This window comes from Solanum stenotomum, chromosome 9, assembly GCF_019186545.1.
Source record: "Solanum stenotomum isolate F172 chromosome 9, ASM1918654v1, whole genome shotgun sequence".
In the NCBI taxonomy this organism is placed as follows: domain Eukaryota; kingdom Viridiplantae; phylum Streptophyta; class Magnoliopsida; order Solanales; family Solanaceae; genus Solanum; species Solanum stenotomum.
Window position 1 is genome coordinate 8,768,561 of NC_064290.1, and position 144,179 is coordinate 8,912,739.

The window sequence follows — 144,179 nt, forward strand, 5'->3', positions numbered from 1 at the left end:
TGTATGACAGAGTTAAAATTTGAGTAAGAATAGTGAAAAGTGACTTGGGATATTTTCTGGTCATGATAGAGTTGCATTATAGATTGATTCTTAATCTGTTTCTATTTGTTTTAGTGAAGAACGAATTGATGTGATGTATTTAGCAAGGGGTTTCATAGTGTATATTATTTGCAGATGACGTCATATTGACTATATAATTATCGATGAGACGCATGGTGGAGTAATAATAGACTGAAAGTTTGGAGGTAAATCATCTAAACTAAAGGTTTCAGGTAAATAAGACTAAAACAGAGTATTTGGAGTGCAAGTTCAATGATGTTATGTGTGAAGCAGAAGTGGAAATGAAGATCGATATACAAGTCAGATTAAAGAGAGTAAGTTTCAAGATCTTTTTTTTAAGCAAAAAGGGGCAGAAAATGGAGGGTATTGGATCTATAATAGGGGCGTCAATGGTACAATTCGATCAATTATTTTTTAAAAAATTATATCATCCCAATTTTTTGGGTATTTTATAATATATAGCCAAATACGATTTTTTAAAATCATCCCAATCATATTGATTTCTCTTCGGTATTGGTACGATTCAGTTAATTGTCGTTTTTTTTTACTTTTAAAATATAACCTCAAAATATACTACTAGTAAAATATTTTTTTCGCAAATATGTTCTTGAAGAAGCATATTAATTCTTCACCAAGAATGTAAAACCTTGTTGCCGTATTGTTTGATCTTAAACATTTAATAGGAGTGTTTGCATAGGTTTTGTTGTATTGTTTGATAAAGTATCTATTACAATACATTGACGGAGCTATAGTGTCTTCAGGGTGTCCAAATTGGACACCCTTTGTCGAAAAATTATACGGTCTATATAGCTCAAATGGTGTTTTAATTAAATATATTCTTTGATTTGACACCCTTGATAGATCTGAGGGGCACGGTCTAGCGGTAAAGTTTGCTCGCTTGGAGTTCCAAGTCGAGGGATTGAATCCCAATTTGTACTTTTCATCCGTGCAATACCTTTTTAAACTAAAAAAAGAAAGTTGAGTCTACCTTTATTTATGCAATAAGGGAATATTTTTAACTATTTTTTCAAAATCTAAGAATTTCTTAAGAAATAATTTTCAGAAATTAGGTAAAAAAATAATCAATTTTTACAAAAAAATCTATTAAAAATATTACTAAAGAAATCTTGAAGTTTAAAATCCATTTTTAAAAAAAAATTAACAAAAAGTTCTTTATATATTAAAAATTCTCACAATTATCTTTCATTTGATTCTAGGTTTCTATCTTTCTACTCTTCGACCATTGCTAGTTTGTCTCCATCCATCCCCTAGTGCTTACTGCCATGTGCCATCATAAGTTTACAAAATCGAAGTGATGATGATTTTTAAATGTGTCTTATTTATAGAAAGAAAAGTTTTTTATATTATTATTAATGAGTCTATAATTTTAAAAAATAGTGAAAAATAATTTTGTCGAAAACAATTGTGATGATATATTGGATAAGATGTTTATAGTATATTTTTTTCGTTAATTTCTTATGTTAGCTTTAATTATAAAACTGTAGCCCTAATATAATTTTTTGGGAAAAAAGACAAATATACCCTCGAACTATTACAAATGGTATCTAAATACACTTCGTTATACTTTTAGGGTGCTGATATCCTTACCGTCCAAATTTCGGGGCGTATATACCCTTTCTACTAACGGCGGAACATGTGTCACAATCTAAAATATTTACCCGATTTTTATTAATTTTTTACCCATCATTAAAAGACCCACCCATATTAATTAAAACCCCACCCAAATAACATAATATCCATACCCAAATTATAGCCCAAAACCCTTAAAACACTTATTAGTATCTGCACAAAGGAGGGACAAGATGAAGGGCTAGTTCCAGATCAACGGAACTCAAGGCGGCAAGAACAAGTGGAGAAGACGGAATTTTCCTTTAATAATATCTAGTTTTAGCTACTCAATTAGGAAACCTTTGATATTCTCTTTGTGGACTGGGTTTTTGAGCCTGGGTCTGATTGTATCATTTTTTGGTGAAGATTCTTAATAAAATAAGTCCAGCTATGGACATAAAATTTGATTAAAAAAAAAGTATCTGCACTTTGTCCTCTGTTTTTTCCTCTTCCTTTACGACCTGGTCATTCGAAATTTTTGTGTATCCTTGTTCATCAATGATCAACCCATTTTGATCCTCAATTCAAGTATGAACTAACCTAGTGAATTTTTGTTAGCAATTGCAAATCCCGTGATAGATCCAGTGATTTCGATCCAGTAGAAGGAGTGACATTTATTTGATTCGGTTGGGATTTGCAGGAACATTTTCGGTAAACAATGGCTTGAAAATCAAAGAACTTGGCCAGAAATCAGCCAAACTCGACTAAAATTTGGAGGTCAAGAAACGGAGAAGATGGAGAAGTGTTTTGAGGGTTTTGGGTTATAATTTGGGTATGGGTATTATGTTATTTGGGTGGGGTTTTAATTAATATGGGTTGATCTTCTAATAATGGGTAAAAATTTAATAAAAATTATGCAAATATTTTAGATTGTGACACGTGTCCCGCCGTTAGTAGAAAGGGTATATATGCCCCAAAATTTGGACGGTAAGGACATCAACATCCTAAAAGTATAACGAAGGGTATTTAGATATCATTTACAATAGTTTGAGGTATATCTATCCTTTTTCCCTAATTTTTTTTATTGATTTCACTAAATATTATGTAGGTGGACTTAAATTTTTTGTGAACTCATTCATTGATTCCTTTTATTGACTTTCTAAAATTTGGACTCCCTCGATAAATTTTTTGGCTAAACCATTGTTACAATATCTTTTAATTTTAAACCTAATTAAGTAAAGGTTAATTAAAGAGAAAAGACTCAAAGTCGTCTACTCACTAGAGGCTTAGGACCTAGGTTATATTTATATTTGAAAAATGTTAATACAATATATTTATATATTAAATTTAACATATTGTTAATATATAAAATATATTTACATATATGGTTATACTGTTTGGTTCGAGAATTTTTCAATTTTTTTTCATATATTAAAAAAATCATTCCAGTTGTTCGTGACGGTTATGCACTTAAACAAAAGTCCATAATTTTATTGAAAAAATAACATAAATCGGTTAGGTTCAGTCGGTTTTTCATATTCTTTTAACATCCCTAATTTATAATACTAGAAAATATGGAGATTGACAATTATGTCACACATCATATTGGAGCAAGGTGGGTAAAATGAAGGCTAATGTACAGAGTACCGTGTGATAATTCAGAATGTGTCAGCAAAAGTTCTACAAAATGGTAGTTAGAACACAACCACCGTGTACTGGTAAGATCACACGGCTATCCCACTAAGTGCAACATACATAAGCCATTACAACATAATAACAACATGCATACATCGAACATATACAATATCAATATCATTACGAATAACGTCCAAGTTCACAATTCTCAAATTACACAATTATGTCAAGTCAATGGTCCTTTCATGGAACCCACACCCAAACTGTTAGTGTACCGGTACGTGGTACCCGTTCCAAGTTAGTGTGTCGGATAGTGACACCCGTTCCAATATTTATGCCGGTACGTGACAACCGATCCCAGTTAGTGTGTCTAAATGCAACTCCTGATCCATTCAACAAGCCGATGTTTGTGTAATCAAGACACAACTTCCAATTCAAGTGTCTACGATCGTACAATAGTAAAGTAACCCAACCAAGGGTTGGGGTCGAGTCCCAAAGGAGTGGTTTTGAGAATTAACAGAAAAATAAAATTAAGTTCTAATTAGTCATAGCTATAAACATTATCGAATATAAACATACTAGATCTAAAGGGGTGACGGAAGAGTCAATTATCAATGGGGTTTTTGTATTAATTAACAAATAAAAATAGCAAAAATATACGAAAACAAGATAGAGAGATGGGATTCTTGGGATGTGATAGGAATACGGGATAGACTAAATTATCGGGTACATGCTTTTGATAGTAAATTATTGAGTATTTGTGACTAGGCTAGACTATAGTGGGGGTAAATTCTATCTCGAGCAACTTACCCCGAATCAACTCGGTTTTTCTCGAACAACAAGTTGTCGCATTAAGCATAGCCTCCGCCTTAGCCCATTTACTCTCTCGAGCTGAATGTGTGGGAGAAGGACTAGGATTCACTCTCTCGAGCTGAACCTATGTCGACCCAATACCACCGGCTATTAATTTAGTAGTCTTAGTTTTACGACCTCTCTCTCTCGAGCAAGCCAAAAACACTAAGATGAAAACGTATTTGCAACTACAATTCCATTAAGTTCATACGCAACTACTAAACGTAATCATATCTAAACACCAAATAAACCATCAACAAGCAAGACCCAACAGAAAATCTAACTCATATTCACAAAATCACACCCCAAGAAGAATTGGGGTTTTAGCTAGACATGTAAAAGAGATAAAAAGTTATACCAATATCAGTTTCCATCAAATGGGTAGGAAGGATTAAATCTTAAAACACGTAAAGAGTGAAGAATCTTCAAGACCCACGTCCAATTTCTTAGAGTTGAAACCCTTTGAATCTTTAAGGTCTTAGAACAAAGTCTCCAAAACCCTCTAAAACTTAAACTCTCTAAAAACTATAAAAAGTTCGAATAATGATAGTGATATGATACTAAGATAGAAATTTAAACAAGTATTTTTAGTGTTTGAAAATTTGTGTTGCAGAGGACCCTTCGGCGAAGTTAGTCGGGATCGTCGATACATTCGGCGATCCGCCTTTTGGTCAATTTCATTGCCTTCCTACTTTAGCCTTTAGTCTCTTCGCGTTTTGAGTCGTTGAGCGATATGGTACTAACTCGCGAAACTGCTCGGCGATGCGTCGATTTTTCCATTTCATCTCCAACTCGATCTTTTCCTTTGGGGCTCAGCACACTGGAACAAAAAGCGATCTCCAGGCTGATCAGCGACTCGCCAACTGGGCTTGGCGATCTTCAGGCCTTCATTTCTTTGTTCTTTTCAACTGCCTTGTTCCTTCTTGCCAAGTAGTGTCCATGCTTTGCTTCAAACTCCAAATACCTGAAACTTAAGGATTTTCATTAGATATTGAGACAAAACATTTGAGGACATTAATTCTATCAAAATATTGCCCTAAATGAGTCCAAATTGTGGACTCATCAATACCCCCAACTTAAACTTTTGCTTGTCCTCAAGCAAACTCGAGTTCAGCTGTTCAAAAAGGATGTCTCGAACAGTGCTACACAAGATTCAATCGTGGATGCACACAACAAGACTCACTTTACTCATGCAAAGATCAATTGTGCACTCAAAGATTCAAGTTGTGACTCACCATTATCAAAGAATATCAGGCTCACAATACTTGCTTCAAATGCAAGTTTAAGCTCAACTAAAGTGTTCAAATGCCCTCACACGAAGAATGATTCCATATTCACACAATGGAATCAAATGCAACGCTCACTCTCACAAAGAAAACCACAATGCATGCTTTCACCCATAGGTTTGCCCGTATTTTCCAATCAACAATTGTTTTAGCTTGCTAAAGATAAAAATGGTCTTTTCAAGGCTTGTAATGGGGCTGAGTGCAAATGTATGGTCATTTAGGCTCAGTGACTTTCATACTCATGAAATGTGGTACTCACGACACTTCCTTTTCTCTTCCTTCATCATTTTCTTTAGTGCTCATAAGTCATCCCATTATTCATTCTCCATGGATTATTTGGAACCCCATTTCTTTTTGCATTCTCATAACTCTATTCCATAACTTTTTTTTCTTTTTCAATTTTTTCTTCACTTTTTCTTTTCTTCTCTCCTTTTTTTTTTGTATAAAGGGATTCCATTCTTCTCAACACCATGGGTAAGAGAAATTTTCTAGCACTTGTTGACTTGCTCTTATCTTTTCACCATACCCCCAACTTAGGCTTTTGACCTAAGTTGGCTATTCAATCAACGAAAAATCAAGAGGATTATAGGTAGTGGATTAAGAGAGGTCTTGTTTTCATCAAGTTTCATCCAAAGAAAGGTAAGGCTCCAGTGGTGTTCAAAAGAGGTTCACACACTCACAAGGTAGGCCACAAAAGAGATATATGTCAAATTGGCTCACACTCTTCGAAGTTGCCTTAGATCATATTAAGAGATAACCTTACTTAGTCAACCGGACCAACGGGGTAAATTCTAGGTGTTATCATGCATGGTTCACACTAAGCTCATCACACAAGACATCGATACTAAAGTCAAACAAGACTTCACACTTTATCTAGTGTGCAACAATCATCACAAGAAACTTAATTTAATAATAGGCTAGTCACAACGAGATGCAAAGAGTTCACATATTGTGTATGTAACTTCACTTGTTCTCATCGTAGCCGCACATTCATGTTTATTTGATTATGAGCACTATTTGAGTCATCGATATTGATCAAAATCGATACTCAAATTTACAAGAGAACATCCACATTCAACACAAACAAGAGGTGGTGAAATTTTTTCAAAAGGGTCACAATCATTTTGCAATTTAAAATACGAAGCCACAAGCTCAAATCTTCCACGAAAAATAGTATAAAACACAACATTATGATTCACAACCCAACAAGAGTATAGCGCACACAAAGGTGGGCCACACCCACCACAATTAAAATCATTTGTCCTTAAATGCAAATAAAAATTATCCAACAATGAAATAAAGAAAAACATAAAGGGAGGTAAAAAGGGGGTCCTGTCTACGCAGTCGCTTCGTCTGTCTGGGCATCAGTGCCTGATGCCTCACCCTGGGCCTGGGCATCAGTGCCCGAGGTCACCTCAGGGGGAACAACAGTGCCAGATTCACCAAGGTCTATTGACTGTGAGTTTGCCAGAAAGACATGAATTGTTCTGCAAAATCCCCTAGCCTATGAAAGAACATTAGGGTCCAGGGTATTGGTTTTCCTAGCAGAAGTTGGTCTCTTGCCCTTGCCTTTCCCAATAGTTGACGGTAGTTTCGAAGCTTTTCCTTTCGACGTAACTGCATCCTCCTTTATCGCAATCCCTTTGGACTTTTCTTGAGATGGTGTTATTCTTTCAGCAGCTTTAGATTTAGTCATATCTGCAAAATCTTGAAGAGAAGTTAGAGAAACATTTCACAAAAGCACCGGAGAACAGTTGGAGGTAAGCTTTGCCGACTCTTTCGGCGAGTCGCCAATATCATTCTATGATCTAGGGTTAGTCCGCTGAAAGCTACAGTGCACAAAGATCCAGGGGATTTGACAAGGATAAAAAGAGACTTTCGGCGAGTCGCCGAAGGTCTTTGGCAACTTCAACTCTCATCGAAAGTTACAGAACCTATCAACATATAGAGCATAAATTTTAAGGGCGAGATGGGGACATTAGGAGAAACGCTGAGTGGTTCGGCGAGCTCGACCCAGCTCGCCAAATGGCTCAACGTGCCTATTTTCAACCCAACTTCTTGAATTCAACCCCGTAACCCCCGAAAACAAAATCAAAGTATGCACTGGTACAATTAAGGTAGGACCTATAACAACCAAACACAACCCTTTGAATTTTAATCCAGTTTAAGGCATACAATTACAGGAATTCAACAGTTACAACTACTCGAGAAAGATTATCAGATTAAATCATGTAAACAATCTAAGCTTATCAGAGAGGCCCAGCACACAACAACTCAATAAGATCAATTACAAATAAGCATAATTTTCGCTAAGATGAACTTAGGGCATTGAAAACCAACCTTTCGTGTTGACTACGAGAAAATTGAAATGTTAGGCGACAATGTAATCCAACTTCGAGCACAAATCAACACTTACAGTATTCTAACAACACAAGAAATATAGAAACTAGAGTGTAGGTGTGAGTTTGGGCAGATAAAAAATGAGGGAAAGTGAATGAGTTTTCAACTTTTAAACTTTTGGACTGCAAAACTATCCAGTTCTCGCCCACTCGGCGACATTAGTCGTGTTCGCTAAGCCACTCGGTGATACACCAGGTGGTCAATTACCTCGCCGAATTTTAAAGGGCCTCTAATTGTTGTGGGAGTCCAAGCGGCGGTCTTCGTCGGGATGTCGGCGATTCGCCAATAATTTCCCTAAGCTCACTGAGTTTTACTGACTCCAATTTGAAGATGTCTTGAGTCAAACGCGGATTAGGTCGAGTTCACCGACTACTTCAGCGACTCGGCGACTGGACCTGTTTCTCGCCACCCTGCACTTTTTTGAACACTTTCCACACTTCAACCTGTACAAACAACACACCATTATTTTACCAAAACACAAATAAAAAGTGATAAGGGGTTTTGGGTTTCCTCCCAAACAGCGCCTTAGTAACGTCGCGACACGACATATGTCCACCTTCAAACCTCATTTTAGAGTTAGCCATAGTGTCACTAGGCAAACCCACATGCTGTCTCAGATTGAGATGATACGATATATGACCCATTTAGGTCTCCAACTGCTTTATCGACACTGAATAAAAGGTGACGGTCTGGCTAAGGGTGGACACATATTCTTCGGTCTGGCTAAGGGTAGACACATATTCTTTTATTTCTTTCAAAATTTTATCTGACCCTTTAACTTTGTTGAGGATACGAGAAAGCATATCCTCAGACCTACCACCTTTGGAAACCTTTGGCTTTTGGCGCTCATAGTGAGGCATATACATGTCCTTCTCCCCATCCTTCCAGTTAGGATTTCGGTCCCTCCATTCTCTGTCGCGATCCTTCCAACCATCCTCTCTAGCCCAACCGTGGTTACCAACCCGCCTCAGGTAGTTTGAACGAGAACTGCCGCATTGGCTTGCTAGAAAGTTTTCCTCCTCATTATACAACGCTTCAAACTTTGTCTCCTTAGGATTTGCACACCCGACCCCAACGACATTGACACCACGGGCACCAGCCCCCATGAAATTTTTGGATAAAATGTCAAGTTGTGTCATTATGTTGGCCATCTTTCTCCATCTGCTCCTTAGAGAGCTTGAATTTGAGAGGGTAAACTTGATCTTCACGGTGTACCATGCTCTGTTTATAGTTGTCATGCCATCTAAAAGTTGGGCTGCTACTGCATACGGTAGTTGCATTAGGCCTCCAGGTGAAAATTGATCAGCGACACCTTTGTTTACCGAGTCCAAGCTTCAGTAAAAGTACTGCAACAGAACATTGTCGGGCAGACCATGAGTCGGGCATTAAAGCACCAACTTTATGAATCGCAGCCAAGTATCATGAATTAGCTCACCCTCCAAACGCTTAAAGCTTTGGATACTGTCCTGAAGAGTCATCATCTTCGAGGGAGGGAAAAATTGCACATTAAATGTGGTGACCAACTCCTCCCAAGAAGTGATGGATTCGCGTAACAACTCCGCCAGCCACTTGCACGCTTCTCCCATCAATGATAAATGGAATAACCTTAACCGGACCGACTCCTGAGAGATGTTTTTGAAAGAGAATGGTCCGCACACATCCACGAAGTTACGAAGATGCTCTTAAGGATCCTCATGAGCCAATCCACTGAAAAGTCCCTTTAGTTGCAACAGTTGCAACATAGTGCTCGTTATATGGAACACTGTATTTCCTTCGGCTGGAGGTAAGCGGATGGCCCCAATACCTCTCATGAGATAGAGGTCATTAATGTTGGGCTTTTGGACATTATTGAGATTTTTGATGTCACCTTGGTGGCCCACCTGGCTGCCATTGCTGCCGTTCGCACTCATACTTCCTGAAATATTTACACAAACAAACAAAACTAAACTAAAGATTAAATAAGTAGACTATGACTTAGAAGAATAAAATTTTACTATACTAAAAGTTCTCAAATAACACCATTCCCCGGCAGTGACACCATTTTAATGTTTGCGTAATCAAGACACAACTTCCAATTCAAGTGTACGATCGTACAATAGTAAAGTAACCCAACCAAGGGTTGGGGTCGAGTTCTAAGTGAGTGTTTTTGAGAATTAATAGAAAAATGAAATGAAGTTCTAATTAGTCATAGCTATAAACATTATCGAATATAAACATACTAAATCTAAAGGGGTGACGCAAGAGTCAATTATCAATGGGGGGTTTTGTATTAATAAACAACTAAAAACAACAAAAATATACGAAAATGAGATAGAGAGACATGATTCTTGGGATGTAATAGAAATACGGGATAGACTAAATTATCGGGTACATGTTTTTTATAGTAAATTGTTGAGTATTTGTGAATAGGCCAGACTATAGTTGGGGTAAATTCACTCTCGAGCAACTTACCCCGAATCAACTCAGTTTCTCTCAAACACCAAGTTGTCGCATTAAGCACAGCCTCTGCCTTAGCCCATTTACTCTCTCGAGCTGAATGTGTGGGAGAAGGACTAGGATTCACTCTCTCGAGCTGAACCTATGTCGACCTAATACCACCGGCTATTAATTTAGTAGTCTTAGTTTTAGGACCTCTCTTTCTCGAGCAAGCCAAAAACACTAAGATGAAAACGTATTTGCAACTACAATTCCATTAAGTTCATACGCAACTACTAAACGTAATCACATCTAAACACCAAATAAACCATCAACAAGCAAGACCCAACAGAAAATCTAACCCATATTCACAAAATCACACTCCAAGAAGAATTGGGGTTTTAGCTAGACATGTAAAAGAGATAAAAAGTTATACCAATATCAGTTTCCATCAACTGGGTAGGAAGGATTAAATCTTAAAACACGTCAAGAAAGAAGAATCTTCAAGACCCATGTCCAATTTCTTAGAGTTGAAACCCTTTGAATCTTTAAGGTCTTAGAACAAAGTCTCCAAAACCCTCTGAAGCTTAAACTCTCTAAAAACTGTAAAAAATTTGAATAATGATACTGATATGATACTAAGCTAGAAATTTAAACAAGTATTTATATTGTTTGAAAATTTGTGTTGCAGAGGACCCTTCGGTGAAGTTAGTCGGGATCGTCGATACACTCGGTTATCCGCCTTTTGGTCAATTTCATTGCCTTCCTACTTTAGCCTTTAGCCTCTTCGCATTTTGAGTCGTTAGGTGATATGGTACTGCTTCGCAGAGTTGCTCGACAACGCGCCGACTGTTCCATTTCATCGCCAACTTGACCTTTTCCTTTAGGGCTTAGCACACTAGAACAAAAGGCGATCTCCAGGCCAATCAACGACTCGCCAACTGGGCTCAGCGATCTTCAGGCCTTCATTTCTTCGTTCTTTTCAGCCGCCTTATTCTTTCTTACCAAGTAGTATCCATGCTTTGCCTCAAACTCTAAATATCTGAAACTTAAGGATTTACACCACATATTGAGACAAAATATGCATTTGAGAACACAAATTCTATCAAAATATAACCCTAAATGAGTCCAAATTGAGGACTCATCACAAGCCACAATCACAAGCATATTCTCATAATCATTTAATCAAGTCATGATTTATAGCATTCAATCATTCAACTATCCTCATTTACGATTTATGTGATCAATAATGCAACATTCACATACATACATGCATCATAATGAAGCAAGAACAAACATATATCACACAACATGAAATCACAATCATGACTTACCTCGAACAAAGTTTGAATCCCCTAAGAAACTTGATTCTTCCCTTTCCAGATTCTTTTCGTTTGTTCTTGGTCTACAAATAATCAATATAACACAGGAATCAATAAACGATGTCTAATTATCAGGATTAAAGTCAACATTATCAACCCTAGATCCAAATTAGGGCTTTTCCCACCATAATTTTCAGATCAAAACCCTCCCTAATCGATAATTACCCACTAGTTTACATTCTATGGATCAAAAATAGATTCGGGGAGTTAAAACCTTACCTTTAGCTTTAAGAATGGTGAAAAATGATCATGAACTCTCCTGGGGTTGTCTCCTAGCTCTCAAAGTCGAAAACTGCAGAATAAAACGACTTTGGAGTTTATTTCCGACTTAAGTCGTGTCTGTCTCGCCATAGCGGGCCCTGCCTTGGCAACACAAAATCCCATTGTAGTGGCTTGCACGGAACAAAGAGCATAAAGAATTTCCAAACCCCCATTTCACAACACACCTTCATCCCATGACACTCATAAACTACCCTCTTACGCAAAGATCAATTTCGAGAGTTCTACTCGCCCGCATTCAATTCTGTAAAGTCGTACGGGTTCCTTAACGTCTTAGCTATATACTTATGTAATAAAATTCATAATTAGATCTCCCATTTGTTACCAGATTTCCCTAGACCTCACTGACTCCAATTTCGTCCAAAACTAGACTAGGTTAGGAAATTTCAAGTTACTACCCAAAAGTTTTCTGGCCCAAAAATTTTCCCCGTTGGCTTTACTATAACGACGGAAACCGGTCATTACAATAGATACCAATACACCCATCAATCGTCTCCGAGTGACAAACTAGGAAAAACAGGCTAAAGCAAGAGTAGAGTAGTACCTGAATTGACAAACAACTAGGGATACTTTGTCTCGCATGTCCTTCCCGGTTTTCCAAGTAGCTTCCTCAACTGGACGATGCTTCCATTGAACTTTCACGGACTTAATCTCTTTGGTCCTCAGCTTCCGGGCATCACGATTAAGAATTGCAATCGGTTCCTCCTCATACTGAAGGTCTTTGTCTAACACAACTGAGTCCCATTTTATGATATAATCCCCGTCACCATGATATCTCTTCAACATGGACACATGAAATACCGGATGAACTCCCGATAGGTTAGGGGGTAGAGCCAATCTATAAGCCACTGGCCCTACACATTCGAGAACCTCGAAGGGACCAATGTATCGAGGACTAATGAATGACTCAAAAGGTTCTTATAAATGTGCTTCGGAAGTTACCGGAAACTTGTTTAGCTATATCAAAAAAATCCATTTCGTTTTTCAAAAATCCGACTTCATATTCTTGTTTAGGGGGTCAAATTGAGTGGGAAATGGGTCTAACCCAAATTTTAGAGCAACCGTATCAAAATCCAAAATTTCCAAGTGAAGCCTTTTTCAAGGGTCTACTTTGGAGGGTTATATCTCCTAGCACACAAATAATTGGTTGGCCCATAACATATACATGGAAAGCCCTTTGAGTTAGCTACCTAACGCACTTTGTTTCACCTCATTCGGAGTTCGGACGAAGAAGTTATGCCTATTTTCGTAAACTCTGTCCGGCAGAAAATGCAATTTCCAGTGAGCGTTTTTACTGTTCACCAGCCTCATTTTTTTTTCTAAGTGTTGGACCATTTTGCCAAAGGGCATATGTTATTTCCTATATACCATTAGTTCAATTCCCATCTCTAAAACATTTCCCAAAACACCTCTCCCATACTTAGACACATTTTCTCTCAAGTTCTCTCAAGAACCCTAATTCAAAACCTTCTTTAAGATTGAAGAGACTCTTGCTCCAAGTTCCAAGCTTCCATTGAAGACACTCTCAAGACCTTCATAAGAACTCAAGGTATGTGGTGTTGAACTCATGGGTCCTTCCACCCATAGTGCCTAAACTCTATTCTACTCACTAATTCATGGTTTAAGTTAAGATTCATAAATTAGTCTTGTTCTTTGTAATAATTTCCTGCACATTGAATTTTAAACATGAAAAGTGATTGTTTTGAGCATGTTGTGACTCTAGAACTTGAATCTAAATTTGGAATGGATGTGGAGATTTTCATGTGGTATTGTGGGTGTTAAAAGGTGTTGTTGTAGGTTGTTCACTGGTTTGGCTGCATAATTACTACCCTATTTTCCATGCTCTTTGATTCCATTACATGCCTTCAAGGTGTTTGACAAAATGTCCAACTATGGAGAATTGATGAATCGATGCTTTAAAGCTTGAGTTATGAGATGTATGGCAATCCAGAGATGTGTTGATGACAAACTAAGCTTGTGTATATGTTCATTCCATACGTGAGATTGCATTAGAGCCTAATGGGAATTTCCTATATAAAGTGTTGCATGACCATGCCCGGTCCGGGGGAAAAGAACCGGACAACCATGTGAGAGGTTTATATCTCACCACCTAGGATGCTTGGGGTGTGACCAACATCAACCATGTGAGAGGTTTATATCTCACCACCTAGGATGCTTGGGGTGTGACCAACATCAACCATGTGAGGGGTTTATACCTTGCCACCAGGGTGTCCGGGTGTGAACGGCATCCCCCATCCTAAGTTGGGGTTATAGATTGGTTGGATCATGCATACACATATGATATCTACTATTAGTATAGATTTACTTAAACATGTTTTGACTTCACTTTGATCATGCATCCTCATATTGTTATTCATAATGCCTATGAAACTATTTCTTGTATTTCGATTGTGTCCTTGTCTATTGTTGTGTTGCACCCCGCATACTTAGTACATTCCAAGTACTAACGCATATTTTGCCTACATGATGTCACCATGTAGGGACCGGAGCTACTCTTGATCCTTCTCTCCATTCACGTGGCTAGTACGGTGCTTATCCGAGTTTGTTGGTGAGTCCTCAATGATTCGAGGGCTATGTTATGTTTCCTACTCCTATGTTTTGAGACTTTAGCTTGCAATTGTATTTTGACTATGAGGGGAGCCGGTAGTATGTCATGGCCCCCGTCCTATCTATGTATGTAGAGGTGTGCGTTGGACAAGTATTTTGTAAATGAGCTTGACTCTTGTTCTATGATGTCATTTTGAAATGGTTTGCCCTTAGTCCCTATTTCCCGTTAATTAATGTTGATTGTACTTCCGCGACCGATGAAGTGTGATGACAAGTTTGAGAGGCTTGTTTGGGGTTCCTTCGGGTTCCTCATTCGCCATGTCACGTCTAGGCCCTAGGCTTGGGTCGTGACAACTAAGCCTGCCTTTCTTGCCAAATCACATTACCCCTTTCATGGGTGATACATTAAGAAGAACTTTCTCACCAGTCTGAAATGTCATATATCTTACCTTATGGTCTGCATACTTTTTCTATCTACTCTAGGCCGCTAAAAGTGTAACATCTCGCTATTTGAAAGAACTAGAAAGAGTTAGAATTGGATAGAGTCATTTTAGGAAGAATGAAAAATCTGGAAAATTGGTTAAGTTAAGTTTGAGTTTTTGGTTAACTTCAAACGAATATAACCTCTAGCTCAGGATGAGTTAGGTGTGCTTTTAGATACAGTAGGAAATATCTTTGAATTATCTTTCCAATGCCGCAAAGTTTGCGTAATTCCGAGTTCGTATGAGTGAGATACGCCCATTTGAAGATGGGATGATCAAATAAGGAAAGGTTAATCCGGATTTTAGAAGGGCATTATGGTCTTTTCCTTACCCTATTATTTTTTTTCGTTTTTAGGAGTTTATTTGGCGTCTAAACTGAACTTGGTCAGTTTACGCTTTACAGTATTGAGTTAGGGTTTTTAGAGAAGAGAAAGAAAGAGGAGGAAAGAAAAGAAGAAGCAAGAATCGTCAAATTCTCGAAGCTATGATTGTGGATTTCGTCAAAGGGTGATCCCTACGAGGTATGTGAGACTTTCAGCGCGTTGGGTTCGTTCACCTACGCACCAATCATGTTTAGTTCAGTGAAATTCGTCCTAAAAAGGGCTGAAAGTTTGATATTCTTGATATGTATTCTTGAATTTATTTTCGTCGTTGAATTGGACTGAATTGAGGAGTTCTTGAGACTATCGCATTGAGTTTTGGAGTTGTTTTGAGTTAGGTTCTTAGGTACATTTATTGAGTATCTGAATCTAAAGAGAATTTGGCAAAAATAGTAGAGTTTAGGCAACTTGGGGCTGGAAAAATGAAGAAGGAAAAGTCGGGGAAATCTGGGCACCAAGTCCGCGACGTGGACCTGTTTCTCAAATTTGGGGAAATTTCCTTCACGTCGCAAAGCGGTCACGGACCGTTCTACCTTAAAATTTATTTCGCGATCAAATATTTAAATGCATTTTTGCGCCGCGGACTTGCTTTCAGACAATGATTTCTTGATCTTTTGTCATGTTTAACTATCTAAAAACACTTGTAAACATCATGAGATCTTTCCTATCACAATTCACAATCCTTGAATCCATAATTCACTTCAAGGATCAGTTAAGAGTCAAGTCAAGAGAAGTTAAGATCCAAGTCAAGAGAAGTTCATAGAGTCTTCCAAAAGTCTTTCACAAATGTTTCAACTTTGTTTTAAGACTTAAGCTTTCAGTTGAGTAAAGAGTAAGAGTAAAGTTCAATTCTTCAAACATTATATGGGAAGTAAGTATTCCCAAGAGTTAAAAATGTTTTCACATTTGAACAAGAAGGGAAACACCGATTTCCAAGAAGAGCTTTTGAGCTATGTTTTTGAGAAATTATCTCAAACCAAAGAAAGAGTTTTGTTTTTAAAACATATGAGCTGACTATATTTTGGGAGTAGTATTGAGCACCGATATGGGGACGCGAGTTCATAATAACTCAAGTCTCCATAAATCATGTAGCCATCATGGGTAGAAAAGGATCATACTTTTTAGATGAATCCTTAGTATTTTTTAGCTTAGACTAGTGGATCCACTTAGTTAAAGCGTTATATTTTAGATTAAAACCTAAAAGGGGAGGCTGAATCGTGATAGTTGTATTGGTTAGAGGATATGGTATGTAAGGCTATTTGATTCAATATTCTTTGGCATGAAATCTGATAGTTGCGATTAATATCAATAAGTGTATATCCTAAGTTATATTCCTAGTAAAGGAAACATAGTGGCAATGTACGATCTCCAAATAGCTAACAATATTTCCCCCTCTCCTTAGTGTATATAATTATTTCATTATAAGTTCAGTACTCTATACTTGTGTAATTATCCTCCTATGTGTTGATGTAGAAATGGTATTTGCAAAAGCAAGTTTGGTGAATCATCATCTTAGTCAGTTGAAGACAATTGTGTCATTTAAGCTCACAAGTAATGTATTGATCTTACAAATCCCCTTATGTCATTGTTACTACCTTGAAGTATTATTTGCATGTCTTCTACTACTAGTCCGTATTTCCAAATCTCAAAAATGATTATGACCACCAAAACAACAATCTCAAAGATTAAAAAATCTAAGTGAAGCAACCTGTATAATTATGGGTGGCTACCCAGGAGGAAATGCCTAGCATGGATCGATCCCAATTGGTATATAAGGGTGGCATCTCAGGGGCAAAAGCCTAGCATGGGCCAATCCCAATTGATATAGAGGGGTGGCAGCTCAGGGGAGAAAGCCTAGCATAGGCCGATCCCAATTTGTGTAATTATGAGGACCACATCCCAGGGGTTAAAATGCCTAGTATGGGTCATCCTTTTCTACCACTGATCAGCTGGTCATTCGTATCACATGCCTTATAAAGATCATAACACACAAAAAAGTAAAGACAAGAATGTAACATACATGATCCCACAAGAGTTAACAAAGGTGGTCTTCTGTTCTGATGTATGCACACATATATTGATACTTAGTTTCATTTGAACTCTTATTTTATATATGTTATTCCCTTACATATTCAGTACAGTTTTTAGTACTGACATCCCTAGCAGGGGACGTTGCATTTCATACTGCAAGAACAGGTTCTCCAAATAGTACACCTCTTCAATAGGAGCACACGACACTCAACTACTTTTGGTGAGCTCCAGGTTGATTCGGAGCTTTACTGAGTCCTTGGTAGATTTATTTTGGTATTGCATCATAATTAAGGGTAAGGCGGGGTCTGTCCCGAACTACTCTAAGGTTTTCTATCTTTTAGAGGCTTTGTAGACTTATGTTGGTTCGTATCAATGCATCCTATGTGAACTTGTCACAAGATTGTCATAGTTATATGCATAGTAAGCACATGTTACATGTTGGTTCTCTCGGACCTTTGGGGTGTCGGGTGCCTGTTCGTCTTAATGGGATTTGAGGCGTGACAAAAAGATTAATCAATCAACTTATCCCGGGTGGTCTTATGAGACACTCCTATGAGATCGCAACCAAACTCCTTGATCTTGTGGCCCACACCAACAAGGAGACTGAGAAGGACCAGCACTTGGTCATTTTTCTGGGTCAGATGGATACCTTGGCTCAAAAGGTCCAGGAACTGGAGGTGTTGTCCAAAAAAAGGGCAGATACATACCTCCTCATGAGCGGAGAAAGTCTACGGACAATGAGAGTAGACGTATCGAGGATACATTATTAATCATTCTCCAAGAGCTCAATGAACAAGATAGAGTGCTGGAAGAAATGAAGGAGAATGTTGAAATGCTAAATCAGATGATTGGTTCTCACTCAGGATCTATCCAGCTAATTGAAACTCCTATGGGTCATGTATTGCCTCATCTCCACCCAAACGAAGAAGTGGGGTTACCTAGTAACACTAGGGCCAACCTCAAAAATAAGGTTTGAGATTGGACTTGCATCGTGCCACGACGTTAACTAAGGTGCTACTTGGGAGGCAAGCCAAGATCCCTTATTGCTCTAATTTTGCTTTAAGAAATAATGGTGTATTGTTTGTATAGGTCAAAGTGGGAAAGTTGTTGAAAAGTGCAGGTTGGCGAGCAAAAGCTCCAGTCGACGCATCACCGAGGAGGTCGGCGATCCCGACCTAGACCACCGTTGGACTCAAGACAACTTTAAAGTGAAGTCTGTAAAACTCGGCAAGCCCAGGAAATTATTGGCAAGTCACCGACTAGTTCGGCGATCGCGATCTATATCGCTGTTTGGACCCCCAAATTAACTGAGGGCCCTGTAATACTTGGCGTGTCACCGAGTGGGTCAGCGATCACGACTAACGTCGTTGAATGGGCAAGAACTGGACGGTTTATTAAATGGACTAAGGTTTAAATTTAAAATTATTTTATTTTCCCTCATTTTTCATCTTCCCAAACTCACACCTATTTAGTATTTTTGATATTTTTGCATTTTCAAGAGTATTTTAGTCGTCGGAGTTGTGTTCGGAGTGGATTACATTGCAACCTAGCTTTTCAATCATTATTATTCGGCAACAAAGGTTGGTTTTCTAAACCCCGCATTTATTTTTAGTAATTTGTACTCTTATGCAAGCAATAGTATGTTGTTGATGTGTGTTGGGCCTCTCTGATAGGATTAGTATGATTGAATGCCTATTTTATGCTGATAATCTTGCCCGTATTGTTTTGATTGTTAAAATCCCATCTTTTTTGTGCTCTAAAATAAAGTAAATTTTGTGGGGTTGTGCTTGCATGTTGGTTAGTTTAGTTGGGTGAAGTCTGAGTAGCCTGTATTTGTGCCAAACGACATAAGTTGCCCAATATGGAACGAGGGACATCAATCTTAAGGGCAAAAGTTGTCAATTGGCCAAATTTGGCAAAATTGAGAGAAGTCTGAGTATCCCAGGGCAATGGGTGTTATGGGACTTTTTTGAATGTGAGTTGTGCATGATTTGATTTTATTTTCGGGGATTGCAGGGTTGAATTGGCAAAGTTGGGTTGAAAATAGGCACGTTGGGTCGTTTAGCGAGTTGGGTCGAGCTTGCCGAACCACTCTGTGGTTCGCCTAATGTCCTTATCTCGCCTTTAATTTCATGCTTTATGTATTGTTGAGTTCTATAACTTTCGGCGAGAATCTCGAGGTCACCGAGGGGACTCGATGACTCACCGAAAGACTTCTCGATCGCCTTTTGTATGCACCCCTGAACCCTTTGTGCAAAATAACTTTCAGTGATCTGACCCTCGCTCGCCGAAGTGATTCGGCGACTCACCAACCAGATCGGCGAGTTTGTCTGCAACTGATATTTTGTGTTTTTGTTTGAATATTTTTTTATTTGTGGTGGGGTGAGGCCCACCTTTTGTGTGACATTCCTAATTCTTGTTTTGTTTATATATTTGGGTTTTGAGCTAAATTTGTGTTATACACTGCTTTTTGTGGATGATTGAAATTGTGGCTCCTTGTTTTTTAATTATAAATGAGTTTTAACCATTCCGAAAATTTTTTCCCACATCTTTCTTGTATTGAATGTGGTTGTTTTTGTGAAAATTTGAGTATCGATTTTGATCAATATCGATGACTTGAATAGTGCTCATAATCGAACAAAACTGAATGTGCGGCTACGATGAGGACAAGTGAAGTTGCATAGCCAATATGTGAACTCTTTGCATCTCGTTGTGACTAGCCAAGTATCGAATTGAATCTCTTGTGATGAACATTGCACACTAGCGAAAGTGTGGAGTCTTGTTTGACTTTGGTGTCAATGCCTTGTGTGATGAGCTTACCGTGAACCATGTGTGATGGCACCTAGAATTTTCCCGTTGGTCCGGCTAACTAAGTGATGTGAAACTCTTGATATGATCTTAGGCAACTTTAATGAGTGTGAAACAATTTGACATTATACCTCCTTTGAGCGTTGACTTTTTCTTGTGAGTGTGTGAAACCCTTTTGAGCACCCTTTGAGCCTTGACTTTTTCTTGGAAGAATCTTGATAACATTGTGACCTTTGATTGATTCATTACCCATAATCCTCATGATTTGTGGTTTGCTTAAATAGCCAAGTTAGGCCAAAAGCCTAAGTTAGGGGTGTGGTGAAAAGAGAAGGTAAATCAAGACGTGCAAGAAAGTCCCCTTTTACCCATGTTTTGAGAAAAATGGAACCCCTCCATACAAAAAAAAAAAGAAAAAAGAAGAAAAGAATGAAAAATTTATGGAATAAAATTGTGAAAATACAAAAAGAAAAAGGGGGTTTCCAGCAGTCCATGGAAAGTGAATAATGGGATGACTTGTAAGCACAAATGAAAAATGATGAAGAAAAGGAAAGAAAGTGTTGTTCATACCACGTCATGAGGACTATAGCTAATGAGCCTAAATGACCATACCTTTGCACTCAGCCCCGTTACAAGCCTTGAAAAGACCTTTTTAATCTTGAGTGAGCTGAAACAAATGTTGGTTGGAAAATACGGGAATACCTATGGGTGAAATCATACATTGTGTTCATCTTTGTGACTGTGAGCGTTGCATTTGATTCCAGAAATTTAAATTGTTGAACCTGTGTGTGAACATGGAATCATTCTTTGTGTGAGCGCATTTGATTTCCTTTGTTGAGCTTGAACTTGCATTTGAAGCAAGTATTGTGAGCTTGAGATTCTTTGATAATAGTGAGTCACAATTGGAAACTTTGAGTGCACATTTTATCCTTGCATGAGTAAGTTGAGTCTTTTTGTGTGCATTCATGATTGAGTCTTGTGTATCACTGTTTGAACATCCTTTTTGAACTGCTGATCTTGAGTTTTACTTGAAGACAAGCAAAAGTTTAAGTTGGGGGTGTTGATGAGTCCATGATTTGGACTCATTTAGGGATTAATTTTAATAGATTTAGTGTCCTCGAATGCATATTTTGTCTCAACAACTCATATAAATTCTTCAATTTCAGGTATTTGAACTTAGGGATAAAGCATAGACACTATTGAGCAAAAACGAACAAGGCAGCTGAAAGAATGAAGAAAAGAAGGCCTGAGGATCGCCTAAACCATTGGGCGAGTCGCCAAATGGCCTTGGTCTGACCTAATATTCAAGTGTGACAAGCCGTGAAGGAGAAAATCAAGTCGGCGATAGAAATGAGCAGTTGGCGAGTCGCCGAATAGTTCCGCGATGCAGTGCTATATCGCCCAAAGTTACAGAACTTGAATTTGTTAAAGGCCAATACAGAAAGGCAATGAACCAGATCAAAGGGCGGATCGCCGAGTGGATCGGTGATCCCGACTAACTGCGTCGAGTGGACCTTCGCAACACACTTTTTTAAAACTATAAATTCTTGTTTGAATTTTTAGTTTAGTATGCAACCGGTTTATGAAATTTTAGAATTACTCACTTTTAGAACTTAGTTTTTGGAAACATTTTTCCCTTAGCTTTGGAGATTTTGAAAATTCCCATTTTGAAGAAATTGGAAGTGAGTATTGAAGGCTCTTCATCTTAGACGTGTGTAAAGACCATATCAATCGTACCCACTTGATGGAAACACTTTTCGGTATCAATTTCTATCTTTTTACTCTGTCTAGCTAAAACCCTAATTCTTGGGGTGTGATTATATGAATATGGGTTGAATTTACCATTGGGTACTGCTAATTGATAGTTCATTTGTTGTTTAAAAGTGATTTCATTCAGTGGTTGTGTTTAAATTTAATGGGGTTGTAGTTGCAAATACAATTTTAACTTTGTATTTTTGGATTGCTCGAGAGAGAGAGGTTTTAAAACCAAAACTATTGAATCGACGGTCTGTGGTTATTGGATTGTCGTGTGTTCAGCTCGAGAGAGTGAATCCTAAACCCTCTCCCACACATTCAGCTCGAAAGAGTGAATGGACTAAGGCGAAGGTTGTGCTTCATTGCCGCTTATTGGTGTTCGAGAGAAACCGATTTGATTCGGGGTAAATTGTTCGAGAGAAAGTTTACCCCCACTATAGTCTGGCTTAGTTACCAATTTGCAGTGATTTACTATCAATAGCAATTACTAGGTTGTTTACCTTATCCCATAATCCTATCACATCCCAACAATCTCGTCTCCATATTTGCATTTTTGTTTTTAGTTGTCGTTTTAGTTGATAATTGATTACAAAAACCACTTTTTGATACTTGACACTTGTGTCACCTTTTAATTTATCATGTTTTTCTTCGTAAATGGTTGTAGCCATAATTGACTTGAACACATTTATGCTTTTCTATTGATTCTCAATTACGAACCACTCCCTTGGGACTCGACCCCAACTCACTAGTTGGGTTATATTACTACTCACGATCATTGGCACTTGAACTGTAAGTAGTGTCCTGATATGTTAAATCAGTTGTGTGTTGATGCATAATGGCAAGGTTATAGCTTATGCCTCCAGTAAGAGTTCATGAGAAGAATTACCCAACCCATGATCTAGAATTGGCTACCGTAGTATTTGCTTTGAAAATATGGCGTCATTATCTTTATGGTGTTCATATGGATGTGTTCAATGATAACAAAAGTCTTCAGCATGTGTTTACTTAGAAAGAGCTTAATCTCAAACAAAGGAGGTGGTTAGAATTACTCAAGGATTATGACATGAGTATTCTTTATCACCCAGGTAAGGCTAATGTTGTTGTTGATGCCTTGAGCAGGTTGTCTATGGGTAGTACCGCCCATTTTGAGGAAAATAAGAAAGAGCTAGCAAAGGATGTGCATAGACTTGCTCGATTGGGAGTTCGACTGATGGATTCCATGAAATGGGGAGTAGTAGTGATGAATGGGGTTAAATCATCATTAGTGTCAGAAGTGAAAGAGAGGCAAGACCAAGACCTTTGTTGCTTGAATTAAAGGCAAATGTTCATAAGCAAAAAGTATTGGCTTTTGAACAAGGGGTAGTTGAAGGACTCTCATTCTTATTTAGAATGGGAAGATCTTTCAGTTCGTAAAAGCTTAAGCTTAAGAGCTTTATCCATAAGTAATGAGAGGAGACTTTTAGAAAAACCCTCATGCCTTCTCTGGAGACAGAGATCTTACTGCTACCTCCGAGTCTGACAATCTAGATGGCGTATTAAGGTATCAAGGTAGGGTGTGTGTACCAAGGGTGGATGAACTCCAAGAGAGGATCATGGGGGAAGCTCATAGCTCTAAGTATTCTATCCATACGAGTTCCACAAAAATGTATCGAGACTTAAGAGAAGTTTATTGGTGGAGTAGTATGAAAAAGGGCATTGCAGAGTTCATCGCTAAGTGTCCGAATTGCCAACAAGTTAAAGTAGAGCATCAAAGGTCGGGTGGTATGTCTCAGAATATACAACTTCTGGAATGGAAGTGGGAGTGATCAATATGGACTTCATCACAGGTTTACCAAGGTCTCGCAGGCAGCATGATTCTATTTGAGTGATTATGGATCGAATGACCAAATCAACCCACGTTTTGCCAATAAAGACTACCCATACAGCAGAGGACTATGCCAAGTTGTACATTTAAGAGGTAGTCAGATTTCATGGAGTTCCGGTATCAATTATATCATATAGAGGTTCTCAATTTACTGCACAGTTTTGGAAATCTTTTCAGAAAGGCTTGGGTTTAAATGTGAACTTAAGTACTGTTTTTCATCCTCAAACAGATGGTCAAGCAGAGTGCACTATTCATACCATAGAGGATATGTTGAGGGATTGTGTGATTGATTTCAAGGGAAATTAGAATGATCACCTACCTCTCATTGAGTTCGCTTACAACAATAGTTACCACTCTAACATCCAGATGGATCCTTATAAAGCTCTTTATGAGAGAAGATGCAGATCTCCTATTGGATGGTTTGAAGTTGGTGAAGCAGGGTTGAGAGAGTGAAAGTCATTCAAGAGAGGTTGAAAACGACACAGAGTCGTCAGAAATCCTACACTAATGTTAGGATAAGGGAGTTAGAGTTTGAAGTAGATGATTGGGTATACTTGAAAATTTCACCCATGAAGGGTGTCATGATATTTGGTAAGAAGGGGAATCTTAGTCCCCGGTATATTGGCCCTAACAGAATATCCAAAAGGATTGGCAATGTAGCTTATGAGTTAGAGCTACCACAAGAGTTGGCAGCGAATCCTACGGTATTTCATGTATCCGTGTTGAAAAAGTGCATGGGAGATCCTTCACTTATCATACCAACTGAAGATATTGGTATCAAGGATAGTTTGTCCAGTAAGGAGATTCCGGTTCAGATTCTAGATCGTCAAGTTTTCAAGTTGAGGACTAAGAAAGTAGCATCAGTCAAAGTCCTTTGGAGGAATCAGTTGGTTGAAAAAGCTAGTTGGGAAGCTGAGGACGATATGAAGAAGAGATATCCACACCTCTTTGATCCCAGAGAAATTCCAGACCAAGGTACTAATTCTCTCCTTAGTACTTTTTAATTTATATACTTGATGTGTTAGATTTGATTGTTGGGTGTTTGAACTGAATGTTAGATGTTACACCCTTAGCCTAATAAGAGTAATCACATTCGAGGACGAATGTTCCCAAGGGGGAGATATTGTTACATCTCGCTATTTGAAAGAACTAGAAAGAGTTAGAAATGGAAATAGCCATTTTAGGAAAGAATGAAAAATCTGGAAAATTGGTTAAGTTAAGTTTGAGTTTTTGGTCAACTTCAAACGAACATAACCCTTAGCTCAGGATGAGTTAGGTGTGCTTTTAGATACAGTAGGAAATATCTTTGAATTATCTTTTCAACACCACCGAGTTTGCATGATTCCGAGTTCGTATGAGTGAGATATGCCCATTTAAAGATAGGATGTTCAAGTAAGGAAAGGCTAATCCGGATTTTAGAAGGGCATTATGGTCTTTTCCTTACCCTATTATTTTATTTCATTTTTAGGAGTTTATTTGGGGTCTAAACTAAACTTGGTCAGTTTACGCTTTACAATATTGAGTTAGGGTTTTCAGAGAAGAGAAAGGAAGAGGAGGAAAGAAGAAAAGAAGCAAGAATCGTCAAATTCTCGAAGCTAAGATTGTGGATTTCGTCAAAGGGTGATCCCTACGAGGTATGTGAGACTTTCATAGCGTTGAGTTCGTTCACCTATGCACCAATCATGTTTAGGTCAGTGAAATTCATCCTAAAAACGGTTGAAAGTTTGATATTCTTGATATGTGTTCTTGAATTCCCTTCACATTTGAACAAGAAGGGAAACACTGATTTTCAAGAAGAGCTTTTGAGCTAAGTTTTTGAGTAATTATCTCAAACCAAAGAAAGAGTTTTGTTTTTAAAACATATGAGCTGAGTATATTTTGGGAGTAGTATTGAGCACCGTTATGGGGACGCGAGTTCATAATAACTCAAGTCTCCATAAACCATGTAGTCATCATGGGTAGAAAATGATCATACTTTTTAGATGATTCCTTAGTATTTTTTAGCTTAGACTAGTGGATCCACTTAGTTAAAGCGTTCTATATGACGGTAAATTATAGGACAATATTGGCAGCGTGGGCAAGACGATGTATCACCACTTAGGCTCATAGTGGTGGTTGCCGGTTAGAGAAACTCCCACAGTATTACATTACTTTATTATATAACTAAGTTGAGTTGTTATTGCATTTCTTTAACAAATTGAGTTGCTTTCTACTGTTATAAAAGCTTTCTATATATTGTATGTGTATTGTTATTTTATATTGAGCTAAGTTATTCATGAGTTGAGTATAGTCAATGTAAGTGTTTCTTTCAGATTACTTTCAAGCTTGTGTTATGTTTCGTATTCCACTATCATACTCGTACATTCAATGTACTGATGCCATTTGGCCTGCATCTTTTTATGATGCAGACACAGGTAACCAGGATCAGCATCAAGCGCCTCGTTGATTCAGTTAGCACTCAGAGTCTGTTGGTGAGCCTTCTTGCTTTTTGGAGGGCTCCTTTTACTTTGCTTTCTAGTATTTCAGTTTCTAGGATGATCGGGGGTCTTGTCCCGACATTCCTCATTGTTTAGAGGCTTCATAGACGAGTAGTTATAGCCCTTTAGTTTTATCCATTTCAGATGCTTTTTAAAGACTTGAGTTTGCCTTATTGGCTAGTTTGAATGTTCCCTTAAAGACATTCTAAGTTTTGTTCATAAGTTTCTTATTTGAGATTATTTCTTATGTTATAGTCTTCAGCCAGTCCAAGGGTTCGCTTGGGGCCAGAAATGGTTCTCGAGTGCCAGTCCCGCCCAGGGTGTAGTCTCGGGGAGTGACAAAAAGCTTAGCTTGAATACTCCTCACTTTATCTTGAGCATCCTTTACTAAACCAACCACCCAAGGTTTCACATCTCTAGCCTCGAACCATCCTATAGGTGATCTACATCCCCTCCCATAAAGTGCCTCAAGTGATGCCATATCTATGTTGGAGTGATAACTATTATTACAAGAGAACTCACAGAAAGGTAGGAACTTATCCCAATGTCCTCCAAAATCAATCACACATGCCATCAACATGTCTTCTAACACTTGAATAGTCCTATCTGACTGCCCGTCCATCTATGGATGAAAAGTTGTACTAAAAGTGAGTTGTATGCCCAATTCATCATATAACTTCCTCCAAAACTTGGATGTGAATTGCGTACCATGGTCTGAGATGATAGAAAGAGGCACACCATGCAACTTCACTATCTTTTTCACATATACCTTAGCCAATTGTTCAGTATTATAATCTATTTATACCAGAAGAAATGGACTAACTTAGTCAATCTGTCAACCACTACCCAAATAGAATCAAACTTCCCCAAAGTCTTCGGAAGACCAACCACAAAATCCATAGCTATCCTTTCCCACTTCCATTCCGAAATTGGCATTCTCTAAACCAAACTTGCAGGCCTTTGATGTTAATACTTTACTTGTTGGCAATTTTGACACTTAGCCACAAATTCCGCTATGTCTTTCTACATGCTAGGCCACTAATAAATTCACTTCAAATCTTGATACATCTTGGTCACACCCGAATGAATGGAATATCGCGAACCACGGGATTCTGTCAACAATTTCTGAATCAAGTCATCAACGCGAGGAGCACAAATCCTTCCTTTAAAACCGAGCACACCTTCCGCATCAAGAGTGGTTTCTTGTGCCTTACCAATCACAGTTTTTTGTCTAAGCTCATTCAAATTTTCATCTTCAAACTGTTTGGCCTTGATCTCCTCAATGAACGTGGCCCTAACCTCAATGCTAGCTAACACCCCTCATCTTTTTGAGATGCCCAACATCATGAATTTAGTCTCTAAGGCTTGCATTTCCTTAGCCAAAGTTTGCTTAGTTACACTCAAGCAAGCTAAACTACCCATACTCACCACTTTTCGACTCAAAGCGTCTGCCACTACATAAGCCTTGCTCGAATGGTATTGAATGGTGACATCATAATCCTTAAGTAACTCCATCCACCTTCTATGTCTCAAATTCAAATCCTTTTGAGTAACTACATGTTGTAGACTGCGATGATCAGTAAATACCTCACATTTAACACCATAACGATAATGCCGTCAGATCTTAAGAGCAAACTTTACCGCTGCCAACTCCAAATCATGTATTAGATAATTCCTCTCATGCACCTTCAACTGTTGTGATGCATAAGCTGTGACATTCTTATCCTGCATTAACATAACACCCAAACCCGAATGTGAAGGGTCACAGTAAACTATAAAGTCCTTACCTTCAACGGGTAGTACTAAGATAAGTGCGGTGGTCAAAAGAGTTATGAGCTTTTGAAAGCTCTCACATTTTTCAGTCCATTCAAACGGTATCTCCTTTTTGGTCAAATTTGTCAAGTGTGTGGAAATAGACGCAAAGTTTTTCACAAATTGACGATAGTAGCTAGAGAGCCCCACAAAACTCCTAACTTCAGTCACGGAGCTAGGCCGAACCCAATTCTTAACCGCTTCAATCTATTGGGGATCTACCATTACCCCTTCTTTCAAAACTACATGTCCCAAAAAGGCAATCGAAGTCAACCAAAATTCATACTTAGAAAATTTCGCATACAACCTTTGTTTCCCAAGAACACCCAGAACAACACGAATATGGTCGGCATGCTCTTCCTCACTTTTCAAATAAACCAAAATATTGTCAATAAAGACTATAACAAACGAATCAAGAAATGGCTTGAACACACCATTCATCAAACTCATAAAAGCTGCAGGCGCATTTGTTAACCCAAAAGACATAACTAGAAACTCATAGTGCCCATGGCGGGTTCTACATGCCGTCTTGGGCACATCCTCAGGGCTAATCTTTAACTGATGGTAACCAGACCTTAGATCAATCTTAGAGAAAACGGATGCACCTTGCAATTGGTCAAAAAGATCATCTATTCGAGGTAATGGGTACTTGTTTTGAATGGTGACCCTATTCAATTACCGGTAATCTATACACATCCTCATAATACCATTTTTTTTCTTAACAAACAAAACTGAAGCACCCCATGGGGAAGCGCTAGCATGAATAAATCCTTTATCGAGAAGTTCTTGGATTTGAGCCTTAAGCTCTCTTAATTATGTCGGAGCCATGCGATAGGGAGGGATGGAAATGAGATGAGTATCAGGTTCTAAATCAATGCAGAAATCTATATCTCTATAGATTGAGACTCAACCCTCACATCTCGAATATGAGTTAAATAAGCCAAACAACCATGCCATACAAGTTTCGTAACCCGAATGAAGGATATGATCTTAGCTTGCTTAGGCTTGTACACCCCTTCCCACTCTAACTTTTCCATTCCTAGAATTTCTAGAATCACGGACTTAGTATTACAATTAAGCACAGCATAATAGGGGGACAACCAAGTCATGTCTAAGATTATATCAAAGTCATTCATATCCAAAAACACCAAATCAACCCTGGTCTGAAAACCCATAAACGAAATAGGACAAGCACGATAGACATTGGTGACTATGACAGACTCAGTTGGAACATGGATGGGGGTGTCAAGTATATCACAAATCATAGCAAATTATGAGGCAAATCACACGAACACATAAGGATAATTAGAACTTGGATCAAATAACACAATAGTCATCCGCTCACCAAAAATAATAGTACATGTGATCACTGCAGCAAATGTCTCCGCCTCGGTCTTCCCCGAAAAGGCATAACACTAAGTCATGTCATCTTGACAGGTGACTTCTCTGCCTGGTTGAACTGCACCTCTGCCTACATTACCATTTCCCCTACCTCCGTGGCCTCGTTTATTTCCTTCTCACCGACCTTAAAGACGCCCTCGACTATTATTACCATTTCTCGCGGGTACCACTACTCTAGATTGTTGCTGTGTGGAATCCAATACGTAGGTGGGGACAATATCTCCTCATATGCCCAGGTTCTCCACAGTTGTAACAAGTACGATCAAAAGATACTATGTTGCCCGCTGAAGGTGCGGCTACCTGGTTGTAACACCCCGCATTTTTTAAACGTATAAAATTACTCGTATCTTTACAAAAAGACCAAGAGGGTGAGTAATAAATTAAGAATGATGTGGTATGTCATATTTTAAGTGTTCAAGGGTTGTATCTCAAGTTTTGAAGTTAGGTAAGTGGCAAGATGAAAGTTGGCGAAAGTTACCGTCAGTTCCTTTTTAAAGATTTCTCTTAAATTTGGGTAAAATGTCTCAGAGGTTTTCTCCCAATATATAAAGATTTATTGGTCCTACAATATATTAAATCGAAGTTCTACGAGTGTAGTTTTCAACGCATCAAACTGTTTGTTCATACGACTTCAGAATAGAGAGATATTCGCATTTTTGTAGGTCTGCGCAAATAGGCACATGAGGTGGGGCCCTAGGTCGGTGGAACTTTATATACATCCTCTTGTTCAAACTTTTCTTCATTTTTTAGCTAAGAACCAGAAAAATTAGAGAAACCCATTTCTAGGATCAATTAAAGTATAGATTTTCTTGACTTAAGTCCTTGACGAAAGTTTTTCTACGCGTTGGGCTCATCATCGTGGTATAATTTGTTTTATTGATTTCGTAGCATATCACACTTTAGTGTTGGGACAACAAGGGTTTGGACATATTTGAAGGTTTTGAGGCGTATTACGAACTTAAGATCGAGGTAAGACCCTTCTTTCATCGACTCTAGCTTTTATAAGCAACAAATAGGAATTTGCGACGGAAATACATATCTTTTATCGAATTGTCGTGGTATCTTCTATTTTTGTGTGTTGATTATGGTTCTGCCTTGTTGTAGTATCGAGGGGGTTATGAGTAAAAGTCGTTAGGCCACATGAATTTAGCGAAAAAAAGTATGTTAAGGTTATTCCCTACTTACGACATGTTTCCTTAAAGCTTAGGAGCAATGGGTATGTTAAGGCTATTCCCTACTTACGGCATGTTTCCTTAAAGCTTGGGAGCAATGTAATTGGGTTGTTATCCTTGATATACTTGTAGCCGTTATTGTTAATTGTTGGCTGCTCGAGTTGATATAATCCTCCATTGCCAAGATTCTTATTCAGTTAGTAGCGTCCCTATGTTAGACATGACTTAGCTATTTGTATAGGTTGCTTATAACTAAATTACTCGCTTTTAGCGATTAGATTGTTGTTATTGCCCTTGGGGCTATTGTGGTTAGCTCCAGGAATGTGATATATGCCTAAAAAGGCTATGTTCTGCCTACGGGGCTATATGGATGCTTAAAAGGGCTATGAATTGCCTACAGGGCTATATTGATGCCTAGAAGGGTAATGAGTTGCCTACAGGGCTATATTGACGCCTAGGAAGGCAATGCGATTCCTACATGGCTATGTTGTTGCCTAAGAGGGCTATGAGTTGTCTATAAGCTATGTTGATGCCTAAGAGAGCTATGTGCTGCCTACGGGGCTATATTAATGTCTAAAAGGCCTATGTAACTGCCTACGTGGCTAGGGGACTACCGATAAAGGTATATAGACTGATTGGCACCTTCCGGGCTAATGGGGGCCTGAGTAGGTGGTCTTGTCTGCTGTTTGTACCTGCCGAGCTTATGGGGGATTGGTTAGGTTGTTGTTTTATTATTTTTGATAAGTTTAGATTTTGAAGCAGGTCAGTACACTCATCTTATCCTTGATTTATTTATCGGATTATTTCAGTATATTAGGATACTTGCTCGTAGTCTATTGCCTTTCATACTCTGTACATGACTCCCCATTGCCTGGGGGAGCTGCATTCATGCATTCAGGTCCCAACAAACGACTGAGTAGACCTCCTCAGCAATAGGTTGACTTTTATCCAATTGGCTAGCCCCTTTCCTCTGGAGCTGCCAGAGTTTGGAGGTTTGTTAGCTTTTGTTGTATATATTTTTATGGGTAGGCTGGGGCCCTGTCCCACCAATATTTACTACTCTTAGAGGCTTGCAGACTAGTGTGTGGGGTTTATAGCTAAGTTATGGCCATGCTGGCCTAGTTTGTTGGTTTGTTGAAGTTTGCTAGTTATGTGATGCATTGTCTTGTTATATACATGCTTTCAGTTTTAGTATAGAGATCATGATGGCCCAATCAGGACTTCTGTGCTAGTTGGCAATTTATTTATATTAACTCTTGGGAGTAGCTGTTTTTTTGTAGATTTGTTGACAGGGGCCTTGCCGGCTGAGGGCTTAGTTTTAAGCCGAGATATGCTTGTTTGTTTTCTTGATTGCGTGTGGCTGCCATGTGCTAGTAGCAAATGGTTCAATAAGGACGGCTCTGGCCTGAGTTTTGGCATTAGGAGCCAGTTGCACCCCTTGATTTTGGGGCGTGACACAGGCTATCCTGAATCAAATTCCGAGGTGGAGTTCCAGAGTAATTACCTGTAGAAGCGAGCATAGCGGATTGAATTGGTCGGGCTTCAAGAGTCGGCCTTCCCGAACCTCTAGAGTAAGAACCCTGAAAGTTGCATGAATTCTTGGCTTTCTTAGCCAATGCCTTAGCCTGACCGTCTCGCCTCACCCTATCCACTTTCTTCTCAAAATCTGTTACCTCATTGAAGCTTTTTCCTGCAGAGGTCATATGAACAGACAATACCTACAACTCAGAATTTAGTCCCTTAACAGATAAGCAGATTCTCTGTTCCTCAGCAGTCACCAATTGCGTAGCATATCTAGACAAAGCATGGAACTTGCTTCATAAGCAGTCATAGACATACCACCTTGCTCCAAAGCCATGAACTCATCCTTCTTACAATCTCTCAAAGTCCGGGGCACATATTTCTCCAAAAATAGAGCATGAAACTGGGTCAAGTAAGTGGGGTAAAACTGAAGATCAGCATTCCACATAAGCATTCTACCACTGCTTAGTCTCACCTTGAAACTGAAAAGTCACAAACTCAACTCCATGTTGATGGACAATTCCCAACTTATGAAGCCTCTCATAGCAATCTAAAATGTACTCATATGCGTCCTCACTCTCAGAACTATAGAACACAGGTGGTTTCAACTTCAAGAACTTAGTCAACATCTCGTGCCCTTTACCAGTCATAGCAGGACCAACAAAGGACGAAACAAAGCATCATTATCTACAGTTCCACCCACCTTGGGGACAGTGATAGCAATAGGGGGATTTGCGGGAGCTTGAGTTGCTTGAACAAAGGGAAGCACTCCAGGACCAACCAATCCTTTCAAGAACGACATGATTTGTTGAGCTAACACTGGTTCTAAGGTAGGAATACTTGTAGTCTCAGCATGTACCTCTTCCTCTTGTCCAACATTCTCCTCCTCATCAACCTCTACATTCTTATATATCTCTTCATGGTGCGCAGTAGGGGACTCATTTTCGGATTTGCTATTGCGATACTAAACTTTCATGAGGACCTATTACCTCCCTAGACTATTTAATACCGTATTATAAACATATATATTTGCCCACGTTGACATAAAAAATAATGCAAAATTATAAATAGTAATGTGTCCATGTGGACACATATATACCTTTAAAATACACTATTAAATAGTTCAGGGGGTAAAAAAATACAGTATTAAATAGTCTAGGGAGGTAATAGGTCCTTCTGAAAGTTTAGTATCGCAACAGCAAATTCGACCAAAGTTGGGATATTTTTTAGACCCTTATCCCCTATATTAATTAATGATATTTTCAATTAAATTAATCATCATATCAAATGATTAAACTAATCCAAAATGGAGTAAATTCGAGTTTAACAACATAACCCATTTTTGTTTATTTGGGTAATGACCTATTTATCCAAAAAAAAAAAAAAAACATAAATTAGAACATATAATTGATATCAACATTAAGCTACAACAATGTCATAAAAACAATGGCTTAGGCACAACAAAATTGAATAACAACAAAATAAATTCTTACATTATAATGGGATTTTATTCATCTTTTGAAGATTTGCACTAAGTAATAATATATATATATATATATATATATATATAACTCAAGATTGCGAGCAGTTTATTTTAAATCTCAAAATAAACTAAAGATGTCAATACTCATTTCAATCAAATTATGAAGGAACCAAAACTAGAAAAAAAAAACTTAATCACATAATTACATCAACTTTCATAAATAAATTAAAGAGATAAGGTAAAGTTGAACCTCAAATGAAGAAAATAAGTACCGCAAAATTTGATCGAAGATCAATTGAAACACCCACAAATCTTTTGTTGTTGTGCGTGGATATTGGAGTAATCTAGTATGGTTTGTGTTTTTCTGTGTGTCGTGTATGTTGGCTCTCTTTTTCCTTTTCTGTAGTCGTCTTTGTGTGTGTGTGTGTTGTGCGTGTGTGCATATATGTATGGTTGTCTTCTTTTGTGTGTGAGGGTGTAGTATGTATATAGGTTGTGTGTTTATGTGTTGCTGATGGTTTGTCGTGAGTGGGGAATGGGTTGGGTTGTTGGAGGAAAATGTAAGGTTGTTAGTGGGGTTATGGGGTAATTTAGGTAGTGGGTAGTTTTTATGTTGATTAATTATTATTAATATTATTATTATTATTACATATTGTGTTGTTAATAAATAAAAACATAATAATAATAATAATATTAACTAATTTGAATTAATAAAAATATATAAGAACTAAAACCGTAAATATTAAAAACACTAACTTATTTATTAAAACTTGAATTAAAATAATACAAATATTTTTGTTAACTTATCTACAAATGTGATTCAATTTTTTGTTGTTTTCATATCTTTACTTAATGAAATTAATAAAATAAGGTAAAAGTCAAAATATTAATTAGACTTTTATAAAATATTTAAGCTCCAAAAATGGTGTAAAACTTAAGTTCGGTCAAAAATTACGTGTCTACAGTTTGCCCATATTTAACTGGAAACACGAAGAGTTTTCAGACAAAGAAGTAGATAACGTGACAAATTTTGACCGGACTTGTATTTGAAGGAAAAATTTGTGCGACTGAGTCTTGGCTTTGGACATCCTACATATCCCGGGTTATAAGGGAATCAGGTCACGTGTAGTTCAAGGTGATGAGTTGAAAATTAAGTAAGGTTCCATCGAGGCTCCAGGTCGCGGCTCCTATCCTTACATAAAAAAAATGAAAAATAATAGTCAAAAGGAAAATAAAAGTACAAGCTCCTATCTATGCAGCTTCTCTTGAGTCTTCACTTGAGTCTTGAATTTGAGATATCACCTTGATTTTGGTGAGTATCTTGATCTTGAATGGATTTGATGCTTAACTTGCCACTTAGAGTGAGTTTTTGACACTTTTCAAAATGACAATTTGAAAATGCTCTTGAATGACTGCATGTTTTCATGATTAGAAACTAAATAGATTTGTCAGGAACTCAGGTTGTTACATGCATTGAAGAAGTTGATTCTAGCTATCATGGGGATTGATCATTCTGAAAATAGTTGAAACTTTGTTCTTGAATTTCAAATCTATGTATCGCTTGAAGAAATCTGAAAACCATCACAAACAAAAGAAATAAACAAAAAATTTGCCTCAGTTTTCACTGGAAAAATTTTGTGAGTTATTAGCAAATGTGAATTTAAAAAAAAAAATATACTCAAACTAGGAAGTGTTTATCCTAGGAGAAAATTAAAAATAACGTCTCAGACTAGGAAGTGTTTATCCTAGGAGAAAAGGAAAAATAAAAGGTCTCAGACTAGAAAGTGTTTATCCTAGGAGAAAATAAAAATAACAGTCTCAGACTAGGAAGTGTTTATCCTAGGAGAAAAAAATAAAAAAAAAATAGCTATCTCAGACTAGGAAGTGTTTATCCTAGGAGAAAATAAAAAATAACAATCTCAAACTAGGAAGTGTTTATCCTAGGAGAAAATAACTAAATCACATTATGTAGGTGGGTCCTGCTAATCCAATTTTCCAGGAGGGTCCTGCTACACTAATTCTCATTGTCTGTGAAGGTCCTGCTACACTAATTCCCATTGTCCAGGAGGGTCCTGCTAAAGTTAATCACATTATGTAGGAGGGTCCTGCTAATCCCATTATGTATGAGGGTTTTGCTAAACTAAAATCACATTATGTAGAAGGGTCCTGCTAATCCCATTATGTAGGAGGGTCTTGCTAAACTAAATCTCATTATGTATGAGGGTCCTGCTAAACTAAATTTCATTATGTAGGAGGGTCCTGCTAAGCTAAATCTCATTATGTAGGAGGGTCCTGCTAATCCCATTATGTAGGAGGGTCCTACTAAACTAAATCTCATTATGTAAGAAAGTCTTGTTAAACCCATTATGAGGAGGATCCTTCTAATCCCATTATTTAGAGGGGTCCTGCTAGTTCCATTATCCAGGAGGGTCCTGCTAATCCCATTATTCATGAGGGTCCTGCTAGTCACGTTATCCAGGAGGGTCCTACTAATCTCATTATCCAGGAGGGTCCTGCTAGTGTAATTCTCATTGTTTAGGAGGGTCCTACCACTCTAATTTCCATTGTTTATGAGGGTCCTGCTACTCTAATTCTCATTGTTCAAGAGGGTCCTGCTACTCTAATTCCCATTGTTTAGGAGGGTCCTGCTACACTATTTCCCATTGCTTAGGAGGGTCCTGCTACTCTAATTCTCATTGTTTATGAGGGTCTTGCTACACTAATTTCCATTGTTTAGGAGGGTCCTGCTATACTAATTCTCATTGTCCAGAAGGGTCCTGCTATACTAATTCTCATTGTCCATGAGGGTCCTGCTTACTGATTCCCGTTGTCCAAAGGGTCCTGCTACACTAAATCTCATTGTCCAGGAGGGTCCTGCTATTCTAATTCCTATTATCTAGTAGGGTCCTGCTTCCCATTGTCCAGAAGGGTCCTGCTATACTAATTCACATTGTCCAGGAGGGTCCTGCTTACTGATTCCCATTGTCCAAGATGGTCCTGCTACACTAAATCCCATTGTCTAGGAGGTTCCTGCTATACTAATGCTCATTGTCCAGAAGGGTCCTGCTAATTCCATTGTTTAGGAGGGTCCTGCTAAACTAATCCCTATTGTCCATGTGGGTCCTGCTACACTAAATCTCATTGTCTAGGAGGGTACTGCTATACTAATTTCCATTGTTCATGAGAGTCCTACTACATCTCATTGTCCAGAAGGGTCCTGCTATACTAATTCTCATTGTCCAGGAGGGTCCTGCTAATCTAAATAAATCCCATTATGTAGGAGGTCCTACTAATCCTATTATGAGAAAGGTCCTGCTAATCACATTATGTAGGAGGGTCCTACTAATCTAAATCTCATTATGTAGGAGGGTCCTACTAATCTCATTATGTAGGAGGGTCCTGCTCTAAATCTCATTACTTAGGAAGATCTCGCTTAACAGATTCATCAAATAAAATCACCACAACATTTTTTTTGCCCCAGTTTGCACCAGAAAATATTATTTACACTATTAGCATGAATGAGAAATAATCGTACCAAAATAAAAAATGCAAGACAAAATGCAATTAGGGAGTTTGTTCCCTAGAAATGAAAGATGATAGGGTGTTTGTTCCCTAAGGTTAAAATGCAACTAGAGTGCTTGTTCCCTAGAAACGAGAGCGGCTTTTTTTTTTTTTTGACAAATCAAAAAATATGCCTCAGTTTTTAAAATGAGGAACTTTGAAACTCTTTTAATTTTATCATTTTTCCGATTAAAAAAAATGATCCAATTTCATTCTTTCAAGGATCTAAAAAAATTGTGAGACCAAGCCCATTGTAGGACTGCCTACGTATCTTGTATAACAAGAATCAGGTCAAACGTAGTTCATATAAATCAAAAATTATTTTTTTCTATTTTTTTATTTTTTAAAGACATCTTTTGAAAAAAGACTCAGCTCATTTTTTATAATGTCTTGACTTTAGTTGGTACCAACAATTAGTATTATGCATATGCACCCCATTCAGCTATTTTCAGACAAATATGAGGTCAACTTTGAGTAATCCCTATAGTTTCAAAGTGTATCTCAAACATACTTAAATATTTACAAGATTAGATCATCTTGCCTAAATTAAGGGATATAATTATTCATATCCTCATGTTTCAAATGCCCTCGCAACAAATGAAAGTCATACTTCACACAATAGAATAATTTAGATTGTAGGACATTTTTGAAAGTCACTCACACTCAGAAAGATGTTCAATGCATGAGATTGGGATACCATATGTTTGGCCCTCATGTAAGTATCCACTAATGTGAGAACATAAAAAATGAGATCAAATAGAACTTGTTATTGGCTTGTATTACAGAAATGTAGGATATTTATTTGTGATAAATTGACTATTTCATCCTTAAAATTTGCGCAATGCTCTCAGTATTTTTTCATTTTCACATTTGATCTTTGTTTTCTTGAAAATTTCTCCTCGTTTATTTTCTTCTTCTTTTTTCTCATTTTCTCTCCTTTTTGTTGGAGATTTTTTCATTTTTCGTTCTAGCTTTTCTTTGTCATTTTTTTTTTACCTTTTCACTTTGTTACCCGACTTAGATCGTTGGCGCTGTGTAGATAATTGATAGTGCGCTAAAGGAGGTGAGACCAAGAAATAATGCATTTATGCACTCAAAAAGATATATGTTAAGATGTGGTTATTCAAATAAAAATGTTTCAGGCTGAAAATGAGAGTTCAATGGTAACATGTCATTTGGTAGGCTTGAAAGGCACAATCGGATCAAAGAAAGCCTATAATCATTTTTCAATTTAAATGTTGCTCAAAATTTCGCCTCAACCAACATTCGGGCCAAGTTCTAGATCAACAAATTCATGCTCTTGAATTTTATATCTAAAGCTCACCACACACTGCACATGAAACATTGAGGTCGAATTGTTTTATGTCTTAACTTTAAGCAAGATAATTTCTTAAGTAATACATATATGTATCAAGAGGTACCAAAAGAAGTCTATAGGTCACAACAAAGTTGGTCTGTCTTGCCAAATAGTTTAACACTTTATTATTTTTTCTTATGCACACTCCTAAGTATGTTGATACCAACCAAGTCAAATTTTTTCTAAATTAAAAAAAAATTCCTTTTTTTTTTGCCCCAGTATTTGTAACGAGGACTTTTTAAATTTTTTCTTAGTTGAACCAAACCTCAACATAAGGCTGTCTACGTATCTTATCAAATCAAGAATCATGTCGAACATAGTTCAAGATATATGAAGTAAAAATCTTTTGTTTTGTTTTATCTTTTGAGAAGAACAAATCTTATTTTTTTAGAAAGGATAAATAAATTATTTAATTTTTCTTAATTTTTAAATATGAATCGCCGAACCTGAGGAGGGTTGCCTACGTATCTCATCGAGATGAGAATCAGGTGTGCGTAGTTCATTCAGATCTAACAGTAATAAAAACTTTTAGATATTAATTATTATTATTTTTTGACAAATACAATTTTTCGAAGTATTATGAAAGTAAAATATTTGAATTTTTTTCATAAACTTTAAAAAAGAAATCTAAATAAAATATTATTATTCTTTTCATTAAGTAGTGTAAAATTTGTTATTTTATTTTTAATAAAATTTATAATAACTTCGAAAAGAGGAAATATATTTGTGGTTTTTCCTTTTTTTATTTTATAAAATCAAAAGATAATTTTTTTTTCTATTCTTTACACTAATCACACTAAAATGGGTCAACTTATAGATAGTTTCTAAATAAATGCATTTTCATATAACACATAAATTGATCTAAGTGGTCAAGTAAGAGAGGAATATTTGTCCTGAACGGATCCAACTCTTATTTTGAGGCTCACTATGTCACATGCAAATGATGCAAACAAGCGGAGTCTTTTAGGGATAATCATGTCTATGTTCTAGTTCTACTACGTTCAAACCATGAAGAAGATAGGTATCTAGACTGGCTTACCTGAGTGGACAACTCGAGCTAGGGAGGGGCAACTTATCAGTACCAGCGCTATTCCAACTTCATTGCTGATCCAACTCCGCCTAACATGTGTGACTAAAAATTATTCACTGGTGTCAAGACATTCCAGCTTTATCTCAATAGAAAGTAGGATGCATAGCTACATTCCTGTGACCGTGTGTGACTGTGTTCAGAGACTTATAATGGTTGTGCAAAAGAAAATAATTTGATACAATTCAACAATACAAAAGCGATAAATGAGCAACATGTAGCACATTAGGCCATCAAACACAATATATCTAATAACATATTAAAATCAAGTAAAAGTCAATATAGCAAAGCTCGAATTCTGGTTATTCCCCAGTGGAGTCACTAGAGATGTCACACCCTTTTTTTTGCACCACGGAAGGATTTTTCCAATTTAAGTGACGATATTGATTAGGGATTATTTTTATATTTTTCAGAGTCGCCACTTGGAATTGAGTTATAGTGTTCCAAGTCACACTTTCTTTCTAATCCCTAACAAAAAGGAAATGACTCTTTATTATGGTTTGCGTACTAGAAATTCGGGTAAGGAATTATGTTGACCAGGGGGAAGGTATTAGGCATCCCTCGAGTCCCATGGTTTTAGCATGGTTGCTTTTATCAACTTATACCTGACTTAAATTATTTTCTAGGTAAATTACTACAGGCCGTGATTTGCTCACATTTTTTACTGTTGAACTTTTGTATGTCTCAGCCTAGATGCGTAACTGCATTCTGATCTTGACATTTAGAGGCATAACTATCTTCTTTGCATCACACCTAATAATTTTATATATAAGTGATCTTACTTTAAATTAATGAAATTTATCATACTTTTGGACAAGGTGCGTCACCGCATCCTTGAGTTTTTTTTTAATATCTCAAAAAAGATGCACAACCGCATTCTTAATCGAAAACAAATATTTTTACAAATATTTTTAATGTGCATAAAACTCATCTAGTATTAAAAGTAGGGATAAAGGGCATGAAAAATACCCCAACTTTGGTCGGATTTGTTGTTGCGATACTAAACTTTCATGAGGACATATTACCTCCCTAGACTATTTAATATCGTATTTTTTACCCCCTGAACTATTTAATAGTGTATTTTAAAGGTATATATGTGCCCACGTGGACACATTACTATTTATAATTTTGCATTATTTTTTATGTCCACGTGGGTAAATATATATGTTTAAAATACGGTATTAAATAGTCTAGGTAGGTAATAGGTCTTCATGAAAGTTTAGTATCGCAACAGCAAATTAGATCAAAGTTGGATATTTTTCAGACCTTTATCCCTTAAAAGTACTTACTCTTATTTTTTGTGAATTCTAGACAACTAATCTTTTCATTTCATTATTATATTAATTGATGATACTTTTAATTAAATTAATCCTCATATCAAATGATTAAACTAATCCAAAATGGAGTAAATTCGAGTTTAATAACATAACCCATTTTTGTTTATTTGGGTAATGACCTATTTATCCAAAAAAAAAAAAATACATAAATTAGAACATATAATTGACATCAACATTAAGCTACAACAATGTCATAAAAACAATGGTTTAGGCACAATAAAAGTGAATAACAAAAAAATAAATTCTTACATAATAATGGGATTTTATTCATCTTTTGAAGATTTGCACTAAGTAATAACATAAATATATAACTCAAGATTGCAAGCAGTTTATTTTAACTCTCAAAATAAACTAAAGATGTCAATACTCATTTCAATCAAATTATGAAGGAAACAAAACTAAAAAAAAAAAAAAAAAACTTATCACATAATTACATCAACTTTCATAAATAAATTAAAGAGATAAGGAAAAGTTGAACCTCAAATGAAGAAAATAAGTACCGCAAAATTTGACCAAAGCTTGATTGAAACACCCACAAATCTTTTGTTGTTGTGCGTGGATATTGGAGTAATTTAGTATGGATTGTGTTTTTCTGTGTGTCGTGTATGTTGGGTCTCTTTTTCCTGTTCTGTAGTCGTCTTTTTGTGTGGGTGTGTTGTGCGTGTGTGCATATATGTATGTTTGTTGATTTTTGTAGATACGAGAAAAATGTGTTTTGGATAGTTTTTGCTTGCTCTCATTTTTCTGTGTGTTGTTTTTTTCTTTTTTTTTTATGTTTTTTTTTTTCGTGTCTGTTGTAGTTTAGGATGGTTGTCTTTTTTTGTGTGTGAGGGTGTAGTATGTATGTAGGTTGTGTGTTTATGTGTTTCTGATGGTTTGTCGTGAGTAGTGGTGGCAAATGGGCGGGTTGGATCAAATTTGAGCGGGTTAAAAATGGGTCAACATAAAATGGGTAATAATCCAACTCGCTCATATTGTTATCGGTAAAAATGAATTGGGTAACAAATGGATTGGGTAAAATATTAGTTTACCCATATTTTACATATATTTTTTATGAGTAAATTGTATTCTACTTAAGAATTCAATATGGAGAAAATATTTTAGTCTTTTTTTGGATGAAAAATGTTGAAAATGCTTCATTTAGTTTTATTGTATCATAAAAGTCAAAAATCCAAACTTTTCAATATAAAACAAATTTATGTAATAACAATGGGAAAATATTTTTAATTTCAAAGTAAATGAATAGTTGCATTTTAGGACTAAAACATGTTTAATTCACTTTAATTAAGGCTTAAGCAATGTCAATACTAATACATGATTTGCTTATTTTACACTATTATTTATTATCCAATATAAAATTAAACAAATATAAAAATATAATTATAATTAACAAAAGAAATGTACATTTAAAATATATATTTTTGGAGGGCCAAAGACTTCACTTTTTCAATTATAGAGAAAAATAATTAATTCTATAGAAGAACATAAAAATGAAGAGAAGTTACAATTTTTTTTAGTGATATCATGAATTTTGGGTGAATAAAAGTTAGAAGTTTAACTCATTTGGCTAATCCATATTTTACCCATATTTTACCCATAGTTTAACCATATTTTACCCATATTTTTTTGGGTTGAATATGGGTATCAACCCATATTTTACCCATGAAAAAAGTCACTCACCCAACCCATTAAAATATGGATGGTGAGTGGGAATGGGTTGGGGTGGTGGAGGAAAATGTAAGGTTGTTAGTGGGGTTATGGGGTAATTTAGGTAGTGGGTAGTTTTTAGGTTGATTTTTTTTTTTTATTTATTATTATTATTATTATTCCATATTTTATTGTTAATAAATAAAAATATAATAATAATAATAATAATAATAACTAATTTGAATCAATAAAAATATATAAAAGTTAAACAACTAGAACTAAAAACGTAAATATTAAAATCACTAACTTATTTATTAAAACTTGAATTAAAATAATACAAATATTTTTGTTAAGTTTTTTTTTTCTTTCTTAAAAAAAATAAAACTTATCTACAAATGTGATTTAATTTTTTGTTGTTTTCATATCTTTACTTAATGAAATTAATAAAATAAGGTAAAATTCAAAAAATTAATTAGACTTTTTATAAAATATTTAAGCTCCAAAAATGGTGTAAAACTTAAGTTCGATCAAAAATTACGTGTCTACAGTTATAGCATGAAAGGAGACAAGAGAAAACAGAGAGATTTTCTAAAGTCATATAGTCTCTCGAAGAAAAGTACAGAAGTCTTCGTATCATTACGCAAGACTCTACTAGACTAGTTTTGGTACATCGAGATCAACGAACCTAGGTTCTACTACCAACTTTGTCACGACCCAGACCGTCGTAATTGGCACCCACATTAACCCTCTGGTAGGAGAACCATTACTACAACTCAAGCTAAACAACTTAACCAAAAACTAAGGCATTTAAAGATACAGAAGCAAGTTTAAATACTAAGGAAAAGAAATAGGAAGTTCCCATAAACTCCAAACAAAAGTCTAACAACCAAACAATGCGAAATAACACCTAGAACCTGAAAGTCAATGTATCAAAACATCGCAAGTTCAACAAGTCTAAGAATATGGATACAACCCAATTTAACATAAGAAATCCTAATGCACTAGTCTAAGTCCGAAATGGGGCCATAAACGAAAGAGAACTCATGGCAGCCCGGAAGAACTGGATCACCATTGAATTCGATGACGATCATTGATCTTCTAAACGAGGTCTATCAATAGCGACCGGAAGATGCCCAGTACACAACAAAGAAAGAGCAAGTGCAGTATCAGTACACAATTATTATGTACTAGTAGGATCACGCGACTATCCCACTAAGTGCTACATACATAAGTCATTACAACATAATAACAACATGCATACACCGAACATATACAATATCAATATCATTATGAATAACGTCCAAGTTCACAAATTTCAAATTACACAGTTATGTCAAGTCAATGGTCCTCTCATGGAACCCACACCCAAACTGTTAGTGTACCGGTACGTGGTACCCGTTCCAAGTTAGCGTGTCGGATCGTGACACACGTTCCAATATTTATGCCGGTATGTGGCAACCGATCCCAATTAGTGTGTCGGAACACAACACCCGATCCATTCAACAAGCCACAATCACAATCACAAGCAGATTCTCACAATTATACAATCAAGTCATGATTTATAGCATTCAATCATTCAACTATCCTCAGTTACAATTTGTGTGATCAATAATGCAACATTCGCATACATACATGCATCATAATAAAGCAAGAACAAACACATATCACACAACATGAAATCACAACCATCACCTACCTCGAACAAAGCTTGAATCCCCTAAGAAACATGATTCTTCCTTTACCGGATTCTTTCCATTTGTTCTTGGTCTACAAACAATTAATATTACATGGAAATCAATAAACGATGTCTAATTACACGGATTAAAGTCAACACTATCAACCCCTAGATCAAACCCATGATCCCATTATCCAAATTAGGGCCTTTCCCACCATAATTTTCACATCAAAACCCTCCCCCATCGATAATTACCCACTAGTTTACATTCTACGGATCGAAAAATGGATTCGAGGAGTTAAAACCTTACTTTTAGCCTTAAGAATGGTGAAAAATGGTCAAGAACTCGCCTGGGGTCGTTTCCTAGATCTCAAAGTCAAAAAGTACAGAGAAAAACTATTTTGAGGTTTATTTCTGACTTAAGTCGCGTCTGTCCTACCACAACGGTCCTCATCCCGCTACAGCGGCCCTACTCTGGTGGCACAAAATCCCGCTGTAGCGGTTTGCACGAAACAAAGAGCTAAATGAAGAATTTCCAAACCCCCATTTCACAACACACCTTCATCCCATGACACTCAGAAACTACCCTCTCACGCTAAGATCGATTTCAAGAGTTCTACTCGCCCGAATTCGATTCTGTAAAGTCGTACGGGTTCGTTAACGTCTTAGCTATGTACTCATGTAATCAAATTCATAACTAGATCTCCTATTTGTTACCAGATTTTTCTAGACCTCACGGACTCCGATTTCGTCCAAATGAGGACTAGGTTGGGAAATTTCAAGTTACTACCAAAAAGGTTTCCGGCCCAAAAATTTTCCCCGTTGGCTTTTCTATAACGACGGAAACCGGTCCTTGCACCCCGCCTCAATGGTAGTTGTCTTCACCACTACACCCAACAATTATTATTTTTAATTGTTTCAGGTCTTTTTTTTCTTTCTATTTTGGTGTTGTTTTGAGAGAAAAACAGAGGAGGAGGGGGAGGGAGAGAAAGAAAGAATATAAAATATGAGTATTTGTATCCATTTTTTCTGACGAAAAAGGTGGAGAGCTGTGATGGTACCTTACCCTCTTTTCCCATCGAAAATCGTCTTTTTTCATTATACTCAAAATCTCGTTTGTACTTTCTAAAAAATTAATTATTTTCTTTTACTATTTTTCATATTTATTCTTTTTTTTCTTTTTAGTCTTATTTTGTGGGAAAAAAAGAGGGAGAGGAAGAAAGAAAGAGAGAATAAATATGAAAATATGAGTGTTGGTATCCATTTTTCGGGCAATAAAGGTGGAGGGAAGTGATTGTAGATTTAGAAAAGTAATACAATGAAGGAGAAGAACAAGAAAAATGACTTGAAAATGGATTTTTTTTAAAAATCGACCTCCATTGAAGGAGTTTAAGCTTCAAAAACTGGTGGAGGTGCTGACTTGAAAAATGGAGAAGAAGAAGAAGAGAAAATAAAATTAAAAAAATAGCTAAATTGAGCCTTTCACGCTCTATTGTTGAGTGTATCACACTCACATTGACATGTCAACAAAAAGTGTCAAAATGACACAACGGGACTCTACATGAGGTATCAAAAATGAACATTGTTTAGTTGAGGTGTCTAAGTGAAACTTGGTGCCAACTTTAGGGGGCACCGATGAGTTTGGCCTTAATAAAAAACGTGCATGCTTAGATGAAAATAGCAAAGATGAGGATGCCCAAAAAGATATATGGACATACTAATAGAGATAAAATCAAAACAAAGTTATACAAGGTAAGATGATAGTGGTTGATAAGATGAGGAATGCGATGCTAAATTAATAATTTAGACATTTGAAAAGGAGGTGCACGAATGCACTTATAAGAATGTGTATGAGTCTACTCTTGGGCCGTTTGGACTTATATCTGATAAAAACTGGTGGCCTTATCTCCACACCATTTATTATGTGTGAATGTGGGAGCACAATTGTTAGAAGAGGTAGAGATAGATCGAAGAAGAATTGGAAAAGCTAAGGTGAGTAGACAGGATATGACACATCTTCAACATTTTGAGAACATTGATCCTAGATAAGGCAAATAAGGAGACAGAGAATTAGGATAAAATATTAATAGGTTATCGAGCATTGTTGTGTTTGATTTTTATTTGATAGAGGCACACATTTACTTACCTTAATATCCATTTATCCTTTTTTTTTTTAAAATTTCAAAAATCCCTTAATTCCCCCAATTCATAAAATTTCCGGATACATAAATATTTCACTCCTATTTTCAGCCTACACCCACGTTTCCCACTCCTCCATTTTATCCCTAAATTCTCTCCACTTCTTTAACAATTACAAATTTCAAATTCATTTTGATTTTCAGAAGGTGTCTCTCAAGTTTATTAATTAATCTATTTTTGAATTTCAAATCTTTTATATTTCCAATTAATTATTTCAAATTATTGAAGAGGTAGATTTCTTTCCATCACTTCAATTTTCGATTTCTTTTATTATTTTTTTTTAATTTTTTCATCTTAAAAAATAAAAATAAAATTACATCCGCCCCCTGCCCTCATTGAAATCTTATTGAACCTTTGCAATTTTAGTTAATCATATTGTCGTTGAAAATTTTTCTTGAAGAATATTCATTTTCTTTTGATGTTTCTACTATTGAAAAACGTCCAAAAAAAAAAGAAGAAAAAAGTTGAATCTGCCATTGCACGACCATCACTATCAAAGATATAATTTTTTAATGTATCTCGTTTATTTTGAGTCTTAAATTAGTCTTTGTTAGTGTTATCATTGATCTGATACATCACTGCTACAATAACCTTTGTTTTATGCAATGTATAATGTTCATATTTAAGGTATTGATACATAACTCTAATGTTGTTGAATCTTTGATTAATGTTTATCATGTTCAATATAAATGTACTTGATACATAAACTGTGTGTTATTTATCACACACATAAAAAATAAGCTATTTTGTAACAATTACATGTATAATGTATTTTTTTATTTTAAAATATAGTATTTCTCAAACAAAATAAGATACATAAATAATAATGTAGCATACACTAATTTTTTAGTTATGATACGTAAATTCAAACTTATACTAAATGTATATGATACATAACAATTACCAAACAATAATGTATCGATCTCAAACTTAAAATATTATGGGCAACACTTTCTTATTTAATGTATCTAGTAGAAATACAACACTTATCAATTTAAATTGAAAGGAACTTCATGATCTCAAACAAAATAAGATACATAAATAATAATGTATCATGCACTAATTTTATAGTTATGATACGTAAATTTGAATTTATACTAAATGTATCTGATACATAACAATTACCAAATAATAATGTATCGATCTCAAACCTAAAATCTTATGGGAAACACTTTCTTATTTAATGTATCTAGTATAAATACAACACTTATCAATTTAAATTGAAAGGATCTTCATGATGTATCTTTTCAAAATTTTCGATAATTTTGATTCAAAATTGAAAGAATCTTCAATGAACTAGGAGAATAATTTTGAAACTCAAATTTTTCAACAATTTTGAATCAAAACGGAAAGGATCTTCAATGAACTGGAGAAGAATTTTTAATCTCAAAATTTTCGACAATCTTGAATCAAAATCGAAAGGATGTTCGATGAACTTGAAGATTCACAAAAGAAATCGTTTGTCCAACAACAATTCCGTCACTTTTGTATCCTTCATAACTCACCTCGCTTATCTAAAATTTTGACAAAAGTTTTTTATGAAATAAAGAGAACGATGAACAAGAAGAAGAAATTTATTTTTTTAATTTTTTGGTTTGTTACACTATAGGATTTTGAATTCTTGACAATAATTTGAAATGGAATAGCGTAATTTATGGGATCTTAATTTGATTTTCAGTTGTTTTTCCCCTTAACTAGTGCAACAAATGGATACCATGAGATCTTAATTTGATTTTTCAGTTTTTTATCCCCTTAATAAGTGCACCAGATTGATACATAACGTATCAACAATAATGTATATGGATCCTTAATTATGTATCCGAAATGCCTAAAAAATATGAGATTTATGTAATTACAAAAATAATAGGGATAGAAGGTAATTTAGGTTTTACATTATGGTATTTATGTAAGTTATACTTTTTTTAATAAAAAATTGTAATTTGAAATTAGATGAAAGTTTTGGAAAATGTTTTCCTTAATTTTTGAAGGAAAGTCATTTTCCTTAAATTTAAGGAAAATGAGTTGATTTGAAAAATATTTTACTCAACTAAACATGAGAAAATTGGAAATTATTTTTCAGAAAATGTTTTACTTCATACCAAACACACCCAAAATGTTTTCCAATTTTTCAATATTTCGTTGGATTAAATGTTTGGAAAATGTTTTCCAAATCAACTAATTTTCCTCAAATTTAAGGAAAATGGCATATCTTCCATAATTAAGGAAAACAGTTTTCAATACTCTACTTCATCCTTTAATTTTTTTTCTTACTCTAGCTATATATGTACCCGACCCTCCCCATTCCAAAAAAAAAATTAAAAATTAAAAAATTTCTTATTTTTAAAATTTCAAATATATTTTTATCCCTACCATCAAAAAATCCNNCCCCCCCCCCCCCCCCAACAGCATCAAAAAAAAAAAGTTCAAATATTTTTAAAAAAATGTTTCAATTTTCAAGATTTTTTTTACTAACCCCTAACATCCCTATTTTCTACCCATTTTTTTGAAAAATATTTCAAATTTATTTTTTTTTTAAAAAAAATTACACCATGGCCCTCCTCCCCCGCCACCCCGTCAATTTTTCTTTTTTTAAAACAATATTTTTGAGAAATACTTCAAAATAAAAAATCATTTTTTACGCCACCCCCTCCCCCCACCACCCACCCAGGCCATCCTCATCAATTTTTTTTAAAAATCGTTTTGAAAAATATTTCAAATTTAAATTTTTTTCATTTTCACGCCACCCCCTTACCCTACCCCTACCCCCTCACCCACCACCCTCCACCCCTATCCCGCCATCCCCACTGAAGCCATTCTCGTCATAAAAAAACTTTAAGAGAAAATTGTTTTCGGAAAATATTTCAAATTTAAATTTTTTTCAGTTTTCACGCCACACCACCCCACCCCTACCTCCTCGGGCGCAACCCCCCTACCCAGGCTACCCCATCAAAAAAATTTAATTTTTCAAAATATATATATATTTCACATTTTAAAAATTTTCATTTATTATACCAGCCCCTGCCCCACCCCCACCCCCACTATCCCCGTCAATTTTTTAAAAAAAACTAAAATATTTTTAGAAAAATATTTTAAATTTAAATTTTTTTCATTTTTACCCCACCCAGACAATTAAGGTCTTATTTTGGATGAGGAAGAAGCACTAAGTCTTTTTAAAATGAGTTTGGCTTAATTGTCCGTAAATTTGAATTCAATAAAAATAATATCATATATTTGAATAAAAAAGTTTATATTCCATATAAGATCTTAGGGGTAGTTTCTTTATCCAAAATTTCAAATAGTTGCTGGAATGATATTTTTTATTCATTTCTAATATGTTGCAAGCATTTTTTTTTTAGAGAAAAAGCTTAAAATATGTCATCGAACTTTCAGAAAATATGTCATCCGTTAAAAGTTTAGCTCATCTATGCTATTGTTGTTAAAGAAAGGTTCATCTATATCATTTTTTTAAAACTCCAATTTTGCAAAACCACTTTTTACATCCAAACAAGATTTAACACTTTTCAATTGAAGTTTTTGAATCAAATGTACTCTTGTGCTTGTTCTTCCTTAAGAATATCAAGAACACATGAAGAACATAAACAATTCCCAATTTTTCAACATCTTCAATATTTCAGGAAATCATCTCAAATTTTGGTTGTATTATTAATTTCTTTTTTTGTAAAACCAAAATTCTAAAAACATTTGTAGAATTTAAAATTTTAAAATTTCACCCATATTAAAAAAAATCCAAAAAAATGAAAATCAATCCCGAAATTTCATAAATTTGCTTTGATTCATGTTTTTGTTGTTGTTTTTGACATTAAATCTTTGTACTAGTATTTATTGAGTCTATGTTCAAAATTCAAATGATTTGAAGTTGTGGAGAAAAAATTCTACCATTAAAGAATGTTGAAGTTTTGAAACTTTGAAGAAATTTAAAGTGGTCTTGTTGAGTTAGGTTGAACTCTCGCTCAAAAGATATTGACTTTTGATATCTAGATCGGAGGGAAATTATTCTTAAAATTTGAGGTGATTTCGTGAAGAATTAAAGAAGCTTGAAATTTGAGAATTGTTACTATTATTTATGTGTTCTTGATGTATTCAAGGAAGTAGAAGCAAAAAGAGTACATTTGATCCAAAAACTCCAATTGAAAAGTGTTAAACCTTGTTTGAGATGTAAAAAGTGATTTTGCAAAATCGGAATTAAGAAAAGGGCATGGATGAGCCTTTTCTTTAACAACAATGGCATAGATAAGCCAAACTTTTAACAGATGTCATAAATGAGCCTTTTCTGAAAGTTCGATGGCATATTTGAGCCTTTTCCATTTTTTATAACCTTTTATCATACCAAACACACCCTTACCTTTGATAGAGATTTTTGTTGGCTATTTTTTTAGTGTCGGCAAGTCGTGCACTTGGTAGTTGTCCACTTTGACCATCTCCAATTCACCTTTATTTTACTCTCTATTCTATATATTTAGAGAGTAAAACAGAGAATGAGTTCTCCAACCACTCTCCACTTCACTCTATATTCTCCACTTATAGAGAGTTGAATAGTAGTTCTCCAAATTCGAAGAACTACTATTCACACTCTTTATTTTACTTTTTGATTATTTTATAATTAACACATTATTTTTCATGTAAAATCATTAATTAAATATTTAATATAAGTATTCTTTTTAAAAGTAATATAATATTTTTAAAAATATATTATTTAATATATATTATTTTCATCTCGAATTAATCATATTTTTTTAAATTTTCGACACTTTAATATAATTTGATGCTATTATAAATTGTCACTATGATGAATGCACAAAATTAAAATGATAAGATGAAAATTTTAATTTAAAAATACAATACATAACATAATAATTTAAATACGAGATAACACATTACGTAACATAATAATTTTATCACAACAATTTTGGTTGCAATTTATGTCCACTAATTTGTATATTATATAATATTTATTTACAATTATGTTATTTAGAAATTTAGAATAAAACGAAATTTTAAACTAAATAAAAGAATTGCAAAAAAATATAATTTCGTATTACATGAAAATTATACAAAGTGATTATGTGAAAAAAAAATTAATTATATTATGAAATTAGAAAATAAGAATGAAATAGAAATAATAATATAATAAGTGAAAATTTTATAATTGACATATATAAGACTAATTATTACTAGTTATGACATTATTCTTTATGTTTCAAGTTTTAACATTAAACAATTACGGGCTACAACATTTGTTAAATAAAAAAAGAGTAAAAAAAAAGATTAAATATAAATTAACAAATAAATTAATAATAGTAATGATAATTAATAATAGGCATAAAATAAGGAAAGTCATAACAAACAGAATATTTATTTTCCTTGTTTAACTCAAAACAATTATTGCATTTTCTCTCACATGTTAATTGTCTATCAAAACATAAATCAACATTTTTTACTCAATATCCGTATGTTTCTCCATCAACGCTCAAAGTCGCTCAATTTTTTTTAACACGATTTTTTTGTTTTGCCATTATCTTTCTCTGGGATGGAAGATTTCTTACCAATATTAATTAAGTATGGTGATAGATGGGATTGTACAAGTTAGTGTTTTTTTCGTATGTGCTTTAGTGAATAGTATTCAATTTTTATTTCAACAAATCCTTTAATGTATACTATTCAATTTTTAAATAAGAATTGTTTATTTTTTACATGAATTTGGTATAGAAATTTGCAATACATACAATGGAATTGATTTATATACTGTTACTTTATAATTAAAGAATTTTTATAATTAACTTCTTTGAATCTGGTACTCTTCTTGGTATGATTCTCGTATGAACTAGTGTTTAGTGTTGGTATGAAATGCATATAGAAATGTTCATGTTAGTGTTTATTTCGAATTTGCACTCGTTTTGATATGAATTTCGTATGAACCAATGCTTAGTCTTGGTATGATATTGGTATAGAAATGATCAGGTTAATGTTTATAATCAAAGAATGCTTACAATTACCTTGTTTGAATTTGGTTCTCTTTTTTATATGAATCAGTGTTTAATATTGGTATGAAATCGACAAAAAATTTGTATGCATTTGGTATACTATTTATATAACAAAAAACACAATTACTAGTAACAATTGATTTGAAATTGGCGTTCTTCTGATAGAGAGACCACAACTTGAATGCTGGAAGGAGTTTGCTGATGTGAAATTCAAGAGGTATAAAGTTACGTGCAACACATGTCGTCGGGAGGGAACAACAGGAAAACATGTTCAAATTACCCTGCAGAAAATTAATCATAATTTATTTTTATTTTATTTTAGCTATTTAATTGTGACAAACATATTGGTTTGAATTTTTTGTCTTTTAATTTAAAGAATTATGATTTCAAAACATTTATTATGTGTACTACTTACTCCTTTATGTATGCGGTGTTTTTGAAATGTAGACTAAAAAAAATTAAAACTGGTTACCACTGGTAACCATTTGGTATCCACATGATATCTAATTGGTATCCATTGTAACAAAAATTAAGCCCACCGGTGTAGGTAATTTGTATCCTATTGGTATTCAATTGATATCGAAATGGTATTTTTAAGTCTAACCATGTATTTCATTGGCATACAATTGGTATCAAGCTAAAAATACAATTTGTATGCTATTTGTATCCAATTGGTATCAAACTAGAAAAATTATAACTAAAAATGTATGCAATTGGTATCTAATTGTCTAGCTAAAAATATAACTTATCATTAAGATTTCAACTGAGTGAGTCAAGCTACAACTAATTAATATTATCCAATTGGTATCCATTTCGAAGTGTAATTGTAACAACATATGCATTTGGTATCTAAATAGAATTTCAAAATATTTAATTCTTACTACTTTGTGTATGCAATGTTTTTCAAAACTAAAAATCTCAATCTAAAACTGGTTATTGTTGATATCCTATTTGTATCCGACTTGTTGAAAAATATATGCTAACACTATATGAAATTGGTATCCAGTTTGTATCCATGTGAAAAAGTTAAGTATAACAATATATGTTTTTATACTCAACATAAAACATGCTTTTGATTTTAATAAATCATAAACGAAATCAATAAATTTTGTCCAAGACTATGCATTATATATTGTTGTTAAAAATTGAATAAAAAAATAAATGACATCCTAAAATATAAACGTGGAATGAAAGTCTAAGTCGATCATTTGTATGACAACTGATCTCCTTGGTCTTGATGTAGGATAATAGGTAGTATTTAGAGCATGTTCTTTTGCTATGTGCGGTCCACCATTTTCCCTTTTCTCGTTTGTCCTTTTCAATTTTGAGGGTTGCAATTTTCTTTGCTTCTCTTTTTTTCTCCTTTACTGTGATTTATTTCTTCTTGGGACCCCTCCTTCGAGGGCGCCTAGATAGTGAAAGGTTATCCCTTTGCAAGGCTGGAAGCTAAGCAAAGTCACGAAGCTGAGGGGTAACACTCTTGCTCGCCGGATTTGTATTTTTGTTGGTCGGCGACATTTGAGTCAAGATGTTAAAAGATGGAGCCTCAATTTCAACATTATAACTCACTTCTACGAATCTAAGCTCTTTTTAAGTGTATGCTCATCTTTTTTTGAAAATCCTATAATCTTGATTCTTAGTATTATGAAGAAGATTTGGCCTTTTTTTGAGTGTACAACGAAGAAAACTGATTATGGTGAGAGAGATGATTTACGGTTTCTAAGAAGAAGAATGAAGATGTGAGAGATAATTTTTTACCTTTTGAACGTGGGGTGGTGGGGTGTTGTTTTTGTAACATAATTTTTTACCTTTTGAACGTGGGGTGGTGGGGTGGTGGGGTGTTGTTTTTGTAACATCTCGCAAATTGAAATAACTAGGAAGATGTTAAGAATTGGAAATAGTCAATTTTTGGAAAGAATAGAAATCTGGAAAATTTGTTAAGTGTGTTAAGTTGAGTTTTGGTCAACTTCAAACGACCATAACTCCTAGCTCAGGTTGAGTTAGGTGTGTTTCCAAATATCGCAGGAAAGATCTTGGAATAATCTTCCCAACGCAGCCAAGTTTGCGTAATTCCAAGTTCGAATGAGTGAGATATGTCCTTTTAAAGTTGGGTTGTTCAAACGAGAAAAGTTTAAACCGGATTTTGGAAGGGTATTTTGGTATTTACCATACCCAATTAAATTAATTCGTTTTTGGTAATTACTTAGGGGTCTAAACTGAACTTGGTCAATTTACGCTTTTGAAAAATTGAGTTAGGGTTTTAGAGAAGAGAAAAGAAGAGGAGAAAGGAGGAGGAGAAGCAAGAATCGTCAATTCTAGAAGCTAAGATTGTGGATTTTGTCAAGGGGTGATCCCTACGAGGTATGTGAGGCTTTCATAACGTTGAGTTTGTTCACCCACGTGCCAAGCATGTTTATTTCAGCATGAATTCGTCCTAAAAGAGTTTGGAAGTTTGATGTTCTCGATATGTATTCTTGAATTTGATGTCGTTTCTTGAATTGGGCTGAGATAGAGAAATTTCTGAGATCATTACGTCGAATTATAGTGTTGTTTGGAGTTAAGTTCTTAGGTACATTTGTTGGGTATCTGAATCTAAAAGAATTTGGGGGGAAAAACCGTGTTTAGGCGAATTGAGGCTGGAAAACGAAGAAGGAAAATAGTCGGGTGAATATGGGCACTAGCTCCGCGTCACGGACCTGCTCCTCAGATTTAGCAAAAGTTCTTTGCATCGCGGAGCGATCAGGGACCTTCTACTTCAAAAGGTATTTTCGCGACCAAAAATTTAAGTACATCTCCGCATCGCGGGCTAATATCCAGACAGTGATTTCTTGATCTTTTCTCATGTTTAACTATCAAAAAACACACCTAAACTTCATGAGATCGTTTCTATCACAATTCACAATCCTTGAATCCATAATTCAATTCAAGGAAAGTTAAGAGTCAAGTCGAGGAAAGTGAAGAGTCAAGTTAAGAGAAGTTCATAAAGTTTTCAAAAGTCTTTCATAAACGTTTTAACTTTGTTTTAAGACTTAAGTTTCGAGTTGACTAAAGAGTTATGAGCAAAGTTTATTTCTTCAAAGATTATACGGGAACTAAGTATTCTCAAAAGTTAGAAATGTTTTCACAGTTGAGCAAGAAAGGGAACATCGATTCCAAAAGAGCTTTTAAGCTAAGTTTTGAGTAATTGCCTCAAACCAAAGAAAGAAGTTTTGTTTTAAAAACATATGAGCTAAGTATATTTTGGTAGTAGTATTGAGCACCGATATGAAAACGTGAGTTCATATTAACTCAAGTCTCCATAAACCATGTAGCCTTCATTGGTAGTAAAGGATCATACTTTTTAGATGACTCCTTAAGTTACTTGTTAGCATAGACTAGTAGATCCACTTAGTTAAGGCGTTCTATATGATGGCAAAGTATAGGACAGTTCTAGCAGCGTGGGCAAGACGTTGTATCACCACTTAGGCTCATAATGGTGATTGTCGGTTAGAGAAACTCCCATAGAAACTATATTACTTTATTACATGAGTAAAGTTGAATTTTTTTTGAAACCCCGAGATAACCCGCAGCCGCTACAACCTCTGCCACAGCCTCTGTCCTTTGGGTAAGCACTCTGTGGTGAGCACTTTGTGCGCACTGGATAAACCCCCTACTGTGTAATAGCCTGCAAACCACACAGGGGATGTAAACCGCACTAGGCAATCCCTATGCGACAGGCTCGACTCAGAAGGCATTGAGGGGGGATCGATATCGGGCCATCCATGTGGATAATCACCCTCCAAACCAATTGAGTCATCCCGAAGGACGAGTAAAGTTGAGTTTGTTATTGCATTTCTTTAACGAACTAAGTTGTTTGCTACTGTTTTAAAAGTTTTTTATATATTGCATGTGTTTTATTGTTTTAGATTGAGTTAAGTTATTCATAAATTGAGTAAAGTCAAGGTAAGTGTTCCTTTCAGATTTTTTTCAAGCTTATATATGTTTAGCTTTCTAACTCGCATACTCGTACATTCAATGTACTGATGTCAGTTGGCCTACATCGTCTTATGATGCAGACGCAAGTAACCAAGATCAGCATTCAGCGCCTTGTTGATCCAATTGAGCACTCAAAGTCTATTGGTGAGCCTCCTTACTTTCCGGAGGGCTCCTTTTTACATTGTTTTCTAGTTTTCAGTTGTTAGGATGATTGGGGGTCATGTCCCGACATCCCTCTTTGTTTTAGAGGCTTCATAGACAGATAGTTATAGTTCTTTAGTATTATTCATTTCAATTGTATACGTTTAAGACGTGAGTTGCCATTTTGGCTAAGTTATTATCTTTTAATTTATTGCATGAGTTATATTTTTTATGTTTAAGTCTTCCGTTGAGTAAGTAAATCAGGTCAAGAATTCGCTTGAAGCCAGCAATGGTTCTTGAGTGCCAGTTCCGCCCAGAGTGTAAGTTCGGGGCGTGACAATTCTTGTGTGAGAAAGAGAAACGTGGTGATGAGAGATGACTTGTGATAGTAAAAAAATATCTAGAATCAATGTAATATTGTGTGAAAGGTAAAAAAAAATTCCTAAAAAAGGATAATAGATAATCATTGATTTTATAATAGACTAATTATTTAATAAAGTGGAACTTAGTTGTTAAATAAAAAATGATTTGTTACAACTTGAAATTAAAATGTTATAAGTAGTAATATTTTAAAAGTAGATTTAAAACTTGTAGCATTGCCCCTTAAATATATATGTGGCGTGATTTTTCCATATAATCGACAATTGGGTTGAAGTTTTGTCTGAAAAAATAGAGAACTTTATATTTGAAGAGTAAAATAGAAGGTAGGATTGGAGATGCCCTTATGTCCGAGATCACCTTTGAACTTGATGTAAATTATTAATTTCATTTTTGAACTATTGACAACTTTATAATCACCTAGATCAGTCATAATATACCAAGTGGACTCAAATTCTTATATAGAAGCATAACTCTTAATAAAAAGCCTAGAAATGTGTTGAAAATCATCTCTAAACTTGACGAAAATTTAAAATTTTATTTCACTCACACTGTAAGATCGAGATCGTATTTAAGCTCAATTAATCAAATAAAAAAATATTTGTAAAACTGTTAATAGTTCGAGAAAGAAACTAATAAGTCACGCATACTTCTCTCTTTTAACTTTTATCCTGCCATTTGATTTCACAATTTTGCCATGTACAATGCACCATGGAGAAAAAGGTTTTCAAAAAACAGCTGTTACTTAAAATAACTTCTACCCCTGAAAACTTCTACCCCTGAAAAATAACCCTTTTTCTCTTGGCTTTGTATCCCCCTTTGGTAAAAAATAGCAATGTTAAAAAATTGTCTGATCTATGTATTTGCAGCAGCCCATGTGAACTGTTCTTGTTCTAGTTTAGCAACATTACAGAAAGATCTAGATTTTTTTTACTTATTGTCGGTGGACAAATTAAGTAGTAAAATCTTCAACTAATCTAATTTAGAGTTCAATTTCACATTATTAAACATGAATTTGAATAGTGATTAACATGTCCAAATTCATACAAAAGAAGAAAAAAAGTGAAAGAAAACAAAATCAATTTGCTAATTCCATAAAGTCAATGAACACCATGAAATAAATACTGTTAATTTTCTCTTTAACATTCTTGCATATTTTTAGCAACAAAACATAAATGGAAATAAAGGACTAATCTACTTGAATCTTAGCACAAAAAATAAAATTTACACTTAAACTTGGATCTAAAATCACAGCGTAGCAAAAAATAAAATTGAAAACAGATACCGAGATCTAAAGTTTGCTATTGGAGATTTAGATATCAGAGAAGCAGTTATACCTAGCTGTAGTTTCTCCGGTACAACTTCCGACAACTTTAGAAACTCTTCTATCACGCCCGATGACTATTCGATTAATCGTCGCTGCTGTACAAAGGCACTCTTTCAGATCGTAGTGTCGGTCGGATTCCGATGAAGAGGTGACAGATTTGACTAGCTCACAGCATAGATTGTCGGAATCTACCGGAGATTCTTCCATCGGAAAACAAGCAGAAGCAAGGTGCATGAGCTCCGACGGTAAACAGTTCAAAACTTTTTTCGCCGGAGTTTTTGCAGATGCAGCGGCGGCAGCTTGTAGAGTGAAGAAAATAAGGGTAAATGAAAATAAAATAGGTACAAAAATTGGGGATTTTTGGGAAGCCATATTTTTTGTTGAAAGAGAGTAGACGAAGGTGACTAGAGAAAATGAGGAAGAAGAGATGTGGGAGAAAAAGGTGGAGGGGTAGGGGTGCGAAGAAAATGATTAATTATCAGTTTCAGTCCTTCATTTATAACTGTTTCCTACTTTTGTCTACTCAATTTAATACAATGTACATTTGACCTTTTAATTTACGGCAAAGGGTCAAATATACCCATGTACTATATGAAATAATATAAATATATCATTAGTTATACTTTTGGATTAAATATACCCCTTTCGTTATACTTTTGGATTAAATATATCCTTACAACTAACAGATGACACGTAATCGGTTAAGATTAAAATAACTATTCAATTTAAAATAAATCAAATTTGGATATGATCCACCCGCCCAAATAATTTAACCCGACCTAATTTTATAACATTGACCCACCTATATGTGCCAATGGAGGGAAGTGAACGATGAGCTTTTCTATAACATTGACCCACCACTGATTGGAAAGCAATTTGATTATGGAGATGAAATTTGTGGAGCGGTTATTAATGTTCGAGTTAGACAAGAAAAAATAACTCTGTGGATCGAGAATGCTGCCAAGGAAACAAGAGTTTCTGGATTACAATGACACAATTGGCTTTATATTTCATGATGATGCAAAGAAGCTTGACAGAGTTGCCAAGAATTGTAGCTAAATTTGATTAGGTCGGGTTAAATTATTTGGAACGGTTATATCTAAATTTAATTTGTTTTAAATTAAATAATTCTTTTAATTTTAGCCGTTCACGTGTCCTTTGTTAGTCATAAGGATATATTTAGCCTATAACGGAAGGAGTGTATTTAGCCCAAAAACATAACTAAAAATATATTTAACCTATTTCATATAGTACAGGATATATTTGGCCCTTTGCCGTTTAATTTATATATAAAAATTAAAATGCATAGATGTAGAACTTCTATACTGGAGTCAATGAAATTATGGGAGATCAAAATCATCTTAAGGGTATTTGATTAATGACAAAATGCATCAACCATTCTTAAATTTATTGGTAACTTTATTTAGATATTCAAGTTACATAACTTATATTTATTAATGAAGATATTTTAATATAATGATAAAATATTTATGTTGGATACTTTTAGTTCAAACATATATTTAAAAAGTTGTACATATTCACAACATCATCTTAAATAGATATATCAATATGAATTATGTTACATTCTTTTAATTATACACATTAACCTTGATTGAAACAAATCTAAAATTTTACAGTTTTATTCATGTTAAAACATGACTGCTTAAAAATACAATAACTTTTATAAATTTTGAGTAAAAAAATAGCTAATAAAAATATTATCACCTGTTTAAATACTCAATCTAACAAACTGAGCAAGGTTGAAAGTCTAAAGATAATCTAGTGATAATTCTTAAAAATTATAGATGTATTTTAAAATTTTCCATTACTATCTTCATGAGAGTGTCACAAAACTTTCTCTATGTACAAATTTTAATTTCACCCATAACTATCATATTGAGATAGCGGAGACACTTTATATTTTCTATCACAATATTTTGTTAATAACATTATCATAGAAATGTTTAATTATAATTATCTACATCTTATATTTCAAATTAAGCAATTTAACTTTAGTAATTATAAATATAAGTGAAAATACATATCATTCAACTATCATTAATGGATAAATATATGTTGAAAAGCACACATCATTATATTTTATTGTAGTTAGTTTGGTATAAATACCTATCATCGTTTGTAATATCAATGAAGTAAAGAGGAAAATGAATATTAACCCTTCGTCTCAAATTATTTGATGTTATTTTAAAAAATAATATTTTCTAACTATTTCTAATTATTATTTCTTCGAGGCGTATAAAAAGTAAAATAAGACTGGACAAGTTGTCCCCTAATTAATACTTAACGAGCTGTCATGTTTACATGCTCGAACTTTCTCGACAACTTCCACATTCTTATGCTAAAGTTTTGTATAATTTAATTAATTACTGGAATGACTTAGTTTACACTTGTTAAGCTTAGCTAGTTCCTAGCTAAGAGAATTATATTTTATCCGGGAACAAAATTAAAAAGAAAAAAAAAGATTAAGAGCAATTTGATTATATTTTGTTATATATAGTGGTGAAGTCAGAAATTTTATTAAGAATGTTCAAGAATAATGGTTTGTGGCTGTCAAAATAAAACAAAAAAAATATTGTGTTATTTAGGGTTTGGGACACCTATTACCACTACACCAAAGGCATATCTTTTGTTAAAGATATTCAATTCTAAATATATATCCTATAAATGTAGAATTTGACACATATATATCGTAATTTTTCGATGAAAGGCTAGCTATAGCTATGTCCCTGTGTGGTGCATAGATGGAGTTGCTCCTCTCTTGATTAAAGATATTGTGTTCGAGCTATCTATGTGAAAAAAAATCTTTATATAGGGTGCTATTCTCTATTAAAGACCTATTTGACACAAATTAAATTCCAATCCAAATATCAAAACAGGTAGATAATGAAAAAGAAGACCATTTTCTAGTAATTTGACAGGTATCATCACTCCATTCTCTCTCTCTTATGAGATGCACCGATTAATACTCCGTTGATTGGATTTGGAGACTATATAGAAATAAATTACCACAAGAATCCATGGATTAACATAATTGAGAAAATTGAAACAGAGAAAGCGTAGGTAGACAATAGCCAATTAAATGAGCACACCTACTTTTTCAAAAGTATTGTTGTGTTACTTTAATTTTCCTCTATTCACCTCCTACATGGCAAAAAAAAAGGGGTTTAAATTGGAAGAAAGATTAATGAGAGAGGAGGGATGTATTAGATAGAGGATAAGAATGTATTCGAAAGGAAATAGGATATTCAAATACATAGAGGAGGGATGTATTAGAGAGTGGAGGGATCCATTCGAGAGTGAAGGGATATATCCGAGAGGGAATACGGAAGTATCAATGAGAGGAAATGATGTATGCGAGAGGGGATTTTTGATTATTTTTTTAAAATGTTAGGAAATTTTAGAAATTATGATTAAAAAAATGTGTATTTAGGTAATTTTTTCAAGATTAATTACTCTTTCAACAAGAGAGTGTTTCTCGGATGGTAAACACAACTCTTAGTCACTAAGCAAACAAAAAGCTGGGAGCTCCTAAGAAGGGATGAGAAAAAAAGAAAGAAAGATTAGTTACCCTTTGACATGACTATTGTCTAGCTTAAAAACAACGCAATAAATATGCACATTAACAAAAAGGTTAATGTCTTTATTGACATTAATTGTAGAAAATAAATCAAGATTAGGATTCCTAAGTAGTTTATGATTTATTCCTTACGGTATTTTCTTATTTATGTTTAATTAGGATTTGTTAGTTTTATAGGTTCCTAGTCCTAGTTTACTTTGGTTGTTAGTATTATAAATAGGGGTGCCTTGTTATATATTTTCAATGTACAAAAATTACAAAAGTCATTAAGTTATTGAATAAAGTCTCCTACCTACTATTTGTAGATTAATATGTTTCTTCTACAAAACTATTGTTGGGTCTTTCACTTGTGCATATATTATTACCTTGCATAATATTATTTCCTTCAAATTTGTATCAGAGCTTGTGTGTGATCCTTATAAAAGCCCTGTGTGAGATTCAACACATATAAAAGAATATGAGTAGTCCATATATAGCCCCTTGTCCCCTTTTTGGCGTTTGATGGAAAAAAATAATTTTGAGTTTTGGCATTCACAAATGATGCATTTTTTCAAAGTTGTTGAATTATGGTCTATTATTGAAAAAAGAATCCTCGAAGTCCCAGAAGGCACAACACTAACTAGTGAAGCTACAAAACAATTGGAGAAAAATAGACAATTTGATGATAAGATACGTTTTAATCTTGATAGCAAGTCTGAATTGCATGTATATAGTAAAATTTTACATGCTAAGTCAGCGAAAGAGGCTTGGACAATTTTAGAGAATTCACATCGAGGTTCCGCAAGTGTAAAAAGAGTCAAACTGCAAGAGCTTAGAAGACAATATGAATTAACTCAAATGAACTCAACTAAGTCCGTCAAAGAATTTTTGACAAGGGTAACTAATATTGTCAACGATATGAGAACTAATAGAGAAAATATAGATCAAGTGAAAATTATTGAAGAAATACTACGATCATTGAGTACAAAATTTCACACCAAAAAAATTGTTCTTCAGGCCACCAAAGATCTTAGCACTTTGACACTTGATGATTTAGAAGGGAAATTGATGACATATGAGACGTCCTTGAATCAACAGACGATAGAAAAATTTGATGAAGTATTGCAAGTAAAGGTGGATCAACCTAATTCAAAAGAAGAAATATCAAATTTGGCTGAGACAAATTAAATGGATCAAATTTCAGAGATAGAGGGCAATGGAACATAGAAAATTTTTGAGGTCGTGGTAGAGGTAATTATTCATACCAACATAATAATAATAATAATTCAAGAAGGAACAACAAAATAATCAAAATTTTCAGAGACATGAAAAATCAATAATTTAGTGTCATAATTGTGGAAAAATTTGGACACTATCAAGAGATTGTGGGTTTAAAAAGTATGGTAATAGAGAAGTACATGCAAAATTGGCTGAAAATTATGGAGATAAACAAGAGACTTTATTATTCTCTAACTCAGAAATAGAAGAAAAAAAAGAGAACGAATGGTTTATAGATTCTAGGTGTAGCAACCATATGTCTGGGGATAAGGAATTATTTGTTGATCTAGATGAATCATTTAGAGCTATCGTAAGACTTGGTAATAGCTCTAAAGTGCATTCTATTGGAAAAGGAAAATTTTCAATTACTTCAAAAAATGACTCTTCTCACTTTGTATCTGATGTTTATTATGTTCCAAATCTTCATCATAATTTGTTAAGTTTAGGACAACTGACAGAAAAAGGATATGACTTGCCATTTAAGTATGGAATTGGCACTATCAGTGATGATAAATTAGGATTAATTGCAACGAAAAAAATAAATCAAAGTCGTTTATTGCCTCTTTATCTCAACCATGAAGATTTACCTTGTTTTAGTTCTGTGAACTCTAATGATACTGGGTTGTGGCATCTACGCTTTGGGCATCTATTTTTGAAAGTTTGAAATATCTTGCAAGAAATAAACTAGTATAGGGAACCTTTTCAAAAAGGCAAAGCTTGGAGGGTTAATGCATCATTGGCGCTAATTCACTCAGACTTGTGTTCGGTTGAAGTTCCTTCCAATGGAGGTAGTAAATACTTTATTATTTTTATTGATGATTTTAGACGAAAAACTTGGGCATATTTTCTGAAAAATAAGTCTGATACATGTGAAGTCTTCAAAATCTTTAAAGTTTACGTAGAAAGGCAAAGTTGACACTTTGTTAAGATATTAAGAACTAATAGGGGCACTGAGTTTCTTTTTTGTGATGACTATTTGAAGAAGTGTGACATTAAACATCATTCATATACTCCTCAATAAAATGGTGTAGTTGAAAGAAAAAATAAAACAGTGATGGATATGATGAGATCAATGATGCATTCCAACAATATTCCCGAAGCTGTCTCATGTGCGATTTATGTTCTAAACAGATGTCCAACTCGATCCAAATTGGGAAAGACTCCACTAGAAGTTTGGACTGGTAAGAAATCAAATATATCTCATCTAAAAGTTTTTAGTTGTCTTGCTTATGCTCATGTTCCTGATGTTTTGAGAAAGAAATTAGATGATAAGGCAGAAAATGTATCTTTATTGGCTATAGTCATGAGACAAAAGGTTACAAGTTATTTTATTCAGATACAGGAAAGGTAATTATTAGTAGAGGTGTAACTTTTGATGAATACAATATTTGAGAATGGTCAAAGAAAAATTTTGAGTTGCCTAGGACTGAACCAATAGTTTCAACTATGGAGGAACGAAGTTCTAGCAGATATCAAGATTAACAAGTAGCTCTTCCTGATCAAACAGAAACATCGATTCGTCCACAAAGAAATTGCCAACTACCAGTCCGTTTACATGATTATTTTGTTGACAATAATAAAAATTTGTTCAATGAAGATACTGTGAACTTTGCACTATTTGTCGATTGTGATCCAATTACTTTTGAGTAAGCTGCCAAAGATGATCATTGGATGAAGAAATTGGTGCTATTGAGAAAAATAACACTTGAAAGTTGACAAATTTATCGCCTTCAAAACAACAAATTGAAATCAAGTGGATACACAAAAGCAAATACAAACCATCTGGAGAAGTAGACCGCTTTAAGGCAAGATTAGTTGTTAAAGGATACAAACATAAGGCAGTTATTGATTATTTTTAGGTATTTGCTCCTGTTGCTAGACTTGATACTATTCGAATGATTATTTCTCTCGCTACAAATAACTGTTGAAAAATACATCAAATGGATGTTAAATCTGCTTTCTTGAATGGTGTTCTTGAGGAAGAAGTGTATGTTGAGCAGCCTATGGGATATGTCAAAAAGGTTTAGAAAATAAAGTTTACAAGTTGAAGAATGCATTATATTGATTCTTATTTTATGGGACATGATTTGCATAGATTTCCTTATGGGCATACATTATACATAAAATTCAATACTAATGGAGACATTCTAATTGTGTGCTTATACGTGGATGATTTAATATTTACAGGCAATAATCCTAAATTATTTTCTGAGTTTAGGGAGGCTATGACTAGCCAATTTGAGATGACTGATTTGGGATTAATGTCTTATTTTCTTGGCATTGAAGTTTCTCAATTGAAAGATGGAATCTTTATCTCTCAGAATAAATATGCGAGTGATATTTTGAAAAGATTTAATATGGATAAAGCCAAATCAATCTTGACCTCTATTGAAGAGAAATTGAAGTTGACCAAACATGGAACTGGTGATTTTGTTGATGCTACATATTTTAGAAAATTGGTAGGGAGTCTAAGATATATACTTGACTTCTACTAGGCCTGATATTACTTATTATTAATTAGCAGATTTATGGAGTTTTCGCGTCAATCTCACTTGCAAGCTGTCAAGAAAATTTTGAGATATATTCAAGATACACACTCTGATGGCATATTTTATTCAAAGACTAATGATAGTAATCTTGTTTGGATTTACTGATAGTGATTGGGCTGGAGATATGATGCAAAGAAAAAGTACTTCTGGCTATGCATTTTATTTGGGATCTAGTGTATTTTCACAGTCTTCAAAGAAATAACAAGTTGTTGCTTTATCAACTGCTGAAGCAGAGTATATGACTGCAACAAGTAGTACTACACAAGCATCATGATTGAGAAGGATGATTGGATTTCTTCAACACAAACAAGATAGTCCTACAAAAATATTCTTTGATAGCAAGTTTGCAATTGCGTTAACAAAGAATTCAATTTTTCATGGCCATAGCAAACACATTGACATCAAATGGCACTTCATTCATGACTTGGTCCAAGATAAAGAGATAATGGTTGAATATTGCAAGATCGAAGAACAAGTTGTTGATATATTCACAAAGCCATTAAAATTGGAGTTGTTCATAAATTGAAGAAGATGTTAGGCCTGGTCACATTTCACACAAGATCATAGGTAAATCAGTATATAGACAATATAGTGATTTTTTATTTTTTTTGAAACATTTCACAGTTTTTCCTTGTTTTGGCCATTTTTATGACAATAGATACCTATGAAACAATATTTTAACATTAAAAACACAAATAAACATGCAAAAGGACATAATTCAAGGTACATATACATTTCTCAGGTCAGGCACAACCTTAAGCTGCACCTATAAATATTATTCGTATCCATCAAATGTTTGAAGTAATGAAGCAAGTTTGCCACCGACTTAATTGGAGAGCAGCACGGCTTCTATGAATATCACCCACAAGCCTGAAATCACCCTTTATGGAGTATGAAAGCTTTTTTAAAAGAGTTTTTATTGTGTTATTTCTGGACACCCTTGTGTCGAAGTGTGTGTAGTGTGGTGAGGTTTTACCTCACAGAAAGAGTGGGAAATTGGGATAAAAAAAGGAAGAATTTATGCTCTTTCAAGTTCAAGAAAGAGATTTAAGTCCTTTATTGCCCTTTCAACCTGCCGAAATGGAAGGCTTTGCACTGTACCCAACTTGAGAATCTCCTTCGGGTGCAAAGCGTAAGTCCTTTGTAAAATTTTTGGCTCCGCCACTGCTTCTATCGGTCGACAAACGGCTTCTAGAGCTATGTCAGGAGGTGAAGTTTATCAAGTCTTTGAAATAAATAAACCTTGTCAATAATGTTTTATGAGGATTCAATAGTCTCTCCCAACAAACGAACGTAATAATTTTAACATGCAAATTAAGAAGCGTGAAATATACACAAGACATTACCTACGATAATATTATAAATATATCTTTTTTCCTTCGCATGAATGACATCAAATTTTCATTCTATTACTCTCAAAATTGCAACTCAAGAACTTGGTTTTCCTAATACGATTCATTCTGTGTACAATTGAATTTCCAAAAAAAAAAAATCAATAATTATTCTAAGTCACGGGATGAATAAATGAAGAGGACTCAATTTGTGATGAGTGAGTGAGAGGCCCCATCTAAAGAAATTTGTGGTGGAGGATATTGCCACATTGCGAATATGCATAGGCTTATTGGTTCGTTGGTTCAATGCATAGGCCGTAGGCGGTGACCCCATTATTATTATTATTATTATTATTATTATTATTATTATTATTATTATTATTATTTACACTCTATTTAAGGACGTGAAATCCACTCGTATTTCTCATCCGTTCATTCCAATATCTTCCTCTCAAATGGTTCCTTTCAAAATATGGGATTATTTTTATTTAGTTTAGATAGAAAATTATTCACTTTTAGAAAATAACAAAACATTTTATTATTTTAACCTTGATTATATGTCTTAAAGTCTTAAAGAAAATATAAAATTCTATGCATTAAGTTTTTACTTTTTTTTTTTATTTTTGTGCAAAGATCATATGCTAATTTTTAATGTATCGTTTCAAATCTATCGGATGTCCTTTGACCATTAAGTTTTTACTCGATAGTTGGTAGGCAAAGAAAAAAAATGAAAGTATAATTTAGTTGTGTCCATTCATGTGCCAACATGATATATATCACTTGGGCATCTCCAACTCTACCTTCTATTTTACTTTACAAATATAGAGTTTTATATGTTTTATACAATCAACTTCAATCAAATTATCTATTTTACTCTCGCAAAATGAATCTTGTTCTCTTTCCTTAATATTATATTATTATTTTCATTTCATTTTTATTTCCTTATTTCATTATATAATTTTTTTTTATATTAAGTTTTTCATCTTATCATTTAAATTGTGAGAATTCTTCATAGTGAAAATCAATAATAATTTCAAATTATATCACTTAATGTGATGAAAATTAAAAATACTTGAAATATTATTAATTCAGAATGAATGTAGTACATATTAATTAATATATTTTTAAAATGTTATATAACATTTAAAAGAATTTCGAATATTAGATATTTAATTAATGACCTTATATGAAAAATAATATGTTAATTACAAAATAATTGAAATAATAGTATAATATTCAAAAAGTGTAATAGAGATTATGAATAGTAGTTGTCTAAATTTGGAGAAATATTATTCAACACTCTATAATTGAAGAGCAAAAGGGGGAAATAGATAGGAATTGGAGAAGATATTCTCTATTTTACTTTTCAATTATAAAGAATAGAGAATAAAAAATAGAGAGGAGTTGAGATGATCTTACCTTCTTCCTAGAAAATGGCAAAAAAGAAGAAGTAAATCTAACAATTAAATGAATATATCTTTCAGTAATTACACATTTTTAAAATAAAAAAGAGAGGCATTGTGAAACTGTGTTTGTCTCCAGGCATGTGCTCATCTGAACCCTTTAAAAGCAGATGAGATTTACTATTCTATGTGATAATTAGGGGTGTACATGATCGGGTTGATTTGAGTTTTTAAATATCAAATCAAATTATTTGTGTCAGATTTTTAAATCTATAAATCAAACTAAATCAATAAAATTTGGGTTTTTTCGGATTTTCGAGTTTTTTCGGTAAAGTATTCATACAAACATATAATTTACTTGTACTTCAAATATTTTTTAGTCCTACCAAATATAACTATCTAAGGTGTTTCTTAAGAAAATAACACAAAATATGATATGAGTAATGACACTAAAATATCCAACAAAAAAATAATAATAATGAAATAGCGTAAAACAAATATTGTAAATTAACAAGTCATAATGAAAATTATCATAATTTAAAAGTACTAAAACATGTTAAAATAAGTTTAAAGGAAATTAGTTACATGACTAAATATTAAAGGAAATTAAAATTAGATTATGTATTTGAATTGTCTAAACCAATGTAAAACCAAAGAATAAATATTCAATATTATTGTCATTCTTAGTGTTGAATTGATTTTCTTTTTGCATTAGTATTAATTTGATTTTGATTTAAGCTTTATTACAATTATCAACATCTATAGACTATGATCTTCATTGAACCATTCAGAATTCTAAGTTTCAAACTTGAAATAATATATTAAAAGATAAAAAACTATGAAAAAGTATAAGAAATATTTAAAAATTATATCAAAGTAAATATTTTTATGTATAAAATAAAATTTTAAAATTATATATACAACGTCGGGTTGATTTGGTCTCGGGTTGATATTTTTTAGTTAAAACCAAACCAACCCAAATATAGTCGGTTTTTTTTTTCAATACCAAACCAAGTCAAACCAATCACTAGTTGGGTTTTTTTTCTCGGTTTAACTCGATTTGCGGTTTAGTTCAGTTTTCGGTTTGATTTTGTACAAACTAATATATGGTTTACTATAAAAGAAAAATAAAAAAACAGCTGTTTACTGGTTGCCTATCTGTCTTTCAGAGATTTTGTCCAATTGCTACTAATATACATCTAATTAAACCGCGTTTTAATACTAAACAATAATCTTGATGTCTCTACAAAAATCAAATGTCATTTTCCAACTTATTACACTTGCTTTATGCCTTTTGGAAAAAGGTCACCCATTGAAACTATAGGATAATGTTATTATCACCTTTAGGCACCATCCACAATAATGTTATCATTTCTGAATTCAATACTATTGAATCTAATTTTTAGCATCGGAAACAACTTTTTTATGTTCTAAAAATAAAGTTAACAAAGATTTACGTATACATCCCTTTTGCGCTGAGCATGTTGTTTTTGTTGAGCTTTGGTTTTAGTAGTACTATATGCTGATCTAGATAGCTGCATTTTCTTATTTGATCAAATTATTTAGTCAGCTCTAAAAAGAATGACATATTTCTATGTTTAGTGATAATTTAATTTTATAATATTTATTTTATTTTAATGAAATGATTTATAGTTACACAAACATCCATTAATTATTTTAACCATAAATTTAAAAAATCTTTCTTTCTTTTTTAAACTCTTTAGTGTTAAGTCAAACTATATCATTTAAAATGGTACTAATGGAGTAAAAAGTATTTACAATATGGTATTTCTTATTTGTGTATTTGAAAATTTCATAAACTATATTATCAATATTAATGATTTAAAATATTTAATAAAATACTCCAATATAAAAAATAAAATTACAGTAAAAATTTACGCCTACCTCTAGAAATTCAAACCCATAAAAAGACATAAAATGACAACAGTCAAATACGTTCAAAATAATTCACATAGACACAAAAGGACAAACATTGAGGTTTTTTTTTTTTGTTTTCTTTTTTTCAGGTTTAATAATAAACCTAACTAGGTAGCTAGTTATAAGCAAATCGTACTACTTGTTAGCTCCTTTGAAACACCAATCTTAAGCTTACTCTCTTTCGCAGTTTCAAAACATTTGTCATCGTTGTGATTATCATTTTCATTGTCTCTTTTAGTGTTAAACAACGATGATGCAGCTGAATCTCTCGAAGAGATCCAGCAACAGTAACGAACATCATCATGATTCTTCTAAGAAATCCAAACTAACCTTTGAGCTCAAACACGCTTTCCACACCGTCAAATCTCAAATCCCTTTAACTCACTGTGTATGGCTTCTTATTACCATATTCCTCCAGATCTTAATCCTCTTCTTCCTCATCCGCTCCTCTCCGCCTCATCCACCGCTGTCCAACTCCCAACAGCTGGTAGCACTCAACCCGGACTGCCAATCCGGTTACGTCTACGTCTACGACCTACCTGCTACTTTCAACACGGAGTTTATTGACAAATGTGAGGAACTAGACCCGTGGAAATCACGCTGTAAAGCGGTTTCCAACGGTGGGTTTGGGCCCAGTGCTACTGGGCTCGAACGCGTTGTACCGGAAGATATCACTCCAGCTTGGTACTGGACTGACATGTATGCTGCTGAGGTTATTTATCATAATAGAATATTGAGCCATAAGTGCAGGATTATGGATCCGGAAAAAGCAACGGGGTTTTATATTCCGTTTTACGCCGGACTTGATATTGGGAGGTTTTTGTGGTTTAATTATACGGCGAAAGATCGAGATCGGAAAAGTGAAATGGTTCTCGATTGGTTGAAAGAGCAGCCGACTTTTACTAGAGCTAACGGAGTAGATCACTTCATTATGCTTGGCCGATTAACTTGGGATTTCCGACGATTAACTGCTAACGATTCGGAATGGGGATCGAGTTTGCTCTACATGCCATTGATGAAGAATGTGTTCCGTTTATCAGTAGAAAAGCATCTAAATGACGATTTAGAAGAAAGCGTACCTTATCCAACAGCTTTTCACCCGAGATCTGAATCCGATATAGTCCAATGGCAGAATTACATCCGGAACTACGACCGTACAAAGCTCTTCTCCTTCGTCGGAGCTAAGCGTGAGAAAATCAAAAACGATTTCCGAGGAGTACTAATGGATTACTGTAAATCCGAAGAAAACTGTCTCGCCGTCGATTGCGCTACCACCGTCTGTTCCGACGGAGCTCCAGCGATTCTGGAATCTTTTCTAGATTCCGAGTTCTGCTTACAGCCACGAGGCGATGGGTTAACTAGACGGTCTACTTTTGACTGTATGTTAGCCGGTTCAATCCCGGTTTATTTCTGGAGAGGAACATTTAAAGGTCAGTATGAATGGCATCTGCCATGGGTGGCGGAGAGTTATACAGTGTTCATCGATCATGATAATGTGAGAGATACAAATGGGAGTTTGATTCTGCAAGTTTTGCAAGGGATTCATAAAGATAAGGTGAAGGAAATGAGAGAGACGTTGATTAATCTTCTTCCTAAATTTGTTTACGCAACGCCAGGTAAAGATTTAGGGAGTGTTAAAGATGCATTTGATATCACCATTGATAGAGTATTGAAGAGATTGAAGTCTCGCAGAGATTAGTATTTTGAATCGTAAGCATTATTGCCATGCCAGAGGTTCTTCTTCTTCTTCTTTTTTGCAGTTTTTTTTTTAAAAAAAATTTGAAAAATATATAATATAGTATTATATAATTTATTGAATCATTCAATTATAACAAACTAATAAGTTATAATATTTGTTTAGTGTATGATTGAAAATATATTTAAATTTAGTTAATTAAGTAGATTGATCATAAATGTCTATAATTTGGAGACGAAATTAATAATATATGTCAAGCTCATAGTTAAGTCTCTAAATTTTTACCCATTGATTTTTGTCCAATTGCATAATCAATCCTATTGACTCACCCGAGATATGATCTAAGATATCAAAAAATAAAATATGACAAAAATTACTCATATGTATTTACATCAAGTTAATGAATTACGTAAGAATTCATTTATAATTAAATTAAAAATTATTGAAAGATTGCTTCACCCACTTTTCCCCATCTTTTTTCAGATTTTAAAAAAATATTTTCTTTATCTAGATTATAGCAATAAAAACATTGTGGTCCCATTCTTTGAATTCTTGAAAACGTCAATCAGCCAATGGATTTGCAGATCTAGTCTATGGTTCAGAAATCAGAATAGATTTTAATCTACTCTATATTAACACGTAACTACTTATATCAAAGACTTTATTGAACTAATCATGTGTTTACAAATATATACACATAGTCAATTTAAATGATTTTTAAAATTTAATTTAATAATGGAAAGTTATATTATAAATCGTAATTTTTTTATATGACTTTGGATTGTCGATAAAATATACCTTAAAACTGATCAAAATTAATATAGTTTAACTCTAAAAAATAAAACATAACAAGTATTATTAGTTAGAGGTAGTGTATATTATTTCATGCAGTTGTGTCACTTAATTATGTGTTTTATCTATATTAGCATCTTCTCCCTAACTCTCCTCTTCCATTGTTACTCAACCCAAGCAAACTCTCCTATAAAATTTTAGGCATGTTAGACCTTCCCTATGTTGAATTTTGTGTACTTTTTTACACGTTTTCTCATCCACCAAGAGGGGCACAACCACTGAAAAGAAGAATAAAACAAAATAAATAAAAGAAAAATCGTTCAAAATTATAAGGAAAGTATTCAATTATATTGGTCTTATATATTTTTCATATGTTAGTTTATAAGTATGGTATATGATAGAATAGATAAAGTTATCCCATTATATGTATGAAATAATTTATTCGATTGTTGTAGTATATATGATGGGATAATAATCTCGGGATTAACTATAATGTTTCTAATCAAAATATGTTAATTTATAAGTATGGTATATGATTGAATAGATAAAGTTATCCCATCATATGTATGAGACAATTCAATTATTGTAGTATATATGCTGGGATAATAATTTTGGGATTAACTATAATACTTCTAACCAAATATATACATGGCAATTCTGTGTCCTACATGGCATCCTACTTGTATTATGTCATGTAGGACACGTGTGTCTACTTGTTCAATTTTATATAAGTTTAAGTGTCTACTTGTGTACGCTCAAAGTCAGAGACGGACCCACATGGACTTGTCCAGCTTCTTTCTAACGTTATTTTTACTTTTTTTTTCTCCCTGTTTTTTTTTCCTTTCATAAACTATCTTTTTTGCTAACTTTTTTAAAACAAAATCTTGTACAAAATTCCTTTTTCCTTTTTCAAGAGAATTATTATCCTAGCTTTTTTTTTTGTTGATCTTTTTTCGCTTTCATAATTAAATATAGTTGTCTTTCTTATGACAAGTATTGAATTTGTACATTTATTTTTTTATGATTGATAGCTTAAAAAGTAACCACGATCTTAAAATCTTGAATTGGTCACTGCTCATGTCTATTATGCAACTTAGTCTCCCGAAAATATAAACAATCGTGATCTTCTATGTCTATTAACTCTTTCTTTCTCATCAGTCTAATTAGGAAAAATGAAAAGGGAAGGAAAAAATAATTTGTTCTAACGCCTTCATTTTAGTTCCAATTCAAAAGCAAAAAAATTCTCCCTCTCGTTGGTTTGCCTTTTTGGTAATTACGATTGTACGTGATGGTACATTGTTTCTCCTCTTTTTCTTGAATCAATCCAAATATTCCAATTGGCAATTGCATTGAATTGAAGAAAAAGCGCCCTTGTTGAGGATTTTAGCTCGCAATTATGTTCTTTGATTGATACAACTTTATGTTAAAAACAGTGAGCACCCATAGCCGTAAAATTCTGGATCCGCCACTGCTCAAAGTTGGAAGACATAGTTATTCGTTGAAGCCAAATTAATGATCATATTTATGTATTATGTCTTTACAATTTGTGTTGGGCCACAATAGGGGAGTGATAATACTATGAAGATCCCACATGACATTAAATTAAATTAAAATAAAATAAAAAGGAAACAAGATTATACCAAATTATTATTTTATTGAAAGATAATGCTGACACGTTGTAGTTAAAGCGACCCATGCTTCGGCTTGTATTTGTGCGTTTAATTTCGTTTAAACGTTTGAAGTGTAATTTCTTCCAATTAAGGACAAAACACATAAAGTGTTTTTATATGATATTTTCGATTCAAATTTTGAAAATATTTTTGTATGTGTTCTCAAGTATATATTAGATAGTTAAATTAATCATACATAAAATATGTCATCTCCTTTATATATATATATCAATCTCATTTAAAATAAATTTGAGGTTTTATGATTCATTGAGATCAGTGCGTATAATTAAAGGAAGTAACATATTTTAAATAGTTAATTTATTTATGTAACATTTACTTGAAACTATGGTCTACTCAGATGGTAAACACATCGATCTTCATTCCTAAGGTTGTGGATTTAAATTACTGAGAAAACAAAACGGTGGGAATTACTCCTAGAGAGGGGTTAAAAAAAAAGAAAATGTTTGAACAATCTTTAATAGCTTAGTTGGTGAGGTTCAATTCTCCACTTGTGATCTCCTCCTCTAAGCGTGTTTAATAAAAATATTTTATCATATATTTAGATGCTCAATTCAAAAAATTATATTTAATTTAAAAGTATTTAATAAAAATAATTATATTTATTTTATCATATATGAATTTTATTTTCCTTTCTTTAGAAAAATATGTACATAAAGATTCATCCAGGGGCGGCTCTGCCTTATAAAAATTAAGGCATATGCCTTAGGCCCCCAATTTTGGAAGACCTCAATTTTTTATCAAGAATAAATTATGTGTTATTTTTTTATTTAAATTAATAATTATTTATAATAAAAAGTATATAGTATATATTTTTTATTACATTTCTTTGCTAACATTCACATTATTTATTTTTTAAAACTCATTTTTGCTTAAAGTTTATCAACTTATTACTTATAGAATTGTGTTAACAATTCATATAATGATTGCTTTAATAAAATAATATTTTTTAACATTAAATTGATAAAATCTTACCTAAAACTAATAATTATAAATAAAAAGAAGTACTCGAAAAAATCATCTATAAATAAAATTAAGTAATAATTTGCATCTAAATAGTTAGAAAAATAAATTTTAAAATAAATATGTATGAAATTTGTTAAGCGTCAATTGAAATTTCGCTTTAGTCCCCCAATTACGTTGAGCCGTCCCGGATTCATCCACTACTTACTAGTATAAGAAACCTTTTAAAATAGGTTAAAATATCATTAATTTCAAAGGGACAATGTTTCGTGCTGGACCTACTGACTAGCAACAATGACGGATCCAAAAGTCAGAAAACAATAAACAATGGAATTAATTTTTATTTTTTAAAAAAAGAGAAGCTTATTTTTGACATAAATTGTTTCATTTTCAAGAAGAAGCCAAATCTACGACTTTACACTACAATTCGTTAAAAGAAAATATTGATGGGTTACAAACTTACAATTATATTAAGTTAAAATAGTCAAATTATGATGATTATTTTGAGCAATGAATTTGTTTGAACACGCTTTTTTTAGGCACCTATCAATTTTGTCTTTGTTTGATAATTTCTTTTTCTATTTTATATACCAACGTTACCTTCTTACACTTAAATTATTTTCTTGATTATTGAATACTTGCATTAAAAAGTTGGGTTTTAATTAAGAGAGGATTTTTTTTCTACGGAACATTACATAAATACACAAATTATTTTACCATATTATTTAAAATTTACTACCATTTAAAAAAGTTACAAAAATCCCTACTCTCCTATTCTTGGATACATCACTTTACGCGATGTATCAGGACGTCAAGTGATGTATCCGAAACTAAGACGCGATGTATCGAGACATTAAACGATGTATTCAAAATTGGGACACGGTGGATCGGAACGTTGTGGGATGTCTCCGGATTCCACCAAATTTAAGAAATTTTTGTAATTTGAAAAAAAGTAAGGATATAATATAATTAGTTCTCTTAACCTTATGTGATTTGCGTAAAATTTTCAAAAAATAAATATGAGGCCAAACTTGTCTGTTTTAGGCTTAAATTTGTTATACAAATATAGAGAAAAATAAAAGCAGAGGTGAAGCTAGCGCGAAGGAAAGAGGTTCAATTTTGAACCTCTCTTTTATTTGTGTGCTTGTGAAAAATGTATCGATGTGACATGAAGGATAGTTTTAGTAAAGTGATTAAGGAGTTCAACAAGTATTTTATGTCATAGATCTAAATCTTAAAGTATGATATTTTCTTAATTTCGTTATTAAATGTTTGGCTACACCATTAAATATGAGGAATGTGTATATATGTGTTTCATGCCAAAATCTTCATCGTGATTATGACATATATATATATATATATATATATATATATATATATATATATATNATATATATATATATATATATTATTATTATTATTATTATTATTATTTTTATTTTTCATGGGACCTGTGTTGTGTTTTGTGGGGTGGGTAAACTTCACCGACACAATTGTAGCATTTGGCCTATACCAAATTAGCAATATGTAGTATAGAAAAAACAATTGTGGGTTTTCACCTTTAATTTGTTACCTAATATGTGGATCTTTTTTGGTCCCAATCATTCAATTATTTGTGTTTTCTTTTCTAAGTTTACAATCAAAGTGACCAGAAGGGTTTGTTCCAATGGTAAGTAACTTTTATTTTCATTTGTAAGATAGTAGATTTGAGTTATCAAACAAGCAAATATCTAGGAGTTTTTAGGAAGGAATTAAAAAAACTAGGTGTGTCCTTTCAAGCAAATAAAGGATTATTCTCTCTTTCAATTTATACGACACATTTTTTTAATCAGTTTTCTAAAAAAAGATATATTTTTTTATTTGATAAATATTTAATAAAACTACATTTTACTTATGGTGGGTTCTATTTAAATAGTGAAAAATCCACAAAAGAATACTCTCCTATTTAAATTTTTAAATTTATTTTAAGAATAATTTTGAAACATAAAATGGAGCACCTAACAACGCATCTTCACAAATCAAGAACTACGAGACCACCCCTTTCATTATGGGGTGACAGAGGGATCATACCATTCGAGCCGTTTTTTTCATAACTCGAAATCGAAATGGGAGCAGGTTTGAAAAGGATCTTAGAGTGTCTAGGGTTGGGCCAGGAGGGTCTCTTAACGCCTTCTTTTTTCTTCTCATCGAAGTTATTTCACAAAGACTTGCCAGGGTAAGGAAGAAGGGGGGAACACGCACACTTGGAGAGCGCAGTACAACGGAGAGTTGTATGTTGCATTCGGGAAGGATGAATCGCTCCCGAAAAGGAATCTATTGATTCTCTCCCAATTGGTTGGACTGTAGGTGCGATGATTTACTTCACGGGTGAGGTCTCTGGTTCAAGTCCAGGATGGCCTAGTTGCGCTAGGGAAAAGAATAAAAGAAGTATCTAACTACTTCATGCATGCTCCACTTGGCTCGGAGGGATATAACTCAGTTGGTAGAGCTCCACTCTTGCAATTGGGTCGTTGCGATTACAGGTTGGATGTCTAATTATCTAGGAGGTAATGATCGTATCTTATACCTAAACCGGTGGCTCACTTTTTCTAAGTAATGGGGAAAAGGACCGAAACGTGCCACTGAAAGACTCTACTGAGACAAAGATGGGCTGTCAAGAACGTAAAGGAGGTAGGATGGGAAGTTGGTCAGATTTAGTATGGATCGTACGTGGACGGTAGTTGGAGTCGGCGGCTCTCCCAGGGTTCCCTCATTTGAGATCTCTGGGAAAGTGGATCAAGTTGTCCCTTGCGAATAGCTTGATGCACTATCTCCCTTCAACCCTTTGAGTGAAATGCGGCAAAAGAAAAAAAAGGAAAACCTATGGACCGACCCCATCATCTCCACCCCATAGGAACTACGAGATCACCTCAAGGACGCCTTCGGTATTCAGGGGTCACAGACCAACCATAGAACCCTGTTCAATAAGTGGAACACATTAGCTGTCCACTCTCAGGTTGGGCAGTCAGGGTCAGAGAAGGGCAATAAATCATTCTTAAAACCAACGTTCTTAAGACCAAAGAGTTAGGTGAAAGCCCTCCGTTCCTCGTTCTCCTGTAGTTGGATCCTCCGGAACCACAAAAATCCTTAGTTAGAATGGATTCCAATTCAGCGCCTTTTGAGTGAGATTTTGAGAAGAGTTGCTCTTTGGAGAGCACATTACGATGAACGTTGTAAGCTATGTTCGGGAGGGAGGTATTGTTTATCGTTGGCCTCTATGGTAGAATCAGTCAGGGGACCTGAGAGGCTGTGATTTACCCTGCGGCGGATGTCAGCGGTTCGAGTTCGCTTATCTCTAACTCATGAACTTAGCCGATACAAAGCTTTATGATAACACCCAATTTTTTTATTCAGCGGTTCGATCTATGATTTATCATTCATGGACGTTGATAAGATCCATCCATTTAGCAACACCTTAAGATGGCATAGCCTTAAAAGTGAAGGGCGAGGTTCAAACGAGGAAAGGCTTACGGTGGATACCTAGGCACCCAGAGACGAGGAATGGCGTAGTAATTGATGAAATACTTTGGGGAGTTGAAAATAAGCATAGATCCAAAGATTCCTGAATAGGGAAACCTTTCGAACTGCTGCTGAATCCATGGGCAGGCAAGACACAACATGGTGAACTGAAACATCTTAGTAGCCAGAGGAAAAGAAAGCAAAAGCGATTCCCGTAGTAGTGGCGAGCAAAATGGGAGCAACCTAAACCGTGAAAACGGAGTTGTAGGAAAGTAATACAAGCGTCGTGCTGCTAGGCGAAGCAACTTGAATGTTGCACCCTAGATGACGAAGTTCAGTAGCCGAAAACATCACTAGCTTACGCTCTGACCCGAGTAGCATGGGGCACGTGGAATCCCGTGTGAATCAGCAAGGACTACCTTGCAAGGATAAATACTCATGGGTGGCCAATAGCGAAGTAGTACAGTGAGGGAAGGGTGAAAAGAACCCTCATTGGGGAGTGAAATAGAACATGAAACCGTAAGCTCCTAAGCAGTGGGAGGAGCAAGGGTTCTGACCGCGTGCCTGTTGAAGAATGAGTCAGCGACTCATAGGCAGTGGTTTGGTTAAGGAAACCCACCGGAGCCGTAGCGAAAGCGAATCTTCATAGGGCAATTGTCACTTCTTATGGACCCGAATCGGGTGATCTATCCAAAACCATGGTGAAGCTTGGGTGAAACTAAGTAAAGGTCAAAATCGACTGATGTTGAAGAATTAGCGGATGAGTTGTGGTTAGGGATGAAATGCCACTCAAACCCAGAGCTAGCTGGTTCTCCTCGAAATGCGTTGAAGCATATCAGTTAACTGGACATCTAGGGGAAAAGCCCAATTTTGGTGCAAGCTGCGAGAGTGGTTTCAAATCGAGGAAAACTCTGAATACTAGATATGACCTCAAAATAACATGGGTCAAGGTCGACTAGTGAGACGATGGGGGATAAGCTTCTTCGTCGAGAGGGAAACAACCCGGATCACCAGCTAAGCCCCCTAAATGACCGCTCAGTGATAAATGAGGTAAGGGTGCAGAGACAACCAGGAGGTTTTCCAAGAAGCAACCACCCTTGAAAGAGTGTGTAATAACTCATTGATCGAGTGCTCTTGCGCCGAAGATGAACGGGGCTAAACGGTCTGCCAAAGATGTGGGATGTAAAAATACATTGGTAGGGGCGCGTTCCGCCTTAGAGAGAAGCCTCCGCGTGAGCGTTGGTGGACGAAGCAGAAGCGAGAATGTCGGCTTGAGTAACGTAAACATTGGTGAGAATCTAATGCCCTATAAACCTAAGGGTTCCTCCGCAAGGTTCGTCTATGAAGGGTGAGTCAGGGTTTAAGATTAGGCCAAAAGGCGTAGTCTATGGAAAACAGGTGAATATTCCTGTACTACCCCTTGTTAGTCCCGAGGGATGAAAGAGGCTAGGTTAGACAAAAGATGATTATCGATTCAAGAACATAAGGTGTCCTTGCTTTTCAGGGTAAGAAGGGGTAGAGAAAATGCCTCGAGCCAATGTTCGAATACCAGGCTCTACGACGCTGAAGTAGCCCATGTCATACTCCTAGGAAAAGCTCTAACGACATTAAGTAAGAGGGTGCCTATACCTAAAATTGACATAGGTGGGTAGGTAGAGAATACCTAGGGGCGCGAGACAACTCTCTCTAAGGAACTTGGCAAAATAGCCCTGTAACTTCAGGATAAGGGGTGCCTCATCAGAAACGAGGTCGCAGTGACCAGGCCCGGGCGTCTGTTTACCAAAAACACAGGTCTCCGCAAAGTCATAAGACTATATATAGGGGCTGACGCCTACCCAGTGCCGGAAGGTCAAGGAAGTTGGTGACCTGATGACAGAGGAGCCGGCGACCGAAGCCTCGGTGAATGACGATCATAACTATAACGGTCCTAAGATAGAGAAATTCCTTGTCGGGTAAGTATCGACCTGCACGAAAGGCGTAACAATCAGGGCACTGTCTCGGAGAGAGGCTCAGTGAAATGAACATATCTGTGAAGATGCGAACTACCTGCACCTGGACAAAAAGACCCTATGAAGGCGAAGAAAGCCTCCTTTTGGGGGTGCCCGAGCCATCAATGAGATACCACTCTTGAAGGGCTAGAATTCTAACCTTGTGGCAGGACCTATGGGCCAAGGGATAGTCTCAGGTATACAGTTTCTATGAGGAGTAGGCCTTCCAAAAGATAATAGAGGTGTGCAAAGGTTTCCTCGGGCAGGACGGAGATTGGCCCTCGAGTGCAAAGGAAGAAAGAAGCTTGACTGCAAGACCCACTCATCGAGCAAGGACGAAAGTCGGCCTTAGTGATCCGACGGTGCCGAATGGAAGGGTCGTCGCTTAACGAATAAAAGCTACTCTAGGGATAACAAGCAAATATTCCCCAATATATCACATCGACGAGAAGGTTTGGCACCTCGATGTTAGTTCTTCGCCACCTGGGCTGTAGTATGTTCCAATGGTTGTTAGTAGTATGTTCCAAGGGTTGTTAGCCCATTAAAGCGGTACGTGAGCTGGGTTCAGAATGTCGTGAGACAGTTCGATCCATATCTGGTGTGGGCGTTAGAGCATTGATAGGACCTTTCCCTAGTACGAGAAGACCGAGAAGGACGCATCTCTGGTGTACTAGTTATCGTGCCCACGATAAATGCTGGGTAGCCAAGTGCGGGGCGGATAACTGCTGAAAGCATCTAAGTAGTAAGCCCACCTCAAGATGAGTGCTCTCCTATTCTGACTTCCCCAGAGCTTTCAGTAGCACAACCGAGACATCGACGGGTTCTCTGCCCATACGGGGATGGAACGACATAAGTTTTTTTGAAAATTCAAGAGAAGGTCACGACGAGATGAGTCGTTTATTATTACAATATGTGTCAAGTGGAAGTGCAGTGGTGTATGCAGTTGAGGCATCCTAACAGACCGGTAGACTTGAACCTTGTTCCTACATGACTTGATCAATTTTTATTTTTTAAAGTTTTATATTCAATCAAACTGCATTAAGTAAATTAGAAGGGGGAAATATAATTTTTTTTGGTAGCCAATAAATTTGTCCATTAAGCATGATTAATAGTCATTACAAAAGAAAATTAGTCTAGGCGACATAGCACTTATTTTGTCCCTTTAAATACTGAAATAACAAAATTCGAGGGAATAGAGTTACATCATCAAGCTACCAAAATTATCTAAATCACAAACATCCACTACTTGCTAATTGGTCCGCAACTCCATTAACTTCTCTGTATATATACTTGATTGATGCTCTTCTTACTCTAGACAATAGATACTAGGATGTTCCTGGTTCGGTTTGGATCGGTTATTGGTTAAAACCAAAACCAAATCAATCTAATCGGTTTTTTAAATTGCTAAAACCAAACCAAACGAAAAAAAATAACCGTCAATTTGGTTATTGACGGTTTGGTTCAGTTTTTCTGGTTTTTTCGGTTTGAAAGTAATAAATTTTTTAGGACATACGTATCTTGATAGACACAAATCCCTAGTACATGAACAATCCACAGAAAAGTTATTGTTGGTTCAATTAAGCAATTAAGTAATACTAGAGTTATCATTACACGAACAAAGTGTCACGATCCTTCCCGTCGTGATTGACACCCACACTAACCCTCTGGTGGGAGAACCATTACTACAACCCAACTAAGCAACTTAACGAAAAATTAAACATTTAAAGATACAGAAGCAGGTTTAAATGATGGATAGAAACGGAGTTCCCATAAATCCTAAAGTCATCCCAAATTAAAACCCTAAACTCATCTCTCTAATCTTCATCTCCTTACTCAGTTGAAACACCCTCTTATCACCCATAACTTAGAGGTAGAAAAAACTCAACTATTTTTTGAAATAAAATAAACTTAATTTGAAATTGAAATTGGACATATTTTTTTAAACCAAACTTAATTTTTTTTTTTTGGGGGGGGGGGGGGGNGGGGTAGGGTGAGGGTGGGGTAAAAAAGTAAAAAAATTGAAGCTGAAAATATTTTTTTAAAAATAAGCTTTAAATTTATTTTTTTCAACAAAACAAATTGTAATATGAGGTTGGAGGAGAGTTTTGGAAAATGTTTTCCTTAATTTTTGAAGGGAAGTTATTTTCCGTAAATTTGAGGAAAATGAGTTGATTTGGAAACATTTTCCAAAACATTTTACTCAACCAAACATAAGAAAATGTGAAAATATTTTCCGGAAAATGTTTTCCTTCATACCAAACACACCCTTAGTGTGCTACACCCACATATCTAAAAGCATACACATCCACAACTCACAAGATAGAGAGATAAAAAGAAATTAATCAAAAGATTCAAAACGAATTAACTTTTTCTTTTTACATAAAATGAAGGGAAAAATGACAAATATACCCCCGAACTATCGTAAATAGTATGCAGCTACCCTCCGTCATACTTTTGGGACATTGATGCCCTTGCCGTCCAAAAGCTAGAGCATATATGCCCTTCACTCTAACGGAAGATTAAATAGGGACACGTGGCACAATATTATCCGTCGATCCGATATTTAATAAATGTCGGGTCGGTGGATAAGATTATGACACGTATGTTCGTTAGTATAAAGGGTATATATGCTCTAGTTTTTGAACGGCAGGGGCACCAATGTCCCAAAAGTATGACAGAGGGTATCTGCATACTATTTACGATAGTTTGGGGATATATTTGTCATTTTTCCCTGAAATGAATGGATAGATGAAGACCTTACCTGACCAATACCTACTAGCGAAAGAGAAGGATCTAGCCAAAAGAACTTAGATTTGAGACGAACCAAAACTGAGTAAAAAGACCTAAGGGCGACTGAGCACACAATAGAGGATACTGGATAAATATGGCTTTACTCTTTAGGGTTAATAATAGTAATATAATCATTAATACGATAAGAGCCGTCAATATGGGCTATGCCTATTTGGTCGACCTAGCCTAACCCGTGATTCAATAGGAGTGGACTAAGGTTTTTGGAGCTCATTTAAGAAAAAAGCCTTTTAGCCTGACTTCCTGATTTGTGGGGCTTGAGAAATATGAGTAGGGTCAGCCCGTCGACCAAATAAAAATAAAATAGAGTATTAAAAATAACAATAGTCCAAACTCAAATTATGTTTAAAGTTTTAAATATTAAAATTGAAATACAAATTATGTTTATATAATATGTAATTATGTAATACACAAATGATTCCCTAAAATTTCTAGGGAATCACTATGTAGGCCGTAGCCTATTTACCGGCAGTCATCTTCTCTTAGTAGTTATCTTTTCTTATAAACTACCGATGAAAATGAAGATGTTAAGACAACATTGTCACGAGTTGATTTAGATGTGTTTGTTAAAGATGATGTTTTGGTGTTGGATATGCCATAAGTTTCATGAAAACTTTTTAAGGAGTTAATTTATCACTTTTTCAAGGATGGAATATTGTCATACTTTTTGTGTTTTATTGTGATCATTGGACAACAATTAGGTTAATATTTTTATTTAGCTATATATATATTTACTTGAAATCAAACTTAATAAATATTATAAAGATAATTTTATTTATGAATTTGATTAACAAGTAGTAACACAAATACATAATGATTAAAATAATAATAATAACACTAACACCATGTAATATTGTCTTGTCGATATTTATGATAATATTTTAAAATTATAATTTAATTTAAAATTTTATAAAAAAATACTTTTTTAAAAAAAATGGGTTGGCCCGGCACAACCTGTAGCCCACATACTTATGGGATGTACTGACCATTTTCTGGTCCACAAGAAAAATGGGTCGGCCTATCTGACTCGTCAAATTTCAAAGCATGTATAGATTAGCCCTGGTGGGTGTGGACTAGCTCATATTGACAGCACTAACTACGATAGCAAATTAAATGGGCTCTAGGATTAACAATAATATATTGGGAAAATTATGCAAAATGGCCATGCAACCATTTGCATTATAAAAAATTGGGAAAATTACGCGTTTAAGCAAATTTATACTACTTAATTACTCATCATAGTTATAGTTTGACATAATTACCACTCGCGACTAACATAAACCATTAATTACGTTGGCTGACTTCGAGTTTGTATAATTAGCCACATTTGTATATGTATAATTCACCACATTTGTATAATTCGCAACTGACAATTCTTTGTTTGATTTGTATTTGCATATGACGATGATTTCCTTTGGTTTTTCAATTTTTTCATCATATACATTCAATCTTTTTGTGTATAACTTTTTAAAGTTTGTATAAACATGTAGTTTTCGGATTTTGTATAATATAATTTATATAATTAATTTGTATAATTGTTTAAAGTTCATATGTTTATGTTTGTATCAATTCTTTATTTCGAGTTTTATTATATTTGTATAATTCCAGACTTTATATTATTCAATTATACACAAACACGCGAATTATACAAATGTACCTGCGAATTATACAAACGAGATGCGAATTATACAAATTATTGGTCCTCTATCGCTCGCCTCTCTCCTCCCTCTCCCAATCTCGCTCGCCTCTCTCCTCCCCCTCCCAATCTCTCTCGCCAGAATATACAAATACATATGTATAATATACAATTATCTAACCGATATACATAGACAATTCACCTCTCTTCCACTCTATGCCCTCTCTTGCTCGCCTCTATCCTCCCTCTCCCAATATCGCTCATCACTCTCCTCCCTATAACACGTAGCTACGAATTGTAATAACAAACTATAGCTATGGAGCATAATTAGGCTATTTTTTAGTGGCTATATGCGAAAGTTCCTAAAAAAAATTTAGCCAAATTTTTAAAATTACTGAAATTGGCCCAAAACTTTTTCTTCTTCCTTCCCATTTTGCCATTAATGGCTTCTAACCTTCTTCTTCTTCTTTCTTTCCATTTCGCTATTAATGACTCCTCCTCTTCATCCTTCATCGTCTTCTTCTTATGCGTTGTCGTCTTCTTTTTCTTCGTTTTTTTTCTTTAAAATTTGACGTACCACAAATGTGAATCGTTTCGAGTAAATTATAAATCAAAAGACTTGAAACACCGAGAGGATTTCATATCTAAAATTTGGGATTGTTTAGAGGTGATTTCGAGTTGATCAAGATTGAATAATCAAATGTATACTTCATGAATATTTAAACTATATTTAGTTTTTTCAGTGTATAACTCATGTATATGTACACTACATTGTATAGTCAGTGTAAACTTTGTGTGACTTTTGGCAAGCTATAGTGTATAGTCAGTGTATACTTTGTATGACTTTTGGTTATTTTTATATAAATAAAATATGACTATATTTGTTGTAAACTAATTAATTACTTTATTGTATATATTTGAAATTATCCCTAATATATTGTGGTAGAATATTAAAGGTTTTAAGGTTAATAATAATTGGGAAAATAACATAAATTTCACTATATTAGGGCCTAATTACGTGTCTTTCCGTTAGTTTTTAAAATTACCATTCGTGTCTATTTTTGGTCCCTAGATACATGTATTTGACACGTCTATATACATGTATCTCAAATACATTGGATAGAACTTAAATATAATTTGTTCTAAATACATTTTACCCAAATGGATTCGCATGTATATGTGATACACTGACTTTTTCACTCGCATATCTCTTATCTGCCTTGCCACTCTCCCTCCCTCACTCACCTTTCTCTCTATGTATCTGGTATTCTAAATACATGTATCTCGTGTAATTCACATGTATCTAGGATACACTGACTCTCTCGCTCGCCTGTCTCCCTGCCTCCCCCCCTCCTCTCTCTCTCTCTCTCTCTCTTTCCTATCTCCCTATGTATCTTTATTATAAATTATATTTGGTAGCAAAAATACATGTATCTAGGTGTATCCAACTTGAAATGTGGTATGGAGGTATTACTTAGTGAGACAATATGTTATTATTTCAAACTATATGTAGAATTAGTAAATATGGTAGGCATGTTTATGTAATTAAATACTTTTTTCATAATAATATAATATATACTTGATATATCTAGAAGTAAAAGTGTAGCATGGTAACTCTTAACGGATTAACGATTTTGCCTAGTAAGAAACTTGAGTAATCAACGTCGCATCGATAAGCCGTTAATTATAAAATTTTAATGAGCAACTTTCACATATAGCAAACATAAAAATCATATTTGTAGGTTATAGCTATAGTTTGCATAATTGCGCTCCATAGCAAATTTTATGTTTGATATGGAGCTTTTGATTTGTATAATTCACTAGATACATTCAATTTTATACAAATTATTCAGTTTCGTATAAATTCATTTATACATTGTAATTTGTATAATAAGATCTGTATTTGTATAATTATAAGTGTATAGGACGAAAATATATGTATATGTATTTGTATATACACTTTTCTCTCGCTTTATACAAACACAAATGCATTTTATACATTTGTATACCGAATGGGTAATTTTATACCGAAATTGACTAATTGTATACCGAACCAGATGGCATAAAAATGGGATGTTTGCTGCGAATTACAAATAAAATAAACTATGACTATAGTATTTAATTTGAATTAACAGTTTGTTATTTCATACAATTTTCCCAATTTTAATCTATTCACCATTCGTTTATCCAATAATCCAATATCATAATAAATCAATTTTACGATTAACTAATCGATTACAATTTGATTTCGAAGAACCCTATTAAGAGGTTAGCTCATTTGGTGAACTTCATGCGTTAAGGTGGAGGTGTCAAACTCATCAAACAATGGAACATTCCCATCCTCTTTTCTTCCTCCCCTCCCTTGATATAATAAAAGAAAAATTATATTTAAAAAAAGAAGTAACAAAGATGGAAAGAAAAATGGAAAATTGTATGAAATAGCAAACTATTAATTCAAATTAAATGTTATAGCCATAGTTTCTTTTATTTGTAATTCGCAGCAAACATTCCATGTTTTTTGTCATCCCATTTGTATATCGAAATATACAAATGCAGGACCCATTTGTATATTATTTGTAATTCGCAGCAAACATTCCATGTTTTTTGTCATCCCATTTGTATATCGAAATATACAAATGCAGGACCCATTTGTATACCGAAATATACAAATGCAGGACCCATTTGTATACCGTAATATACAAATAGACCCAAATACATATTTTTTTTATGTATATGTATATCGAAATATATAGATTAACGTTTGTTATGGAGCGCAATTATACAAACTATAGTTATACAATACAAATATGATTTTTATATTTGCTAAATCTAAAATTTACTCAAAGAAAAAAGCTTTTTTTTTTTTTTTTTTTTTTTTTTTGTGTATTTGTATAGTCTATAGTCCCCTAATATTTCGCGGGTCCGATAGGTAAAACGAATTTTTCTCCTTCCATTTTCCTGGTAAAACAGGAAATGCCTACTGGGAACCAAGATTTGTCCATTTTCTTTCCCTAAACATTTACTTTATTTATCAATTCCCACAAACCTTCTAACTAAATAATGATCATGTATCATGTGATCATCACACTACATAAAGTGCACCTCTAATTACATTTATTCTCTGAAAATTCTATGCTTCTTCAATCTCAATTAATTAAAAATACAATCTGGCATTGATTTTGTGAATTGATTTGCAATTTTAAGGAGAATGTCTGGTTTTGTTGGCGTTGTCGTTTCTGATCAATGGCTTCATAGCCAATTCACACAAGTCGAGCTCCGTGGCCTTCATGCCAATGTATGTCTAATATTCTCTTCATAATGTATCGTTTCATATTATATTGTATTGTTTTGATGAACACGGACATTATTGAATTGATTGTATCGTTTGTAATGTCACATACTAGCAATATGATCGAATAAACTTACAATTACAAAGAAAAAATAAGGTATGGGCAGGCCGGGTGGATTTGTTATATAAAAAAAGGTGGATAAAGAGTGAAATGGGATTTCTGTATCTATTGGAACTAGTCGAGGTATGCACAAGCTGGTTGGGACACCACAGTTATTAAAAAAAGAGAGGGTGAAATAGGATTGTTGTATCTATTGGAATTAGCCGAGGTATGCGCAAGATGGTTGGGACACCACAGTTATAAAAAGTTATAAAAAAAAAGAGAGAGAATGAAATAGGATTAGAAAGTGGTAACAATGCTATCACGCCAAACTTGTGGTTACATAACAATGAATTTCTGTATTTGTTGTTGGTGAAAGGTATCAGGTATTGGGTGGAATTAGTTAAGGTGTGCGCAAGCTGGTCGGGAAACTACAGTCAAAATAGAAAGGGTGCAATAGGATTAGAAAATGGTAACAATGCTATCACACCAAACTGTGGTTAGATAACAGTGGATTTAACGATACAATACAACAAATACTTTAAGTAACAAACAAAGAGAACATTGTATTTAAAGTAACACTACGATACGAGACAATATAATGTGTAACAACAGCCATCCAAACTTGTTGTTAATTGAGTTTGTTAATTCTTTTTTTGTTGTCCTGGAATTTCTTCTTGTTGTTAAGCTGAAATTTGGTTACAGTTTGTTTCTGCGTCGAATGAATCTGGAAAGGCCACACTGGGCAATCTACCATCTGTTATGTGCAAACTTAAGGCCTTGAAGGATATTCTCAGTGCAGATGACATTAGCCGCATATTAAGCGAGTCAGCTACTGATGCGACTGAAGAGATTGATTTTGAATCCTTTCTTCGGGTGAGTGCCACACATTTTCGTCATGTTTTTGTTTATTTCTCTGTTATCTTAGTTTTATGAACCAGTATGTACGTTTAGGATTCAAAAGAAATGAACTACAACTCTGGCTTTTATACATAAATTCCAAATGTCATAAAGTTTGTGGTTGTCTAATTTACTCTTGACATGTTTGGCTTTCATCTTCATCATATCGTTATTGCTGTGATGAGTGAAATCAATGAGCTTATCAACCTGCCTTAAGCTGAAATTCTCTCATACCTTTACTTGGTTATCCTGATATTTTCTTATCTTTATTTCTTATGTGTGTCTCATAAGTTTTGTCTATCGGGAACAGTCTCTCTACTTGCCAAGGTAGGGGTAAGGTTTGCGTAAACTCTACCATCCCAGACTCCACTTGTGGGACTATACATGGTATGTTGTTGTTGTTGTCGTGTCATAAGTTCCCTGTGTCAACTAAAGTGTGGTTTGTTTTTGGCTGGCTAGTTATATCTAGATCTACAAGGACGAGCAACTGCTAAATTGGGTAATACAAAATTAAAAACGTCGTCCTCTTTCCTCAAGGCCAGAACAACAACAATTCGTCACAATATTAGTGAATCTGAAAAGGCATCATATGTTGCACACATCAATAGCTTTCTCAGAGAGGACAAGTTTTTGAAGGATTTTCTTCCTATAGATCCATCTGGCAATGCACTCTTTGAACTCGTGAAAGGTGGCGTTGTTCTGTGGTAAGTGTTACTCCCTCCGTCCCAATTTAAGTGTTTTAGTTTGACTTGACACAGAGTTTAAGAAATAAAGAGAAACTTTTGAATCTTTTCATCTTAAACTAAAACTATGTAGAATGTACCAAAAATGCCGTTTAATCTTGTGTTTTTTAAAAATGTCATGTGGAAAGTTAGAAAGCAAAGACTTTACAATAAAAGAAAGAGACATTCTTTTTTTAAACGGACTAAAAATGAAAGTAAGACAAACAAATTGAATTAGAGGGAGTAATTAGGATAAATATGATGATTATATTGGGGAGATTCTTGTTTCACTTAATCATTTGATCACTTGCATGTTTATTGATTCATTAACTAAACCATGTAATGCAGTAAGCTTATCAATGTTGCCGTCCCTGGTACTATAGATGAGCGTGCAATCAATACGAAAAAGGTTCTAAATCCATGGGAGACAAATGAGAATCACACTCTTTGCCTCAATTCTGCAAAAGCAATCGGTTGCACAGTTGTCAATATTGGCACACAGGATTTAGTTGAAGCAAGAGTATGTAAAATCTCCTACATATGAATTACTTAATCATCAGTATTATAGCTGCTGAAGTTTCTTATGTTTTTTATTCTCTTAGCCTCATCTGGTTGTTGGGCTGATTTCTCAAATTATCAAGGTATTTTTCTACTACTATGCCTGTTCCATATGTTCTTCGTGCAGCTGGAAATGTTACTCGTATCATATCTGATGTTCTTGTGTTGAAAAAAAAAACAGATACAACTATTAGCTGATCTCAATTTGAAGAAAACACCGCAACTTGTGGAACTGGTGGAGGACAGCAAGGTTTGCTAATTAGTTGATTGGTTTCTCCTGTTTTTGGTTCTAACGCGGAGTAATGCTTGTAGAAGTTCTAATGCACCTTGATAGGTAAAATAATAGTAGTAAAATTTGCAGGATGTGGAGGAGCTCTTAGGTTTAGCTCCAGAAAAGGTTTTATTGAAATGGATGAACTTCCATCTAAAGAAGGCAGGCTATAAGAAGCAGGTCAATAATTTTTCGTCTGATTTAAAGGTGAGATAGTTTTACAAATTCAATATCAAACTACCTTTCTAGAAATTGGTAGCACTATATTTCGAAGGACATCTATTGTTTCCTAGAAATGAAGTTTACACTAGCACAGTTGGATGTATCTGTGAGTATTTTTCTAAAAATATAACCCTGAGTTCTGTTATCTGTTTAAATCATTCAATATGGATCGTTAGTCGTTACAGTCTCTCTTTCTCATATTTGTCCCAACCGGAACTGCACAATCAATATGTTGCTTCATTGAGAATTATGGAACAAGATAATTTTATGCTTCATTTGCACATTGGCTAGTCCCCAATGTAAACCATCCATGTATAGCTGTTAAATCTGTGACGCGTTCCTATTAAGTTATTTAAGATTTAGAGTTGGCAATACAACACAAGCATTTTGCTAAAATTAGCAAAAGAGAGCATGTCACCATCAAATAATGTCATTATATTCTCTCTTCGTTAAACGGTTAGCTTTTCTGTCTTGTTATGGATTATCAACTTAAATTTGACATAACATATGAAACTCAGAATTTTCTTGTCTTCTTTCAGACTGAGGTCTAGAAAACTAGGCATACACAAAGCAGGAAAATCTAATTAGTCTGCACCTTAGTTCATCTGTGAAAGTAGGATTCTCAAACTCTATTTCTGATGTTTGTTCTCTGTTCGCTGCAGGACGGAGAGGCCTATGCTCATTTACTCAATGCTCTTGCACCTGAACATGGTACAACTAACACACTAGATACTAAAGATCCAACTGAAAGAGCAAATTTAATTATTGAGCAAGCAGAGAAACTCGATTGCAAAAGATATGTTACCCCACAGGATATTGTTGAGGGATCCCCAAACTTAAATCTTGCATTTGTTGCACAAATATTCCAACACAGGTCAGATTAACAAGTTCTTTTCCATAGACCAATTATCTACTTCCATTTTTTTGTTCATTAAGTTTTAATCTGTTTTCATAGCAAATATTATAGACCAAAAAACCTCAAGCTGAATTAAGCCAACTCTCAAGCTTAGCTTAGTTTTGTTTAAGATCAGCATTCTTCAGTAATCTTTGTCTTCGATTGAGAGATATCGTGACAAGAATGCTAATAACTAACGTATAAGCTGCTGCTTCTGTTCAGCAGTCTATGTTTCTACTTGTAACTGATTTGATATCATTTGGTAAAAGATTAACTAATTGATTGTGTGAACCCTCGTCTACTATTCAAGTAATGATTTTGAATGAATAGTAAGATAATCTATTAAAAGTTGATGCTTACGATATGTGGAGTTCACAATGATGTACTTTTCCGTCTATTAAAGAGTTTCTTTTTTCTTGGTCTAGGAATGGATTGTCAGTGGACACCAAGAAAATATCTTTTGCTGAGATGATGGAGGATGATGCTCAAACATCTCGAGAAGAAAGATGCTTCCGGTTGTGGATTAACAGCCTTGGAACTGATACCTACATAAATAATCTATTTGACAGTGTCCGGACTGGGTGGGTACATTGCTTCTTTGTTCGACATTATTTAGACATTATAAATGTGAGTTGATGATAATCCTCTTAACATACAGGTGGGTGCTCCTCGAGGTACTCGATAAAATTGCACCAGGATCAGTCAACTGGAAGCAAGCAACAAAACCCCCAATTAAGATGCCTTTTAGAAAAGTTGAGAATTGCAACCAAGTCATACGGATTGGAAAAGAACTAAATTTCTCCCTTGTGAATGTAGCTGGAAATGATATTGTACAAGGAAACAAGAAGCTCATATTAGGTAGTGATACTCTCTTTTGAATCTCCATTTTGGCATTATTTTTCATTTTCATGCAAAAAATTATAAAGAGATTTACGTTGTTAATGTGCAAAGTCAATTCTTTATAGTGAATATGATGGATATCGCAAACATTTGGCGATGTGACTTTAGAAATGATTTAGGTGTTATTAATTGTTCTATTGTTAGAGAAGTAAAAGATTCGTTTTCTTTTCTCAGCCTTTTTGTGGCAGCTAATGAGGTTCACAATGCTGCAACTGTTGAAAAACTTGAGGTTCCATGCCCAAGGGAAGGAAATAACAGATGCTGACATCTTAAATTGGGCAAACAAAAAAGTGAAGAGTGCAGGCAGAAAATCTCAAATAGATAGCTTCAAGGTGATAAAAAAAAAAAGAAGCTTCAAGACCAATATATCAGTTTCTGTTTCACGGTATCTGAGTTTCGTTGTTTTGTTCTGTTAGGACAAAAGTCTATCAAATGGGATGTTCTTCTTAGAACTTCTTAGTGCAGTCGAGCCAAGGGTCGTGAATTGGAGCGTTGTAACCAAGGGGGAAACAGGTACACACTTATAACATGAGGATTCATTTATATGCAAATAGAGAAGATTCAGTGAGTTGAATAGTCATATACTCATATTTCCACTCAATTAATAGTTATTATCTCAGAAAGTCATTTTCTTTGTTGAAGAAACTTGGAATCAAGAAGAAAGACGACTTTCTGAGATAATAACAATTAATTGTTTGACCATCTGAGAAAAGATTTTCTTCTCTCTGTGACTGAGAAACGATGACTTGTTTCTTTGGGTTTGATGAAATATACTGATGATTATGAATGCAACTGCAGACGAGGATAAGAAGCTTAATGCAACTTACACAATCAGTGTTGCACGGAAACTTGGATGCTCCATCTTCTTATTGCCAGAGGATATAATAGAGGTAACATATCAGATAACAAACTGCTTTTTTGTGCCCGCATTTTGTACACCATACTAGATCGTTATATATTTAGACATGCCATATCGCACAGACCACAAGTTATATTGCATGCTACAGCCCAGATTCATTCAGAAAAGACTTCCAATGAACACCATGAAACCAATTTAGATGTACCATTAGTGTTCTGCTTCATGTAATAGCACCAAAATGTCTCTTTGCTTCATAGCTAGTAGCAATTTCCTTGATCATGACCATTGACCATAAAACTTCTTGATGTTTGCATCCTGGCAATTTCTTATTTATGAAATCTTAGCCTCGAGTCCTAAACTGACTTTGCCAAACAGGTAAACCAGAAGATGATCCTTACTCTCACAGCAAGCATCATGTATTGGAGCTTGCAACATAAAGCTGATACTCCAGAGGCCATCCCTGAAGAAGACATTGCTGCTTCTGATGAATCTCCGGCTGCACCCAGTGATGGTGAGAACGCTTCTTCCTAAGTCACAGAAGAGGAGCAGCAACAAAACAGATAGAGATATTCATGAAAATAAGTATAGATAATATCGTTCGTATTGTCACTGATGGATTGGTGGGAATGCTTCTTCTGATTTGGTCCTCAACTCTTGTTTTCAAGAGGACAAATCTCATGTAGTTGGTCAATATGTTAATTACCTATAAATTCATTAGTCACGTTTCTTTATCACCACAATGTGGTTAGGGTGGTACAAGGCAAGAAAAAAGTAACTTGTATATTTTTAAAGAATGTTTAGGCTCTCTGGACTTACAGATTACCAGGGATTTCAAATAGACAGCTATCTTGTTTTCTTCATGAAACTGATATGAGATTTGAATGAAAACTTGCAGGATACTTTGCCTCATCATTTCTTGAAGCAGTATCCTACTAGTTATATTTACATTGTTCTTTTTGTAAATGATGGATACAATCAAAAGACCAAGCCAGTTAGTTAAAAGAATGCGAAGAAAAAGAAGACAAAATGTTCCAATTGCCAAAAGTGTAACAAGAACTTCACATATAAGATCATTTTTATTTTCCTCTTGGGGATTAACTTTGCTACATGAACAAAACAGTACATTTATAAGATTCAAAAAATAAAAGAAATAACAGAACTCATACAAGTTCTTGTTCACTACTTGCATTACATTCAAGCCCATTAGTTCTTTCTTGTTCTGCAATTTGCACGAGCATCTCAAGGCGCTTGTCAAAAAGTAATGCACTCTCATCTCTCTCATCGAGTTCGGCAGCTTCAGCTTCGAGCCATTTCTCTCGCAGATCGTCCAAAACGTTTCCTTCAGCTGTGCTGCTCATCTCAGCTCCTGGAGCACTTGGGGCAGTTGTACGAAGTGCGGAATCGCCAGATGGTGGTGGTAGGGTCAAAAGCATTGCCCTAAACTCTTGGGTATCCGCAAATGTCTCAAAGTTACATGACATTGCGTCTAGACAATACTCCCGAATCTTTACAACACCATACCTAAAAGTACAAACCAAAGAACTTAGCTTTATTAAGCAAAAATACAATGGAAATAACCCAGACACAGTCGTTGATTTGTGGAGCATTCTCTTTTAGCTTTCCTATAGTTCATTTAGTAAAAGCATCTACATTGACGGGAGAAGCAACACCTTAACTACTTCCTCTTTGTATGACAGACATTAATACTAAGCCTTGTCCAAGATGCCACATCAAATGACACTGGATGAATTTCCTTTTATTAACCAAGTCCATGCTAGGCATGAATCAAATTGATCATATGACATGTCACCATCAGATGAAAGCTTCCTAAATGTGTTTGGTGCATTTCCTGCTGAATCAACATCATCTCATATCTCCATATTAGCAAAGAACTTTCAAAAGAACACTGGAAATATGCATCTAGAGTTTGATACATTAAGCAGGAACAAACATGCTAGTGCTCAGAACACAAGCCTTCTAACACCTAGATCGCTAGCTCATGCATGTACTCGAGCCATACATTGTAATAAAGAAGCTAATGATGTCGTGAGTTTTTAAGTTATCATTTTTTTCTTGATAAGGAAGTTAGAGAATCGGAATCAAAATTGTTTCTGATTCATGAGTATCTTTTTTTTTGGGCATAATACATAAATAGACACTTAAAGTTGGCTGCAACGGGCAACTAAACAGTCCAACTTTGAAAATGCACATCTAGACACCTCAACTCGTCCACACTGTGTCTCATGGACACCTGACGTTGACGTGGCACATAAATTTTGGAGGTGTCTACATAATTATTTTGTAAGTAGGAGTGTTCAACTAACCATTGGAGAGAGATAAGTTGAGGTGTCTAGACGTGCATCCTCAAAGTTGGACTGTTTAGTAGTCAGTCAAGGCAAAGTTAAGGTGTCTATCTATGTATTATGCCCTTTTTTGCCATAAACCAACTCTTACAAGTTTGGGAGCAGTTACAATAATGTTGTTCATAGGTCTTAATGCATATTACTCTTTAACTGTTGCTCTTCTAGATAGATAGTAAGAGATGATCAATGACAGGACTATTCACACAAAATCAAACTTACACACAGGAATTTTAGCTTTAAGTTTAAACATCCAAACAAACTGATTAGAAGATGGTGATAATCCATAACCAAAGAGATCAAAAAATTTCCTAGAGCAGATGTTGGTATACACTTGCAAAGGAATGTGAATACAATTTAGGCATATTGGTATATAAAGAAGAAATATGACTAAAGAAGACAGATAGCACATACATGTCTGACAATACCAGCCAATGGCACAACTCAGCAGGAGAAACCATTTCCAAATGTGGCAGCAGTGCATCTGCTACGACACGTTTAAGGGGAAACAACAGGTACCTTGAAGCAGCATCAAACATTTCTTCAGCCTGGTAAAAGAGATTACATGCATCATAAACTAAACTATCTGAGCAATCAATGCAGAGGAGAAAGAGACAGCTAATTATGGCAACTATTCTATAACTAGAAATTCAAACAACATACTTGATCAGGGTCAATGTCCTTCAACCCATCAGTATACCTGTTTAACAAAATATGATCTTGTTAGCAAGAGGTTGGAAGATGAAACAACTGAAATAAGCACAGCTGAAAGCCAAGTCACATGTCATTTGAGTCACACCAAGCGAGTTTGTTAAGGAGGGCTAACTGAGTCATGCTGGTTATCAATTAAAGCTACAATCACATAAATGTTGTTGATGATGCAACAGACACATACTGAAATACAGCAGAGTAACTCCATTTTATTAAATTATTTATTTTATATGGGGAAGGGGGGAGGTAAAAAGCAGCTTTTCAATGAAAAACAAAAAAGAAATGAGAAACAGATGACTTACATATACTCTATCATTTTCTTAAAAGCTCCAACAGTCAAATCATGTTCCTCAATGCATGGAAGTGCATTATCAGGTAAACAATCTCTCCCTTCCAGAAAATCCTTCATGCGTGACAACCTCGCTTTAAAATATTCAGACCTTGATGCTAAGATCACTTGATGGCAACGAAAGATTTTCTTATCAACTCTAACACAAACATCTGCAAGATCATCTTCAAACTCACTAATCTGCATTGAACTGACAAGACATATAAGACCATCTACATCATGATTCAAGTTCTGTTCGCTGTTGGAATTCACAAGAGCAATTTGAAGAATTTTATGCAAAGCATTTGGAAGACGGTCTTCTTCTGGGAGAGAGATTCCCTGCAAGATGAACCGTTTTTGGGAGTTATCTACATCCCTTAGTGCTTTGTACTCAGCATATTTTTGATGAATCAACTCTTTCTCAAGGACTTTTTGTAGTGACAGGCATTTGCAAACTTTGCAAATTCTGACAAGATCTTCCATGTCATCTACTGCTATATCAAGCCTGTCGGAATAAAAGAAGTGGATGAGGCTATAAAGAGCATGATAAGACAGCTTTTCCTTAGAGAATCGTACTTCCTTTCTATCCTTCCACTCAGTCTGAAATTTATTTTCGAAGAAAGGCGACCGTGCAGTCAAGATTACTCTGTGAGCTTCAATAGGCCTACCCTGCACGTAGAATACAACATCCGGAGGAAAGTCGCTGGAGCTGGATCCTCCGTTTTCTGAATTACCTATTAATTATCCCAGACCACCATGTCATTTTTGAGTGCATGAAGACAATCTGGACAAAGAATCAGAGTGTGATATATGCATACAGCTAAAGAATCAAAGTACTAGTACAACCACAGTCTCCAAATCTAAAGGAATCCGAGAAACAGAATATCCAGTGAATCCAAAAAAAAAAACTACTAACTCATGTAAGAAAACAGTAAGCAATAATGATGGAATCAGATTAAAACACCATTAAAAAAAGTCATGACTTCACAATCGCAGGAAGTTCTATTAAGTACAGTCTATCCAGCGATATAATCACACAACACAAAAGGCTTCAGCAGGCCTATAGTGAGAGCGGAAGTCATTCACAAAAGGCTGACTGATCAGGTTCTGTGTTTAAAGATTTCAACACCGGAATGGAACAGTAATAAAGTGGAAAACTAAAGCACAGATCCCATCAACAAATGAGGAGATTTAAGTTTGTTACACTATTCACGGTGCAATAGCTAGTCAAGGAGTCATACTAAAAGACTCTGTATTTACTTTTGTATTTAAGTTACTTTTGGAAGTCTAGGTACTTCTCATGTACTAAGATTCCTGAGTAGAAAGGATCCCGAATTTGATGCCAAATTCCTGTAAATTGTGGTTTCTCAGCATTGTAAGTAGACTTCCTTTTTTAAAGTACTCCCTCCAACCTCCATTCCAATTTTATGTGATAGTATTTGACTGGGCACGGGGCTTAAGAAAGAATTTTTTTTGAAACTTGTGGTATAAAACAGGCCATAGACATTTGTGTGGATTTAAATCCTCTCATTCCAGGTAAAACTGAAAGTTTAAGTTAAACTATTTCTAAATGATAAAGTATGACGTTCTTTTCAGGAAAAATACTAAAAGGGAAATTATGAAACATAAATTAGGACAGAGGGAGTAATAAGTAGCTTTCTACACTGAGAACTTCTTATAAGTGGGTGAAGGAAAAAAATTGGGACAGCTCATTCTCCATCATTTTATTGCTCAAGACTAGCTGAGTACGCTCACATTACAAGGGTAAATTGCAGCTTGGTCGGTATCAAATGAGAATTAAATAAGCAATACCAACCATATGGATTCTTGTAGCATCACATTATTTGGCAAAAAACAAGCATAACAGAAGCTATGAAGGTCAAGGAGCTATGTAGAGTGAACACTATCGACATGTCATGCTATTTTGATGGGTTCGCAGAATGAACTGCCTTTAGATTATAGGGTTCAAAAAGACTGTATACCTTCTAAACATATTTGCTTTGTGTGCTATTTGTAGATGATTATTTTGACGTCCCGCTTTTTAATCATCACCTCTCTCTTTCAGCTGCAACTTTTTTCCCTTTTTTCTATAATCCCAACTCATTGATGAACTTATGCGCCAAAGTCTGCTTCTATCATGTATTAAACGGGATACTTTTCTAAAAGAAAGAAGAAGCTGGTGCAAAGACAACTCAAGCAATTTAGAGAATTTTAAATGCCAGGATATTTTATAGTCACATTGAGAACTCCAATGCTTTTAATACTACCACGCACTCCTTAAGAAGAAAGATTCAATTTCTTAATAAGTCTAACAAAAGAGTCTTGATCCTAGGACCAGGCAGGTAATTTCCATATTAGAATGGCTTTTAGTTGGAGAATAGGATTGTTTACAAATTAAGGGCTCGTTTGGCGCAAGTAATAGGGATAATTATCCCATGATTAATTTTAGAATGAGTTTATCGCATGTTTGGTTGGCGTACAATTGCGGAATAACTTATCCCAAGATTAGTTATCCCGAGATTGTAGTGTTATTTTTATCCCACATTGAAGGTGGGATAACTAATCCCGGGATAGCATGTATCCCAACCAAATGAGTCCTAAGTCCTACACAGGGTGCTAAAGTTCTTCACCTAGATGCCATGGTTAGTTCACATAAAATCCCAATAATCCACACTCCAATCTCAAAGTTAGACCATTTTCCCTTCCTCCAGTAGCTATAATATATCTATCCAGACCTCTACTTCTCGTAGACAAAAAAAAACTAAAATACATTATCCCAAATTATTCAGTATTGAGGCATATCAGTTATAATCAAAGACAAATTTTTCCAAGCTCAATATGCACACACATACCCGAAATAGGCACTTGACCATCAGATTGTTCGAAAAATTTCTTATTAGCCCAACAAGCCAAGAACGTATCTCTTAAAGCACCTTGCAAAGGTCCAAGCGGAGGAGGCCGAGCTTCAAAGGCCTTCAAAAGTTTCCTCACCTTAAGATTAAGGGCAGCATAATGGCAACGGTCACCATCAAAAGTATGCTCAGAACATATAGCACCACTCTCCAGTAACATTCGGGCAGCATCAAGATGACCGGCAAGACAAGCATAATAAAGGGCAACTGAATCCCATTGGTCCCTCGCATTTACGTTAACACCAGACTCCAAAAGGTATTTGAGACGGTCGACATCTCCTGCCCTTGAAGCTTCGAAAACGTCACCGTATGGGACTTTCTTTAAGGGTAAACATGACTTGAAATCGTCGGCATCTAAAAAAATGTCATCCAGGTCAGACATAGGTATTGAACTGAAGTGTGCAAAGAGAAGTTTGTTTGGTTTGTGTGATGGAGTTTTTGGGTGAATTGGGTATTTGAATTTAGCGGAATCTTGAAGAAATTCGTTACCTCCAAAGATTGAGGAGTGGAGAAAAATGGAAGCTAGAGAAATGAACAAGTTTCAGTTGCAGAACTAAAGGATTGACAAGAAAAACAGTGACAATGGAGAGGCATTATCACCCTTTGTCTTTCTTGGGCCTTCTTTTTCCTAATCATGGGCTTAGGTTTTACGGGCTGCGTTCACTTTCTCGTTTATTATTGGAAAAATTACATAAGTGAAGGCCTTTTATTTAATATACCATTTTTAAGTATACTTTTAATTTATTATTATTTTTGTCAACTTTTAGCAATAGTTACTTAAAACAATTTTAAAACAAATTTGTTCCTTTTCATGTAATTTTTAAACTAAAGCAAGAAAAGTGTTGCCCATTCGCTCATATCCTCTCTCTCTTTTCTTTCTACTCTTCTGTCCGAAAATTTTAGGGTTTTGTTGTTCTTTCTTCCCCATTTTCAGCACAGAATTCTAATGGAAGAAGAAGGAGGAGCACGAAAATCGCCTAGAAGAAGTCCGCGGATACTTAGTGATGTTGGTACTTCGAATCAGAAAGTTTATAGAAGGAGTCGAATGAAGGGTCAAGTTTCATCTCCTACTGATGAAGTTAATGACTGTCCCAATTTTAGTTTGGGAATCTCACAAGAATCGGGTGAGCAAAACAAGGGTGAGCAGAACAAGGAGGAGCAGAACAAGAAGTAGAACAAAGGTAAAAAACGAGTTAAAGAGGTGAACAATGTGAAGAAATCAAAAAAAAGATGCGTTGATTTAGCATCTACGTCAAAGAAAATCGTGGACTGTGATGACAATTTTGATGATTTACCTCCTCAAGTTCAGTCAAAAAAATTGAAAAATAAAGATGGGCCGGAGAAGAAGAAGCCAGTGAAGGATGCAAAAAATCGAAATCGATTGCCTCAAAATGTCATTCTACCAGAGAGTAGATATCCGGTATGTGATAGTATTTTTCCTAGTTAGTTGTTGTTTTAGGAATGATTGTATACTGATTACTGCCTTGATTTTGAGATCTAGTACGTGGAATTCACCTTTAATTCAACTTTAGTATGTAGTAATACAATTTGTTTTAAACACTCAAATATGAATGTGAGATATCAAGTTAGGATGCATAGTGTTGCAGTGCTAGCTATTAGTAGCTTTATATCTCAGGTTTAAGGGATTGTCATCTGAAGAAATGGCAGGAAGTGAATAGAGCAGGTTTTGCATTTGTTTGATTAATAGGGTCACCTAAATAAAGGGGAGGGATAAATAGGATTCTGAGTGCTGACCCTAACTAGTTTGGGATTGAGTGTCCTAGTGTCTTGAATATATTAGGAGGTTATATATCGAGCTCAGAATGTTCTTCTTAAAAAGTGGCAGGAAGCAATATGAGCAAATGTTTCATCATATATTTGAAGGAGGCGGGGTGTGTGGGAATCATGTACATGACTATTTCAATACTTTTCCAATGAAGAGCAGTGCTATAGCAGGAAGCTAGCAGTCACTTTGAATTTGACATTTATGTTTTACTTAATTGCAAAATATCTCCTCTTTGTCCATTGTTTTGTCTAGAATTAGTGGGAGCTTGTCAAATAGCTGGTAACACTTGTTCGTGTTAATTTGGAAAACAGATGGAAAAGATGTGTAAATGAGAGGACACATCATATATTTTGGAGTAACATTGTTTCATGTTCTATCTGATCTTTTCTCCTGCACTCGAATATTTTGTTCGAAAGTGGAAATGATAAGTTTTGGGTTTGGATTTTGGAACCAGAAGTGGTCATCGGTGTAATTCATCTTTAATTCATCTTTAATTCAATTGATTACTACCTTGCTTTGATAGATAATATGTGAAATTCATCTTTAATTCAACTTTAGTATGTAGTAACACATTTTTAATTCATGTTTAATACATATGCAGGATCGTAAATTCTGGAAACATCCGGATGTTCTGTATATTTCGAGTAGGTGGTCATCTTACACTAATCATAGTGTCATCGACCAAATCAAACTATCTTTATCTGATAAACAACTTGAGTTGTTCAGGAATACATGTTTTGGTTACTTTCTTGACCTTTCAAATGCGAGCACACAACTACAAGTTATTCATTGCCTTATAAATAGAGAGTTAAAACACACACCGGATGATGTGTTTGCTATTGGAATAAATAACAAAAAGTTTTTTTTTGGTCTTAGAGAATTTGGAATAGTTACCGGCTTAAATTGTGTTAGTGATGGCACTCCTATCACTGTTCCTGATTCTAAATGTAGTTTGTTGAGTAGTTATTTTTCGGAAAAAATCACTATTGCAAAGAGTCATCTATGTGCGTTGTTTCTAGCTAAAAAATTCCTAGATGATGACTTAGTTGTTTCATTGGCTGTTCTCTTCTTCATTAATGATTTTTTTTATTTTCATATGAGGACAACGAATACCAAATTAGTAATAGAGATTTTTACCTTGTGGAAAGTGGACAATTCAATTCATATCCGTGGGGTTTAGATGTCTATAAAAAGTTGTCTGATTCTATGAGACATGAGCTTAAGTCAACCCATAAATACTATAGATTGGGTGGCTTGCCTCTTGCTCTTCAAATTTGGATTTTTGAGTGTTGTTCAAAAGTTGATGAAGATATAGCCATTCGGGTTGCTAACTCAATTCCAAGAATCTTGAATTGGAAGACAATTGCCGAAAGTCCATGGCAAAAATATATTGAGAAATGTCTCTTCATGCCTACAAAAAATAAGGTATTTGTACAAAGTTAATACATTTTATGGCATTGTTTAATTCTACTCAAGTTACTATATCTATTTTTATTTTGTTTATTTGGTTTTTCAGTTTGAGAACATAGTGGCTAGTGAAGATGAAGTATCTAAATGTAGGCTTCCTGAACCTCGTGATTACAATGCTGAAATTTTGAAATTAGAGCCTAAAGGATCAAGTCATGGTCTAGACATGTTGACCAATGAAGTTATTGAATTGAGAAAAGAACTTGTAAATGTATATACAAACTTGACTTTAGGCTCTTTTTTTCCAGATCTTTTATATTTTTAATTTTTGTGTTATGGTTTAATATCTACTAGGTGAATGAAAATAACAAAGCACTTGAAGAGAAGATTGATTTAGGATTTAATGAAATCAAAGAATTTGTGGTGAATTCTAACAAACAATTATTGGAGGATATTTCTTTGTTGTTTGCTAAGAATGGTGGCAGCAGCTCTGTTATCAGAGAAGTCGGGGAACCATCTAAGAAGCAGGCTGGCGAGACGTTTTCGGGTGGATTAGATTTCAATGGAGGTTTCTTTATATTTTCAATACATTTCTGTTATAGTCATAATATACTTTTAATATGTTTTTCTTATAATATGTGTTAATTACATATACAACATTCTCTCCCTATATTAATGCATCTGTAAATGAATCAAGAGGTCACGATGCTCATGTTATGAGATCAAATCAAAATGAAGAATCTCAAGTGCTTAAAACTTCAGTTAGATTTGCTGACGTTGAAAATTTTGAAAGAGTATCAAGTAAAATAGGTAATGAAGGGTTTTCTACAAATATATTACATATTTCATATATGTTAATTCAACTATCTTATTTTAAATGTTTTTGTTATGTACAGAGGAAGATGTTGCAGGAATTGCTATTGAAAAAGTTTTGTCAGAGGTTGTTGCTGATATAAATGGTATTAATTTTCTTCACTTCAAATAAACTTCTTTCATTTTATTTTAATAACATTATTAAAATATTTACTTTGCTTACAGTCCAAGAGGTTGACAATGTGAATACAGTTGGGGCGCAACCTTATGGTAATGTAGTCAACAAAGCCAACATAAATAAGTATTGCATCTGTTGACTGTAAATTAATCAATATGTCTATTGTATGCAGATGCAACAGAGGATTGTCAAAAACCTTTGCATACTCTTGATGATTTTATTTTTCTTGATGAAGATCTTTCTCAGATCAATAGGACCGAAGAATCTTATCTAAAGAAAAGAGCCCCTGTTGATCAAAACAAAAAGAAAGTGACACCGAAGAAACGTGGCAGAAAGAAAAATCCAGGAAAATTAATAACATCTCCCTACACACAACATTTCGAATCTGGAGGAACTTTATGTGTAACACGTCAGTTTTTTGAGACAAAACATCTTTTTTCATATGCAACTGAGGAGATAATGAATCGCATTTGATCGATTCATTCATTAAGTGGCTTTATATGGGTACAAAGAAGAGGTAATTCATTTTGAAGTTTGTTGGTTAATTTGTTACTATTGAATAACTTACATAATTCATAATAGATACAAGTTTAATTCAATCTATAGAACTCTCTCGTTACCTCTAATTCACAATAGATACAAGTTTCTTAATTCACTCTTCTTTAGTTTCCTTAGTTATCTCTTTTTTATTTGTTGTTGTCCCGTTTCTGAGTATTTATGTTATAATTTTTTTATGTTTTGATAGGGGAAAGAAACCTTATACAGATGCTCTTAATGTTATCAGTCCAGCATTTGAATTAGGTATTTGTAATGTAGCAGAAAGACACTGGTTTTTCAAATTGGCACATTCTGGACAAGAATGGTGTGATGAGGTTAGTTGTATAAAGTTTAATTGGACGTCAATATTTGTTATTCATAACGCTTGCCATTCTAGGAGTCATACTACCTCTGCTGTTGAATTTCCTGAATGATTTGTCTAGTGAGCACCTTTGTGTTTCTTGGGTTGAAAAATTCTGTAATTTCTCTCCTGTCATATGAAGTAGATTATTGATATTGCTTGTGTCATTTTATACACTTAAGTTTCTATTGCTTTACTTGTCGCATGCATTGTAGCCCACTCCAGCTATTCAGTGTATCTTGTGCTAACTGTTCCTATTGATGGATAGCTAGTTCAATAATTTATGTCAAATCACATTAGACTGAATAGGTGCTGATGTGTTTCAGATTCTGTATTATATAGTGAGCAAATTGAATCACTATGAATTCCCTATTGTTCCGACATGTTTAGGTAATTAAGAGAAATATTTGTGACCAGAATACTTGGATAGAGGTTAGAACACATTACACCAATTGTAGTCTCCTAGTGTAAGATAACGTCTTACTATCCATGTGTTTATCTTTCCCAACATTTTATATATAAGTGGTTGACACTTACTAACTGACAACTTCTTGGAGACTAATTGAATCTTGTGAGAATTTTGTGAATCTTGTGTGTTGTAATATCACTTACTGAGTTTCTTGAGGTTAATTGAATGTTTGTTTCTTAAGACTATCTTTTTTTTTACAGTTCAATTGTAATTTTTTGCAGCATATTGATGTCATTTTCTATTATCTAAGAAAGAAAGGAAAATATGAAGTCAACAGTAATGTTCGATTTACGACTACTGATTGTGTGTTCAAGACGAAAATTACAACTTCTTTCTCTCAACTTTGTGATGCTCATGAGAATAAGAAGAACTATAAAGTAAAAGATTCTGATGATATTGCCCGGTATATATGTGGACGTCGTTTGTTGGCAAGCACTTCGTGGGATAAAGTGGATTATATTCTTTTTCCACTAAACATTAAAGAGTGTTGTCATTGGATTTTTGTCGTGTTTGATATTGTGCAAAGGTCTTTGGAGGTATATGATTCATTTCCGGCAAGGGGTGGGGTGAATTTTGAGGTTAAAAATATTGTTGAGATGCTTTCAATTGTTTTACCATATTACCTGAGTGTGGTCAAGTTCTATGATAAGCGTCCTGAATTGAAGGCAACACCGAAATACAATGGGATAGATGAGTTCGAGAAAATTGAGTTTCATTTCATAACTAAAGGTGTTTCCAGATAACAAGATGACTCGCTGTAAGTATTATCAAATAGGTATTCTTTTTTGTATTAAGTAGATATATTGATAATAATTTTATATTGAATTTTTTAGGGACTGTGGAGTTTTCGTTGTTGCATTTGCGGAGTTTGTAAGTAATGGCCAACATATTCTAAATCAACAAGTAAAGGCAAACATTCTCCGAAAGAGATTTGGAGCTATATTATGGGAATATGCAAGAAGCAAGCAAGCGAGTGACCTTCAAAGTGAAGACGAAAGACCGGAAAGATAAAGAAATATAGTTATATTAGTTAGTATGACTGTGAAAACTATATGGTGTAAAAACAGTTTGTAGTTAGTATGGCTAAGAAAAACTATATTGGTCTATTCTTCACTTTCTGATTGCTTAGCTTTTATTGAACAAATATGTGCTGGAATGCAATGGTACTTGCTTGCACGAAAAATGTTTCTTTTTTTTGTATTTGGGTATTTGCGAATCTTGTAATTAGGTGTAGATTGTACCAATTCGTATTTGGGTGTTTCAACAGAGATTCAACAACAATAAGAAAACTAAGCACTGAGGTAATCAATAGTTAAAGTGTATTACAATGTATTAAAGTTGAATTAAGAAAAAAATTGAAACAAATAACTAAGGAAACGACGAGAGAGTGTTCTATAGATTGAATTAAACTTGAATCTATTATGAATTAACCAAGAAAATCAATCAGAAGAGTGAATTAAGAAAGAATTTAAACAAGTCGTCAAATCATAACAAATCAACCAACAAACTGCAAAAATGAATTAAACTTGTATTAAAAGTGTATTACAATGTATTAAAGTTGAATTAGAAGAGTGAATTAAGAAAAAAATGGAAACAAATAACTAAGAAAACGACGACAGAGTGTTCTATAGATTGAATTAAACTTGAATCTATTATGAATTAACCAAGAAAATCATGGTAAAACAAATTTTCTTTCTTATTCTTATTCTTGATCATAAGGCCTAACATTTTTGCAAGTCTTCCTGTTGTGATCTTGTTGTCCACAGTTGCTGCATGTAATTTTCGCCTTCTTGAATCCATCTTCTCTCAGTTGTGTATGTCTTTTATTTTTTGGTCTTCCCGGAGGTCTCTTTCCATGAGGTGGAAGTACAACCTCTTCAAGAACATGTGTTGGTATGTTCCATGTGCTTTCATCTGGCAGGGGATCCATTTGAAACTGATATGTCAGCAATAAATCTTTTCTTGTATAGTAATCAGAGCAATATTTCTCATAACCAGTGTACTTTATTGTTAAAACAGCCAAAGCATGTGGACATGGCAACTCATCCAATTGAAATCTCCCACATGTGCATGTACGTTGGTGAAGACAAACTGTGAATTGTGTAATACCATCAAGTACCGTATACACATATTTATTTGTCTCTATAACCTATGAAAAGAAAAAAAATATAATCAAGAGAGATGTTAGATATGAATCAGAAGAAAAAATATTAGCAAAAATAATTTACAGATCAAGCATACCCTTAATTTCTCTAATGCAGTTTTATTGCGCCGCAATATATTTTCATACTTTTTCCCAAGGTGAAAACCTGAAAATGTCGCCTTTGATCTGTTATTGTTATTCCATTTCTGGACCAGCTGTCTCATGAATTCCAAGAGGTGTAAGACTGTAAGAACTTTGGCATGTCTTGTTCTTGAATTGACTGATTCTGCTATATTTGACGTCATCATCCAAGTTCTATTTACTTCAGCATGCACACGCGACCATTTGTTGTATCCAATGTTCAGCAAGTAATCTTTGATCCTCTTATCTATTTTCTCAACTATTGTCATACATTGATTAAATTTTGTCATGGTGTATGTTTTTGCCATAGAGTAGAATAACTCAGTTACCCTTTGCTGACTTTTTCTGAAGTTTTTCATTATGTTTTGCAGTAAGTGCCACATACACGCAAAATGAAGTACTTCATCATAGACTCTCAAAGCTGCCTTAATAATGCTTGCATGCCTATCGGAAACGATACACATCTCTAATCTTTGACCGAATGCGTCTCTGAATTGCTCAAAAAACCACCTCCAAGATGCATCATTCTCTGAATCAACAATGGCATAAGCAAGTGGCAGTATACTCCCTGCACCATGTACAATTTGTTTAATACAATTTTAATACATTTTTACTGCAATTATAATTCATTTTTAATTCATAGTTCAGAAATTCAATATAGAAAATACTAGTATCATATTCGAAAGTCTCACCTGCTGCATCTAAGGTATTAGCGGTTAGTAGTGTCCCTTTGTATGCTCCTTTTAAGAAAGTTCCATCAACAACTACAATTGGTCTACAATATTCACATCCTTTTATCGAGGTGAACAAAGCTACAAACGCATATAGAAAACGGTCATCCTCTGATTTGTGCAATCTTATATGGGAACCAGGGTAAGTTGCCTCTAATATGTGAAAGTAGCTTGGCAACTTTGCATATGATTGAATTGGATCACCCCGGACTAATTCAAGAGCTGCTTCTTTAGCTCTCCATGCTTGCATATATGTGAGTCGCACACCATATTCAACTAACATTTCACGTTGTATATCTTTTGGTGTGTAAATAATATCCGGTTTAGCACATTTACCGACAATAATACTCCCAACAACACTCTTAGTTGCTTGCCTTTCCGATAATGAATTATGTAGCAACAAACATGTGTGTTCACTTTCAAATTCTCTAATCTTGAACATTTGAGATTTGTTCAAGCTTGAAAGCTTGAAAGCTCGTAAACTCCAACTACAGTTTTCACCTAAGCACTGTATCGAATAGCTGTTGAAAAAAATTTAATAAATAATCAATAATTGAGCTTGATCTTGTTGTCTTGAATTGAAAATGCTTAAGAATGGAATGTCTTTTTAGTGCACTGCTGAGGACATATTTATTCTTATACACTTGATCTTTCTCAAATAAAGAGTGATTGGGATTAACAATGATGTCTGGTGCTAATTCTTCTAGCTCATCAACTTCCTCACATAATCCAAAGCCAATTAACCCTATTGCTTCGCCAATACCATTAAATGTATTAGAGAAGTATGAATTGTGTATAACCCTCATATCTTCTGAAGTGTCCTAACATAATAGTGGAATGAGTGTAGAATTAGTCTCCAAGTTGACTGGTTCAGTTGTTGTGACACACAAAGGGTATCTTGCCATATCTCGATGTTCCTATTTGGTTTCAACATATACTTTTACCCCCATATCATTATGAATTTGAATTGGAGGAGACCTTTCATCAATTTTATATCTGATTTTAACTTTACTTGTTGATATGTCTATTGACAATTGAGTAGCAATTATAGAAACGAGGGTGGCAAAGTTTGATTCTGTATTTATCAACACATCATCTGCCACGTAATTAGTATATTTGTTGCTAGGATCCCATCGTCCATTGAAGTAAAGCAGCACAGCCAGATTAGTCATATTTTTTTTTCTGCACATTATTAAAAAGTGTGCAGATTAGCCTATTTTTCATTGTTTATGTAATGAATTCTCAGGTTAGCCTTTACAACTGTATCTAATTCAATTATTGTTCAGTTCAACAAATGTACAATGTCAATGTTTCTGGGAAATATTAATACTATTATATAAAAGTCTATGGGGGAGTATATACATCCTTCCAACACACAAAACTCAAACTGGTGTGATAAGCAAAAAGAAAATGGAAGCCACAAAGATGAGCAGCAAGAAAACAAAAGATAAGTTAACAGTTAAAGTGCCAGAAGCCAAACTCATACCACATAGAACAGATGACTAGAGATGCCAGACTCAACAACTCCCCTGCCAGTGCCTGTTGATATCCAAATTGTAGTGCAAGCACAAACACCAAAATGGCAAAGGAATAGTGTGCACAAGGGAAGGACAGGGGAGTGTTCTTGTATTAAAAGTGTATTACAATGTATTAAAGTTGAATTAGAAGAGTGAATTAAGAAAAAAATTGAAATAAATAACTAAGGAAACGACGAGAGAGTGTTCTATAGATTGAATTAAACTTGAATCTATTATGAATTAACCAAGAAAATCAATCAGAAACAAGTCATCAAATCATAACAAATCAACCAACAAACTGCAAAAATAAATTAAACTTGTATTAAAAGTGTATTACAATGTATTAAACTTGAATTAGAAGAGTGAATTAAGAAAAAAATTGAAACAAATAACTAAGGAAACGACGAGAGAGTGTTCTATAGATTGAATTAAACTTGAATCTATTATGAATTAACCAAGAAAATCAATCAGATGAGTGAATTAAGAAAGAATTTAAACAAGCCATCAAATCATAACAAATCAACCAACAAACTGCAAAAATGAATTAAACTTGTATTAAAAGTGTATTACAATGTATTAAACTTGAATTAGAATAGTGAATTAAGTTTGAATTAAGCAAGTAACTAATGACATGGAATCGAATTTAAATCTTCTAACCTTTCAAACTTCAAAAAATTTCAAACTCAACTCTCTGCCCGAACTTGATTCATCTCGAAATTGATCACTGAATACACATCGTTGAAGATTAGTATAGCCGAGAAAGAGAATTAATCTTGAATTAAGCAAGTAACTAATGACATGCAATCGAATTTAAACCTTCTAACCTTTCAAACTTCAAAAAATTTCAAACTCAACTCTCTGCCCGAACTTGATTCATCTCGAAATTGATCACTGAATACACATCGGTGAAGGTTAGTATAGCCGAGATACAGAATTAAGGATGAATTAAACAAGTAACTAAGACATGCAATCAAATTTAAAGCTTCTAACCTTTCAAACTTCAAAAAACTTCAAATTCAACTCTCTGCTCGACTTGATTCGTCTCAAAACTGCACTGAATTTACATCTCTGAAGGTAGTAAGAAGTGGCGAGAGAAAATCGCACCAACGAGAGAAAATCGTAACGGCGAGAGAAAATTGGGAGCAAAAGATGGACAGGACGAAGTGAATTTGATTTAATTCAGCCAAATTGTCATATATGGTTAAAAAAATAATGTTGACAAATATAGTAAATATTTTTAAAAAAGTATACAGGTAAGTGATTTTCCCATATATTATTTGAAAGGAAAACTTATTGAATGAGTATCTTTTAATAAATAATTATTGATTTTAGTGATATCTTTTATTTATTATCATTTGTAGTAATATATAATACTATGATAAATATGTATTAAAAGTGAATTAAGTATGCAATATATATGTGTTATAACTGTTTTAAAATATATTATGTTTGTTTGGTAAAAAATTGACACATTGTATAATGGTATTAAAATGTGTAATAAATGTATTATTCATCAATAAAATTTGTATTATATGTATTTTATAAATTGTTCTCTGTAATAATTAAAAGTGTTCAAGTGAAGAAAAAAATATTATTGCTATAAATGATAAATATTTTTTTAATATAGTATATTTATGTAAGCTTACTAATTTTTCATTTAAATGACGGTTATGTTTTCTCTATTTAACTCTCACAATTAATCATCTATTTTTATATTATTTCTCGAGACCTAAGACTTGACATAAATAATAAAAGGAGTATTAAGAGAGTTTCATAAATCATTTCTCAAAATTTTAGTTTTTATTTTGTGTGAAATTCTAATTGGACAAGAAAAGGCGAACATGGGAGTATTAAGGGAAAGTTCCATAAATTGCAGTATTAGCATCCATTGTTGTAGGGAAAAAAATAGAAGGCGAGATATTATCATATTTCAAAATATAGTAGTATTTTGATTTCAAAATATAGCAAAATATATGAATTCACGTAGAATTTTGGGCTAAAATCATTCCTTGATTATAATCCAAATTTAGAGTACATTCTTATAGTATAGTTATGAACAAAAAAACATTGGGCAATAAACATATTTCTACCTTTCTAAATATGCACAAAGAACTTTAATAACAATGACATAGAATTAGGATAAGATTATGTAATTTTAGCATGTTTGACCAAGTTTCTAAAATTGGCTAGTTTTAGAAAGTGCTCTTTGTCAAAAATACTTTTCTAAAAAAACTTTTGGATAGTAGTAATTTATGTTTGATTGATAAATTTAAAAAACAATAACGACAGTTTGTGCTAGGCCAAGGTTCTAAAATTGCTTTAGAGGAAAAACTACTTTCTTTTAGCTTTTAAAAAACAACTTTTGCTTTTCCTTGAAAGAACTTTTTTTTTTCTAAAAACGCTACCAAACACCTTAACCACTTTAGCACTTTAACTTTCTAAATAAGTAATTTTGACTTCGCAGAAGCTTGGCCAAATAAGCTATAGCCACTTAATAAGACTGGGCTTTCCATACCTGGTCTTTCCTTTTACTAAAAATTTGGCTCAACAAAATGAGAATTTGCAGGATTTTGATAACAGGAGGAAGAAAAAATAAAGGATAACTAAATTACAGCAATATTTTCAGATTACATTTACACTTCTGTAACACCTACAACTTAATAAACAAGCATACTCTCTCCAAGCCGCGGTTTTTGCTCATTGTTTTGTGAGCAAATCGTTGATCTCCTAGCAAGGGCAGCACGCCCTGACACGGATGCATTATACATATGCTACAATTACTAGGTTTCCTCGTAAAAAACTACAGTTTTTCATCTGGAAATACAGAATTTAACCGTCTTGATCTCTGGTCGAGCTCTGCCATTACAGCTGGTTCCTGCTTTTTCCTCTGTTTTGATATAGTAGTCGTTGTCATAGAGCCAACTTTATCAAATGCAACCTGAACGAACGAATATTAAAGATATGATTCGCTGTAGAGTTCATAACACAGCAGTTGTTGTCCTAAAGATTAAGCATCTTAACTCAGAACAAGGAGTTCCAGAATAAGAAGTCATTTATGCAACATGTGGGTAAAATGAATTAGACGGATCATGAGCATAAGAGAAAAATAGAGTCTAGTAAAAGTATATTACCGTTAACAACTCATCAGGATCAAAAAGGTGATGAGTGCTTCTCTGTATGATACTAATTACATCCCCAACATGATGTGCTACCAGCAACTTCTCTTCGTTCATCTACAGTTATTTAAAAATTACAGAACTCGCTTAAAATTTGAAATTCACTTCTACTGAGTCAGGAGAAGTATAGTAGAAACACATACATGAAACAGAAATTAGAAAGAATATTTACCTTGAAAATTGCCAATGCTACATGAAATAGAACCTTAGCACCTTCATAGAAGAGGACATCCCATACTCGCAAGGTTGTCTGAAATGAATTAGTACACACAAATTTAGAGGATGTTTGGCTAAGCTTATGAGCTAGTCAAACTAGTTTATAAGCATTTTTTAGCTTATTTACGCATTTGGTAAATACTCAAAGTGCTTATAAGTTAAAATCAGTGAAAAGCCATAAGTTGGTGACCCCTAACTTATGGCTTTTCAGCTTATAAGCACTTTTAGTTTGAGCTTTACTGTTTTATCCTTAATATATTTTTGAAGTCTCAAAATATCTTTACCATACACATCAACAGCTTATTATCGATTTCCGCACTTTCCAAATATGTAACTGCTTATTTATAAATCAATTTAGCACTCGAAACTGTTTTTCAGCACTTAAAACTTATTAGCTATTTACAATTTACAATCAGCTAATCCAACTGTCTCTTACTAATCAGTAACCGATTCTTAGCAGGTGGTTTCCACTTTCCACATGAGTTTGGATGATCTATTTTATAGCATGTTAGAGTTTCAAACTCAAAGCAAGAGAGAATTCTCACCTCAGAAGGCAAACTTTTGGAGAAAAGGCAGAGAAACCACTCAGTGCAAACAAGAGAAACATCAAATTCTAGAGAATCCAAATGAGCTGCTACCCTGCATTTTCCTCATCAATTTCAGAAAACAATCGATATCCATGTGAATCAAAAACATCAGTGGGAAAAAACAATTACACAAAGCAAAAGAGCAAGTACCTTGGACATTTTTTGGTTAATAGGTCCTTGAACACTCTTTGCTCAACGTGGCATCCAGACAAGTTATTAGTATAACAATCATTTACCAAGACATTCTCTAAAAGGACAGCAAGCATCCAGAAAGCATCTTCTTCAGTTTTTAGCACGAGCAACAATAATGCTGCAACATAGTTCAATCCCTGCAAAATAATCAGCTCATCTAAATTAGTGATGTAACAACTACTATTGAAGAAAAAATGAAACTGTTTGTTCTACTCTTTCCTACCTCTTTGTCTCTAAGTGGGCACATTTAAGGCCTTTTTATGCCTTAACATATTTTGACATGTAAGAAAATGTGTAATTAATTTGGTTGAGCACCTGGTTCTAATAGGCTAAATGTATTAGTCTTTGAATATTTGTTCCTCGTGGAGTGCTATATATCGCTTCACATTTAAACAGCATTGTCATATGAACATGGGAAAAGCATTTGCTCTTTGACTTTTAAACTGTCTAGGATAGGTGCAAACTTGCAGGAGGCATTGGATTGACTAGTTTAGAGCTACGCAACTTAAATTTCATCCTTATCCGAGTTGCCCATCCTCAAGTTTCACTTCCATAGTAGCCTTCATTTATTATCTTTCTTACTCCTATTCAACTCTAAACAAGGATACAGCTTGCAATTGCAAGATAACATGAGAGAATCGATTGATATCCCGTGAGAAATGCATAATCTAGCTAAATAATGGATACGTTGATGTGACAAAGGACAACTAAATTTCTGAACTATAAAAGCATGGCAGCATGGACTTCTGTATATGAAAGAGAACAGATCATAAAAAAATCTATCTTTGTGAAAGACAAGAAGGATATACCTGGCAATAGCCAACATCAGAATCTCGGAAAGAATAGGCGACGAGAACTCGCCTCAGAGCAGCATGACCCTCAGAAGTGTCCAACCAGGGATGACCAGGAAAGGTTCGTGGAAGGTCCTGCGAGTAAAAAACACATACAGATCACAAATTTGGCAATACCAAATTCTTAAATAAAATGTATCTCAAATTATACATTTCACTTCAAGCTTGTTAACAAGTTACTGAATATAATAATCTTGATTCTTGTCTTCCATCTCAACATATACTAGAAGAGTTTTTTTCAGCTTTATTTCACATAATATTAAACGTCATGATGAAGACCCTCTTTCATCTGCAAACTGGTACTCTACCATGAATCATTAGAGAGATTCACTCTTTAAATACAATGGGTGGTATGGCTTCCAGTATGTGTGCACTTTAACTTCAACAATCTGCATTCAATCCCTAACCAATAGGAAATATCTATTCAGGTTTGAGCCTAGTATATTAGCCCTATAGAGAAATAGCAAATGGGACATACTCTTCGACTTATAAAAGGATCATTTGCCAGCCAACCTTTAACACTACAACAAAGGAAAGCACTCAACCCTTGAAATCTGTAATACAAGTCATCTCCTAAAACAGTTAGCAACACATTAAGTATGTGCACAAGTCATCTCCTAAAACAGTTATCAACACATCAAGTATTTGCACAAGTCATAAAACCTTGGCATTTTAATGAAATATTTGGAAGAGAGAAAAGCTGCAGACGTATAACATCCAACCATATTATTCACCCAAAAAAATGCATCCTAAATTACTCTTAATTATACTTCACAACCTAAAATTTCACTCTATAACTAGATGAAAATGTTTGCATTTAGAGCACATATTAACTCGAAAACTGCCCTCAAATGCATCCAAAAGGCTATCAACACATCAAGTCTCAACATATAACAGCAAACAGCTAAAACAAAAACACCCTTCATCACTCAAAAGGTAATATCAAATAGCATAATACCAAATTCAGAGAAATAAACCAAATCTATTCTCTAAAAGGGGTCGTTTGGTACGCAGGATTAGGTGGGATGTCCCAGGATTAAGATTTGGATAAAATATATACTATCTTGGGGTTGACGGTATAAATTTGATACCGGGCTTAATCCTGGAATCCGATTTCATCAGATCAAACTTGAGGTGGGATAAATTAGTCCAAGGATTATAACCCCGGGATAATTTAGTCTGCAAACCAAACGACCCCATAATATCAAACAAGGGATCAAGGTAATGTTTTGACCAAAAAACTCACATGATCAATCTGTTTGGTTGCAGGTGTGACCTTATCCTCAACAGCCATGGTCATATCTTGGTAATAACTTTCCGGGACGGTTGATTTCTTCTTAGCTGCACCTGATAGTGAAAACCACACCTTAGGCCTCAACACAGGTGGGATTCCTTTCCTAATTAGTTTCTTGAGAGTAATTGCATTCACCAAAGTAGAGAGTTTAAGGGATGTTTTAAGGGTTGATGTAACTTGTGTTTGCAAATACCAATTTACACCTTTGCTAGCTTCTAATGCCCACCACACCTTACCCTGTTCCCTAACCCTCTCCCTAACCTCATTCAACACATTTACATCATCAACATTGCCTTCCACTGTGAACCCATATAGATCTTGGAATTTCACAGTTATATTTGCCCTTCTGGAATGAATGCTTGGCCTCAAAATCTGAATTTGAGATTGGTATTCAAAGGCCAAATCTTTTCTATTTTGGGTTCCAAACATTTTCTTTTTTTTGTAAGAGTTTCAAAGATTAATCAAAAGGGTGTCTGAAAATAGATGTAAGAACACAAATTGTCAACTTTCCAGACAAAATGAGAAAATTCAGGGCCTTAATAGAAATGGGTATTTGAGCTTGTTAGAAAAATCCTTCTGGGGCATCAGATTCTTGAAACACAAACTGATTTGTACAGAAAAGGGGGAAAAATCAGATCTTTTTTAAGTTCTTCCCCCACAAAAAGACAAGGAGAAAATTGAAAATGGAAACAGCAAATGCTACAAAGGATGGCAAAATCCTGAACAACAGAAAAAGAGGAAGAAAGTAGATGAAGAAGACAAATAAGGAACGTTGGATAATGGAAAAGGGAGGATTCAAATGCAAAGAAAAGACACCATTTTGTATATAATCTATATTTGAGTGAATCAAAGCTTTTTCAAATTAAAAGATTTGGTGGCCTCAAAGTTGAGAGAGAGGGACAAGAAAAAACTATTTATATTCTCCGTTTCAATTTATGTGTCTTAATTTTATTTCTAATTTCTTCCAAAAAGGACTTTTAAAAAAACCTTTTTGTTTCAAACTTTCCATCGAATCTATACTATAATATAAGATTAAAAGATATTTTGATATTTAATTAAAATTACAAAATTCAAAAAATATATTTTACCTTTGAAAACTTTATGTCAAGCTAAAACCAACTAAACAAATTGAAATAAAGGGAATATATATTTATTACTCCCTTCGCCTCAAATTAGCTATAGTAATTTTTTAAAATCGTTATATTAAATTATTTATAAATTTCAAGGCATAATTAATATTAATAGTAATTATTTTTAAAATTACAAACACTTTAGTAGAATAAATATTAATGAAGAAAATTACATTTTAAGATACAAATAAAAATTTAAAAAGTCTCCTAATTAAGACTTTACTCTTTTTGTCTCATATTAGTAGATTATTATACTAAAAATAGTTATCTCATATTATTGTCCACCTTACGAAATCAAGAAATTATTAATTATTTTTGTTTTCTATATTACACTTACAATTAGTTCTTTTTGGAATTGTTCATATTTATTTATAAAATTCTTAAGAAGTTTTTTAAGGGGCTAATTAATAAAATTATCTTCTTATTTATGATTTTTAAGTACCATGTAAAATAAAAAGTGATCGATTAATATGAAACAGATAGTGTATTTTTATTTTAGGAATTTTCGCATATAGCCACTCAAAAATAACCTAATTATGCTTCATAGCTATAGTTTGCTAATTACGATCTATAGCTACATGTTAGAGGGAGGAGAGAGGCGAGCGAGAGAGGCAAATTGTATATGTATATTTGTCAAATAATTGTATATGTGTAACTTGTATACATATATATTTGTATATTTGGTGAGCGAGATTGGGAGAGGGAGGAGAGATGCAAGCGAGATTGGGAGAGAGAGGAAAGAGGCGAACTGTATATTTATATCTTCAAATAATTATATATATGCAATTGGTAAACATATGTATTTGTATATATTGCGAGCGAGATTGGGAGAGGAAGGAGAGAGGCGAGCGAGAGAGTGAAGTGAGACTAATTGTATTTGTATATTGTGTGTGTATATATATATATACATGATTTTGTATATTCATAAGAGAGGAGAGATGCGACGTAATTACAACTAAAATTAAGATGTAAGCCGTGATTAATTCAAACTACAACTATATTAACTAATTAACTAGTATATATTTACTTATCCGCGTAGTTTTTTCTTTTTATTAAGATATGTAAAAAAAAACACAAAGAAATAATTAATGACGGAGGGAGTAGAAATTTTGATTTATTGTGACGTTATGTTAAGAAGGTTTGTGGGGTGCCATGATGTTTTTTAAATGATTAATTCATGGAGATAAGTTTTGTTGTTTGCTTGGAGCCCACTTATACTAAGGCAACATATTAAATTCATTACTACCAATTTTTGCTACATTTTCAGTGCACCCAAAAATTATTAAAGTATTAACCTATAAAATATTTCCATTCATGTTCCAACCAACAAAAAATAAACAAAATAATGTGACATAACTCCGTATTTACTGGTTCAACAAACGTGAGCACCTCCTACATATGGAAATTAAATAAACTTTAATTTATTTGACTATTTCACCCTTAATTCATTGATTCCACAAGGGAGGAGGCATAAGAAAATGTGAATTATTGCGAAATTTTCAGTTACACATCTAAATTATATAAATTTAAATTTACTTGTAAAGATTGCATTGTTTAACCTTTTGTGTTTATTAAGATGATGTTATTACATTATTAAGTGTATTTTTTACACAGATTTTTATATCTATAAAGTTGCATTATTACTCATTTTGATATATAATTATTCTCGATAGTTTTTCATGAATTTTCTTTATTTATGAAGCTGACATACTTGTAAAATTGGCATTTCACATATATTTTCTTTATTTATTTGATATATAAAGCTCGCAAGTTGTTATTCGTATATAGTTTAAGAGATTTTTTAAGCTTTATCTCATTCTACAAAAGGAAAAAAAGTAATAACAGCCTACAGGCTGCTGAAGTTGTAAAATTTTTACTTTACTTGAGGAATTTTCTTATTTAGATACATAAATTTAACCAATAAAATCAATCTATTTGACTTACGCAATAGCTGTTTTCCCTAAATTTGATTTTTTCAATTCAACTACATTAGTTCAAATGTCCTTAAAAGTGTTTATATTGCTGCTCTAAAGTCTTAACCAATATATATTCAACAGTGTCTATAATTGAAATTAATCCTTTTTTTTGTTTCAAGTACATTGGAAAAACCAAATAATTTTTTTAATATCTTTTATAAGTTAGTTGACATAAATTTATGAACGATATAGACGTTATGACTTTAAAAAGCTGAATGAACTTTGAAATTAAACGTTTCGATTAAATTGATTTTTTGAACACGTTTGGATTGTCCACACTCTACCAAGTGTAGACTTTGGAATTACATATAGTATTGAGTGCGAAAACCTTCCTTAGGCAAATAGTGTATTTTTGAAGGAAAAAGTCTGAGCAACTAAGGTCTATGATACTTACTGGTATCTTATTAGTGATATTCAGCCCACAAGAGACTACTTCCATTCTCTTGTATGCAAATACAGTTGATCATATTTCAAGTACGCCTAGTTAAGTTCAGACTCCTACTCAATTACCTCCGTGATCTACTTTGATTTAGGGTTTAGAGTATAGAGTTTTAGTACTCAGATTCAAATTCGAATGATTAAGCAATAGTACTAAATATGATGGCATTTCTAGTTAAATTAGATATAGTTCAATCAAGTTATCTTACAAATCACCTCCTATTCCAATTTTGGTGTATAACGCCTTATTTATTTGCCAAAAACTTTACGTATTAATTTGCCTTTCCTCAAAATATGTATTTATAATAGTAATTTTTCTATAAACTTGACAATGAATTTTCTTTGTGATTTGGAAAAATAATGCAGCCATCATGTATTATTACTATTATTATATGTTGTTACGTTTTATTGGGTGAATCAAAATAAATTTTTGTCCATCTTATTATAAGAAATGGTTTACTTGTTTAGTACTTTATTTTTTTCCCTGTGCTATCTTTAGTTTTAGTTCATTTATTTTAAGTATTTCTCAATCATTTGAACAGAAGAAACTTTATCTTTTCTTTTTTTTTGTTGCAACAAATAGCTTCATGAAAACAATACATATACAAAATGGGACATCATTCATCAATACCTATCATATTTCACTTTCAAGGAAAGAAAAGTTCAAAGAGATATCCAGAGTTTTATTAATGTGTACACACCTACCTAATATAAGTCATCCTAAAACAACCAAGTAATGTAATTATATTGCTTAGACAGCTTTTTGTAAAAAAAAAAATGTAAAAAATGATTTCATGTACTTTGATCTCATCTAGTGTGAGATTGAGACGTGTAGTTCTTTGAATTGTCGATATTTCAACAACTAAAACTGTGTAAATTTCACTTAAATATAATAACATCAAGTGACATAATTTTGTGTTACTAGCTTTAAGAAGAATAAAAAAAGAAAAGGTCGTAGGTCTTAGACTCTCAGTTAGTAAATCATGGTGTGAGAAATATTGAGAACACCTCTAAACTTGACATGTAGTTCATCCCTGAACTATTAACAGCCTTAAAAACACCGTTTTACTTGACTAACTGAACTTGAATACACCCCGATCTTGCAATATGAATGAAATACACCCCTAAATTCTCGTCAAGTTTTGGGGTGTTTTCATCACTTCTCTCGACATTTTATTAAAGGTCTCATGCTCCTACTAGAGCTTAAAACCACTTGCTATATCATACGACAGATCGAGGATATATCTGAATTTAGTCGATCAAAGTAGAGAGTGTTTTTGAAACTGTCAATCGTTTGAGGACAAAACTAATAATTTGCATCAAGTTCAGAATATTTTCAATACTTCTCTCTTTTGGATATTTGACTTCCACATTAGTTCTTAAAACGGATTCTGTATCTAAATAAAAAAATAAATTTGTGAACTTCCACATTATCTGTACCTAAATAAATAAATTTGTAAAAGCAGTTCCTGGAAACAGATTGCATTTGATAAAACAAAAGGGTCCCATTTTTTATTTTCTGTCTTGCATTCATGCAACGCATTAGGGTATCAATATCTACACTTAGATCTCCCGCGTTAACAGCAAAGCAAAATTTGACAAATAGAGAGTGCCAGACTGCTGGCCACAACATTACATAAAATAAGGCAAAAGTCGAACCGGAACTAATTGTTCGATGTGCGAACAAAATCTCACATATAGATGAAGAGAAAAAAAGAAGCTACATAAAGGGTGTGATGATACTATTAATGATGTGAGGCCTTTTCAGAAGAAGAAAAAAATATGTGGTGTTAGTTCAAAGCAAACAATATCACATTACGATAAGAGTATTTTGCACTGTTTCAGCCCAACACCTACCTTTCTATAGCACAATGTGGTTGACAAGACGATGACAACAATAACAATTACACCACAGTCCCGATATAGTTGGAATCGATTACAAGAATCCCTACTATCCATGTCAACAACTCAATCAAATATTTGGGGAAAAACTTATGCTCTCTGGCACTAGAAGTTCTCTACATTTTCTACTAGTTCTATGGACACACCGAAGGGGAAAAAACAATAGAACTACAATAATGATATTAAAGAAATCAGCAGGAAACTGGAGTTTCAAGGCAAGAAAAGAGTTGGCTAAAACGTTTAATTTAAGCGTATTATAGCCCTCAAACCTCCGCTTGCTCCCTCTTGTATTTGATTATTGAGATGGGCGGAGGGCTTTTGTTTGCCTCACCTGGTTAACCATAGTCTAATGCCTAACAAAACTCTTGTTCCAGCTGAGTTTTTGGTTAACTGGATCAGTGTTCAGTTGGTTGAAGTAAAAAGCAAGCAAGAATTCGTTCCTCCAAACCCAAATGAGTTTGATAAACCAGATTTAATGGTCATCTCCTTTGAAGCAGTCAAAGGCATGAAACCACCATTGAATATTGGATCTGGTTCAGAAAGGTTTAGCGTCAAAGGCGCGATACCCTGAAAATAAACATCAATGTGGTGAGTAGCCCATTCATGAAACAGAAGATTTTGCAGCAGCCTCATTAACACTAGAAAAAAGCACGATGTTGGCAATAGATAATGCATGTATCTACAGCCTTTTCCATCCAACTTAACTAGCACTTTTGTCATCTAAATAAATCTTTCAGCAAAAAATCCACCCAAATTTACGATTTAGTTCCGAAAAAATCACATCCCGTGTCCAAAAATAATCAGAAGGCAGAAAAAAAAAGGACAAAACAAAAAAGGGGTAACCTACAACTCCCTCACGTCTCTCAACCTCACCCGACTCCTATTCCCACTTTTTGTGGCAGCACACACATTCGATTCACACAACACAAATCAATATAAAAAAAGGCACAACACACGGAAATAGGAAGGATGGGAGAGAAAGAAAAAACAAAAGCGTTTTGAGGTTTTCTAGATTCTAGTTTTGTTCGTCTGCTCCAGTTTGGATCCTAGAAGAGTTTTAGGCTTTAAGCATTTGCTAACTCTTGGAAATTCAGTAGATTAGTGGCAACTCTGTTCTGTAAATAAATTAATCCCTTCTCAATAACGTCACTTAAATTGAAAAAATTCGATGAAAAAGGATGTGACATCTTTGACAACTTTTTAGAATTCGAGCTTTTATTATATTGACTTTTTATTATTTTCTTGGATATTACGTTTGTGTTGGGCTAACGTGCTACTCAACCGCTCATTTATCGTTGTGATTTTATTAGATTGTGTTATAGATTGTCTTTTCTCGCACACCCCTCTAAGTTTTCAATAATACCATCATGGAAATTGCGACTATCTACCCCATTCTGTCGAGATAAAGAGACCCTCGATCCCTGACGAAGGATTTATAGTTACACATGGTTAAGATGGGAGCACCCAGGTATAGAGCCAAAAAACGCTACTATCGAAACATTGCCACTCCCCGACTCAAGTTGTCCACTTGTTTTACAACCAGTCTAGATACCTTTCTCCATCATAATCCCATCAGTTTCATATTCTGTATAATACCGAGAGCAACAAAATTGCCTCAAATTATCCAGCAGAAATATAGATTTTGCACAGGCTACTGATGTGAGGTCAGATACAAAATATATTAATGGAATTATCTTCAGAAACAAAATAATATTCACCATGTAGCACACCAGGAGATAACAATGAGTACGAAGAATTCAGAATCATCAAATGTAAAGAATCATCTGGGAAATCTTCTCCAATATAAATGAAATATTCTTACGTGGTGTATAGCCAAGACAGTAAAAATTGCTTCAACAGCTCCAGCGGCTCCAAGGAGATGACCAGTAGCACCCTGTGTCCGGGAAAAAATCAGAAAAGTTCATTAAGAAAGGGGAAACAAATTATTTCACCATGTCAAATATTTCAGAGAACGTGCTATAAAATGAGAAAAAGGGGTATTGGAGATGACATTCTAAGCATCCACTAATAATCACAGTAATGTAGAAATAATCCAACAATGTGATGGTTTGCTGAAAGCACATTAAGAATTCTAAATCTTCTATTAATCTGATGCAGAAAAGACATGACACGAGGTCACCAACAGAACAAAATTCTCCTTCAACTTTGGTTCTTAGGAGACTCGGTACTTACTGATTCTATACTAATCTAATTAGAGACTGAACTTGGTTGACAACCCCTATTCTGATTACCTTTGTAGAGGATAAGGACAGGGCCCCTGATGTAGCATGATCAGAGAATACACATTTTATTGCATTTGCTTCTGCTGCATCACCTGAGCAAGGTATTTCAGTAGCACATACAAAAATGTCAATTTTCTGTTTGCCATAGAGGGCAAAAAGTTTAAAATCATTACAGAGCACATTCACAATTGCAAAATGATTACCAAGGGGGGTAGATGTAGCGTGAGCATTTATATAATCCACTTGACTAGGATGAAGACCAGACTGCCAATGACAAGAGAGGAAAAAAGAAGCTTTAGGAAAAAACATTTACAAATTAAAAATAATATCACAATCTTAATTCTCTGTTTAAAAGGCTAGAAGGATCTCTGCTCTAAGTAGCATGAATAATAGATGAGTCTTGCTCTACTTTCTGAAACTGTACACAACATTCTAAGTTTCGACTAGATCCATAATAGAAGTTTCAGAAATTGATAGGTCAAGAATGTTCATATCACAAAAGATTTTTAAGTTTTATAACTCCATTACAACTTGAATCCAAAAAAAAAAAAAATGCTCAAGCAACTACACAACAGAAAGAATGGAAGTAATGCTTTACCAGGAAATTTTAATTCTGATCAGAACAATAATTTACAAGTCATGTCTATTTAAGTTAACCATTAACTAGTCGGTAAACCAACCAAATATACAATTATAACAATCACTTACTCTTTTTTTTTCTAACAGCATTTTGGGCCCAAAATTTTCTCATGCAGCAGAAAGCTAAAGGCTGATAGTTACTCGCTCAGTTAGATTCATGATACACAGTTTCAATTAAACACAGTTATGAAGGTGTTAATCTTAACATGTATATGTTTTTGTAGCAGCTAATAGATTCACAGAGAACCATTGTAATGTGTAAAATTCAATCGCCAGATGAATTTGAATTCTTAAAATATGTGAGTCTTGTAGAATATCTCAGTCGATCGGCTATTTTAACTTCTTTTCTCGGCAACAAAATGTTTTGGTTATGTACATATTGATGCAGGACAGAAAGGAGCCTTGTTTAATCCATGCAATAGAATTTCACTACAATCCATGTACATTGGGAGCATCCACGATCCTGTACTAAAACAAATGGACAGCTAGGACATTGGTATTGCCAAACTGAATGGTTATAGTACGAAAGAGCTAAGAAAGAAGAGAAAGAAAGGAAGCTATTATTCAAGGTCTCGATTGTCATAATCTTTGATTATAATAGGCCGGAAAAAGTGGTTAAAACATTGTCTACCAGTACCAAGATCGTAATTTATGCAAAGTTGCAACCTTGAGGGCAGTTTAATGTAATTTACCCTGATTTTAAACATGTATTTTCATATAATTTAGTGGGACCTAAAACCACAACTAAGGCAATGACAGAGATCACAAATCACAATTAACATTACCTGTTTCAAAGCACGTGTCATAGCCAAAACTGCACCTCTTCCACCAATATGTGGCTGTGTAATATGATGTGCATCACCTAAGTGAAATGAATAGGAGATATAAAAATTACAAGCACGGGCATAATAAAGGGACGAACGAAAAGGAAATCAGCTTTACAGGTGAACATTGTTAGAGTGGGTAACAGTCCCACATTGGTTGGGGAATGGACTGGTGGTCTCCTTATATGGACTTGGGCAATCCTTCCCTCATGAGCTAGCTTTTAGGGTTGAGTTAGACTCAAGTGTCATATCTTTACAAACATAACCAAACTATACCTGATGTTCCATAGCCACGTAGCTCTGCGTATATCTTAGCTCCTCGCTTTCTTGCATGCTCCAATTCCTTGGGACATTATACCACATGTAACATGTAAGAATAGTTCAAGTGATGCTAACCAGAAACAAAAGCAGAAAGAGGAAATGGGAAAATGAACTGCTACTAAAACTATATCTCGATTAAAGGATCAAATTGAATAATCAAGGAGGTTTTTCCATGGCTACAACGTTAGGACAAGGCACCCCAATCTCTCTATGTTAAGGGGATAAACCCCCTCCCCCGATAATATACAACCTCAACAAAATACAATTATTTTTAAAAAAATTCCCAACTCACCTCTAATACCATGACACCAGACCCCTCACCTATCCTGCACTTCAAAATGAGGATGAAATACGAAGATGAATCATAATCAGCTCAGATATATATGATATGCAACCTTCTTATACGTACAGATATTACTTACACAAATCCATCACGACCACAATCAAATGGCCTGGAGGCTTCATGGGGTTTTGAATTATACTTGGTACTCAATGCCCTTAACCTAAATCAGAAAAGGCAATTGTCAGAAAGATAGATAACACACAGAGACAAGGTGTTGAGGTTTTAAACGAGAGCCATAACATTCATAATTCAAGTAGGCAATTTAGGCGTACCTACAGAATCCAGCAATAGATAAAGCATCAATGCTGGCTTCTGTCCCCCCTGCAACCATCACATTTGTATCTCCAAACTGAATCATCCTGGCAGCATCACCAATTGAATGAGCTCCAGTGGCACAAGCTGTAACTGAAGAATGGTTTGGTCCCTAGTCATATTTCACAAATAAGATAGGCATTACTCTTTAGTAGATTGTATATGTTGATCTAGTACCAACAAAAAGGCAAGAAAAGAGAGGAGGTTAAGTTAGTAATATGAACTTTTCCTTTAAGTTTATGCATAAGAACAAAAGTGCCTTAATGCAGAATGTTGAAATGCTAGTCAAATGATACATATGTCCTACGTACTGAAATTCTTAAAATTATATTAGAACATTTTCCTATACTTTTTCCAAGTACATGCAAAAAAATTGGAAATTACCATATGGTGCATGCCAAGTCTAATAATGTTTTACCAATCATTTACCTGAGAATGAATATATAGTATGTTAAGTGTCTTGCGTTGGTGGAGGAAATGGGTTGTTGTCTCCTTATATGGTTTTGGATAATCCTCAACGCATGAGCTAGCTTTTACGTTTGAGTTAGACCTAAGACCATTTCTTGTCATGATATCAAACCTAGACTCATTCCTATTCTTGTTTACTCAATGTTGGACTCTCACATTATGTTGTCCATGATCCAAACGTCCAATCATGGCATAGGGGCTTGTTAAGTGCCCAAATTCATGGAGGAAATTGATTGTTGTCTCCTTATAGCCTTAGGCAGCCCTCATCTCATGAGCTAGCTTATGAGGTTGTGCCCAAGGCCCATTTCTTATCATAGACAATGTTGGGTCTCATCCATCCATCTTAGCTCGAATTTTAACCTTACAGAACAAAAGTTAGTGTGCTTAATTGTATCCTTATTTCCATATCCCGAGATATCAGATGGTCTTAGTAGTACAATATATTATTCTGTTTGGCAACTGACATGAAACACATGGTGAATCAGCCAGGCCCAGGGTTTGGCGAGCAGACACAGTGAAATCACTTCATACATTTCAAGTTTAAATTATTCTAGGAATTATCATCAAATCAAACAAGATAAGTTCAATTCCAATATGTTAAGTCCTTCCATGACAAAAAGCATTACCTCAAATAAACACGAACACGTAGCTTACTTATCAATTCTCACATGAAAGCTTCAAACGAAATGAAAAGTCAAAATTCAATCTTTGTGAATAACTAGTGCATACCACAAGCATCATGGACATATATTTTGAATTGGTTTTGGCATATAAGTAATAAATTAATCTTCTAAGAACAAGATTAACCCCAAAAGCAAACCAATATCCAGAATTGCATCTTCTACAAGCTAGGCCTTGTGCAACGTGCTTGCATACGTCCTTTCTCCTAAGACCTTTGACGTGATGGATTATAACATTAGACTATCTAGAGACTGACACTTTCAGCAACAACAGAATGGGCCATCTCATGTTTTGGTAAAAGCAGGTTTCATGGCCAGAATAATGTTAGCCACTACTCTGCAGTCCTCAGCTCTCCACAATGATTTTCTGGTTGGCTCAAACTTAGTTCAACAAATTACAATTTTAGAGTAATCTCTGAGGATACATAGACAGAAGATTATGTCAAAAGAGCTGTTTAAGGGACCACGAGATCTCACTCGAACACCATCAACTGAGGAACTTGATGCGGAAAAAGAAGAAAAGAGAAGTGCCCCTTATCAAGAGATTTATAACAGCATTCTCATGATATCATTCTGTATAGCTGTCACAATTTTCAAGATATCAAAATAATGCTTAATGTGATATTTTATCTATCAAACTTATTTCTCAGGTGATCTCTTTAGTATTTGTTTTAACTACTACGAACACAATTTATAAGTCAAATACTTTCTTAAAGTCCGTGCCAATCCAACAGGATATCCATCTGTTTTTAATTTTTCTGCTTTCTCAATTATAAGATCGGATGAAATAATCACATAAACTGGGGGTTGTCTAATATCTTTCTTATTAGTTGATACCTCAAGGGAGTTCCAAAATGGAGTGATGATTAACGTATAAAGCAATAAAATGAATGACAAAGAATTACACCAGATCCTAATAATCAAGCTTCTTTCTTTCTATTTTATTTTTCCTTTTTTTAATAAGTCCCTGATTCTAAGCCTTATGAACTTCCATTACTTTGGATTTGTACAATTTTCATACATTTCAACAATACTATTACATACCTGAAATCCATACTTCATGCTTACATGACCAGAAGCCATGTTGATCAATATCCGTGGGATGAAAAATGGACTAAGCCGGCGTATATTCTGGCATCAGAAAGTAGATTTATCAGTAGTAATTGCACTATCTATAGATTCGTGGGCAGTTCTGAATTCACAGCAATTTAGTAGCAGATACTCCTAGAAAATGACAGCAACATAAACTTTTTTTCTCCTTTTTTGATAGGTATGGTCACACTATTTCATCATCACTCAGCAAGATGCAGCTATTAACTAACCTTTTCACAGATCATTCTGGACGCTTCCAATATGTCACTGATACTTCCAATTCCAGCACCTAAGGAAACACCCTGATGCAGTTTACTCTTAGATACCAATGAAAAGTAAAAAGAATAATATTCTAACATCAGAACAAAATAGGCAAATACCGTCTGTTCCTTTTCATCCTGCTCAGTAGGAATCCAATTAGCATCTTTAAGAGCTTCATCAGCAGCACATAAAGCATATCCTATAAATCTTGCAATTGATCTATGCTCCTGCCAAAAGGTAGATATCACAAGGCTATTATGGTACCAATGAGAGTTGTCGAGAAAAATCAGCTCTACCGGAAAATTTGTCACTCACAATAAACACCAGCATGTTTCCCTTTCTTCCCATGAAGATACAGAAGGGTAGAGAGATAATTATGAAATCAAAACACCAACTGTTTCAGTACAACACAACTACTTCAGCAGCCCCTTTCAACTACTGTATATCGTTATCTAGTTTTAGGGGTAAAGTTTTGATTGTCAACATCATATATCATTAATCTTAGCATCCCTACTTTATTTGTATGATTCCTACAACAACAAAATTTGATCTCCAGATTTATTTTTTTCCATCAACAACCATTGGTATTTGCAAATCTGCCAATTACCAAACAAAAAATAATGACTACTCTCGATGCTTTATGTAAACCACGCATCATCAAATTATATAATGTACCACACATTGCATGTGGACTAAAATGTTCTATCCTATGATTTAGATTGAACGCAACAACATTTAAGTGAATGTAGCCATTCCTAAAGCTTTTATAAAATGACACTTTTTATAAGAATCTTCTATATCATGTCATAAAAGTAAATTCAAAATCACTTGCAATTTGTTCCATTGAAAATCATCAAAGACCATTTAAAGGTCACATAAAAAGAATGGCTACGACAAATTTAATTTTGATTGATGTGCTTGTCTTCCGAGCTGAAGATGCTCCAACAAAAGACAACTTTTTTATTTGCATTCCTAAAGAAGTCTTTCTTTAGCCTTTTACCGGAAAAAGGTGGATCTGAAACATGTCCTGCATCACATTTAGTTGAAAACAGTTCCAAAAACTAAATGTGAAACAATTTTAGTACCAATGAAATGTTTTCTTGGATAGAGGCAGTGGATTGGGAAACTAACACAGCCATGATATGATAGCAGAGGTTGGTAGGAGTAAGGGTGGGCCAGTGGAGGGGTGAGGCACAAGGTACAAGACATTAGGACGAGATAGAGGAAGCGCATGAGCTAAAGGTTTAGAGGAATGATGACTTCATCAAAAATGGTATTTTACATTTTCAGAAGAAAACGTCATTCCAGAACATTTCTACTCATACAACAAATATTAATATAGTGAATGAAGGTTGGGTGATACCTTAGAGTTTAGCCACAACTGCTCGTCGAATTCACCTGAGCTAGAACCATAGGGCACAATTGCAGCAACTTTGGATGTCAACTGATCAAATGTATACATCTTAACTTCCGGTTCAAAACCATTCATCTTCAAATCATCAGGACATATTGCTCTTACACCACATTCCCCTTCTATTAGCCTCTTCCATGTGGTTTCCACTCCACATCCAAGGGGAGTCACCATCCCTACACCTGAAGCAAAACCAACCAAAAAACTCAAACTTTCCAACACCAGCTATAATAAATTTCGAGCACAACATGCACCTGTTGATCCATATATCTGTGCAGAATCAACATAGCATTCACAATTTTCATGCAATCAGCCCAAAAATATAAAATCGCATTCTAAACCATATGAGCTAGAGCTGATATTACTTTGAGGATATCCAAGGTTGCACTATCCAATCACAGAATGCTTATTCTGCCCTTAGTACTTGACAAATTTGACACCACGGTACAATTCTGATCTTACATTAAAATAACTGAACAGCCAAAATGAACCCAACTTCCTAAACCACATGGAAATTCTAATTCATCTACAAAGAATTTAACTTTTATACACACACAACATCTCGCATCAGTGTATAGGTTATTCACTTGGTATTCTAGGTTACAGAATTAGATTTATTACTTGTTGTTGCAGGTAATGTAACCATAGTATTTGGAAAAAGAAACATAAATACCATTTTGTACAAAAACAACCAACGAGATTGAGGAGTAGGGTTTTAGAATTACCAGTAACAACAACTCTTCGAAGAGGAGGAACAGGAGGAGCTTCAAATGAACTGAAACGACGTAACTGAAATCGGGTAGGAACGAATCCTAACCATCTTCTTCCCCTCATTGCTCACAATATATGCGTTTTTGGCTTAAAAGATATTGACTCTCATAATATTTGGGATTATATATTGGGGTCGATATGAGTAAAATATTTAGATTTTCAATATTCTACTTTGAGAATTGGAAGGAGGATGCAAAATAATTTGTTAAGGAAATAGTAGAATTTTATATGACTATTTATTTCCATCTCTGTAAGTACTTTTTACTGATACACTTAAAAGTCTATTACTGATACACATAATAAGATTTTTTTTAAATTTAGCAATTTAAAAGTCTATATACCCCTTGATTTTATGCTAAAAAATTGATAAAATTAAGGAAAACCTACTTAACTAGGTATACATCCCTATCATATATAAAGGTGTATATAGGTCGATTTGATTTGATTTTTCATTAAAAAATTTAAATCAATTATATTGGTTTATTAAATCTAAAAACCAAATCAAACCAATAATGTCAGGTTTTTCGATTCCGGCTTTAGTCGATTCTTTCGAGTTTTTTCTATTTTTTATAATTATACGGTGTTTGAAAAAGAGATCAAATATACTTTCACTTATCTGTGTGATAAGCTAAACTTTAAAAATGTTAAATGAATAGAAATCTTCAAAAAGACGGTAAAATTCACATGAGTACAAAATACTTTTATTGAAATATCAACGTTCATTATGTTAAATTAATAAGATTAAAGGCTACAGTCAACTGAATACAAAACAAAATATTTACAAAGTAAATTGTTAACTTCGAATTTGAAAAATTATAACAATATAATTGTAAATTCCGATCCTAATACAAAATAAAATATTTACAAAATTTTACAAGCCCAAATTTAAAATAATATATCTAAACATTGAAAATTTTAAACTAACTAGAAATATATTAACAAAGTAGATTATAAAGAATATTTTTTATCTATAAATTAAATAAAATTATATATATATATATATATATATATCATGTTAGTTTGGTTTGACTTTTTTTCTTTTAATACCAAACCACAAATCATTTTTTTCAGTTTGATTTGGTTCGTTGGTTCGGTTTGACTTTACGGTTTGGCTCGTACACCCCTAATCATATATACTAAAATTACTTCTACTTTCAAACAATTACATATATTACCTCTTTTGATATTTTATACCATATATTTCAAAAGATACAATTAGTTACACAAATCCCTTAAAACTGGAATTGATTAATTATTTTTTACATTTAAACACCAAAATTAATGGTCTTTGCAATTAATAATTTTCCTCCACAATTTCTCTTCCATTCAACTTCATGAGCGAGGATATGTACTATATCTTCGGCATGTACGATGCTATAAGGTATAAATTTGTATTGACACAACTAAGGATACACGTGGAACAACTTTCGTCGTCTATGAAGATATAGATGATGTAAAAACTGTCGTTGAACATCTCTCCGGCTTCAATGTCGCTAATTGATACTTGATAGTTCTGTATTACCAGCAAGCGGAGATGAGTAAAAAATTTGACTTGAAGACGAAGGGGGACTAGATACATGTTTTTGGATATATGTATTTAATTACCAAGTATTCGAGATACATGCATGTTTTTGGATATAACGTATGAAATTGATATTTGATACATTAAATTAATACTAGATACATATCAGATCATAAAAATAGATAAATGAAATTAATACTAGATACATATAACAAATACATGAAATTAATAGTAGATACTTCTATGATACATATGAATGTACTTGTGTGCCCCGTATCGTAGTATACTTGTTCATATGGAATAAGAGATTAATATGTCTTCATAATAAGCCTGATTGTATGTATTTGTGTCCATCTGATCAAAGTCCATTAGTTGATTTTTGTACGTGTTCATGATACATATAAATGTATATACGCAATTGTTTTGTTTAATTTGTTGGATACATCATAAATTGATAAATGATAATAGTTATATACATCAAATTAATGAATTTATTATTTTAAGAGTAATAATATGAAATTAATCAAATTAAATAACCAAAATATGCATGTTTTGGTCTTTTATTAATAATATTAATAAATTTATCATTAAAAAGAGTAATAAAATGAAATTACTTAAACATAGATACACTCTTAATTTTTTACTTATATTAAGAGATTTGATTAATTTAAATTTGCTGAATTAATTGTTCATGTGTTTGAAAATCCTCAATTATTCCTTTAATTAAGGAAATCATATACGACCATTTAGCTCAAACAAATAGAACATATATCTTGATTTTTAAAACCGTCGGATACATGTATCTGGTGAGTAATGATACATGTATCCAAAGGAAGAAATATGATCCAAAAAGTAATATTTGAAACTATCGTGAATCCGAGTAATTAGGACCTAAATTAGTGGGATTTATCAAAACCAAGGATGTTACCCTAGATTATTATCTACTCCTAAAAAGTAGATGTAGGGCGTGAGGACGAGTTCAGTCCATCACTATGATGATCTTTCATACCTTAAAGAACAAAGTTCTTGGCGAAATCGACGAAGCTCTAAGAACGCTCGAAACCCTAGCTTTTTCTCATCTTAGAACATTGCTCTAAAGAATTGAAGTGTTAATGAACGTAAAAGAACTAACAAAAACCTTCTACATGTCCATTTACGGTTTGTAGTTTGTTCTACGGACCGTATATCCCATCCATGAAATTTATATTGAATTTTAGGTTCAAAATTTCATTCTACAGACCAAATCTACAACCCTAGAAGTTTCTACGGATCGTAGATCCAATCCGTAGAGTTTATACCATTTTCAGGCTCAAAAGTCCATCCTACAGGTTTAAACTATGGTCCGTAGAAGTTCATGTGGCTCGTAGAATGGATCCGTAGGAATTGGACCCCAAAAAGCAAACTCTCTGAAGTTTTTGACAAGTTGACAATACGGCCCATCGAAATTTCAACAGCCCGTAGAAACAAGTCGTAGGAACTAACTTCAGGCAACTCTGAAATGATAGTCTCTGGTAAAACAATCATAACTTCTTACTCCGAACTCAAAATGAGACAAACTTGGTGGCGTTAGAAATAGGACTCAGATACCTTTAATTTGGTAGGTCAGGGGCCACCTAATTCATTATGTGCTAGGAGATATGATCGTTTGAAGTTGACCTAAGTAGAATTTTATGTCAAAATCTAATCGGTAAGGAAGCTTTCAACTCAACTTTGTGCTAGGTAATTCTTATTACCTTAATTCATATTCAAATCAATTCTCACATTAAATAATTGACCTTAACACCTGAGAACAATTTAAGAATCACATGATACGACCTTACACGCAAATAAAGAATCGTTCAGACGTTAGCTTAGAAATTTTTGGGGTGTAACAATTTTGAATTTCAACGGTTAAATAATGATAAAAAAAAAATAGATTTAAAAAAACTGAAATTTTCTTCTTCCAATTTTTATGTTGTATGAAAATGATTTGTGCATTCTGATGGAGGAATATGCAGTGGTTATGTTAGTTCTTTGTGGTGATTAATTTAGTGAGTGATTTTATTCCTTCAAAAAACACTACTCGATTTTTTATAATACACAATGGTATTACTTTACTGACATAATATCACAGGGACTGATCGTTCATTCCTTCAAGAAAAACTATTTAGTCCTCCATAATGTTCTTCACACAGTATATATTATCTACCAACATGGTATGATAAAAATTGATTTATCCTTCAAGAAACACGCTCTTCAGTTTTCTATAATTTTATGCATGATATATCTCATAATTTAATAAGGTATCATAGACGCCTAATTTATTCCTTTAAAAAAAAAACACAACTCGATTCTCTATGATACCCACATGATATATATGATAAACTAACAAAGTATCATGACTGAATGCCTAACATAATATATAGCTATTATGGATGACTAGCCCAAATGTTTTATATATGATAAAGAGAAAAGACATAAAAGCACAATTGAAGTTGTTTCGAATTTTCATAAAGACACCTTAACTTAGAGGGCGTCCTATTACCCCACAAAAGTATTGAATATCTTTGTAAAAGGACCATTTTGACCCATTTTCTCTACTGTGAACAGGCGCGTGGTGCTCACTTTTTTTATTAATTTAATTTAAATTAATTTCTTCAAATCCAACCCGACCCAATCCAAATCGTTTCAAAAAAGAAAACTCTTGTTCTCCATTTTTCATTTCTTAGTTTCTCTCATCATTTTCTTCAATCATAGTAGTGGTATTTGGAGCCATGTCTTTTGAGTGGCTGGCGATTAGGCTTGTTTTCAAACCATGGATTGATAAAATCCGAGCTTCGATGTTGATCCTCCCGAAAAAACAACTGATTTGAGAATTTGATTTGATTTTTAGGTTCTCAAAACTAAATGAAATTAAGAAAAAATGAAACCTCGAACAACTTTAAATTAGCTTTTTCGATTGGAAATTAAAACGAATTCCTACCTTATTAAGTTGATTTCATCAGTTCATCATAGAGAGTACCTATGACTCTTGTTGGGGAAGATGATGAATTTGAATGGAGTAAATAATTAATAAAGAAAATAACTTAAATGTGGTAGCTTTTAATTGGTTTTTGGCATTATTAGAAATGTTAGTAATTAGAACCTAAACTAATGAAATTACATAGATTAACCATAATTTATACTATAAATTATAGGAACCACATATTATAAGTACTAAATAACATCTTATCCCTTCTAGTTTTCTATTTACCAAAAATCCCTTAAAAATGATGTTTGCGGGATACATAGTGTTGTGCACGGGATACATTAGGTTTGATACATTCCACATAGCGGGATACATAGCGTTGTGCCGGGATACATTAGGTTTGATACATTCCACATAGCGGGATACATAGCGTTGTGCACGGGATACATAGCGTTGTGCACGGGATACATAGTGTTGTGCACGGGATACATAGCGTTTGATACATTCCACATAGCGGGATACATAGCGTTGTGCACGGGATACATAGCGTTGTACACGGGATACATAGCGTTGTGCACGGGATACATAGTGTTGTACACGGGATACATAGCGTTGTGCACGGGATACATGCGGGATACATAGGTAAATAAGGGATTTTTGAAATTTTTGAAATAAGTAGGGATAAATGAATATTAAGGTAAGTAAAGGAGTGTAGTTAAGTAATTTGTCCTAATTTGTATATAGGCAGGATTGGACAAATACTTCACCTTTGATGAACAATTTATACAAGGCCTAAACCAAATACAATTGGGCCAGGAGCCAAGTTAACGTAGAGATCTATGTATACACTGTCATACAATATTTATATATTGCATCAATTCATCTTTTTCAACGAGATGAACTTTTTTTTTCTAATTCCGATAAGGTTAATCATCCTCTAAACGATCCCAAGCTTTAAATATGAACCCCACTTTTCATTTGACTTGCTTCATTCTATTACTAAAAATAAATAAAATTGTTTTTTTTGTATTGCATTTGATTCTTTCGTGTCATGGGAGAGTAACATCGAAAATAAAATTTATGCATATCAAATTCTTTTACAAACAGAGAAAGACAAGACTACATGGCTATCTAGTAATAAAACAATAATTAGACTCTTTTAAGTAACAGAGGTGACCAAATGATCATTTTGCTTAGTTATCTCAAAATAATTTTCCTATTAAAAATCGTGGAAAAATAAAAACATAAAGAAGAATTTGCATAACGTGTACAATTGAACTATTTGGATCATAATGACAAAGATAATAACAATTTAATTTGATTAATTTTTCTATGAATTAATAATGAAAAGGAAGTTGTTTTTTCTAAAGTGGTTGATCTTGATAAGTTAAAAAATATAATTAAGTAAATAAAATATTTTACAACCATTCAAAATTTTAAATGAGAGAATTCCGTGCGTTCATATTGAATCACTTATGGATAATTTCTTTGATTCGATTCTCAATATCATGTATTCTACAGAGGAAAGAAACATTACATGTGGTTGCTTGGACACAAAAAAAAAGAATCCAAATTGTATGAGAGGTACATTAAAAACATAAGTAATTATTTAAACAAATAAAAGACTAATAATTTAAACATTAAAATTGTGTTCACATAGAAGTGTTTTTTTTTTTTTTTTGGGTATAGAAGTGATATTTCATCTGTTTCATACCAAATTCTTTGAGACTTTTAGAAAGTCTTCTTCTTGGTAATTACATTGTTTGACAAACTACTTTGGAGTTCACATAGTAATTCTACAATAACGTGAGCAACGAATGAACAAATTAAAGAAGTGTTAGGGTGTGTTCGGTAAAATAATGTTTTCTTGAAAAATATTTTCTAAGAAATTAAGTGAGTCTCTTACTTATTTTCTTGTGTTTGACAAGTTCGTAAAAAATACTATTCTAAAAGCTTACATTTGTATATAATTTAGATAAATACTATGGGAAGTGGGAGATAGTGAGGAAGAGGGCTATGGGGTGCGTGTGTGTGAAGATGAGGTATGTTAAAGGGTGGAGATAATACAATCAACATGGAATATCCTAGAGCTCATAGTACATAGCAGCAAGCTTGTGATGAGGCTGAGTTGATACACTGACTTGTTTATAAGGTTGAACCTTAAAGTAGACTCAATCACCAAGCCTCCTGTTTTATTCTCAGTTGTGCTCTCATCAGATGATGTCTCAACAGATTCAACTTCAACTCTCTATTGAGAAAAGGGCCTCATAAGGTGTAGTATCAATAGCAGAATGATAGCAAGAATCATACCAATATTCAGCCATAGACAAACAATCATACCAACCTGTAGCATCCTCAGCACAAGAACATCTCAAATCGGTTTCTAAGCACCTATTGAGGACTTCAGTTTGGCCATCACTCTGGGGGTGATAGGCTGATGACATGTTCAGCTGAACACCTTGCAGGGAAAACAATTGTTGCCAAAAAATACCGAGGAACACAACATCTCTATCACTTGTAATACTGTCGGGTAGACCATGTAACCTTACTATAAAGTTCACGAAGACTTTGGCCACTGACCAAGTAGTATAAGGATGCTTTAGAGGAAATAAAATGACCATACTTCATGACCGTGTGATTTAGGCAATCCATCAATAAAATCCATGCTAATCAGAACCCACATTTCTGTTCCTTCCCCTCTGTTAGTAGGACAAGTGATTTCTCAATCTCTTCCCATGTCCAGATTTTGGCCCCGAATCTTTCCACTAACGCTACATTATATTCATTCCAAGTTGGTGGTTGAATTTACTGCCTGTATTTCATAAAGGACAAGTGCCACCGAACAACTTCACCTTCTAACTGTAGAGCAGCAATGCTAACCTTCTCCTTTACGGGAATGTTCTCCATATTGAACAATTGATCGATTCTAAACAACCAAGATTTAAGATCTTCTCCAGAAAACTTCAAGAACTTCATTGTCGACCATTGAGAGTAATGTGAATTATGATTAATGAAGTTGTTGTGCGATTGCTCCTTTGACTGCCTTCCACCCACTGGTATTTTGTCTTCTCTTGTGGGTATTTCACTATATTGCTTGTCATTTGTTCCTTCCGCTCTAGCATCATCTGGTCCAATTTTTTAAGATTTGAAACTTCCTTTGCTAGAGTACCAACTTCCAATAACATTTTCTGCATCCTTTCACGCAACTCCCTTACTTCACTAGAAGAACTCTCATTTGCTCTTGTTGATTTTGTCATTGTTGTCAAGGATATATTGGCTCTGTTACAATGATAGCCAAAATGCAGGGATTCTCATAGGAATCTGTGGTTTTAGCAGCTGGACATGACTTTTTACAGAGAAACTCGAGTTGACACTTGACAGCTATGGAGGATGAAAAGTAAAATAAGATTTAGGTAGAAGCAAATGTAATGTGTATATTCATATCTTCTCAAACGAATTCTACATGTACTTGTAAGAATACAATCTAAGGAATAAATCAATTTCGGTGCTAACTAATTCCTATTCTGTTAGTAACTAACTCTAAGACTGCTATTATTCATAACTAACTTTCCCACCAAAATTTCCTAACTGCTTTGTTAACTTGTCTAGTTGACTTAATTCTCTTCAATTATCTAATAACATCATCCTATATGGAAGATGTATGACATATGTGGATAACGAATGACTTGAAGGTTATGCAATATAATAAGTACAAAAAGGTAAGACCTAAAAAGAGAAATGAGCTTAGCACAACATGGGATAGAAACCTAATCTTAAAAGGAGAAAACACATCTCTAAACAATCATAGGAATAGAAGAAATGGGTTCAGACCAAGTGACAGAACTCTCTATGAGTTGGGCTACACAAAAGATCCTTTTCTACTAAAATGGATATAGGCTTAACTAAAGCCCTATGCAAGTTTCACTCTATGAATTCTTAGCCTCACTACCCTTACCCTCTAAGAGGGTTACGATGAATTTTTGGATGGTCCCATATAGATTCAGCTTAAGGGTTTATGATAAATTGATTAATGGACCTAAGCTAAACAACTAAGATTGAACTTAAACCTATAGAGCGAATTAAGAGAGCAGAGGTTTAATTCAAGACCAGGAAAGCAAGTTATATCCAAGCCCTAGACTCCAAGTGAAGAATCAACTAAGCCCTTAACCCAAGATAAGGTGGAGCCTTGAACCCAGTCAAGAGGGGCCTAGTAGGATAGTGGGCTTAGTCAGCCCAATATAGGTTATTAACCAAAAAGGAGAAGCCCCCTGGAGCGGTTGAGGTGTAGCAAGAAAATGCATTGGCTAATAAATATCATATCCATCGCCCTTCCTCGGTCCCTCCCCATAGCAAGCTTTCCATTGGCTTAACGCCCGGATTGAGACTTGCTCTTCTCGTCCAGAAGAATTATTGTCTTCTTGGTTAACTAGTTATTGGTCTTTGGCACCAAAGAAAGTCGAGAAGGTTGGGACGCAATGTGGTTGTCGCTCAAGAAACTCGGGAAGCAAACTCCGTGAAAAAGTCGTATGCATCAAAGAAATAGAAGGGCTTTCCTTCTCTATCTTGAACCTAGCAGAAAGCTTGGATGAACAAAGTGTGCAATTCATGGAGTGAGATCACTACCATACCCTTTTCAATTTATCTAGTAAACATAGGCTTCAACTGTGTACCAGGCGAGACTATGGCCAAGTCAAGTGGACACTCGCTAACCTGCACTTCCCTTTGCGACTTGAAGCTAAGTCATTGACGAGCCTCGAAGGATTCATTTCTTGGCGCAAATATTCACTTTTAGCATACCATATTTCAATGGCGTTTGCTTTCCTTTTCTCACTCTCAAAGGAAGAAGAAAGTCTTGCTTTGCCCCTTTCTTTCTTGGCTAATTGAAAGCTAGACTCACACGTCTGTTTATGAAGATTATGGCTTCCTCACTTGTTTAGTTTGAAATTGCATAATGCTGAAACATGTAATTGGAGTCTATTTCGGGGTTTACAGAACTCGTGCAAAGAAGATTTATAAGAGAGAAGTTCTCAATCTCTCTTAGGCCTTCTGTCTCTTGAAAAATATTGTATTCTTATGTTTGAGATCGCCTCTGTGTGATTCATCCTAAGTAGCTAACCGAAAAGAAATTGATAAGAGAAGAGGCTCTATCTATTTAAAGGTAAAGGAAAGGAAAGCCAGGAGAAATCACCCCTTGATAAAGGAAAACTTCAACAAATAGTTGACCAGGCCTTGTAGAAGCGAAGATCAGTGTCCGTCCCATTCAGCGAAACAATCTTCCATCCTCTTGATTGTAGTTTTAGCTTGTATATGTGAGAAATTAACAAGAAAAAAATGAGATTTCAAAAGTATTTAAATCAACATTTTTTCTGCACAAAATAGGGAAAGAGAATGAACGGTAACAAAATGGATTTTTTTCATTAATAGTCGTTACATGGGAATACATCAAATAGGAAGATTACACACACATAGATCAGTCACACAACTAAACACAACATTACAAAGTGAACAATGGAAGCATTGAAGACTACTAGTGATACATGCAAACACAACAAAGACACTTAGCATAGTAGTAGATCTCTACCAAACAAAGAAAAAGAAGAAACACACTGCTTTGCGTCTACAGACACTAATTTAAACCTTAGAAAACTCAAAAGAGTCAACGAACTCTTCTATTCTACTCTCTCTGGGAATTCGAAGCTAAAGTGAGCAACCCACTAGTTAGTTCCCTTAGTTCATGGAGGGAAGCCTTCTTCCTCTCTTCCAGACCGCAATGTTTCTGAATCTGTTGCATCATATTTGCAATGGCCTCAAGAAGAGGCAAATGCTCCATGAACAGACCCAAACTTTGGCTCCAATGAGAGCTTCTCCTCCTCTACTCTAAAGATTTCGATAGAAATTTCTTTTAAGTCTTAGAAAAGAATCCACGACTACACTCAATTTTAATCCCGACTTCGTTGTTCTTCTCCGTCTGCCTTTGCCAAATAGAGAAAGAAGCTTCTATTTATAGGCGTTGGAGGCCCTTAACCCGTTCTTATTATTAGTAAGATAGATTATCTTGGTTCCATTCACTAGATTTTAGTGCACTGAATAACTTTCCTTTTCTCGTATGTAGTTGAGTACTCAAGGCACCCTCTTTCTTTTGGCGAGTATCACCACGTGACTTAATCCTGGAGCACTCCTTAAGGAATAGGACACCATAATATAAGTGCACATCAGATCGAGAAGATAGTACTCATTTATTACAAAACAGTCCCCCACGTCCTTGTGGAAGAGATGAAGCAATTGTCACTCGACAACTCAAAATTGACCAGTACAAAACCATGTGATCTGACCTCGCTTACATACCCCACTGGCACTAGCCTAACGGGGGCCTACTCGTCTTTAGTAGTCTTATTTGTACCAGCTACATAATGGAAGTCCCCTCTACCAATCGTCACTCGACAGCTCAAAGCTGACCGATATAACCCGCGAGCTTGCCTACTCGTCTTTCAACGGCTTATTTTTACCCAACTATAATCTCTTCTCTTATAAAAGAAAAAAGAGCCCCTTGGCAAATCCTCAATCGACAACAACTCTGTCCTAACGAGGTAAAGTCTCTGCTGAACTTTTTATATTTCATTCTTTAATATAACATCAACATAACAATAACATTATAAAGCAATCGAGGCATTTATCCCATCCATCCACCGAAAAAAACACATGTCTTACACAAAGTTCATGCCTTCTTTATTCAAAACAAAAAAAACATTCTGAAATGAACCAGCATATAAAAGTGGATGTTTTAAAAAAAAACAAAAAAAACATATAAAAGTGGGTTGGTATGCTCATTATTTGTGTTCGTACATTTTATCATTATGGCAATACAAGTAAGACCTCAACTATATTAGTTTGTACCCGGGCGATGCGCAGATAATATTAAAATATTATATCTAAGCATTTTAGATTGGAATGTCTAATTTGGACATTTTATATGATATCACCTTAAAAAAAGTTCAACTTTACCTAATATCATTATTTATTTTTAATTTAGTATAAATAAAAATGAATTATTCTTATTTTTGGAATTTAATTTATTTCTAAATTTTTATTCTTCTATTAATTATTTTTTCATTGATTAGATTTATCTATCATATTTTATTTAAAATAATAACTACGTATTACTACAAAATATAAATAGAGATATTGGATGAATATTTATTTAAATTATAATTCATATTACTATAGAATATAAGTAGAGATATTGATCGACTGTTTATCTACTTACATTTTTATAATGGATGATTTATTTTTTATAAAGTAAAAGTAGAATTGATAAATTTCGTTACACAAATGATAAAATGAAATATATATATATATAAGAAGACTCCAATATAATCTAACCTTTTTAAAATTGGTTAGGGTTTAAAATTAAAGTTAAACACTTTCACATTTACCTAATATAATTTTTCTCAAATTCACTTTCAATTTTTCATTTTTTATTCAAGTTTAAAATAATATAAATTTTGTTTAAGAATTAAAAATAATTTCATAATATACGACAAATTTTAAAGGAGAAGTAAAATCATAAATTCATCATGTAAAAAAATATTTATGTGTAACTTATGTACATCATGTTTAGTTGTACTCTAAACTAAAATATTTTTAAAAAAATATCTTTAAAATTTACTGCTCCTTTAGGTTAGGAGGTAGAATTTAAAAATAATTTTTCATTATAAAATATTATAATTTACACTTTTGAAAAATTGAAGATTAAAAAAGCATTTATGGTGAAATGTATGCATATGTGAAGATGGAGAACGTGCACAACAATGTGAATTTGGGGTTTATGAGCTTTGATTGATTTAGTTTATTTGGCGATTTCTAAGTTCTTAAGAAAAATAATTTATTAATTCAAATGAATTTGTACATATATTCTACTTTGATAAATAAAGTTGTTAATTATCATAAAAGATGTAATTATTTTCAATTCAAAAATGTATTTAACTAGTATAGTAGAGGTGTCTTACTTGTATT

The 144,179-nt window shown here is 34.2% G+C and overlaps 8 protein-coding genes and 1 pseudogene across 10 annotated transcripts in view; 3 read left to right on the top strand and 6 right to left on the bottom strand.

Annotated features, from left to right (window-relative positions):
• Nucleotides 1-58,107: 58,107 nt before the first annotated feature.
• LOC125877125 (uncharacterized) lies at nt 58,108-58,779 on the bottom strand. Its single transcript, XM_049558448.1, has one exon. The coding sequence runs from the start codon at nt 58,685-58,687 to the stop codon at nt 58,301-58,303; it is 387 nt and encodes a 128-aa protein (XP_049414405.1). The 5' UTR covers nt 58,688-58,779; the 3' UTR covers nt 58,108-58,300.
• An 11,703-nt stretch (nt 58,780-70,482) lies between these two features.
• On the top strand, nt 70,483-72,122 carry LOC125877102 (xyloglucan galactosyltransferase XLT2-like). Its single transcript, XM_049558419.1, has one exon. It carries the CDS (start codon nt 70,642-70,644, stop codon nt 72,088-72,090), a length of 1,449 nt encoding a protein of 482 aa, XP_049414376.1. The 5' UTR covers nt 70,483-70,641; the 3' UTR covers nt 72,091-72,122.
• A 16,395-nt stretch (nt 72,123-88,517) lies between these two features.
• Nucleotides 88,518-95,088, top strand: LOC125877096 (fimbrin-5-like). Its single transcript, XM_049558414.1, has 14 exons — nt 88,518-88,755; nt 89,555-89,725; nt 90,209-90,453; nt 90,820-90,991; nt 91,074-91,112; nt 91,211-91,279; nt 91,391-91,507; nt 92,185-92,396; nt 92,843-92,998; nt 93,076-93,275; nt 93,492-93,649; nt 93,734-93,830; nt 94,116-94,207; nt 94,552-95,088. The coding sequence occupies exons 1-14, from the start codon at nt 88,669-88,671 to the stop codon at nt 94,705-94,707; spliced, it is 1,971 nt and encodes a 656-aa protein (XP_049414371.1). The 5' UTR covers nt 88,518-88,668; the 3' UTR covers nt 94,708-95,088.
• A 145-nt stretch (nt 95,089-95,233) lies between these two features.
• Nucleotides 95,234-101,064, bottom strand: LOC125877098 (BTB/POZ domain-containing protein At2g04740). Its single transcript, XM_049558416.1, has 5 exons — nt 100,428-101,064; nt 97,550-98,309; nt 97,200-97,236; nt 96,951-97,084; nt 95,234-95,697 (listed from the first exon to the last, which is right to left on the bottom strand). The coding sequence occupies exons 1-5, from the start codon at nt 100,867-100,869 to the stop codon at nt 95,337-95,339; spliced, it is 1,734 nt and encodes a 577-aa protein (XP_049414373.1). The 5' UTR covers nt 100,870-101,064; the 3' UTR covers nt 95,234-95,336.
• A 2,432-nt stretch (nt 101,065-103,496) lies between these two features.
• LOC125877109 (uncharacterized) lies at nt 103,497-107,049 on the top strand (annotated as a pseudogene).
• A 1,173-nt stretch (nt 107,050-108,222) lies between these two features.
• Nucleotides 108,223-109,254, bottom strand: LOC125877123 (uncharacterized). The gene is made up of 2 exons (XM_049558445.1): nt 109,015-109,254; nt 108,223-108,890 (listed from the first exon to the last, which is right to left on the bottom strand). Exon 2 carries the CDS (start codon nt 108,784-108,786, stop codon nt 108,223-108,225), a length of 564 nt encoding a protein of 187 aa, XP_049414402.1. The 5' UTR covers nt 108,787-108,890; nt 109,015-109,254.
• Nucleotides 109,255-113,157: 3,903 nt separating this feature from the next.
• LOC125877112 (uncharacterized) lies at nt 113,158-117,771 on the bottom strand. The gene is made up of 7 exons (XM_049558432.1): nt 116,839-117,771; nt 115,551-115,667; nt 114,700-114,878; nt 114,508-114,601; nt 113,919-113,996; nt 113,702-113,803; nt 113,158-113,508 (listed from the first exon to the last, which is right to left on the bottom strand). The coding sequence occupies exons 1-7, from the start codon at nt 117,313-117,315 to the stop codon at nt 113,371-113,373; spliced, it is 1,185 nt and encodes a 394-aa protein (XP_049414389.1). The 5' UTR covers nt 117,316-117,771; the 3' UTR covers nt 113,158-113,370.
• A 4,459-nt stretch (nt 117,772-122,230) lies between these two features.
• LOC125877108 (3-oxoacyl-[acyl-carrier-protein] synthase, mitochondrial) overlaps nt 122,231-144,179 on the bottom strand; it is a 31,316-nt gene continuing 9,367 nt past the window's right edge. Inside the window, exons 1-14 of one of the 3 annotated variants that reach the window (XM_049558428.1) lie at nt 131,652-131,820; nt 130,879-131,108; nt 129,635-129,742; nt 129,485-129,556; nt 129,207-129,293; nt 126,975-127,126; nt 126,782-126,862; nt 126,652-126,685; nt 126,315-126,381; nt 126,000-126,076; nt 124,779-124,839; nt 124,585-124,667; nt 124,155-124,226; nt 122,240-122,899 (exon numbers count right to left, since the gene is read on the bottom strand). In XM_049558428.1, the coding sequence (XP_049414385.1) occupies nt 122,735-122,899; nt 124,155-124,226; nt 124,585-124,667; nt 124,779-124,839; nt 126,000-126,076; nt 126,315-126,381; nt 126,652-126,685; nt 126,782-126,862; nt 126,975-127,126; nt 129,207-129,293; nt 129,485-129,556; nt 129,635-129,742; nt 130,879-131,108; nt 131,652-131,760 (1,398 nt within the window). In that variant the 5' untranslated portion in view covers nt 131,761-131,820 and the 3' untranslated portion in view covers nt 122,240-122,734. Of the gene's footprint in view, nt 122,900-124,154; nt 124,227-124,584; nt 124,668-124,778; nt 124,840-125,999; nt 126,077-126,314; nt 126,382-126,651; nt 126,686-126,781; nt 126,863-126,974; nt 127,127-129,206; nt 129,294-129,484; nt 129,557-129,634; nt 129,743-130,878; nt 131,109-131,651; nt 131,821-144,179 lie in introns of those variants that run through there. The other 2 variants (XM_049558429.1, XM_049558430.1) reach the window with 2 other exon arrangements.
• Nucleotides 142,584-144,179, bottom strand: part of LOC125877105 (glucan endo-1,3-beta-glucosidase 12) — a 343,740-nt gene continuing 342,144 nt past the window's right edge. The window contains exon 4 of the mRNA XM_049558425.1: nt 142,584-142,593. The gene's annotated coding sequence lies outside the window, so the exon portion shown is untranslated. The remainder of the gene's footprint in view (nt 142,594-144,179) is intronic.

Excerpts from the sequence above, each read along its gene's own strand:
- LOC125877102 (XM_049558419.1), top strand. The coding sequence starts at position 70,642 with ATGATGCAGCTGAATCTCTCGAAGAGATCCAGCAACAGTAACGAACAT.
- LOC125877112 (XM_049558432.1), bottom strand. The coding sequence starts at position 117,315 with ATGTTTGGAACCCAAAATAGAAAAGATTTGGCCTTTGAATACCAATCT. Across the intron at positions 114,602-114,699 it reads TTAACCAAAAAATGTCCAAG|GGTAGCAGCTCATTTGGATT; the intron begins GTACTTGCTCTT and ends AGGAAAATGCAG. Across the intron at positions 113,804-113,918 it reads TAGCATTGGCAATTTTCAAG|ATGAACGAAGAGAAGTTGCT; the intron begins GTAAATATTCTT and ends AAATAACTGTAG.
- LOC125877096 (XM_049558414.1), top strand. The coding sequence starts at position 88,669 with ATGTCTGGTTTTGTTGGCGTTGTCGTTTCTGATCAATGGCTTCATAGC. Across the intron at positions 90,992-91,073 it reads AGGATTTAGTTGAAGCAAGA|CCTCATCTGGTTGTTGGGCT; the intron begins GTATGTAAAATC and ends TTATTCTCTTAG. Across the intron at positions 94,208-94,551 it reads TGCCAGAGGATATAATAGAG|GTAAACCAGAAGATGATCCT; the intron begins GTAACATATCAG and ends TTTGCCAAACAG.
- LOC125877098 (XM_049558416.1), bottom strand. The coding sequence starts at position 100,869 with ATGTCTGACCTGGATGACATTTTTTTAGATGCCGACGATTTCAAGTCA. Across the intron at positions 97,237-97,549 it reads AAGAAAATGATAGAGTATAT|GTATACTGATGGGTTGAAGG; the intron begins GTAAGTCATCTG and ends TTTGTTAAACAG. Across the intron at positions 97,085-97,199 it reads AGGACATTGACCCTGATCAA|GCTGAAGAAATGTTTGATGC; the intron begins GTATGTTGTTTG and ends CTCTTTTACCAG.
- LOC125877123 (XM_049558445.1), bottom strand. The coding sequence starts at position 108,786 with ATGTGTATCGTTTCCGATAGGCATGCAAGCATTATTAAGGCAGCTTTG.
- LOC125877125 (XM_049558448.1), bottom strand. The coding sequence starts at position 58,687 with ATGGCTTCCCAAAAATCCCCAATTTTTGTACCTATTTTATTTTCATTT.